Genomic DNA, 135,985 nt, shown 5'->3' with positions numbered 1-135,985 from the left:
GCTTTGGCTCGGACAGGTAAGCTGTCAGGCTGCTCATGGTGGTCTGTGGGGTCACACTGGGTCCTCACACATGGGCTGTCTGCAGGTGGGCAGGCCTCTGAAGGGGAGCTGGTTTTCAGAGCAGGGCTTCCCCCACCAGTCCCAGGCCAAGGAGAGACTGAGTGTGTCCAGAGATTGTGCTTTCAATGATACAAAGAGAGTAACAGTCATGGGTGATGGGTTTTGGTGGCTTTTGGCCAGGGTCGGATTCCCAAGTACCACCATGGGCAGCACTGGCAAGATGTGTGATCCCAGGGTATGGAATAAAACACCTATATTGCAGGCAAGCTTGAACCATTTACTATCAAGCATGATTTTGTCAGCCCATACTTTCCTCTACTGCCAAGGCTTATGAAGATGCACCTAAAGCAGAGGGTATGGGAAACACATCCAGCAGCATCCTTTATATGGCAAGGTGGCAGTGGCATGGACATCGAGAATAGTAATAGCAAGATGGTGCTTCCTTCAAAACCTGTGTCAATGGGCCAAATGGGACAGGTCTGACCATGTCCCTTTACAGTGCTGCAATACACTAAAGTATATGTACTAAACTATAGTTTATACTAAAGGCAGACCCTGAGCTACTTCAGATAACTGAAAGGTCCCCCTGGAACCAGACAGAGGTGTCAAGGGAACTTAGGACTTCCAAATGCACCGAGAGCCCCAGAGCATACAGAGATTTCAGCTAGGAGTCACTTGCTAGTGCATGTGTTGCTACCAGCCTGGTGTGATGCTCCAGAACATGGCCTGACTTGATTTGTTGTGCTAAAGTAAGAAGGCTACTAATCTGCTTGTCGGAGGAATTTTGTCACATGAATTTTATGGACTGTGGTAAATAAGTGTTGATGTTTTTCTGAATTAAAACTGAATTAAATATAACCCTTGTCTCTTGCCAATTGGGGTCATGTGGCACTGTTAGACTGGCTTGTGGAGACTGCCTGCAGTTCTATTTATTTAGTAAAATATTTTGGCAAAGCTCTGGCATCCTGTTTCCTTGCTGTAAGCAGGGAGAAGAAAGTAGTTAAAGCAGTACAGAACTTCAGCACAGCCACAAGGTTACCCTTAGGAGCAAGTAGTCAAGTACAGCTAGTAGCTAGATGAGATTTTTACAAGTTCAGAACAAGTTGCAAACAAAACCACAGAGCAAAGTAATACCCTCAGCAAAGAGTAACTTTGGGAAGCTGAAATGGAGGAGCAAATACAGGCAGGATCAGTGCTGGGGAGATCTGCAACCTCATTTACGCCTGTCTGTCCCTCTCCCCAGGCATGTGATGCTCTGTAGTGCAGGGGTGGAGAGTGAGAGGGACAAGCTCACTGTGGTTGGATATAAGACAGCTGGAAGTAGCAGAGCTGCACCCCTTACCTGTGTTTTGAAGGTGATGCTACCCATAGGGGAGTTTATTTGCCCACTTGACTGCAGCATCTCTATGCTGGATGTGCTGAGTAGAAGACTGGCCAGCCTCAAAGGGACAAAATCTATTATTTTCTTTAAATATAAGAAATCTATTGCTACATCCTTTCTGCAAGGTCTCAGTGGGCAAGCTGTGCAATATTGGGAACACTGTCCCATCTCACTGTTGCCACCAGCTCATCAGAACCCATACATGGACCCTGAGCAGGGTAAGACATAGTAAATGAATACCATTACAGTTGTGCTCCTAGCTGGTTAACAATGCTCCTTGAAAACACAGCCTAATGTTTGGGGGGTTTTACCCCTGTTGCTACAATGAGATGAAAAGCTTCTACAAAGCCAAGGACCTGGACATTTTTTTCAAATCGGAGAGCTTATCAGGGGCATGAATTAGTAGAATAGAAGAAAAAAAGGCTGGTAGAAATGGTTTTGCAAGGCCTGGCACTTTCCCAGTGGAAGAGCAACCAAGTGGTCCTGCTAGTTCAGCTCTGGATTGGCAAATCAGGTTGTGCTAGTTCCTCCTGCCCGAGCAGCCCTTCCCAGAGGCTTGGCATGGATGCCCTGATAAACTGCTGGAGGAACTGCTTTGCTTTTGCCAGCAAATATTTCTGCTGAGGTTGTGACAGCAGAGAGGTACTGCTTCCAAACTGCTGATTGTGCCCAGTATCAGAAACCAGCTGCACAAGGTGCTCATCCCAGCCAGCATCCAGGCACTTTGGGCATCAGTGGTCCAGCTCTGCCACAGTACTTGTGCTGTTCACAGCTCCTCCAGAGCTGTGGGACGCTTTTCCCAGTACTGTAATCCACACTCTCCTGGGAGCACCCAAGTATTTGTGGGTGTTTTCTTCAGGGAGGTGAAGCTGGGACCTGGTGAATGACCAACTTGTGCATCAAAAGGAGCTTGAGCTTGCACCTGCTGCAAGTGGAAATTTGCCGCAAATCTCACAAAGAAAAATGACCTGAAAGGAAATTCGGTGCTTATCAAGCCTCTGAGGGGGGCAAATATAAGCTTTCAGGTCTGGAAAAAGGTGAGGTGATGAAGCAAAGGGCTGCTGCATCCTGTGGGGTGTGACGATATCCAGGGCAGAGAGGGGTGCTGGGGTGCTGCTGGCCCTGATGCTGCAAGGGCTCAGGGGTTATGTCGCTTTTTCAAGAACAGGGCTGCAGTAGGAAGGCAAATCCTTTGTAAGAGAGTAAAGGTTTTTATAGTCATTGAAGAGGGGGCTGTGGCCTGCAGAGCGAGGATCCAGTGAAAAGGTGTTTTGTTGGAACTTGGATTTCTCCTGGGCTTGTGTTGATGCCGGCAGGGCCAGTGCTCTCCCTTGGCAGGGAACGGGAAATGGAGGAAGCAGATGTGTTGCCATGGCAATGCAGGGAGCAGCCACCACCGGCACAAGCCTCCTTTTCTGCTGCATTCTCGCCCGCGCTCAGAGCCGCAGCAGGGACCGTCTGCCACGAAGGCCATGGCCACCCTCTGACCCCACTGACCCCGGACAAGGGCGGGGGACAGGGTGACTGCAGCACCCTCACCGGCCCACTAGCACCAGGTTTGCCACTCGGACACTTGGGGCTTTCATTAAAAATAAAAAAAGCCTTTGTTTACTTAAATGTCTTTTTTTTTTCCAGCTTCGCTGCTCCAATTCCCAGTAGGTAGGCTTCAGGAGTCCTCATTCATAAGGGGGCAGGAGGTAAATCACACTCTCTGGAGGAAGTTACACCTAAATATGAAAAAATGTGGCTGCCCAAAATTTACAGATTCCAGACCTGATTATCTCTGTGTCCCAGGTCTTGCAAAATATTTATTGGGGTTTTTTTAACCAGGGGAAAAAAAAAAAAAAAAAAGGAAAAGATTCCTTTAGTGGGCCAGTAGGTGACTGAAGTGGTGAGTTTCCCAAAAATTATCTTCCCCTCAGGCTCCCGGGACCCCAAGAGTGCAGCACAGGGCACCGAGGGTCCCCATGTGTCATCTCTTCCAGAGAGGGCAACAAGCCCTAAAACAGCAGGAAGGAGAACATGTGGCAGAGGCAGGTGAGGCCAGTTGAGGTGCTCCCAGTGTCACTGATAGCTCTTCTCTCCATGCTGCAGGTGTGCTCAGTCCTGCCAGGAACCACAGAATCACAGAATATTCTAAATTGGAAGGGACTCACAAGGATCATCGAGTCCAACTCTTAAGTGAATGGACCCATAAAAGGGATTGAACCCATGACTAACCAGTTCTGTCTGTCTTAGTCTTTGGCCCAAGATATTTTAAACAGGGATCAGAGGAAGAGGAATAATTCCTGATTGAACTAATCAATAGGCTCCAGGGGTAGGATGTTTAGCGGTACAATTAGGTATCTCTTCCTGAGACCCCTCAAGTAGCATAGGCTGCTTACTCCTTCAGCTCCTTTCTGCATCCTTTGGCTGGAGGTAGAAGGTGAACAGTAACAACCATGTGATGCTCAATCCCCAGCAGCTAAAAGGAGGTGAGAAGATCCCTACCTGAATTACTTATGGTCAGATACCACCATCCCTGGATGTTCGAGGCTGCTTGATCCCAGCAATTGAGTGTAACCCTCTATACAGCACAGGCCAGCTGAAAAATTGTTGTCAGGATTTTGGTATGTGCTGAGACACTGTCCAAACAAAAGTGAGCAATGTCTCCCCAAGTCAATCATTAATAATATGTGTGTGGATGTTTTCCCTTGACAGCAGCACAGTCGAGCCTTAGTCTTATCTAAATCTCATTTAACCAGCTTTCCAAGAAAGTTTTAAGAAGTGGCTGGAAAACACATTGAAATGCATCCATTTGAGCTGTAGTTTCATCCAGTGCTTGTTTAGAAGAAGTTATGCCTGAGAGATCTGCCTAATGTATGAGCATGTTTTCCTTACACATTGCCTGCCTTGACATTTTTCTATTGGAGATCACTCAGCTGTTGGGGATCTGTGATAATGATGATTTAGAAACAAGGCCAACTAGGAATTCAGAGTACAAACAAATGGCCCAAAGCTGCCTCCACCCCAAATGTACTTCCATTTTTCACACCCTTTTTCTCTCCAGCATAGAAGGCCCATAACACTCTGTAAGTACATGTTTACAGTCACTTCAGGCCTCCAAGGGCATCGTACATGAGAACATCTCTCATTATATAAGAAATGTTACAAGTTTAGGAGCCTTTAAAGTGAATTCCATTAATGTCATGCTTCTACTAGGCCTGCAGCTCTCTCAGTGGGTTTTGATCCCATCTTTACATGTGCCTTGGATGCTTTGGTTGCCTTCCAAGATAGCAAGACTTATTCCCTGCTTTTTAGTTACATGATGTCCCCAAGCACTTTGTTTTCAGGTCTTTAATGTATTATTTGCCATGGATGTACAGATAATGCAATAGATGCCAGATTTATTACGTCTTCTGGAGATTCTGTGAATTTTTTCCCTATTGCAATCTTCATGAAGAAGTTTGTTTATTCTACAAAACTTCAAAGCATTCAGATTTAAACATTTTGCTTTCCCTTTTATGGCTGTGAATAAGAGAAGTGAGACCTCAGGGTGTGGGCCTCTTCCAGTGTCACTGACAGGCAACAGATATTACAGAGGCCAGCGGAAACCGGGAACACCCCAAACATCTTACAAGGGTGAAGGGCAGGGGCTGAGGCAAGGAGCACACTGAGCAGTGCTGCTGTTGGAGACAGCAAGGAGCTGAGAGGCCTCAGCCCTCACACAGCACTGGCTTGTGCGGCAGGGGATGGGTAATGGTTCCTCTCTAGATTATGACCCTTTCTGTGGAGAAAAAGTAGAATTCACTAGAGATTCTTCTGGGGGCAGGGTTGGAGAAGCTTCTCTCTTTCCCTTGCTAATTAACTCACTAAGCACACACTGAGCATGATGCCAGCCATTGCCCCAGGAGAGGAGCTATCTGGTCCCAAGTGTGGGACACTCAAGCCAGGAGGGCTTCCCAGGACAGCTCCTGCCAGGGCTCAAGCTATGCATGGAAGTCAGAGCTGGTACCCAGCCTCTCACTTGCTGCCCTGCAAACATCCACCCTGTGACTCGCTGCCATCTCCATCTCATCTTTGGCATGGGTGGAGCATTTAAACGAGTTTGTCAAGCTGACAAGAGATGATGTAAAATACTGTGAGATCCTCAAGTGAAATTCACTAATAAAATATCCTGTTAGTGCTTTGCATCTCAGCAAACTTCCCTGAAAATCTTTCTGACGGCTCTGTGTGAGTAATGCAGGGGTGTATGCAGCCAGCAGTGTTTGTACGGGGGTTTTCCACTTTCCAGGTGACACAGATGCAGATTTGGCTCAGCTGACAATTACATATACACCAGATAGTAATTATTCTGACATGCCAAGTCTCTCCAGGGGTTTGCAGCTGAGTGAAGTTCTTGATCAGTGCAGTAAGTAAAGCCAGTAGGTGACACAGCACTGCAGAAGCCCTTGGCAGTGTAGATGCACTCTTTGTCAGCAATGCACCAGTTTGGTTTGCTTGGTTTTGGACTTGCTTCCCCTCCCCTCCTCTTCTGCTATTGAAATCCTGTCTGTGTCCAGCTCTTCATTGCCCCATGGAGCTGTGGGGTTGTGGCTGGGTCCCAGGGGTATGAGAGCAGTAGCTGGTGGGGTCAGGGAAAGCAGAATAGGACATTGAATGGCTCCAAGGCAGCTCTTATCCTTGATATCATTCCTCTTTAATTTTTCTCTTTTTCCCCTCCATTTGCTTTGAAAGATTCTTTTGTTCCTTTGCCTCTTTCCCAAAGCTTCTCCCTCTCCTTGTTTCCCTATCACTGAGGGGAAAAAAAGTTCCAAAACCAACAACAACAAATTAAATAAATAACCCAGACTTACAGGAAAAGGTCGTCTATTTTTGAACTTCCTCTGCCTAACTTTATTTCTGACTCCTTCATTTCCCAGTGTCTTCTGCCACCCACCTCTGGGCTTGGGCACATTCACAAGCAAGGCTAGAGGGGTGCAGAGTGGGAGCCTGCTGGGACCCTCCCAGGGCATGGTAACCTTGCTACCTCCAGTAAATGTACTTCCCCCAGGGAGTGGGGAAAGGGAGGTTTTTGCTGTTGTTAAAAAGCAAAGGAAGTACCTCAGCTAGCCAGGAAATTCTCTTATGAGCAGGGTACAAAATCAGTAGCTCAAATTCTCACCAAATCAGAATACCCAAAAAACTATGCCATAAAAGCAGCTTGATATCACATCACCTTAATGGGAATGCAGTATTCATGGGCTGATAACATAAAACTGAGCAACAGGTAAAATGAGGAAATATGTATTTCTCTGTTTCTAAGTGCTTGCCTACGTAGTTCTTATTCCTGCTTTTGACTTCTATTTTCTGCAAAACCAGTTTTTTAGGCAGGACTATCATGGCTTATTTGGTGAATGCCTCACTCCGATTTGCCTTCTGCAGCCCTTTCACATTTGGATCCTCTGTTAATAAACAGTCTCTACTGTTTACCTCCCTGGGGGACTATGAGAGAGCCTGCAGTCAAAGGGGATTGAAAGCATCATCTTTCCTCCGCCACTGAGCTGGAAAGAGAAGCCTCCTGCAAAGCCTGTGGGACAGAGTGTTTGTAGGAATCTCACCTCAGGTGAGGCCAGAAATAGCACAGCGATGAAATGATGCCTAGAGGGACCATGGACACAGGTGGCTGCTAGAGGAGGTGTTGGCCAGAGGGATGGCTTCTCCTCCAAAAGCTGCTGGAAACATGCAATTCTCTTCCTTCATACACAGAGAGGGAGAAATGTCTCTCAGTTGCCACAAGAGAGTTATGTAGAAGGAAGAAGGTGGATCTAAAAAACAATCTACAAATCAGGACTAAAGGGTTGTACCTTCCTCCTCTGTTACTATGCAGAAGAACATCAGAATTGAAAGACAGATTATTTTCTGTGAAACAAATTACAAACAACTGCAGGGCTTCAAGTGCCTGATCTATTTATAATAAAACCAGTGGGAGGTTCAATTTGCTTATTTTCCTAACACTTAATAAAATATCTGGCAAACAGAAGTGATAAAACCACTTATGTTAAAAATTTTGTATTTTCACTTCTTCAACAAGCATTTGACTGTAGGCTCTGCTTACCCTGGGAGACCATCAAGGGAGACTGAAAATTTGGAGACTTGAAAAATAAACACACAAGCTAAAACTCTGTGAACAAATATTTCATTACTTACTTCTTGTCATTAAAAGCCATACCCTCAGTTCTTCCAATATAATTTCACATCACTGTAACAAAGGTTCAAAGACATAAAGAAAAGCAGAGGTCTTTAATCCTCTTCCACTTCAGTCAGCAGAGCTGGTCCCAGTGGAGCCATTCACTGTGGGAGTTTCTACGAGGAAGCCCTGAAACAAGCTGAAACTCTGCTTGGTGAAGGTGACATATTTGATGAACATCTACATTCACAGAAGCCTACAAACCATTTCACAGTGCCTTTGAACAAGGCTAGGAAGGTGTGGGCAGTACATTCCTCTTGACATTTATTCTCTAAGTCCTTCTATAATAATTTGAAAATGCGGTTGAGCGTATTGGAGAGGTCCAGGCAGGCTGGTGGCCTGGCAGTGCAGGACAGGGGTTTGGTTTACAGCCAGCAGGTGAGCAGTGGGATGGCTGTCACCACCTGCTTGACTTTGGCAGCCCTGGGTTCCCCTCTGGGCAGCACAAAGGCAACACCAAGGGAGCCGTGCCCACCCGAGCACTTGCCGCAGTACACAGCTCAGGGAAAATGGCACGTGGGAGAAAAATACATACAGTTATTTGTTTGCATATATTTTAAATGTATGCAGGACCTTGAGCCTTAGAAGCAAGAAGGAGAATGAGAAGGATTTAAAGATCTATGTTTCTACCATGCATGTGATTTGTGCACACATTTTCCTTCCTGTATATTTTACAATAAGACTTATAAAGAATGAGGGACTTTGCACTAAAGGTGCTAAGGGCCATCGTGTTGCTTATTTGAGCAGGCTGTAGGACCAGCTGTGTTGGTGCAGATTAAATCAGAAAGCCAAAGGCAGGTGTAGGGCATTCACCTAGGATCTGTGCTGTGCTCAAATGGCTTCCCTGAAGCTGAGTACCCAGCTCTCTGCCCTGAATGGCATATGCAGTCCATGCAAACAGAACCCTTTGGGCCTGATGAATGTTTTTGTGGAGGATGTAGCTGTCATCTCAGGATAATCTTTGGGTCTCCATCCTACTCTGGAGGGATGTGTCCTATATTTCTGCTGCTGGGCACTCTCTTCCCCCATCTGTGGATCCCACCTCCCACTCACAGGTTCCTTCCCATAGCCTTGCATTAATCCCTGCAGCTCCAGAGTCCCTACCACTGGCTACCTTCAGTATAAGGGCTCTGACCTCTGTTTGACTTTCTGTAGGAAGCTAGAGCAGAAGATGGAGGATATAGTTACAAGTTTGTGGTGATGCTGATGGGGAAAGTTAATGTCTCCTGGGCACTGAATGCTCTGTGGTATGTGCTGCAGTGCTGGTAGCCACTAACTAATGAAGGTGCATGTAACTGAGAATGAGCAATCTCAAGGATGGGCAGAGTATCCTACGGAGGAGATGAAGGGAGACCTTGTGTGTGAGGAGTTTTGGTTATTTTTTCTGTTGTTCATGTGCCGTGCTCCCTTAGGATTGTCTTTTCTGCTGATCTGCTTTCAACCATTGGTTCCCACAGTATTCAACATTTTTCTAATGCAAATGAGCCCCTTCTCAATGTCTTCTTTGAACTGCACAATACTTGGGAAGTTCAGAGAAACACTGATGCCCTGAGGGCAGGGAATTTTCAAAACCCCTATGTAAGTAGCTGATGATCAAATCGTTGTCTATATCCTGGTTTCTCTCATTCACCTGACATTTACCCACACTCTATCAGTGTGGCAGTGGCTGAAAGAGGCATCTGGTCTGTGTCAGCTTTTATCTGCCTTTTTCCTACCTACTGTGCCTCATTACGTATGCTCACTAATTCAATTCAAATTTGAAAGGAAATACATGAGAAATTAACTGGCAAGACATCAGCAACTGCAGGAACTCCATGGGAGAAGAAAAAAATCCATAAACTAATGGACTTAGTGGCAATGCAAAACCTAGACATGGCTGCAAATTACTTCAGCACATGCGAGTCTGAAAACAGAGAGAGGATCCAAGAAACTGGAAAGGAGTCGTGAGAAAAATATCTGTCAAGTGGCATTTTTCTTGCTCCTCTCAAGGCTGTAGCTGGACTCAGCACAGTAAGGCATCTTGCAGACTAGACACCACCAGGACAACACAGCAGGCACAGTACTCAGTAATGCTATGGCAAAGCACATCAGACTCGCCCACAGTGGAATGGAAGCTGCCACCAGGACCCAGGGAATGGTGCCAGCAACGTCCCCAACCCCTGGGAGCACCCGAGGCTGCATCCTGGGTGCCTGCATTCCCCACTTGCCTGTGCTGTGGAGAAGGAATATGGCTGTAAGGAGGTTGCCATGGCTGTCCTTTGCTTGGCACCAGTGGGATGGTTGGGTCTGAGTAATTACACACTTTGAGCAGCCTTTCTACCTATATAGAGACAGCTCCAAAAAAGCACTCTGCCTAATTACAGATTTGAGTGGTTGATGTCAGGATTAAAACCATAGCTGCTTCCCCTGGAAGACCTGTGATGCCACCCAGTTAGCAAGAGTCCACCCCAGCCCTGGAGCACTAGGGTGTTGGGGTCATTGCACATGTTGTGTCGCAGCTGAGGGTTCCCTCTATCTATCTATCTATCTACCTTTCCTCCTATCTTTCTCTCTCTCTCTCTCTTTCTTTCTTTCTAATTTTCCTTTTGTTTTATTTTTGAGACAAGAGACATAAATATTCCCTACCACTCAGGAGCCATATCTTTTTCTTATAAGACTAAACTTTATATAACTAAACCTTAATGTTTAGGGCAGTTTCCTAAGAGACCTGTGCTTACACAGACCTCCTGCCTCTTGCTGGTAGCTGGTGCTATCAGTTGGGACTCCCAGACTGCCCTCAAGCCAGGGGATGGACTGGGGATGCCAGGCACAGCACAGGTGACAACAAAAGGATGCCAGGCACAGCACAGGTGACAACAGCCAACACACAGAAACCCCATTTAAGGTTACAGGTTCTGTGCTGCAGGTCTGCCATCAATGGGGAGAGCACTGCAGCCAGGAGAAAGACTGCCTTCTTTCACTGAGGTCTGTGTTTGGCCAAAATGGGTACTCACAGGCTATCAGGATGTAGTTCCACTGCCCAGAACCACTGTACAAAGTGCTGGCAGCATGAGGTAAAGAGCCTCCTTGAATAACTTGGCTGAAAAGTACCCCTAAATCAGCAATTCTTACAGTAGCCCTGAGATGTAAGGTCACTGTGAATTGTTCTTTTTATCTTGCTGATTATAATAGCAACAGCAACGTTTTTCTTGGTGTGTTGTGTTTGGTTTTGTTTCTTAGGAAAAAAAAAAGATGGACCAGTGTTCTGCAGGCGCTGTGGAGATAAGCAGGTGTCCTTGGCCACAAAATGAAATCTTGTTTTCTTTCTAGTCCCTCTTCCTGGGGTGCTTGCCCAGCTCAGCTGGTGAGGCTCAGCATGATGAGCTCCAGTCCTGTGTGTTAGGAGGAGAGGCAGTGAGGGCTGAGCAACTCTTCCTGACTGACATACTGGATCAGGAGTCCTGACATGGAAGCTATTGTGGTATGAGGATTACAGTTCCTGGAAACCAGCTGACCTCCAGAGCTGGGGTGTAGAGCCACCAGCCGCAGAGCCCACAGGGCATTCCTGTGGTGTCAGCATGGTCCAGGACAGCCCTGCCATTCCCTCCTCTCCCTGCAGGTTCGTGACAAGTGCCTTGGGGCAATGGCAAACACAGAGGCAGCTGGAGCTCAGTCACAGGCTCTTTAATTGACCCAAGTGTCCAGAGCAATCCCAGAATCTAACAGCTTCTCTGTCTCACACTGGGAACTGGAATACAGGAAGCTGCAGAGGTTTTTAGACCTATATTGCCATCTTCACCCTTCCACTCACCCCTGGTACTGGATTTGCTCATGGCACAGTGAAGGGGTTGCTAGCAGTGCCAGCACTGTGCAGTTATCTACATCTATAAAAATCGGTCATATGCCTTGAATGTGATTAAAGAATGGAGGTCAGAACTATTTTACAGTGATTTGGGATTATCCAGAAAGAGAGAGACTTGGATTCCAGGCATCAGTAAGGGGATACAGATAATGCAGCAGAGGCAGAAGAGCTGTCCAGAAGTCTTTAAAGAATAGAAGACAGAATTTGTAACAGACTGCTTGGAATGTAACTTGAAGAACAAGTAAGTAGAAAAAAAGAAAACAAATGCAAATAATTTCTGGTTTCCAGTTCTTTAAAAATTATAATGGTTCAGGTGCGTGATAAGCAGCTACTTTCTCTGAAAAGCAAGCAAAATATTAAATCAAAGAAAAAGGAGAATGTATGTATATATGTATGCACTTTGAAAGCTTCCTGCTGAATTATAAATACCTTCAAGTCATAAAATACAGAGCCTGTCAGTGGTTTCTATAGAAGTTTGAACATGCAATTTCACTTGTTCACAGTGCAGCCTGTGTGTGCTATCACATTAAAACCAGAGAGAAGTAAGAAATACACAGAAACATTCTGTAGGTAAAAAAGAATAACAACCCACAAACCTGACTGACAGACTGAGTAATTATTAATGGGAATCTCAGCATGGATAGGCATGTGGAGCAGACTTCTCTAGCAACTGGCTTTTATCACATAGCAGTTAATACATGAAGTGCCAGAGGTAAGGTTTTTCCTTCCCTTGGAAATGTGGAGAGGGTAAAAATGAGAAGGTTCTTCTGTAGCAGCCAGCAGCTGCCCCGGTGCAGTGTAGATGCTGCAGTGGGACACTGCTGTCATGCTGACAGAGGCAGTGGCTTTGCAAGGCTTTGCTGTGGACACCACCAAAAGGAGGACTGCTGGGAATATTTGAAGCTGTCCTGTGGTGGAGGGCATGACCCTGAAGAACAGCATGTTAAGAACTGACAAAGCATTGAAAAGCTATATGTTTCGGAGTAGGCAGCCCTTCCAGTGCTTCCTCCATTCCATGTGCCTGGGATTCTTTCTGTAGCTGGAGGAAGGATGTGCCAGGATGGGCTGTCACAGCTGTGGAGTTGGGGAGGTCTATGGAGTGAAAAATATGGGCCTTCCAAGCAACTGGGTAACCACAGGCAGGAGAGCAAGGTGTCATGACACTGGCAGAGTAGAGCTAGGCTGGCAACGGGCAGGGCTTTGGGCAGCAGAAGGCTCTGCCTATCCTGGGCAGTCAGTCCTTGCTGGAGCCAGCGAGCCAGGACCAGCAGGGGACAAGCCTGGATGTGGCCCCACCTGCAGCAGCAACAGCTGCTGTTACTTTAGGGATCCAGGAAGGGTGCTGACGTTGCAGAAGCCTTCCTCCCATGGTGGAGGATGCAGGATGGGGAGTGGTCTCACTGGTTTACAAAGCCTCCACTTATGGCCCAGCTGTGGGCTGACATCCTGGCCCAGTCCCATTCCCATTCCCGTTCCCAAGAAGACGACTGACAATGGGGGCTGGGGCTGCCCCTGGTGCCTCCTGGCCTGCCCTGCTCCCTGGCTGAGGTGATGGGATTGGTCCTGCTTGCTGGGTTCCACTCTGTTGTCCCAAAGAGCCCACATGGCTCCCACCTCCCAGACAGCCCAGGGTCCCAGTGACCTGGAGGGCCATGGAAAATAAAATCTCATGAACTGCAGGCAGCAAAGAAAACTTTCTAGCAAGAATCATATGACTGAACCTCAGCTCATGACTGTTGTCTGTAACTCAGAGAGGGAAACTGTGACAGGAGGTGGAGACAGGGTGCACAGTGCAGGAGGAAGGTACTGCATCTGCAGGCACAGCATGAGGAACATAGAGGTCTGCCCAGGAAGGAAGAAGAGCTGTGGGCAGCTCAGTGAATCTGGAGGAGGAAGCAGTTCTGACGGAAATAGTGACCTGGATTCCCAGATCACTGAATTGCAGGAAGGCTTGGAGTCTAATTGAGTAGCCAGGAAAAAAAAACAAACCAAAACAACAAAAAAATCTGAGCAGAAACTCAAATTAGAGCCTGAGGAGAAACTGGAGGTCCTTCAATCCAGCAGAAAAGCTTTCTGGATGGAGAAAAAGGGTGGCATTGAGAAAACAACTTGGAGCTCAAGCTGCACAACAGTAGAGGCTTTCCAAAGCACTGGAAAGGAATTTAGTTGAACCAGCAGGAAGTTCCTCAGCTGGACAATATACAGGTGCAGACCTAGGAGGCAAACCTCAACATGTGGCCAAGGCAGGTGGAGACAGTTACACTGCCCTGAAATCATAGAATGATTTGGGTTGGAGGGCCTCTTAAGATCAACTTAACTCTATGGACACTCCTCTTCCATTACCAAGGCTGTGCAGCCTCAGCAACTGGGAACTGGGTTTTTCAGTAATTATACATCATTATTACATATAATCATATCATATTATTGATTTTATTTGCTGCTAAAAAGGAAGTAGTTTGAAATGAAGCCATTAATACAAGGAGATATATGGATTTCTAGCAGCAATGTGTGGAAATATGAATAGAATTCTACAAAGAAAAAACCTTCCTCCTCAGTAGAGTGTTCATGATGCCCAGAAAGGCCTTAAGACAAGGTGTCTCAATGACTGGAATGCACACGCTGGAGCACACGGACAGAACTCTACAGTTTATTGATTCAAACTCTCATGTGGATGCACCTGCATTGACTAGAGTGACTAGAGAGATTTCCATGTGTCTAGCTTGCCTTTATGGATATAAAGAGCAAGTTAAACCTGAATAATACTATCTGGATTCAATACACATTAGAGTCAGCTGGTTTAAAGCAGTGCCCTGAGGCCAGATCTCTTGCCTCTCCTGCTAGCAGGATGTACAGCTCAGAGCAAAGTCCTTCGATGCAGCCGTGCTGCCACCAGCCCCTTTGGGGGTTAACCTGCAAGCTTCCTTCTTTCTACCACCCACACTTCTGGCAGGGAGGTAATTCCTGTCACCCAGTCCTGTGCCCAGGGCAAACTATGCTTGCAAACTGTAGCTGGCCCAGCACTCGTGTGGGATGGACACGTTCCTGCTCCATCCTTGCTCAGCATGGTCTCTTTCACACCTGCCTATGCACAGCTGACAAGCTGATGGGAATTTGGGGTGGGGTGAGTGTTCATTTCCCCAGGCTGGGTGCCAGAGCACCAAACAATAGTGCTGGGGAGGGGTGAAGGGGGCTCTTACTTATGTGTGTTCAGAGAAGGCTGCTTGTGCTGTTCCCTTTCAGAAAACACTTGGAGATATGAAAGCTGGAGCTTTGTATGACCCCAAGGAAACGTCCAGAAGTGCTGAGGGATCCATCAGCTGTCATTAACAGACAGACATAGCTGAGGTGGGTGACCAGCACAGGCAGAGTAATGCAACTTGCAGAGACCTGGCCAGCAGCAGACAGTGCTGGTAATAAAACACCTTAGTGAAAAATTACTGGTAGGTAGCACTTCACCATTAAATGCTTTTGCTAAATGGGTGAGTGCTGTCTCTCAGATCCCTAACACAGCACCAGAGGGGGTAATGCTGCTCTGCTCAGTCACAGTAAAGCTGCCTTTGATAGCATGGAGTAGCACCCAGTTTTAACCCGTCACTGTGGAAGTATGGAGAGATCCTTTCCTTTGATGGATCTCTGAAGTAGCATATCTTGTTCTCCACTCCCACCTCTCAAGCTGCAGGTCTCCGGTATATCCTTGAATGCCCCTCTGCTCTCCAGCTGCTGTTTCTGCAAGGACCAGTCTCCTGAGGCTCTACACTATGTCTGACAGCTCATGGGAGAAAGAATCTCGTGTTTGTGGGTTCAGATGCCCAGCACAAGCAATATTCATTAGCCCTGGCAGGTAAGGGTACAGCATAGTGTCACTTCTTTGTTTCTGCTGGTTATCCAGCCCCATCAGGTAAGTGAGGCCAAGGATCTGAATAGAGTAGGTCTAATGGAGAATCTCCCTTGACAGAAGGACTCCTGTGAGCCAAGAAGTCCTTGCAATTTCCTTCATCCGTAATTTTATGATAAATTAATTAGCTGTATTCAGCTTTGGGTTTTTTTTTTTTTTTTTTTTTTTTTTTTTTTTTTGTTTATTTTTTTCCCCATGCCTTTTCTTTTACCTTCTCTCCCTGTTAGTCTCTTTAAATATTCAGGTGTGTAATGCCTTCCTGACCACAAACGTCATTCAGAAGGGAAACAGAAGTTAAAAACCTGACATCACTCTGAAGTTCATTCGTGGTGTGGGTGTAAACCAGACCCAGCTTTAACAACACAACATACTTTCTCCTGTGGCTGCCTCTCTTTCTGGTAGTGGAAAGAGGACAACATTATCTTTTTCCAGAGCATCATCATCATGAATCCTTGTGAGTAGCAGTGATGGTCCTGGAGTGCAGTGCCAGGGTGATCTTTAAAGGTGTAAAGCCGTGCCTGCCCGTGAAGAAAGGAGGCTGCACTCTGACCTCTGGCGATGGCAGGGACCAACCCCAAGGTGAAGCCCGAGCTCTCTGCCGTGAGCTAGCCCGCCGGCACCGCACGGCACGGCCCCTCCGAGGGCTCCGCGTTCCCCCCGCACCGAGCCAGCCCGGGGCAGGGCGGGCTCGGCGGAGCGCCAGCGCTGCCCTTTCCCCGCCGCTCCCCTCGCACAGCACCCGGGTGCCTCCTGCCGACCGGCCGCTCCCAGGGCCCTTCCCAAGGGTCCATCCCCACGCGCGACCTGGTGGCCGTGGCCTCCCAGCGCCCGCTCGGGTCGTGTCCCCGCAGTGCGCTCCGCCGGGGCCGGGCGGGGGCCGGGCGGTGTCCGGAGGGTGTCCGGAGGGTGTCCAGGCGGTATCCGGAGGGTGTCCGGAGGGTGTCCGGGCAGTGTCCGGGCGGTGTCCGGAGGGTGTCCGGGCAGTGTCCGGGCGGTGTCCGGAGGGTGTCCCGCAGTCCCGCAGTGGCACCTGCTGCCAGGCCCGGGCAGCGCCGCCGCCCCGGGCAGTCCGTGGTTTAAACGCCGTTTGCCAGCGACGGGGACCGTTTGTTGCACTCGACCCATGACCCGCTGGTGGGATCAGGATTGCGAACCTGATGCCTTCGTTCCAGCGGGATTCTGCCTGCCTGAGGACCTGGCCCGTTAAGCGAAAGGACGAACGCCTGCAGAAACACCTTCCTGCAGGCACAGCAGGCGGCTGTGCAGCACTCACTGGGGTGGTGTGCATGGAGCCCTGACGCAGGTCACAGAACAGCTGTAGCCTGAGGAGAGTTCACTTCCCAAGCCTGATCATCTTCAAAGTATCTTTGCAGCAATAGAAAGGAAATATTTCTCCTTTGCAGTTTTTACTTCACTCATGATGCAAGAGTGACCTCATGAAAAAAAGAATACTTTCTTAGGGCTAGGTAGCAGCCATTATATGAAAAGTATTGGAAGACACCAGTGAAAGGCTGCAGTCATCTCTGGCAGATTTCAGAGCATGACAGAAAGTCTGTTACTAGTTCCCTTTGTTCTTCCAAATAAGTTATTCATAACCACGGCTCCCATGGCAGGTCCTGAGCCCATTTCGGCCAGGCTGCTCCCTGTGGTGGTGGCCAGCCCCAGCTGTTGTGTTACCATGAGGCCATGACTGCACTGTTTAATAATTTTGCTTTTGTCTTCTTTTGCAGAGCTGTTAAAACCAGCAGTTAGCCAAGCGAGCAGAACAAGACCGGGAATGCTAAACATGGCACCCTCAAAATCATATGAGCAAAGCGCTTGTTTATCCTCACACCTTGGGAACAGCCTATTAGTGCAGGTGATGGATGATGAAGGATGGGGTGCAGGGCCTAGAGCTTGCTGGGGAGTCTGGGAAGGACCAAGGTTCCCTGGCTGGATGAGCTCCCTGCCTCATGTGTGCTACAGGGGGTGGCCTCCTTCCTTCCCCATTTCCTGCAAGAGAAGGTAGGATGCTGGGTAAGGATGTAAGGGGGGGGGAAAGGAACATGTTAGTGAGCATCTTCCAAAGACATATTTCATTTGCTTTGAAGATCTGTTCTCTCTTTTCTGTTAAGGCATATGGAAATTGGCTGTATTGTGGGCTGCAGTCATGTGGATGTTGGGTTTTCTGTTATGACTAAGGATTCAATACTGTGTAGCACCCTGTAATGTGGTCTGATAGGACATCTTCAGTTTACCACTGTAGACAAGTTTCTTTGATTGCTTTGTGACTGGTGCAATTGGAAACATATTCCAAACACAATGATGGGAAGAAAAGGAGGCCTATATTTCCCTTCAGTGCTCTCCTTCTGTGATCTATCTAGATCATGTACCCATGCAGTTTTCTGTGGTTCATTTGCATACAGCTACCCCCTGAGTGAAGCAAAAATCTCTCTGCTTTCTTGACATAATAGAAGCTATTCCTTCAAGGCATGGGGCTTTCCAGGTTAGTAATAAAAGTATCATTGTGTTTCTTAAAGGTAGAGCTTCTGCAAGAGTAGTTCATAAACAACAGTGTCATGGGATGTTTTCAGAGCAACTGAAGGTCTGCTCCACTTCCACAGAGATCATGAAAGTCTTACTGTTGACAATATCCTGCTTCACCTCCAGTTGTTATTCCAGCAGAAGAGATGTGTCTCGTGGTCCTGTGTCACATCTGCAAGCCCTTTGGGCTGCTGATCCTTGTCCTTTGTGAAGCTGTGCCAGGCACTGATTTATCAGCGATCCAGTAAAATGCTGCATCCTACCTTAAAACTCCTGAAGACAGAAAACAAATTCATAAGCTTTGGTCTGCAGGTGTCAACACACAAACTTGCCTGCACAGGTGGGAGAGTTCAATCCTGTCCATCGGTTGCATTCCGTGCTTTCAAAGACCTGCGTCAGCATTTTTCAAGCCTGTACACACTTGAATTGGAACAGGAAGAAAACATCCACAAAACTCAAGTGAATGAACTGGTCAAAAAGTCTTGAAAGAGCGAAGTGGAGATCCAGCAAATGTGTATGTCTGATCCAGTCTACCCTTTCCATACACTACTGATACCATGTTCTAAAAATTTTTGTACCACTCTGAGCAAAGATCCAGCTGTGGTGTCCAAACCAGGTGAGATCTGGCAGGTTGGCATCCCAGGGACCCATGTACCACACCACTGTAACGTGCACTGCACTTCAACAGCAGATTTTGTATTAGCTTTGAGACAAACTGCAAACTACAGTACGGCCATGGATTTGCTCCTGAGAACAGAACAAGCTTGTCCATGGGTATAGTGACTTGTAGCTCTTTTCCAAATGATCCAGCTCTAGGAAAGGAAAATATAAGGGTCTTGCACTGATGTGAGCTTAATGATTTGGGGATTTGGCTGTACTTAATGGCTCTGCCAAATGAGTGGAAAGACCACCTCTGCTCTGCTTCTGCTCCTCCTGTTCTTTCTAGGACCAAAAAGGAGGTGAGGGCACAGCCTACCTCCTGTATGCAGGCAAGTGAAAGGGGAGGAGAGCATCCTGTTTTGCTTGTGTCTGCCACAGCCTGGAAACCAGCAGTGTGGAGCTCATCTTGTCCTTCCCCCTCCCCAAACCCAGCAAACCAGGCAATATTTCTCAGACACTTTCTACTCACCTAGATTCAGGAAATTTACAGAGGAATAAGTAACACAAAAAGAGCACAACGGGTCTGAATTTAAGGGATCTTCACCTTTCCCCATCCTCAGTTTCTCAAGTTGAGACTTCATCTCAGTTCATTACATGCTTAAAGCAGAGATCAGCTCTTCCTTCTTGTTCATGCAGTGCTGGGAAAACTGGTTGTACTTTTGTTCAGAGAAGAATAAACAGCAACCACTGACATGGTCAGCTTGTTTCTACCATCATCACTGATCTCGGTCTGTCAACTGCTTTTGCTGCTTATTTGTTGGCAAAGACACTCAAACCAAAGGTCCTTTGGGAGACACAAAGACAATAGAAGGAAACATTTGCCTGATGTCTGATGTTACCGCAAAGAGCTGGCCAGTGCACATAAGAATATTGGACTTATGATGGAAAATTTAATGGGAAAATGGAATAGGACTTGTGCTTCTCAGTGCCTATCTGCTCCCTGACATATGGTCCAACTCTGGCTGAAATCAGCCTTTTTCACCTCTACAGCTGAAAGGCTTTGGGGCTCAGCTAGGCCAGGGTACCAGTCATAGCACCTCCCCTAGTCATTCCTTGTTTTCTGTTCCCAATCCCATCGTGTCATCCAGACTTCCAGAAATAGACAGCTGTTCCCATTTGAGTAGTCCTGATGTGGAGTACAATTTAAACCCAAGACACCAACCTTCTAATCCTTCAGGGAGTTTTTCCTTAGGTGCATTTTGGGTCTTCCCTCTTGCACCAGAAACATCCTAGTCCAGACACAAGCTGCAACTATTCTGTGCAGCTGCTTCTTGTTATCAAAAGAGTTCCTGTCTATGTGTGAAATGAAAGCTAGTTATAAAAGAAGAGAAAAATCTATGCCAAGTGGATTCCCTGGGGTTGGGCATGAGGCTGTGGGACTGTCTTAAACCCGAGGAGGTTAATTTTTGGTTATGCAAACAAGCTCTGGATGGAAAATGTTGCCTGCTGAGGCTTGCTACTCTCACCACAACTAATGTGTAGAAACTTGGTGTATGTGGAGGTTGTGTCTCTGGGAAGTATTGTGATGGACCACTGTCAGTGCAGGAAACCTACAGAAAGTGGCATGGTCAGTGGTCTGTCAGGCTGTTTTCAGTGGATTTATTATAGATTTAGTAACATTTCATTGTTATTTTATATATATTCAGCTTTACTAGTTAGTCATCCAAGCAAAGGGGTTTGCAATGGAAGCTACTGCAGCTCAGGAGGACAATGTATATGAGTACCAGCAGAGCTCATGCCACAACAGCTCCAAGCATAGGGTTGTGTAATTTGAAAGGGAGAGTACCTGTCTCTCACCCTCTGTTGCACTAACTTGAACTTGTTTTGCAGTGGAACTCATACAAAAAAGATACGTATGGTTGTTTTTGAAGTGTAAAGACAAAAGAACTTGTTGATAGCACAAGGACAAAGGCACAAACACACTAGAAAGGGTGGGCAAGAAGAGTTTAAGGACAGGTTCAACAACACATTCAGATGGGAAGAAGACATTCTGCAGTAAACACAGGCAAGACAAGCTGTTCTGTATAGGGGGAGTGGGGGAAAGTGTGTGGGGGGGTGGGGAGTCGAGGGTAACAGCACAGAGACAAGGTTTTTTCCTGAGGTTTGGAACTAAAGGAGAGAAATTTGGTATAGGGAAAACCAGTAATATAGAGGTGCCAGTCTCCTCTAGGCCAGTATTGCCACAAAATGCTGTTTGGAAACTAGATAGATATGAGAAGCTTTCTCAAATACTGGGAATCAGGAAAGAGATGGTCACAAAGCTAGCTTCAAATGTATTCAGGATGCTGTTCAAATGGACAGGAGGTTACAGAGCTGGAAATCTGGAGTCCAAATGTATGGACAACAGGATAGCACAGTGTACAAAAAGCACATGAAAAAACACTGCAAACAAGCTTAAAAAAGACTTGGTAATGTATTGATCTCCGAGTCCAGAGGTGTCACTACAAAATAATGAAGTGTCACCTCACTTTTCCTAACTTGAGAACACACATACAAATTACTCCAGGCTGCATTAACAAGCATGTGTGGACCTGAGACTATAGAAATGTATAACACATGCCAACCTAGCAGCCAGATGTGGGCTCAAAAGTCACAGAGGGTAGGGGAAGACTCCATTAAGCTATGAGACCTTCTTGTTAAGAGATGAGCAAAATCGGGAAGCACAAGAAAACTGTTAACGTTTTGCTGAGTTCTCAGATCTGAGTCTGTTACATTAATGTTTGAAGTAAAATAACATGATTTTATAATATGTTTCCAACTAGTCATTTGACAGCTTTCCACAGATGGTCTGCAGTATGCATAAAAATATAATACAAGTGGAAAATTCCTTGCCTTTATAGCATCCTTATGTGCTCTCTCATGTGCACACCTCCTGCATTCCTGCAGTAACAGTTTTAAATGTTACAATTTTGTGACCACGGGTGATTTTGTGGTGGTGAGACAAGGCTGGAGAAGTGGAGGCAGAAGAAACGGAGCAAGAAAGAGTGATATTCCGAAAAGGAAAACAGAGTCCCTTGGACACGCAAGGGACTTGCAAGGAAAAGCAAGGGGGTCAGTGAAGATGGTGTTAGCAGTTTATATAGGAAAGGGTAGGAGTTGGCTGAGATGCAAGGTGGAGAAACACCCATCAGGAGTGGGGACCATCACAGCTGTAGATGTGAAGCCTTTTGGCAGAGGACATGGTCTCCAGAAGGTCGCCCAGGAGACATTTGTGTCCTTCACATGGGAGGAGGGAGTAGACAGAGGTGGTGGAGACTCCCATGTGGAGAGGGCCGGCCACAGATGTAGCAAAGAAGGATGAACAGTGTGCCTGGGATGGGCACACTGGGACACCAGCATCCTGCTCCATGGGTATGTGTGGAAAGAAAAGTGGCGGCAGAGAGGAAAAGCAATTCCATGAGACAGGAAGGAATACGACTTCAAAGGGAATTTGCTGTAAATGGCAGCAGAAGTAGCGAGACAGCCAGGAGGATGGGGATGGAGAAGTGAGAGGCTGTGAAACTTACTGGTGCAAGCACTGGGATAAAGGTACAGACCAGGGTTGTTAGGCTGAGGGTGGAGTTAGCTGTGGTGCTGGCTGGAATCTCCCATTCAGAGGACAAGAAGAAAGGTGGGGAAAGGTGAGATGTGGGGACAAGGATTGGTTATAATGTGCTTACCTTGGAGGGCTTGATGAAGGGGCCTGAATGAAAGTGAGATTTTGGAGAGGTAAAGGATTGAGTATGGCTAAAGGAACAAACTATTAGGAGGTAGGAGGAGACACAGTTTCTGAGGTATTTGGATAATCAAGAGCAGAGAATGGGAAATGCTGTTGACTGTGTAAGAGCCAGGGAGGGTGCAGGAGAGGGGCAAGACTGGCTCAGACACAGGAGAAGGAGAACTGGGAGAGAAGATGGAGCAAGAGGCACTAGGGAAGAGCACAGAAGATGTCACTGGTAGGAAGATAGAGGAGGGAAAGGGTACAGCAGTGCAACAAAGCTTTGTGTGGCTGAGGAGTGCAAGAGAAAAGTGGGTGGGAGTCAGAAAGCAGAGTTAGTGTGAGGGTGGAAAGGATGGAGAGATGGAATTATTCCAAGGTGGGAGGGAAGGGGAGAGACAAATGAATAGGCAAATTACAACTAATGCAAGAATTAGCTGCTACAGCAGTAACTGAATTGTCACCCAAAGAAAGAGGATGAGGCAGGGAGTCTGTGAGCGAGAGGGTGGTATGATCAGGCTGGCAGAGGAGCAGAGGGGGGCTGAGCCCAGTGGGGGGGCAGAGGCAGCTGGCAGGGAGCAGCAGGAACAGATGCTGGGGCTGCTGTTCCTATGGCAACACACGAAGTTTAATGCAACAAGTGTAGCAAAGTGGCAGCGTTATCAGGGGATCGCTCAGTTCATTTCCATGTCATGCTCCTCAGGGTGGGAGGGGAGCCACGCACCATCCCCGGGTACCAAGGCAGCAGAGCTCAGCCTTCAGCCCCTGCAGAAACCAGCACAAGTTACTGTCATGTTTTGAGGCCAGGCCCACTCACTGCTAAGAAATGGATGTCTTGTGCTCTGTTTCCTCAATCCTAGGCATCTCAAAGCCCAGCAGAGGGAGAGCTGCTGCCAGCAGCAGGGTGTGTGCATGCTATGAGGGGGCAGCTCTGCAGCATGTGGCCTCTGCAGGGGGCGATGGAGGAGCGGGCATCCCCCCTCCCATCCCTTGTGCCCATGTGCCACGGGGCTGGGGGCTTAAATCCCCCATGCCCTGGCTCACCGTGGCCTGGGGCAACTGGCACATAACCTCCAGGCACCTGCAGTGTGCGGGGCTGTCATAGCACGAGGCCAGCCTCCTTACACCAGGCAGAAAAAGCATGTGTTTTTCATAGGCTGGGGCCTTACCATTGTGTGTCATTAATTTTTGGCAGAATTTTCCCTTCCTCTCCTATAGTATCTCCTGTATTTAATTGCTTTGGGTCTGCAGCTACTCTGCAGCATTATGCTCATGTCCTACGCTAAACAGCTGGAGACAAAGGCCAATTCTTCTGTTCAAAGAAGTCGTCTCCTAACGCGCTGACAGAGAGAACATCCCTGCAGTGTGTCGAGCAAGGATGCTGCTCCTTTTCCCTTTACGAGGAGACAGCTGGCAGGAGGAGGCTGACCCTGACAGGCCATGCTGTCCGGGCTGCTCCCACTCCAGGAGCCGCCTGTCTGCGCAGATCTGCCAGCCGCGCTTGGCAGTGCAGCTGCATCCGACAGCAGAGGGAGCTCCGGGAAAGGAAGAGGAGCAGGCTAAGCCCGGCAGGAGCAGCCCCGGGAAGGAGGGAGACCGGCAGGGCTTGAGCAGAGATAACTGCAGACGGCTTTGCTGCACTAGGTAAGGAGCTTTTAACAGCATAAAGGGATGAGGGGGAACGGGGCCTGAGAGAGGGAGTAGTTGGAAAGCCGCCACCATGGAAACGAAATGCCAGAAAATCTGTAGGTACAAGAAGACGAAGGAGACACGAAAAAGAAGTGTCTGGGTGCTCTTTCTCTTGTAAGATTTAAGACTTAGGCTAACTTCAGGGTATCTGGTGCTAAATAGCTGTTAGGAGGAGGAGCGTATCTTAGTTACTTGGAGAGTGTTTTCAGTGTATCTAAATGCTAAAAAGGTCTGGCTCCATTTTTTTCCCGAGGAGAATGCCCCGTGTTGAACACAGTTCTCAAGTCGAATTAATTTCAGAAAGTTTCAGTGACATTTTGAGAAACTCTAGTGCCATGAATTCACACCAGCATCAAAGCAAAGCATTGAATATGCCTTTGTGGCAGTGTAAATGCACCCGTTGGAAGTCGATGGCCATTTCTGTCACATTGGGGATGACGGCAATACCAACCAGCCACATCACAGCCCCTACAAAGCCAGAGTGTGGATATGATTCTCTAGCCACAGAATCTGAGCAAGAAAATAAATATTCTGGTCTTCTCATCCCTTGTTCCCCGTGGTCCTGGGTGCAGCACAAGAATGGGCATGATTCATTCTACAGTCTCCGGGCAACCCAGGGGAAAACTGCCTGCTAATTTCAGTTTTTGATGTCAGAACGTATAATTAACCTGACAAAGCAAAATGTTATTTTGGGTTAAGGCGTGATCAGACCTTCCTTCTCCCTCTACCTATTTCCAAATGGTGATAAAAAAACCTGAAGGTATTTGAGGCTGGGGGAGATATATGTTTTGTGGTGGCTATACAATTTTGGCAGTGTCCTGTAATACATAAAAATATTACCGGTGCTTTCCCCAATTAATTTGTATTCAAGGTAAACACAGAGAAACAGAATGATTTGGACATCACAGTAACCTTCTTCCCTGTCACTGCACGTGTCCAATACTCTTCCCTTATATAAGTCTTTGGAAGAGGAGATGAGGCAGGTTTTAAATAAGTGTGCTGACTGCCACAGTGGCTGTGGATAGGAATCACAGGAATACTTGGAATCTTTAAGGTGTGTAATGTTAGAGTGGATAGTGTGATGCTAGATTGACAGTGGATATTTAATTGTAGAAGCTTTAGCAACTGGAATACTTTGGTTTACTGTCATTGTATTTGGAAAAGTATCAAGAAGAGGATTTCAGAGGTGAAGTTATATCATGTTGTTGTTATGTTTTCCCTTGGGTAGAATCTCTAGAATGGAGCGATTGATTTTGTTTGATCTATAATTTGTACACATAACTAGCAGAATATGCTGCAGTTAATGTGAAAAGATTAATATAATTTCAAGCAAAATCAACTTCTTTTAGTGCTGTGCTGGCAAGCCCGGGTTCTGTAGGCTCCAAGGCACAAAAAAAAGCAGCCCTTTTGCAGTTCTTGAGGTGAGAAAAGAGCTCCAAGTCCCTCTGGGTCCCTGATTAAGGAGCTCCATTTTAAAATAAGAGTTCTATGCTCTTCTTCTACAGAGTGAATGGTGGTTTCTTTGCTCCATGGCAAAACAGGAGGGCAAGAGAGAAGATTCAGCATGTAAGAAATTAATAATATATTATTCCCTTATCCCTTTTTTTCTGCTGTTTTTGCCTAGTCTTCCTCAACTTTTGGTGGAGTTTTTCTATGATCTAGCTGGGTGAGTCCTTAATCTTCGGCCATTTGAATGACTGGAGATCAGTCATTTGCAGGCTCTGAGCATTTTGGTCCCACGTACGTTCCTTCTTTTTCCTCCTGCTGCTCAGAAATCTTTGTCCAGCTGTGCACCTCATTACGCCCTTGTGGCTAGGCTATTTTAAGAAAACTTCTTCTAAAGGAGTAACAAAATCAGCAGGCTCTAAGTATTGTACCTGTGTGATTGGGAAGTAAAGGTTAAGTGCTAGCACAGGTATAGCTCAGCACTCTGAAGATAACTGTTTTGCCATTTCTTTAAAGACCACCATTGTCCTAGATCCAGGTAGGGCACTTAGGGTTTGTGTCAAGCCATTTGCACATGGAGCCACAGCCATTTCACTGAGAAAACCACTTGAGATCTGAAGGGGGAAGAATAGCTTTCAGGCATGATTTGAAGAAAGAAATAACAGACTGATATGTCCCAGGTGGAGGCAGGGAAATTGTTCTGGTGAGCAGGGCTGGACAAACTGACAGCTGAAAGCTTCTTTTGGTCTTACCCTGCTAATTCTGATTATGACAGGTTTTTAATTTTTATTTCCTATTCAGTCTTCATGCTTTTTTAGTGTTTGTGGAAACCATGATGAGCAAAAGAGGTAGAGATAACAGAAGTAGTAAAGTGCAAAATTAGGAAAATAGGAAGAGCTAAGTAGATTAAGTGGACTAACACAAACTAACCCCCCCCTCCCAGCCCACTGGCTCTAAAGATCTGAAGGTACTCAACACCTCAGTGGTGGTTCTTACCTGGTGCACTACTGAGCTGGGATCTGAGTATGAAGATGCTGTGTTAGCAGGCACTACATTTGACTGACACAGGCTCTATTTGGGTTGATCAAGCAATGCACAATCTTATTCCCGCTTCTGCCAAATTAAAGTCCTGCTCAGGCAAGCTGCAGGGGTGAAGGGCAGGTTTGCCTGCAGCACAGCTTCCTGCCTTCCTGCCGTGCCTCCCTTCCATCTCATATGATGCTGTGTGTTTTGTGAATTTATAGTCCTTTATTGATAAGTACAGAATGAAACAGATTTGCCATCTGTTGATATATCCACTGGATGAAATGTGAGAACTCGTGAAAACTAGGTCTTCTGTGTAATCAGAAGCAGCCAGCATGTGTTGTTCCTTTGGTGAGCTGCAGCGTGATGACACGTGCTGCTTACAACGAACATCATCACGGCTGCTGCTCTCGTTTAAAAATACAAAGGTACTTGCTAAGAATAAGGCCTCATCCCCCAAATCTCTGTTCCGTGTTCAGACAGGCATATTGCACATTGGTGACTGCATTTGTATCATCACAAATTAAATAGAACTCGTGAGCACACTGTGGAGTTCTGGACATAATTAAAAGGGGGAAGAAACTCCTGTTTATCTAAAACAGCCAAACAGCCATTCTGATGATGATTAAGATATAGAGACCCCTTCTCTTTTCAGCACAAAGACAAGGTAAGGAGTGACTTTTTTCCAGCCAGGAAGTTCAGAAGCTGGGAGAGTCCCAGCTCTGGAGCAGAACACGCTGGCTCACAAGGCCTCCAAAGGTCACTGTGCTTGTAACACAGAGGCTGCTGTGCCAGACGTTTGAAAATAAGCATAACAGCGAAGTGTCTTCAGGAAAAGTGATAACACAGCATGGTAGGGACAAAGTTTTGCAATGCTTTTTATAGTAGAAAAACATGCTTTTTTGCTTCAGCATCTTTATTAGTAAAATGGTAGTTAAAGGAGGATTGTCTGACATAACTTAGTTGGACTTTTGAAAGCTTTGACATTGTATCCTGGTCATGGGGCAGACTGAGCTGCAGCAGTCTTGCAGTGCAGCATCACAGCCCTCAGGTGACAGGCTTTCTTCTCCTCTCTGGAAGAGCAGAAGCCCTGAACCCCTCACCCCATGGTTGACTCTCCATGCAACAGGCTCTCCACAGCCAGCTGTGGGCAAACGCAAAGGCAGCCCTTGCCAGCATCATCTGACTGCAGGGCAATGAAACAGCTGCCAGCACATTGCCTAATTTTGCCTGGAAAGTCAGCCTCAGTGCTGCTGTGGCAGGGTGCGTAGTGCAGAGGGGGCACTAATGGGTGGGTGAGTGGATGGGAAGTGGCAGATCGGGGCTGACAAGTCTGACTGCAGCCCCAACCCCATCTCCCTGCCTATGTCCTAGATGAACACCACAGGTTGAACTGTTCAGCACTTAGAAACCCTTTTCTTGAGAACAGGTGGCCAGTAGCCAAGTGAAATGACTCATGCATCCTCCTCCTCATTTAAACTGGAGTCTTCCCCTTCAAGCTTTGCCCATTGCATGAAGCCAAATTGCCCTGTTTCTGGAGAGGGGAAAGCCGGTTCCCTGACTGTCTCTCTCTTCTATGTAGCCATCCACACTTCTTCCCAAGTAACTACCTCATTTACTTCTTAATCATAGAATCATAGAATAGTTTGGGTTGGAAGGGACCTTTAAAGGTCATCTTGTCCAATCTACAATATTAAGATTCCCCTTCATCTTAAATTTGCTTGGGAGAAAAATTTATCAGCCCACTTGAAGCCAGGACTGAAATACTTCCTGGTATGGAATTTCCGCACTGTTTTCCGAGAAACCGCTGGCACTCTCTATTTTTGGCACTATCTCTTCCTTATGTTCACCTTCTGCTGGTGTCCCTTTTACACCTGGCTCCCTTGGACTGAACTTGGACACCTACTGGACAATGTCAAGCAGGCATATCTGAGATGCAAAGGACAGCTGTTTGAGTGAAAAAGGAAAGAACTGGAAATCATGTCAGAATAAATTATCAGCTTTCAGCCTGGCTAAAGCCGTAACTCTGCTGGAGGGCTGATTTTTCTGAAATTTTTTAATTATATGCAAATGGGGACAATAATAAGGTTGAAAAATATGACATATTTGGCTAGTCAAGGTTATGGAATTTGAAAAATTGAAACTAAAATGCAGTTGTAAAAACAAACAGGATTAATTTATCCTGTGAGGCATATGGCTGCATTGCTGTTGCTTCTTAATGTAATTACTAATTCAGTCCTCTGAGCCATAGATCAAAATAACAATATTAGTTTATTTTAATTGTAAAGGGCCAACATCAAAACCGTGCAAGCAGAAAGAAGCCATTTCCCCCCCACTGCCTCTGTTTTTCTGGCATCTCTTTTATCACATGAAGTAACTTGGAGCTGGCTGATTTGTACTTCTGCTGAAACAACCCTATAGACTATAGCAGGATAACAGAACAGCTGGGATGTATATTTGTCCCAAGTGGAGTTCTTTCAGGTTTTTAACTCCCCTCCTCTCTCTTCCGTCCCACCTCAGCATGTCTGAGGTGATCAGAGCCAGAAACAGCAATCGAGAAAGAGCTGCCCAAAAGCGCTCAGGCTTGAGCCCGGAGAAGACCAAACCCGAGACAGTGGGAGAGGTCTTTGCTAGAGAAGTTTGAAAGGGAGGAATGTAAAGAGTTTTAAATTAAAACTCCTTTGCATTACCTTTAAATACATATCAAAACAAGTAAAAAAGAAACCAAAACAAACAAGTAACCCAGCATATGTTCTGTAGGAGGTAAGTTCTTCACACTTGTGTTTGCCCAGTCAGAAAGGGAATCTTAATTGGATCTGTATCTGCCCAGTTCCAGGTGTCTTCTCTCTCAACTCCCCAGAGTTATTTGTTTGTTTTGCTGGTGTGCCTCAGCTTGGCAAAGTGTCTTGATTGCTAAGTGAATGTAGATTCAGCCAGCTCTGACCAGCTCTGGCATCTGAAAAAATCCTTTTTCTTCCGCTTGAATTTCTCTGCCAGCTGCCTTTGAGTCAGGATTTCCCAGCCAGCAGCTCTTGTTATTATCTGTTTTCACTTGCCTTGATGTTTACCAGATTGGACTGCTTTTATCTCTGTAAACCCTCCCTCACTGTGGAGCCCCAGGATTACACACCCTATGTGGCTTGGCCACTGGGTCAGAGCAGAAGTAAATAAATAGATAATAAATTCACCTTATTGAAGAAACAGTGAGGTCTAAAATGCTGGCCAAAAATAACGTAAGTGATGATGATCTCAGGGAAGAAAATAACCAAAAGGCCAAATGAAGATATTAAAAATCAAAGCTGAAAATAATTGACAGCTCATTAGACTAAATTTGAGCTCTGCTAAAATTCTTCACCAGATGAAAACTCTGGTATGAAAATAGTGCTGAACAGCTGAGAGCAGGACAAGCTGGCCTGATTTTCTCTGGTCTCAGAAGTGAATTGCTGCTAAGAAGTGCTTTTATTTGTAACCTTAGATACATCTAACAGTCATTTAGACTGGAAGGTCTGATTAAAAATGCATCTAAAATTATAAAGAGGAGATTCTCAATCTTTAAAGGGCCATAAAACTATTCTGAACAAGCACCAAAGGATCAGTTCTCATCTCCTCCAGTTCCTAGAAATCATGGTAAGGAAATAAAATTTGGAAAAGACGAGTTTTAGTGTTTTTTTTTTTTTTAATTCCATTCTTGGTCAAGACCAGTGTAGTTTCGAACATAATAGATTACATCCAGTTCTAGTTAAAAAGACATGCAGGTCTGGTCAGTTGTCGGGTCAGTGTTCCACAAGTACTTCAGGATATCGGTGGGTTTTTTTCAGTTAAAGGAGGAAAAAAGTTTCTAATGGATTTTGAGGTGAGGATCAGGGTCAGTTCGGCTTCTTCCTCAGCCCGCTGTGTTCAGCCTCTGGAGCCGCCGGGGAGGAATCCGTCCCTGCAGTCCCAGCGGTGCCGCCCCCCGCCCGGGCTAACACCGCCTTCGACTTTCTGGTTCCCTCAAGGGCTCAAGGCAGACACAAGAAAATTAACTTTTTTCTCCCCCCAGGTAATATTTTAGTAATTAAACCACGCAATTTCAACTTGTCGCTCTTTTATTCACCTCACGCACTAGGTTTCATTTACCTGCACAACGAAAACAAACGCCTGGCTTTGCCACCAGGCGTTTTCGCTCCCGTTGCGCCCCGCGGACACCTCCCGGCGTCCCCGCACGGGGACTCGCCCCCGGCTCGCCCCGTCCCTGGGGGCGCGGGGCCCGCGGCCACCTGAGCGCGGCGGCTGCGCGGGGGGCGAGGGGCGGGCGGGGCCGGCCCGGCCCGGCCCTCACATGCGCGGCGCCGCGGGAGCCATTGGCCGCCGCTCGCCCGCCCGGCCCCGCCGCCGCCGGCAGCCGGTGCTGTCCGCTCGCCGAGCCATGCGGGTGCGCGTTGCAGGGCGCTGGTAGGAGCTGCCCGGAGCCCAGCCCGCCCCGCCGCCCCCTGCTCTGCCCGCCCGCCGCCGCCCGCATGGCAGCGCCGCGGCAGTGACCGCGCGGAGAAGGTCTGCGCGCCCGCCGTGCGCACGGCTCGGCTCGGCCGGGCGGCTCTCGGGGTCCGCAGCCCGCGGAGCCTTCCCTGAGGTGAGGCGGGCGCGGGGGGCGGGCGGGCAGGCGGCGGAGGGGCCGCGGGGAGGGGGCGGCATCGGCAGCCGCACCGCTCCCTCCCCGCGCTTTCCGTCACGCTTCTCTTTTCCTTTTTTCCTTTTTTTTTTTTTTTTCCCTGCGTGCAGACCGGCCTGGGCTGGTTCGCTGGTGTTGCTGCCAGCGCCGGTGTAGCTCAGGGGCGCAGCTGCCGGTGGGACGCCGAGGGGCGGCTGCGGCTCGTCGCGGTGCTTCCCGCGGGATGCGCATCCACGCAGGACGTGCCCGCATGTGCGGGGGGCGAGTGGCGACAGCGGGGCCGGCCCGGCTGCGGGTCGGGGAGTACAGCGTGCTGCTGGGGAACGTGGCTGGAACAGCGAGCCCCTTTCGAGACCATTGGGGTGGGATCCGACCCGTGTGGGGGCCGCCAGCTGTGCGGCTTTTGTGTGGGGTCAGCTGTGCTTGGTGTTGCAGCACACGCAGATTAAACGGCCCAAGCCAGTCAATAAAGCACATCTTCAGGACAAAACCAGCCCTTGTCAGATAGCCATCTCTGTTTCGTCGAGGCGCGTCTCCTCCCTTCCCCCTGCTCCCCAGTACGTGGCAATACCGACTCCTGCTCCTTTAGGATCCCCGAGCCTGGCACAACAGCTCCTGTCTTGCAGCCTCCATTTCTCCCCCGTCCCCGTTACAAGTGCTGCCAGTGCTCCTAAACAAATACGAATTCAGGCGCAGAAGGCTTGTGACTTGCCCAGCATCCTTTAGGGAAGCTGGTCTGCGGTCACTGGGGGGATGCAGGCTCTACGTGTACTGTACGCCAGCAGCCCGTGGCAGTTTCTCATCTGGACGCTCCCAGTGTGTAAGAGCCATGAGGTAGGTTACTCAGACTTGAAAATGGAGGACGGTAGTGGTAACCAGCCTGTTGTTTGGTGGAATAAGTCTTAGCAGTACTTCCTGTAATGGTGGTGCTGAAAGTGATGTTTACTTGACTTAGCTGCTGGTGCAGAGAGCACTTTGGGGTACCTGCTACTTTTAAGTCAGTTACAGCTTTACAAAACCCCCAAAACTAGAGAAGCATATTGGTTTTTTTCAGCATTATGTCTGTCAGCCATGATAGGAAAGGATCATCTTTTCTGCCTCTAAAACTGAAGGTGGGGAATGGCTGTGCCCTCTTGTTCGTGAGAGAGGGCTTAATTTGCAGAAACAATGCTGAGATTTTAAACCCACAGCTCTGAGCTATCAAAAAAGCACTCTCTTCCCAGATGGTGTAGCTAAGTACCTTTCTCTGTGTTGGTTTATTTTCTTCCTTTTTTATTTCTGTTTTGTTTTGTTTGTTGTTTTTATTGGTGGTAGTGATTTTTTTTCCTCTCCCCTCTTCCTGCAGGCAAAGGAAACCCCCTTTCTTCAAACTTAGGGTAAAGATTGGTATTACAGAAGGTTAGTGTTGTGTTATTGGCTCTTGATTGTCAAATTAATTCACCAAGTCTTACTCAGAGGCCAGGATCCTATTCATTCTTTGTGCCTTACAAGTGCCCTATAAGCCTTTTATTGTTAGTTGAAACTGATTTATGAGGTCTTGACCCAGGAATATGCTACCATGGCTATATTTTCTTTACTATATACAATTTTCTCCTGTGTCTCTAGGCAAGGATTGCATTTATAGCAAACTCATACTTCTTATAGTAAACCTGTATCTTGCCTAGTGTGAAAAAACACTTGTCTGTTTTTTGCTGTGTGTTGCACATAACAGCAGGGAATAATAAATAGATGCTGTTATTTGCAATTGTGATTACTTTGATGCAAAGATTCAAAGTTTACGATGGCTAGGTGAGATAATGTGAGGAGAGGAGCAGCATTAAGCTGTCATTTGTTTTGTAAGATCCAGGTATGCACAATAGATATCCATCCCAGTCCTGACATCCTTGAGGGGACAGTAATCTGTCCAGTGTGTTCAGACCTGGAGAAAGAATTCTAAAGCAGCAGTACCAGCAACGGAGAAAGTCTGCACGCTGCCGTCACAGGAAGGTAATTATTAATAGGACCCAACCTGTATATTAACAATGCAAAGAGAGTGAAAGCACTCGGGAAAGATTAACTAGTGTACCTTGCACTGACGCATAGCTATACACATGAAATATCATTCTTGTAATCCAGTTTTTTCTTAGCCCTGTGTGCCTGTTGCCTCAGACAAGCCTAGCAATACGTAAGTGGTGCTACAGGGGTATGACAACTGTGCCTCCTATGTATGGACACTTTTCATGACTGCAAGCTTGGATAGGGAAGAAGCGCTTGCAGCTGTGTGTGTTGTGGCTTGGTGCAGTTTGTTAGAAGTGACTGTATTGAAATTTCCTACATTGAAGTTGGTTCTTTTAAATTCTCTAGGTCTTCGCATTCCTTCTGTGTATTGAGGTCCCATTCAAAGTCTGCTAAAGCCAGTGGGAGTAAGTGGCTTTTGAATCAGGCCCTGTATGACTGCCTGAGTTTCTTTCCCCCGGTGTGTTTTCTTATAGCACCAGCTGCTGTGTCAGGTCCTGCTTTTGTGGTGTACTTGTGAGTTGGCTTGGGATGCCTTACCGGCAGAGTGCTGACTCAGCACATCAGCCCAGGGTCTCCCTTTGCACCTCTAAGAGCTAGAGAAGTGTTTTGATACAGGTACATGGATACTGTGGTCACTGAGGATGAATTTGTGTTCTGAGGCTTAAAGCATTTTATCAGTGTGTAGCTGTTCACGGCTGTTTTGCTGAGAAGTAGCTTGAGTCACAAATGGAGGAACATGATAGAACTCAGTAAACAAGTTTCTCAGCTGAGTGGAAAAAAAAAGGGAGTTTCAGAGTTAGTATTTTACAAAATAATGAACTCTGAAGGTTTTTAATTTCCTTTCAAAAAAGCAGTCTTTATCTTCCAATTAATTCATAAAGTTGCTGTAGATCCCTAAATATTCATAAAACACAATTAACAGTATTTATGTTATACTGAAATGTTACATATGTAACATAAAGTGTAAAGAACAAAACATTTCAGTTTCTGCTGCTTAAATTTCTCCATTTCTTGCTAGCATTGAAATGAGGCTGCACAGTTCTCCTTTTGTTTTCTTTTTTTTTCTTTTTGTTTTATTTATTAATTTACGTCTCTTGGTGGTGGGAAGATTATATCCTAGCCAACATAAAAATAAAAAGCTATTGATGATTTAAGAAACACGGGAATATTTTTCCGCAGAAACCTTACATTTATATAAAGACTTGTCTGTGCTTTTGCATAACTGACATTTTAAACATTTTTTTTTTCATAACGAGCAGTGAAAAGTCTGTGGACTTCACCATGCAGAGACTTATGTCCATGCTTAATTTTTCACATATGTATAGTTTCATGGGTACACACACATGCATAAGGTTGCAGTAAAGTTGTTTGATCTTGAAAGTGTTTATTGTTGGCCGTGATGTTGAGGTGCTGTGGGCCTACACAGGGCTGAGATATGAAGAAGGTTGTTTGTGAAATACAGTTTTCTAGCAGTTAGCAGCATTATATTTTGTAGAAGAGATTGTAATTAGTATTTCAAAGTTATTCTGTACCTCTCACCTTGAGAACACTTTGAGCTATGTTTTTTAAAAGTTTGACTTGCTTGCATTGGGGATGGGTTTGGCTCAAGATCTTTTGGTCTGAGCGAATTGAATGCAATTTTCTTTTAACTGTATAATAAAGAATAGGTACTGATTGCTTGCCAAATGATTTTTCCCCTCAGAGATTCCAAACAAATTTAGGACATAACAAAGCCAGTATTTCTAGTGTTTAACTTCTTGAGAATCATCTTGGGTTTGGCATGTTAAAAAGAAAAGTGCGTCACAAGTCAAGTTGGCACTCACTAATACCATCAGTAGTACTAATTTCCACATTGTTAATTTGAACTGACACTGCTTCAATCTTTCTCTCACCGCAAATTTATTTAATTAAAAGAATTGAAGCTCTTTTCACTTATTTCTATGTTGCTTTCAGTTGTATTTTTCCAGTCTTGCAAGAACAGGTTCCTCTCCTCCTTCAGGAGATGGATAGGAAGAGAAGCTAAAAGACATTCATGTAGCAGCTGCCAGAGTGTTCAGGGAGATATCTTTGGAAGGAGAAAGTTTGTTTTCTTGGAATCAAGCCAGCAAAATGCCACTTTTGCCCAACACTTGGAAGAAAGCAGTAGCATGGGAAGAAAGTATGGCTGCACCAAGGAGTCATTTGTTGGAACCATTTAAGAAGAAACACCTTCATTTTTCTTCTTCCTCTTCAAGTATAAGTCAGGATACACAAACACATTGTTCATGTAGCCTCAAAACTAATTTTCCTTCTTTCCCCTTGAGCTCTTTCCTCGGAAGTGATTTGTCCTGAGATTGAAGTAGCTGTGATATTCAAGACTTGAAAAGCAATTGTGGTGTAAAATACAGCCACCCTTAGAGGCAGAGGAAAGATAGTTGTTGCTGAGATTTTTTCTTTTCAGAGAGTCTTTTTTAGTTGAAGGTAACTCGGATTAAGAAGCAGAAAAAAATAACCCGGCTGAAAGCATGTGGCAGTCAGTAGTGGGTGAGGATAGTATTTGCCTTTATTCATCGTGGTCTTCCATTTTGTATTGTGTGATCAATAGAAGAAGAAATTATCTGATTCTTGTGATCTGCCTTGCTTCTTGTTAGTGTTAAAAAAAACCCACCCTCTGTGTATATGGTCTTTTTGTCAAAAGTTAGTCATCTCAGGTGTTCTGTCTTATGAAGGTCTCCTTTGAAGAACAGAAAGTTGCAATGGAAGATTTCTCAGACCCAAGGGGTGGGCATAACAGATCATCAGATGCTGTTGTTACCTTTTTCCAATCAAATATCTCTTAAAACTGTTTGCTGTGCATATAAATGTGAAAAAAAAAAATTGCACAATTCCCTAACTGGAGTTTTAAAATCTCTCTGTTCACTTGCTCAGGATTTTTCTGTCTAAGTCACATCTCCTGATGATTTCCACTGAATGATTAGACCATGGATGAGGCCGACTAAATACAGATGTCTGTTGCTTTATTAGATGTCTCACCTGTGACACTCACGTGGAGCTTATAAATACAATGAGACCATCTACTGGAGACCAGTGATACTCTGGATGAACCCTGTCCCTGGATTCATTATGTAAAGATACACAGAGAAAGGAGAAAGCCAAACATGAAGGCTCTTTGTAGCCCTTGTGATAAAGCAGGCTCCTACCTGTCCCCATGTAACCTGATGGCTACAAAGCCTCAGCCAAGATGTAGGGTTGTCTTTTTTTCCTCCTTTGAACTTCATTCTTTACAAGTCAGCACTGAGACAAGTTTCCCTATAAAAGGTATTCCTGATTGCCCTCGAGTCCTACAGAAGCCAGGGCTGCCACACCTCTAGTGTTTTCAGGTCTGGCCAATGCCACAGGTACCAACATGATTGCTAGAAACAATGGGGGTTTTTATGTGGACTTTGTTTGAAGCACTTTACTCTTGCTGTTGTGATTTTTCCAACCTGGGATTATAGCTCTAAGAAGACAATTGTGTATGCGTATATGAATATGAGTTTGAATATTTGTTCTTCAGCTGTTGCAGGATAGGAAGGAAAGGAAACTTACACCCTTTCAGCCGGTGTGACAAGTCGTATAAAAAACACTGATGCCTGCAATTACTCTAGTGCAGGCTTGCTGAAGCTGTGTGTGCTAGAGATGGATATATATTGATATGTGCACATAGAAAGTTGATTTTGTCATATTTTGTCAATAAAATGTATGGTTTGTTGTTTGTCTCAAATACACTGATTAAATAACCAAGCTTATACAACACTGATTTGTTAATCATTTAAAATGACCTTTCAGTTCAAAAGTTTCTTCTGCTAATATTAATATTTTATACAGAAGTGTTATGTAATAGACATTTTGTTGCCTTTGCAGTCCTGCACAGAGGAACACATTGTTAAGCTGATGTCATTTGGATTGTTCAGTATAAATTTGTTCACTAAACCAATGCAAATGTCAGTGAATAATTAAAAAAGAAGTCCATATTGAATATTTGTAAATGGTAGTTTGTGTACAGATCATGGAAAGGGAGGGTAGGAATTACTTTGGTGTGACAGTGTTTGCATTGAAACTTGAGTGAGAAGTGTTAGAGGTAGTGCAGTAGCTTGCTTTGTTTCCAAGCACCACTATGGTTACACACTTTCCACATGCATTAGCAATTGCCTTCATCAAAGATGCTCAGAGGAACCAGACTTCACGGTTAATCTGACTGGTGTTTAAAAATACAAACTGAGAAGTCTACGTACAGGGTTCCTCTCAATGGCTGCCATCCAGAAACTTTTATGTACTTGCTTTCTGACTAATTAAATTAAGAAATAAAGCCTAATGCACCTAGCTTAGAAGAGGAACTAACAAAAGGGAAATGAAACTTTGCACTTGAGTTTTTAAAGTAATGTTTGCCATTTTATAACCCTTAGTAAATTTCTTCACAGTTTTACCTCCTTGGCAAGGGAAGACCGACTTGATAGTTCTGCTCCTCTCCTTTCCTATCCTGACAACAAATCTGTAGGCTCTGCAAAAAAGGAAGTAGAGGAGTGCGGAGACGTAAATGCTTGTTGGTGCTGCAGAAAATGTGAGTTTAATCAGTGCTGGAGTTCCAATGGAAAGTAGATAAGAAAGTATCTAACAGAAGAATAATAGAGGAAAAGTGGCTCTTGGAAAAGGGAGTGGACTGAGTGAGAGACAAAATAGTATAAATAATAAATCAGGAAGATGAAAAATACACTGGTTTGGACAAGATTCTATTTCCAGTGTTTAAAATCTGTGTTTACACTATGTTTATTTTTAATGTAAGTTGATTTAGGATGTACCTAGATTTAAAGGTGAATTTAAGAGTGTCTTTATTGTCATTGGTCAGTTTAACCCAACCAGATTTTAAAGAAAGAAACACTAGGGCCAGAGTTACAGGAGAACAAAGATAGTAAAGCCTGAAAATAAAAACATGAGAGGCATGCAAAAATACAAAAGAAAATAGTAACAGTGTGGCAAAGAAAAGGAGATAATAAAATTTTTGAGGTAAGTGTGAGAAAATATAAAAATCATAAAGCATGAGGTTCTGTATGCTGTTCTGCATGTGGAACGTGTATGAACTCTGTTTGTTTGACTGAGAGTGTCTCATCCTAGAAACGCCGCTTTCGTGCTCAGAGTGGAATGGCCAGGTTCTCCCAGTTTGCACTCAGTTTGAAAGCCCGTTGCAAAATAATGCAGACCCCTGTGTTCATTACAGCAAATGTGATGGGTACCTAAAGCTTATGGGTTGAATTGGTATAAGCCTGGTTTTGACTTTCGGTGCATGATTTGTATTGTAAAATTGTGGTCTGTCCATGTGACAGTGGCCCGGAGCAGCCTGGGCACAACCAGTGTGCAGCTGGTCAGTGCAAGGAGCAGAGTGCTGCTCCTCTGCTCTTTTGTGAATGAAGAGAGGATGACGGCCTTCTACACTCTGATAGCTGCTGATTTCTGTCACCTCATCCGTGTTAAGACCTCTTCAGTGTCTGATTATTTACCTGCCTGCTGTCTGAACTTGTAAGATCTTAGATCTGGCTTGCTATCTGCTAAAGAATGTAATACCAGAGCTACCAGCAGCAGCCCCTTCTCTTATTGCCTGTGGGTCAAACACCAAGTTACGTGTAGAAGTTTTGCTTCCTTGACCAGCAAGGTTTGATTTGTTGATGTCTTGGTTATATTCCTGCCTTCTGCAGCAGAAGAGAGGAAGCAGGGAGAAGTTTGCACACAGCTCCTGAAGAGGAGGTGGCTACAAAGAGAAGGAAAGAATTACGGGGAGCTCCTGAAATAGAGGGGGTGTTGGGTGTCATGTGAAAAGCTGCAGTGAGGCCGTAGAGTGGGCAATGAACTCGGAAGATCCTGTAGGCTCCTCTGGAGTAGGAGCAATGCCTAAGGTGCTTTCCAAAGGGACTGTAGTTTCAAGACCAGCTGGAGCAAATTTGAGCTTGTGCTACTGTTGAAAGTGGAAGTTCAGCTTTGGGCAAGACACCTCTCGCAGGCACACACCAGGGGAGAGAGTGAGAGTGTTAAGTACCACCAGGGTGGCCACAGATCAGCTTCAGCTGACTGCAAAACTTCACTCAGAGATAGCAACAAAATCTGACATTTATCTGGTTAGGTTACTTTTGACAATACTTCTACAGTAGATTTCTGTACTGGGGTTTTTCTTCTCTCTTGATGGCATGACACTTTTCCTGTGTGGTGGTTTGTTGTTTTTCTTATGGAGTAGCAAAGGAGGAAGATGGTGTTTTAACTGAAGTGATTGTCAAATGTCTGCTGTTGTCTAGGTATTTGGAGATACATGTAGAATACTCAGTTGTGCTGAAATTAAACCTGTAATGACTGGAACTGCTTCACTTATTTAATTAGCTGAGGTTGGTTTTGTTTTTTTCCCCCCAAACCTCTACTTCTCCAAAATGCTGTGATTTCCCTTCTTCTTTCTTTATAGAATTCATAATAATTTGCTCTAAGTGCATGGTTTGTTTTTTTCACTCTGTTAGCAATGATTGTTTCTCTGTTAAATGCAATCCCTGTTAAATGCATCGGAAGTATTGTTTTCCTTAGTGGAAAAGATGTTTGATCAAGCGACTGTGCAAATGAAGGCAGCCTCATGTAGGCTACAGTATATAGGACGTGGCATTTGGAGGTTGCACGTGTTATGCCTGAAGTGCCAAGTGCCTGGCCGTGATTCAGATAAAACTGGCACTAGTTGATGCCAACACCCCAGTGTAAATGGGGTTTAAGTCTTTCCCTATACTGTAGGGCCCTGAAAGAAAAGTATTGAAGGGAACGAGTGCCAAAGGGTACTAGGTTTAAATAAGGAGCACATGTATCACTTCTCTTTTATCTCCTTCATACCCACTGTTCCACATACTGACTAGACCAGTGTGTGTTTGTGTGTATTCTTGTATCAGAGCAGAGGTTCCTGTAAGAAAGATATTGCTTTGTTTTAATAAATTGAGGGAGAGGGAGGTGAAAGAAGTAGCATAAAGTGAGAATATGTCAAATGGGATTGGGAACAAAATCCATGAGAATTTTTGTGGCAAGAATTGCGGGGGAGACTCCCTCACTGGTCTTGGCTAGGATTTATGTAAGAATTTCTGCTTTAGGCTGGTTTTTGGTTTTGTTTTGTTTTGTTGTAGACCAAAATTTTATAAGTGTGTTGTCATTTATTTCCCTCCATCTCCACCAGGTGTGATCCATCTCATGTGCTCAGCCTACTCTGGGAGGGGGAGGGTGGTGGTGTTGGACCTCAGCAGTCTTTCAGATTGTGACTCCTCTTGAAGACAATGCCTTACCAAGTGTGATGGTGGTGCTGTTTAGCCTCTCCTGACACCTTTTCTTAATGCTGATACATTGTCAAAAAACACAGCCCTCCTACTTTGGAAGTGGGAATGCCTTTGACTTGTTTTCAGAAACTGTTTGTTGCCTTTGGGGTGGCTGCTGAGGAGGGACTGGAAGGTGTGATCAGCTTTGTTTAGGCCCTTACTAGGTAGGTCTCTGACCTTGTGAAAAAAAAGCTGTAGGAACAGGCAAGGTGAATGGCCCTGTGGCTATGAGAGCATTTTCTGTTAGACCTCAGGTAACATCCAAAAGTCTGTTCTGAAGCTGACTTGAAATAGACTGGAAATTATCTAGTCACAGCTTTTTTCCTCCAAGTATTTAAAAACCAGTGGTCTCTGAAAACTCCAGTTTTGGTCATGAATGCTGCATAAAGGGATTTACTTCTCCTGAGACCACTTGACCACCCCGACCCTTTTGAAGAAGAAAATCCTATAAGAGGCATATTTTATTTGAGGATTTGACAGTATCTTCCCCATCCTGGGTCTCCACTGCTAAGAAGAAACCTGGAACAGCAGGTTCCTGCTGACCTTTAAAATGCTCTCAGTGGAAAGCCTGACACGGGGTTTGTTCCTGAGTGCCAATGGGTGCCAGCCCTGAAAAAGCTTCAGAAAAAATTTAAGAGTGAGATGTGTGTGGAGGAGGTTGGTTTTCGTTATTTGCTGCAGTGATTAGGGAGCAGCTCGGGTGGGTGAGTGCACTGCACTTGGTGCTGGGCGCAGACCCGCGCTCTGCTGTGGCTGCTGCTGGGCTGGGGGCTGAAGCAGGGGATGCAGCTGGTTGTCCCTGCCTTTGAGCCTTGGCTGGGAGCATCCTCCACACTGGGGGCTGCCTCTGTACCGTGTACCTGGGGCTTGCTGGCCTTGCAGCGAGCACCTGCTGTGCTTGTGTTTGCACCCTGGCACAGCGTGCTGTGATTGGCGGTGCTCGGAGGGCCTTGGGGTGCAGCCAGGGCAGGAGAGACACAAGAAGGGCAGCAAGGCAGCCGGCTGTGCACCGAGAGTCCTGTAGCATCCTGCCTGTTGCTAGGGGACTCGTTTTGGATATGGAGCAGATTTGGTTTACATAGCAGCTTTCCCTGTGTTTGTTGATTGGAGGCAATTACTGTAAAATACTTGATTTATAACAAGGTGTACTTAATAAGCAACAAACTAAAATAAATATTCATGAATTACCTGCTGGAGGCTGGCTGTTTGTTTTGCTGAGTTGTCACTTTCCATCTGCAGGCTCTGCAGAGCTCTGGAGCCTCTGGATGTCTGGAGGTGGAGGCAGCCATGCTGGGTCTTGGCTGGTGGAAGTTTTGGGCTGAAGAGGGAGGGGCAGAATTCCATTCCTTTTCTGTTTTGTTTGTCCTGGAGGATAGAGGTGTTTTTCTGAGGTTTTTCCAAGCAGCTCATTGACTCAAGATGGTCTGCTTGCCTGACGTGCTGCTGTAATGCAGCACTTCAAGTGTGATCAAAGTGGTTGTGTGTAGCACATACAGGGTGCAGCTACCACATCATTGGGTTCGGGTCTGGCTTTTGTGGTGGTATAGGGAAGTGATGATGTAGAAATAGCAGTGTTCTTGGTTAAGTTAGGATAAGCCGATATGTTTAAGAAAATATGTGGGAAATGACAGATTGCTGGTTTGGGATCTATGCTCTTCAAGAACAGGACAACTCATTTAGAGTAGTTCTGAAATTATTAAAATAAGGATGTGTTAAGTCTTCCCCAGAGATGAAGTGCTGTCAGCAGAAGTATGACTAACATTTGCTTCTGTGTTGCAGAGTGGCATTCTTCTGACACCCTGCTACCATAAATACTTTATTTGGCCAGTTTTACTAACAGCAGTTTGTTTTTATACAGGAAGAGTCTCTGGCGCTTGTCAAAATGAGAGAGTGACCTTCAGAGCCTGGCTTGGTATTCCTGTCACTGGAGCCTTCAGGAGCCAGCACTCAGCCCAGCTGAAGCCAGAGGAGGAAGGTGGAGAAGCACAGCCTGATCAGGTACTGAGCTAGTAATGGCAAAAGTTGTCTGATGCCAAGCTGAAGTTATGGATGATCATTAGTTATAAAAATAGTTCCTTAAAGGTCTTGCTAACGTGTGATGCAATAGTGGCCCAGTAAGGACAACCATATCATCTGTGGGCCTAGCATGGGTGCATATTATACGTCCGAGTTTGGTAACAGATCTGAGGTAAACATAAAGAAATGTTTTCTGGGGTATTTGATTTACACATCTAATGTGCAGTACACCTCAGTACGTGTTTGCAAACACCTGTTTTTAGGCTTCATGTGAGTTGGAAAGAATGGACTAGGAATGCTCTTAAAAAATGTTTGAATGTTGAAGAGCAATTGAGGGGGAAGAGTTTTTTTCCTCAGCTTTATTCTTTCTTCTAGCAGGGAGACTTAAGCGCCAGCTTTTGAGGAGCACAACGTTATGTGGGAACCATGGAGCACAGAGAGATATCAGCCCTGATGGGTTTTAGACAAAACTGACTGTCAGCTTGCTAACAGTGTTTTTATTTGTTGAGATTTCCATAACCGTCCATGGAAATTGGTATTTATTCTTGCTTTCATATTGTCATACTTAAAAAGATTTAGTTTGGCTCATCTTGTATGAAGACAGAGAAGTTAAAGGTCTTGATTTATTGTATTTGATTTGTTTTTGTGGTTTTTTTCTTATGTAACTTTATCTTCCAGTTTATATGGAACTTCTGCTCTGAGGACCATGTTCTGAAGATATTTTGCATATTTTTATGTACCCTTAGAAATCCCTTAAGAACCGGGCTACTGCTTATGTGGACTTGGGTTGGCAGTGGCATGCAATTCAATTTTAGAGGGAAGAATTCTTTGAAGAGTTCGTATTTCTTTACATTGAGTGATGCTTTCTCTCCAGAAATACCAGCATCTGTGCTTAGACTGTCTGAATTTATTAGTCACATTTTTGTTATTTTTTTATTTACTGACCCAAATGGAAGCAGTGAGGATTTGTTTAAATAATCTGTTAAGAAAATTATTCCTAATGTTCTAGCGGTAATTTCCATCTCTATCTGACTATATCTTTCTTTGTGTGGTTAAAAAAAGGGAGTCTTTTTCTAGCAGGCATTGGGAATACTTCGCTTTTTTTTTTTTTTTTTGTCTTGGGAAATAAGAACCATCATTTATTTGATTCAACAACCAGCTTCCTGCTTCCCAAGGAAGAGATAGTGGCTCATTTGCCTGCAAACATCCCTCCTGTGGAGAGTCTTTGTTGGGGAGTTAGAGGAAAGCTAGCAGCTACTAGTGAAATAGCTGCATAGCAGGATGAAGAGGGATTATTGAAGCATTACTAGGAAATTCATGGCTGTGTGCAAGACCTTATGTACTCTACAGACAAGCTGACCTAAATTCTGCAGCCAGGCCTTACTGGTTTCTGTGTTGATGTGATGTGGCAGGCTGGATAACCTGCAGCAGATCTGGGGTTTAAAAAAACAAAGGGAGGGAGTACAAAAAAGACTTATATTTGAGTGGAAACACAGACAAGCACATCTTTAGAAGTGTACTGAATCTGTCTTAAATTTTCTTGTTGTTTTCTAACCCCCGCTTCTCTATTCTTAGTATTGAGTACTTCTCATGTAGTCAGGATGAGTCTGTATTATAAGGATGCTCATTAGGAAGAGTGGAAAAGTTGTTTACTGGATGGAGAATACATGGATGATTTTGCTTATAAGAGGCTTTTACACATGGTTTGGAGTTGAGGTAGGTTTTGGCAAAGAAATGGTGCTAAGCATCTTATCAGTAGTGAAATAGTTAACACAACTGACACTTTATCTCTTGGGGGGAATAGCATTAGTATCTACTTGACATAAATGGAATGGCTTACACTTATGTTTTCAGGCAACGTTTGTTTCTCAAGATTATACATTACACAAAACATGAGACAAAAATCCAGATAGAAAACAAAATGTCACCTCTATCAAAGTAAAGTTGGTCAATCTGACCTGCTGCAGTGTTTTCTTGCTGTTACTTCTTGTAGAAGTGTTGTGACTTTGCAGTTTAGTTTCTGCTGGCACTAACGTGGTGTGATGGCAGTTACTGCTTCCTCCCTTCTTCTGCAGATGTAAGCTCGATTGATGCAATGCTCTCCTTTGCTTTCACACTTCCCACCTGCATGCTTTCATTACCTGATCTCACCACTTCCTCCAGAGGTGCCTCTATGGGTACAAGAGGAATTTTTTAGCTGGTGCTGCTTAAACCAGGTCCTGTGAAAGAACCTTACACAGGCAGAAAAATTTTGCAGCCACTAGAAGGGCTTCTGCAGTAGGGTTTTTGCTGGCGTAGTTGGGAAGCAAGAAAAAAATATTGGCTGATACAGTTAAATGAACAAAATGTTAAAGTATGGCTAGGGGCTTTCCTGTGCTAGTGTTCTGGTCTGGTTACTGTGATGGAGTGTGTGTGTATATTTGTGTCTGAAAACCTCTTTTTGTGGGAGCATAAGCTTTAAGCTCTTTTGAATTTTTTTAGAGGAATTTGTGCAGCTGCAGCATCCTCAAGTGCCAGGGGAAACAGTGATATCCTAAAACATTGCTGACTTATTTTAGATCGTGTTTCACTTGATGTGCTTTTGATTTGTTTTAAGAACAACTTGTCTGTATAAGCTATTTGTTTACTATATGCACATAATAAGCAGCAGTGCCGACCCTTCTTCTGGAAGCAGGAATGAAGGGACCCAAGGAAGGGTGGATTTGCTTAGTTATTTTGTGTCCTGCCTTAATGGCATTCTGGCATGTAATTCCTCTGTGCAATTAATTGCTGTATATCAGCTCTCCATGAGTTATTTACAGAAATATATTGTTACCAAAGTCAATATTAGGAGGTAACCTGTCAGCTTGCTCTGATCTGTTCATGGACTGAGTGCCAGGTGTAGCTTGTGCTGATGGTCCTTTGTATTTTGTGTGTTTAAGCTGTGTGAGCTTAAACAGGGTGAGACCTGGTGTAGCTCACTTATGAAAATCAATTTTTGACAATGGCTACCAAGGGGCAGACAAAAGGTGGATATCCTGAAGAGCTGTGTGTTTTAAAGTGTCCCCCAGCTCCTGGGCTGGGGTGTGAAGGTTCCAGATGTGTTCAAAGGGTAGACTTTCCTGGGTGTTTACGCACAGATAACTTCTAATCCAATACTGAGGCATGCTCCTGCCATGTTTAGGGGCTCCCTGCAGCTCTGCCTGCTCACGTATCGACTTGTGCTGATGCTGCTGTCGGCCGTGGTTGGCAAAGGGCTCGCAAGGGCTGAGCGAGGGAGGGCAGGGCTGCCCCTCACAGGCTCCATCCATCTCCCCAGCCAACACAATGTCTGCTGTGTGCCATAAGGGAGCCAGAAGGCTCTCCAGGGACTGTGACCAGCAGAGGAAGCACCAAGTGCTGTCCCTGTTGCCCCACTTCCAGGAGCAGGTATGGTGAGGGGAGTGGAGGGCAAGGGCTGTTTCCCCTCTGTGTGTCTTCAAAATCAGAAGCAGAAATTAGAAGTTTATTAACTGACAAATAAATTGATTTGAATTTCCTCCAAAATGATAAACTGCTTTTTGCTTGCAACAGTGTATTGCCAAGGCCACCTCAAGGCAAAAGCAATGTTTTCCTTAGGTGTAGATATAGATGTCATTTTGACTGCTTCTTTGCAATGAAAAGAACTTTTGTGTATCTTGCTCCAGTGTTACAATTTTCATGTCAGGTTATCTTTTCTTTCTTCCTGTCCTCCCAGTAGAATTTTCAATGTTATCCTTAGTTACAGAAACTGGAAAATAGCCCTACTTTGATGTCCTTTTCAGTGTTTTTGCTCTCATGTTTCTTTGCCTAGACAGGAGAGTTGTCCGTTACTGATAGCAAAAGACAGTCCCCACAGCCATGTGTCAGTGAGCTGAGCTGCTTCCAGCCAGCTTGTCCTTCTGCGAGCCTGAACCCCGCCTGGCCGCGGGCGGCGGCGGCACCAGCGCGGGGGAGGAAGGAGACGGCGCTCACGGGTGTTTGTCGGCGAACTTGCTATTGCAGAGAAAAATCTGAGCAGGGTCAAAATGCAGCAGTGCTCTCTTTAAACCCTCAGTGGAGTAATGCCTTGTTGCCTGTTTTCATCTGTATAGACCTGTTTCCTACTGGATGTGTATCAAGTTCGGTAGGCAGCAGTAATCTTAGCCGTGTGTTTTGACACAATATGATGTTGTTTTGAAATATCTGCCTGCTCTCAGTTATTGTCTGGAATCTGAGGAGGTGTCTTTTGGATAGACGGGAAGAGATTCATCACATTGCTCCCTCAAGCTTCATCCATTGTCTTTGGTAGGTGATATTCTTTTGGATAAGGGAGCACCATCACAGAGTGCATGCTCTCTTGGAGGCTGACTATGAACACTGGAGCCCTAAATCAGCATGGTGAGGTTCAGCATCAAAGAGTAAGGTCTGTCTGTCCTTCTCTGTACCTAATTTGTTTTCAGAGAGAGGTGAAACACTTCCAACAACTGAGAAACCACAGAAGAGATTGGGCTGGGGAAAAGTTGGCCTTTCCAACACCTAACAAGTTGTCTAGTAATGCTGTATTTGCACTTGATGGTAAAAAGGACATACTGTAAGATATTGGTGACATTATTGCCTGGCACCTCAGACAGTAACGATGGGGGAGAGAGATTTGCAAGGGAAAAAAATGAACAAACTGTTCTTTGTTGCTCAATTATTTTAGTGCTGCTGTGGTTTGGCTGTAGTATTGTGTTACTCTGTCCACAGCTTTTCATGGGCCTCTTTTAGAAAAATTTTAAATTTAAATAAATAATACATTTCTCTAGTTTTATTTATTATTTCACGTCCTAGAATATGCTTGCAGTTATAATAACATTCTACCGCCTCCAGTGATTGGATATATAAAATTCTGGCATTTGCTGCAGCAATGTTGAGCAATGAACTCCAAACTTTGTGCTTATCTGACTGTGCATTTCATGCATTTTGGTCAGTGTATTATTGGAAACATGGAATGGTCTTCTGTGCATAATTAGAATTGTTTTAATCAATAAGGCATAAGTCTCTTTTCCATTCCATTAACTCTTATGTTCTGCAGGAGCCGGGAAAAAAAAAGTGATTTTTTTTTTTCTGCTTATAAACCGATTCTGCTACCTTTTGAAATAAAATGTTTTTTTCAGGCAGACTGCAAAATAATTTTTATGGGCAGTTTAAGTAATTATGTAAGGAATTTAGTGATTGTTAACATTACTGATGTTTGAAACACTGGGGGGGAATAAAATTCCATGAGAAGAAATTTTGTAAAAAAGGAAACCCCATGCAGCCCCTTCCCTCCTACCCCATCGTGCTGTTTTGAAGTTCTGCGGTAGTTAAGGAGAGCACTGCCCAGGTTTGGGGTTTTTCTGTTTCGCTCTTTCCTATGGAGGAAGCATCGTGGTTTGAGGCTTTAGAGGCAAAGCTCAACTGCCATCCCACCCCCCCAACCAGATTGCTGTTGGCACCAGAGCTGCACTCTGGGGTCCAGCTGTTCAGTTTGCAGTTGGATGTGGCAGCCCCACATGCTTTGCCTTTCTGGCAGGTTGTATGTTGTGGTGACTTGCTGCCTCCCATGATGCTGGACTGGGATGCTGGTAGTGCTGCCAAAGGTTGGGAGCAAGCAGGCATTCCTGAGATGGAGAGGCTGTTGAAATAAGGGTGTTAGATGGGTTTTTCTTTAGATGCAAGAAGGAATGGGCTGTGATAGAACTAGGTAATCCCCTGTCAAGACACCACCTTTTGGTTAATGAGTAATGGCTGTTTTTTTCCCAAGTCTCTGTGCTCCCTAGTCCCTGGGCAGCAGCTAATTGGTGGTGACTTGCAGTCAAGTCCACAGCAATGCCAGTTTTTCCCTTTCAGCTGAGGGAATGGGATGGGAAGCTGCAGGTAAGCTCTGCAGGATCTGGATGAATATTTGGGAAGACAGAGGTGGGCGGTGATGAAGCAGGGAGGTATGAGAAGGGAGAGCATGGAGCATAAAGCACAACTAATCTTATATTGGCCTGCTCCTCTGGATTGTGCTGTCCTGGTATGTGTGTTTAGACTGAAACAATCTGTGATAACTGGCTGTTAACTTGTTAAAATAATCAGGTTGCCAAGAACTCCATTATCTTGTTAAGCTTCATTTCAGATTTATTGCATATTTTTTCATCTTTAATGGAGCTAATTCAAGGTATGCAAACCCTGCTGTAGTTCCACTCCCTGCAGCTTATGTAAATTTTCTTTGCATTTGGTTTTGCACCCCTGCACTGTCTCAATCAGGATTCAATCTGAAGGCAACAACTGGGAAACTTTCTTTCACTAAAAGAGTATGTCTAGGATATAGGGGATGGGAAAAGGAGAATTGGAGCTCTCATCCATAAATATTTACCAAATTTTGTTTCAATATCCACTTCCGTCTTTCTTAGAATAGTTGGAGCTATGCCAACCTAAAAAGCCCCAAACCTGCTTTGCTTTGACTTTTAGCTAGATCCTTATGTGTAATACTCTAATGAGGGGCAGAGCTACATCTGTTTTCCTTTTCTGTTGGATAGCACTTAAATACATTGGTGGTGGAACTTGGGTGATTTTTTTTTTTTTTTTGCAGTGTCATTGAGTTTCTTTTGCTTGTGTGGGTTGTTCAAATAGCTGTGGGAAGATGAATGCTTGAAATAGAAAAATATGATGAGGCAAGGGCTGTCAAGTATTATGCATCAGTTCTGTACTTTGCATGCTGAGGCCCTGACCTACTTGAGGCCTCTAGGTACTTCTGCAGTGTAAGTGTTTAGCAATGATAAACTGCAATGTCTGGCAGAGGGATTCAGTGTGCAAGAAGGACACCTGAAAAAACAACCTTTAATCCTTTCCCTGAAATGAGCTGGTTTCAAGGTTTCTGTTCTTTCAGAGGAGTTGGACAGGGTGCTTCCATTCAGAGTATGCTGGTATGATATTCAGTGGTCAGCACCTTAGTACTTGTCAACAAAGTAATATTGATAGAGCTGAGTTACTGGACTTTTTTTTTTTCTGTGTATGTGTGCTGCATTAATTCTTTGACTGTATATATTTTTTTCCTCTCAGAAGTAATCAATATACCATGAAAAGCCCCAGTCACCAATAACATCTGTAAACAGCAAAAAAGGGCAGACAATCAGAAAGCCCCCAGATAGTCCCTAAACAATAACAACGAAATGAGCTATAATGTGGTCGAGGAGGGAGCTGCTTGTAGCCAAGGGCACTTGCTAAGAGAAATGGGTTATGAAAGCCCACAATTTGTCTTTGATTTTTGAGTGAAAGCAAATATAGTTGTGTTCTCCAAATAAATGCTTGGTGTAGTCATAGTACTTATTGTTCCATATGATATTAAATGGCTTATTAATAGTAATAGCTTCACAGCTTGTCACAAAGCCTTGAATTTTATTCTTGGCTTTCTAGATAGTCTGATTACAAATGATGGAACTTGACAGGCTAAAGGGTCATGGCATTTTAGAAAAAGTTTCTGTAAGAAAATATCTCAAGGACCTTATAGAATTGGAGGTGTCCCCAAGATAAGCTGTTATGGATTGATCTGAGGCCAGGGAAATGAGTTTCGTGCTTATTAAATGCACCAAGCATGAATAGGTGTGTGTAGGGTTAAAAGGCTGTGTGGATCAGCACTGGTTGAAAATGTTTTCTGAAGTTCCAGTGGGTTAAGTGGTGTTACTGATGTTTCTTGACATCTTTTCTGCAATGTCATCTACCATATTAACAGCATATTTAGGGGATGGGCTCGTTTTCATTCAGTACAACTGGAGGGCACATAAGAAGTGTGCGTCTTGTTTTCAAAGCAGTCACAGGCCAGTCCTCAGGAGCTGACTCACTGCTATTTTGTAAGCAGGGTTTGCCTTCCTTTCATGTGGTTCAGCATTTTTCCATTTCATAGTCCATGGTAATTTAGATCTTAAGTGTGCTGGTGTCTAAAAGCTTGCTTCCTAGAGTAGTACCTTTTATCCCCATGTATATGGGGTGTACTTGGCCTAATTTAATACTAACAAAAATAATTTTTGGTTGTTTCATTTATTTCCAGTTGGGTCTTCATCAAATTATGTTACAAAGGCACTTTCTCTGCAGCTAACATGTTAATTAATAAATGTGTGTTAATGATTTTGGGGTTATTGTATTTACTCTTAGTTATTGTTACACTATCTCACTTGTATGGGCTCATTTTCAAATTTTCCTGCACAATATTTAAGACTTCCCTGAGTTTCAGATTGTCTTGTTCTACTTGCATTTTAACTGAGCTCTGCTATTGGGATGTCATGGTAGGGTGAGACTGGTAAAAATGGGCCACCGGAAAGAATCAAAGGGAAGACCATGGTTCCATACAGTTTGAGCATTGGAATTTCTAGTGTGTAGCACACCTTGTGGATAACATTGGATTCTATTATTGACTTCTAAAATCTCTAAAATTCTTTCTCACACCTTAGTAACACTTTATTCATGGCGGATCAGGTATTTTCCTGTGATTGATAGTAATTTTCTATTACTTCCTTTTATTTGGCTCAATGAAATTTTTTAAATTTTTTTTTATACTGGCATCTTATGAGGAAGTAAGGTGCCAGAAATCTTCAGTGCTGTCAGCGTTTTTATTTTTTAACAAAAAGCTTTTCTGAAAATAATGGTGCACCAATGTGTCCAAAAGGTCTGTGATTTTTTTTTTTTTAATAGCTTTGCCAGGTAAAAGCTGGAAGATCAGATTGTTTTAATTGATGTTTTTGCAAAACTTGTGTGGCTGGAAAACTGACAATAGTCATGTGAATTTCGTGTTACTTCTGCATGACTAAAATCAACAGCAGCACTGTGGACTGCCACTAGAAATACTTCCAGAAAAACCATACAAGAGAGACTAGGGGAGATGACCCAGCAGAGGCTTCTTTTTTCTCTTCCTCCTATTCCATGGTAGCTCCAAGGCTGAACATGTGAAGGGGAAAAAGGTTCCATTCTTATGGAAAAAGGGTGGAGTGGTACCAGTTTTTCTGATAGTAGCCAGGAGGCTGTGTAGAGGAGAGAAACAGTAGGAAGCTTTTTGTTTCCTGGGTGGAGTTTCACATTTGACACTGGTAAGTGGGAGCATGATACGAAGGCAGCACCTTCCCTGTGAGCTGCTGGACTTCAGCCTGGGTGTTCCTGCAGGAAACTCCATCCTCTCCTATCTCTGTCTGGTACGTTTTCTGAGTCTTGATGTCGTCTTGTTACTGCTGGCAAAAAGTTACGTGTGGGAGGTATGCAAATGTGTTGCAATGTTCTGATATAATTTTAGCACAGGAAAAGAGCAAGCTCTGTACATAGGTATCACCCACTGAGCTCAGTCTTGCAGCTTAGTTTATTTAGTAGAGCTTTTAAACTTTGAAAAGAGGTTTTCATGGATGTGGGGTATAGGATCAAGTTCGTAATTTTGTAAGCTTAAAAGGTAACTCCTATCAAGCCATGATTCTATAAAACTAAATTCCTTTGCCGACAGTAGGAACTATCTGAATGAGCGTAAAAGAATTGTATTGTTTAATGGCATGATTATTGAGAATTTCTGATAATGTAAATTCTCTTATTGCTTGCAGCATATACTGTCACTGGAAGAATACTGGCTTTGAAATGAATAACTGAGAGGGACTTTAACTTCTCTTGTTCCTCTCAATGTAAAATTCTACATACTGTTTTGCCTTTTCTCTCTTCTTTTTTTGTGCGTGTGTGTGATCTTTCTTTCCAGGTTTAATGGAAATTTGATCTTTTTCTGGGAGAGAGGAATGAATCTACTAAAATCCTTTTTCATATGCAGGGTTAAGTATTGCACTCAGGAGGGTAATGTTCTGGTGGAATTTCAGTCTTTCCATAACAATTTAGACTTTGGTAAAGCAAGTGGATGAGTCATTGCAGGGATTTGATGGCTGAAAAGATTGATTAATAATTAATTGAAAAACAAGATGCCCTCTCCTCTGTCCTAGCTTTCAGCCATTCAAAAGATCATCAGATTCCCACATGTAGTTTAACATTTGAGTACTATGGACATGTTTGTTTTGATGTCGTTCCCTGAACTGCAAATGTTGTTTTTTCTTTGCTTTTGCTTACAGATTGTTTATAGAGATATAAATGTCAAATTAGGTTCGAGTGTTTTGATGAGATTACAGCACTTTGAAGGAGCCAAATGTTCCCATTATTTTGATGTCTTAGGGTTATACTTGCTTCATAACCTTTTTGAGGTGCACTGGTATACTAGCTGCTTCATGGGTAATGCCATTCCTGATTTTCAGTGTGTCAGTGCTCTTGCGTAAAGGTTTGTTTGCTTTTCTTCAATAGGCGTTTGTCAGTCAAGGACTTGTATTTCTGCATGTTTGCCTTTGAGCTGGGTGTCGAATGGGAAGCCCTGGGTCCACGGTGCTTTTCTGACTTTATGCTGGGATAGTGGTAAAAGTGAAGAATGCTGCAGACTACAGTGTGACCCTGAAGGGATGACTCCAAATGGGCCCTTTGAATCCAGTTAAATTAGCATAAATATTCTCTGTTTGAGGGGTGTTTCAACAGCAGTAGGTCAAAGATGCAGGGTCAATCAAAACCAATTCATGAAAGGCACAGAAGCTTCAGCAGCCTTTTGAAATCCTTTAAGGTGTAAATTGATACTGGCCGAGTGCTCCTGACTGGGGCAGATCTTTGAGACAAGGTAGATCTTGCCATTCTGATCCTAGAAGAGGTAATAAACTGAGTTTGTCTTTTTTGTTAATTAAAAGCAGCTATGTGCAGTCCTGGGCATTTTTGGTACTGAATCTTGACTGTTTAGTGCATGATGAACGTGCATCAAGGCATTTGTTTGCTGACAGTGTACAAAAAACCACTCTCCAACTTTACTTTCTTTTTTATTTATTTATAAGCCTGAAAGGTGAATGAAAACATGTAATAATTTTAACTCGAGCTGTCACTATCATTCATAATTTAAACCTGAAACGCTTCACATTTTCAGTGCAGTGGTCATGCCCTTAATCATTAAATCGTGAACTATGGCTCGGCTATAGTCTCTGATCAGGCTTCTCTAGAATGGAGAAGGCTGCCAGATATTTGGCACTGAGATGTAGCTACAACCTTCTGGTGTTAGTTTGTGACGTTGCATTTTGTAAGATATGCAGGGTGCTGCAGCTGCTGAGCCTTGCACTCTTCAAGGCTTGAGTCTGGAGATCTGTCCAGATTTTCCACCTTGCGAATAGCGATACACTTTGGCCTCCTTTAATTGTGAACCTTAATTTACTGTAGTCAAAAGTTAAGATTTAGTTGCACTGCTTTATGAATTCTGTATAACATTTATTGTGTAGTGCAGGAGTTGCTGTGAGTAGGGATTTTAGGCTTTGAAAGGATAGCATTAAACTCCAGTTAGTTTTGTAAAACAAGATTGTTTGACCTTTATAATAAACCCACAATTTACCTGGGCACAAAATATGGAAGGAGAAGGCCTTTTTTTACTTTAATTTGTGTCAAAAGGACTGAAAATGGAAAATGTGGAGATGATGAGATTTTGGCTGCAGGGAAGGGTATGCAATTTTATTTATAAAACTAGACCTCCTTGAGTGCTTGTTTTACTCCAGTAAAACCTCCTTTGGTAAAGGTCATGTGCAGGAGTGAGTGGGTGTTCACCTGCTGGGTTGTAGAGAGAGGAGGACAGGAAAGCAGTTTGCTCTTGAAGGGTGCTGGGAAGAAGTGGATGATTTCACGGCTTGAAGTAGATAAACTTACTCTGGTGTCAGTATGGGCAGTGAAATTTGACAAGAAGTGGGAGGGGAAAAGGATATGTGACAAGGGTGGTACTTTATGTTGTGGAAGGAGGAAGCAGGGTCTGGAATTCATAGTTTTAACATTTTTGAATGTGTGAAATAAGCCCAAGGAAGCTAGTGGGCGTTGGGACATGACTGATTTGCGCCAGTTTGCAGAGTAGGTGTGGACAGAAGGACAGCAAGAAATCACCAGGTTTTGTTTCAGCCAAAGAGGCAAAAAACTGTGCAAATGCAGTGGTCACCCAAGGCACCGTGGCCTGCTCAAGATCCTGATCTTGGAGCCTGGCAATGCAGCTGTATTCAGTTCACAACTCCAGAGCCACTTTGCTCTGGATTCCTGCCATTGGAAACCTTCTAATGCAGATAAGTCCCTGAAGAGAAGTAGTTGCAGTTACATTTGCTTTTCCTGTGGGATCACTGCAGAACTCCTGGACGGATGAGATAGTGGTCAGAGATGGCCTGTGTTTCCTCCAGACCATGGCAGACTTGCCGGAGGAGAGAGATTTGCGGGTTGAGCAATGGTGCTGTAAGAGGCTTCCATGGCAGAGCGGATGAATCTGGCTGTTGAAACTTGCCCCAGGGCAGCTCGCCTGAGTCTCTTGGTCCAGAGCCTGTAAAGCGAGAGTTAAGATACACTGTTACAAAAGTTACCAAAGTTAAATGCAGAAGGATTGCCTAAATACATATTTTGTGTGTCTCCTGCTAATTACCTCACTGTTGAATAGGTAAGAAGTGAGATTGTTTGTTTTTTTTCTTTTCTTAAGCTGAAATGGAAATAGTCCCTATGGGTTTTGAGGCTTGGCCACAAGAACGTTACTTATCATGTGGTGTCACATCAACTGAAATCCTCAGACAGTAAGCCTGCTGGATTTCCTGACACTTGCCTTTCTCCTATTCTGTCACAATTCTTCCATCATTCAGGCTGACTCTTCATGTTTTTTTGGGTTATGGGGGTAACAAAGCCTGTGAAACATGACCATCCATGAAAAATAAGTCTGTAATAATTCTTTCAGCTTCTCTAATGAGACAGTTTTTCACATGTACATTTGAATTAATAGCATTTGGCTTCTAGTTAATAAATACAGTGCCCTGTGAAATTAATGGATTATTAAGATTGGATGGGTTCCTGTGGTGCCCTTAGTGCTGCAGCTTTCACTAACTAGCTGTGCCTTTGCTTGTGTGCACAGCAGAGTTGTTTACATGTTAGGAATATGCTAGAGGCAAGGAGAAAGGAACAGCTTTAATGTGATGCAGCTTAGATGCTCTGTGGGGGAGGCCTTAGAGTTGTTCATAACAGGATCAAATGTCAATCAATGTTTCAAGAAGAATAAAGTTACTGTTTATGAGAAAATTGAAGAATAGTATATTACATATTTTCCAGCCATCTATTTTTGATCCTGTCTAGGAAAATGTCCCTCTTCTGTGGTTTTTTTTTTGAACCCTGTAGAGTATCAGTGTGCCTAGGAGAAGCATCTATCTGGACCTCTCCAGCCACTTCTCTGCCCTGCTTTTGGTAAGGAAACAAGTAATGTACCAGCCAGCTTCTTTCAGCTCTTCCATGAAAAGTGTGGTGATTGTGTTGCTGAGGGTGCTGCCGGAATGTTGTGGCTACTATTAAATTTCTTTTACAGGCACATCTGGAGATTTACTGGCTCCGTAGAGTAAGAAAATAGTTACTCTGACACCAGGCCATGAACATAAGAAAATGGCTTCTCCCTCATTGCAAGGGAGGCTAGAGAGGACTGGAGAAGAAAACAGCTGAAAACCTCTTCCTCCTCCCTCTAGAGCTATTTTTTGTCAGTGACTGAGAATGGTGGGATGAGCAAAGCTGATCTATATCTGCAGCAGGCTGTGGCTCTGATCTGAAAATGTATCCCCAGGAAAAAAACAATGAGAGCCTAGCTGTGGGGGAGGGAGCCTCTGAAGTCAAGGCACTTCTCTGCTGGATCTGAACCTGCAATTTCTGTTCCAAGCTGCTTTGCATTGTATTCAGGTGATGCTTGAAATCTTTCAACAAGGGGCTGTTTTGTGTTAGATTGTGCCCCATGTGTCAGCTGTCGGGGCAACAGGCTGGGGTTTGGGAAAGAGCAGCTGGGGGATGCAGCTTGTGGAGAAAGGGGAGGGAAGGGATGGAGTCATGGATAATTGTGTCAGAATAAGAGACTTTTCAAACTAAAGCTAGGTGCTTGCTGGAAATGCTTCTCTAAAACAAACCTGGCAAATACAGAGTCAGAAATTCATTTACCAGAATTCAAACTCTTCTGATTGTGTGGCTTCTTGCATTCTTCTTAGAATGGTTTGGTGTTGAACCAGCATCCTGATGTGTTGTGTTGTCTGGGCCTGTCTCCCAGGGGAGATATTTTGGACAATTACTCCCAAGTAAATTCTGTGTGTGGTTCTGAAGTTAAGGGCTTGTCTTCACATGCCATTAAGAAATTATTCAACTCAGCCGAAGGTGTGAATTTGAAGTGAATCGCTTTAACTGCCCTACATGTTTGAGGCAGAATAATTGAGAATCACTCTGATCTGGAAAGGAGCATTTGAAGAGGTTCTCAAGCAGTTTGATCAATCAGTTTTTTAATTTGCATGGTTTTTGTCTTAAGTAATCCGAAGTGCCTTACGCAGACAAAGCCTCAAAGTGGATTATGTTATATGGGAAGGCTCTTCTTAAGGATTTGCGAGGGTTTATGTGGATGCAGATGTGTTACTAGTCAGGAATAGCACTTGTATTTTAAAGTCATTCTGTACTTTCATCTGAATTTAATATTCAAGTAAGTCCTTCAGACTCTGCTAACCTTAAGCAGAAATTATGAGAGGATGTGAACTGACTTCAGCCTTTGCAGTAGGCCTTTGAAATGCTGTTAATGGCATCTTAAAGCTGTCATTAACTGTGTGATGACTGAAAGTTACAGTAGAAACTTCTAGTTCACATATTTAATCTTTTATAGTGAATGGAATGCACTTCTTAAATGGATAAAGCTGCTGATTGACTCTGAGGTTTTCTAAGCTCATGGCAGGAGGATAAAGGAAGTTAGAGGAACACAAGCCCTCCCAGCAAATTGTGGACTTCCACCCCAAACTGCAATTCTTCCCATCCCATACAAAATTTTTTTTAGATATGTGTATGTAGCAGGGAACTTTAGCGAAATCTGGGTAGTAGAAAAAAGCTGAATGTTTTGTTATCTGATGCTTTTGGCAACCTGCATAGTTACGTTTACCTCAAGCCTGAGAGGAGGGGACAGAGGAATCCAGCACAGGGATTGTGCACTTCAGGCTGAACTGTCTCTGCAGCCTGTCGGTTTTGAATATTTGCTGCATAATTCAGGAGGAATTTGTTGGAGAAGGTATGGGCACAGCTCTCCATTTTGCTTTTTAATGGACTGTTACACTGTTTTAATGACTGAACCACTGTAGGTGTTTTTCCTTAGTCATTTTCAGTTGTGCAAAATAAGTTGCAGTGGCTGATGTACAGCCAGAACCCAGGTTATTTCCTTTTCAGCTACTGAATTTAGACTTGTGAAACATCATAAGGAATTTCTACTTTAACTAAATGCATGCAAGTATGTACTTCAGCAGCCATGTGGGATTATGTGGAAAAGTCCATCATGTATGTAGAGCTGTGGAATTCCATCTGCAGACTCTGCTGCTGCTGTGCTTCTAGAACATCTAACAGATTGCTGTGTATGAATAGTTAGCATATTATTTTAATGACGTTGTGAAAATGAAAGGTTCCAAATATTTTTCTTACTGTTCAGGCAATTACAAAGCCAAATGCTGTGGTCTTCTTGCTGCATACTTTGATTTACTGCCCTGTGAAAGACTTGCTCCTAGAGGCTAAGGACTGATTCTGTACTAAAGTTTAATTGACTGCAGTGCAAATCTAGGTAGAGCATAGATGCTTTCATCTTGGGCACATAAGGGATGTCGTATCTACACTCCAAGTGCATGTGCTTTGCACTGCCTTTCTTTGCCAAGGAGCAGTGCAGTTTCTGTGGCAGTGTCCCACTGGGATCGGACTGAGGTTGGTTCATTTTGCCTTGTTCCTCAAACAAACAGCAGATGGCTGAAGTATGCAGAAGCAGTTAACCTGAGTGAGGGTCAGGCTGATGAGGAGGAGCCTGAATGTGTATGTTGTCCAGTCTGGTTGACTTACCAAGTTGGTTACTTGGTACATACCTTACCTTTACAGTCAAAGGAATAGGAGAAATTAATATACGTCTTTTTTTAAATGCTTTTTTGGAGATGTCCGAAATGGCTGATCAGCAAACCTACAGGTTTGTTTCCCTTTATGCACTCCGTTTAGTTTTGTTGATTCCAAAGTGCTGAACATCCTGTTGGCATCATGGGAAGGTGTTCAGTGCCTTGGAAATTCAGCCCATTGCAGGTCAGTTCTTGTTTCAGCTCTTCAGCTGAGACAGCTACTGTGGACTTTGGTATCACACAGCTGGAAGTTGGTGGTTGCCATGGGACCATCGAGTGTGACCCAGTTATGTAAAGGATAGACAAACAGAGAACAGCCCCAAAGAAATTATACTTAATGCTTCAAAAGAGCATCTTTTGTCATCACAGAGAACTTGATGTTATTGTAGGGAAAAAATGTGAATGGAAAACAGTGATCTCTGTAAGAAGATACTAAATATACCAAAGGCTGAAATTCTGGTTTAAAGAAAAAAGACATCTACACTAACAGCCATCTGGCTTCAGGACACATCTAGAAATTTCAAAGTAAAAACAGTAATTAAGGGGACAATGGATACATGAAAATTACTGCAAGTTAGAAGTTAGGAAGTAAGTTAGAGAATTAACTGCATGTTTTATGCAGCTTAAGTATGCTAGAAATAGTTCCAATTACTAGACAGAAATAATAAATGTCGCTTGTGCAAGAAAAGTAGAAATATTTGTTAATACTGTTCTGTATTTGGGAAGGTGTAGAATGTGATGCCATCAATGCAATTCCAACAGAGAATTAAATCTGTCTTAATGAATAAAGATTCCTTCTAGGGATGCACATATGTGAATTAGCAGTGCTGTGACTTGATTGTTTTAAAGACCTTGCTGAAAATTCTGTAGGCCTGGAAACAATTTTTAATAACTGTTGGTATTGAGATTCCTAAAATTAACTGTATCAGAGTAAACAAGGGAAGGGTGGATGACTGACTTAATCATATTCCAGCTAGCTTGACTCTAATAGTCATCAAAATATAGGAAGAGTTAAAGCAACCAGGACTGCAGGTGATGTAGTAAAGCTGTGTCTTCAAAAGTCATCTGATGCAAGGGCAGGGAGACACTCCAACCCCTGCAGTCCTCTGCCACTCCCCAGCTCCTTCTCAGTCCTGTCTATGGTTTGCTTTCTCAGCAACAGCAGAGGCAGTCAGTTAGGACTGCTATGCCCCTTTGGAACTCCTGTCCTGACATGTTCCTGCTATGTGATATTGCAAAAGTAAGTGAATTAAGAGCTGACTAACTGATGTTTAGAAGTTAGTCATTTATGGTGAATCATTATCAAATGGGAATGCTTCTGGAAATCTTGTTTTAAGGATTGAGGTGAGCCCAGATTCCATTGAACCTTTTCATCAAGTACCTAGAGACAAGGACAGAATCTGTACTGGTACAGTTGGCAGGCCATATCATGCTAGGCAGCGTGGTAAATGAGGACGAGGCAGCTTGCACGGAGTAATTTGGGCAGCCTGGTGAGCTGTATCAATCAAGATTACAATAATCTGTAATATCATGGGGCCTGCAGGTGTTTTACTTCAGCGTAGTGACAGACTAGGCGTTTGAGGAGAAGACTCCTTGGGGGTACAGTGAGTGAACAACTGGATGTCACTGCCCTCTTGCAGGGCAGCAAGGGGGTATAACTTTGGGTGTAGGAGGGACAATGGGTAAATAAAGGTGAATTGTGTGTGATTCTGGGGTCATGGGCAGCCTGTTGAAAACGAGAGTGTGTTCAGATAAGAGTCAGAGGAGATACTTGAAAGCTGATTGGTGTTCTGGTACCACAAGGAGAGCTTGAAAAGCTCCTTCTGTGTCTGGATCTCTTGTTTCTTGATAGATAAAAATGGAGTGAGTTGATAATTGGTGGAGAGCACCTTCTGAGGGAGAGCGTGCTGGAGGCGAAAACGCTCACAGAAACAGGCATGACACAGAAGTGATGGCTGGGAGCTGCAGTCGGGCAATTGGAAATAAGACACACATTTGTAATGGTGAGAGAGCCATTTCAAGAGCAGTGGAAGAAACTGGAGTTTACAAGTGGTGGTCAAGAGTTTCCTAACCATGCTTACGGTTCCTCATTGGACTCAAACTGGGAAACATGGGTACATTTCCACTCTGCTTGTGCTAGGAAGCCATTCCTCTCTGCAGCGTAGATTAGCTTGTGTGTAATGCTGTCTGAACTCTGCTCTCCTTTTTCTGGAACTGATCTTTCTTGCATATAACCAGTTTTGGAGTCTTTGTACTGCTCTTCTCTTGCAAAGTAGCAGCTCAGAGTTTTCTGTTCTTCTTAAGAAGTCAAGAAGTGCATCTAAAGAAGTGTCAAGGAAAAGTAGGATGGAATGGAGTAAGTGCAGCACGAGGCTCACAAGCAATGAGTTTATAAGCAATATTTTTGAGTGGTTTTTTGGGAGGGTTTTTTTTCTGTGTTATAGTGGACAGTTAATCTCTTGTTGCTGCACGGTACTGTTATGTGTAAGAATTGATAAGATTCTAGGAAGAATTAGACACCCAGGAAATGAAATTATTTAGTTTCATATAAATCTATGCAATCTCTTGTTCTAGGCTTATAAAGCACTTTGTAACAATGAGGTGGGCAGGTTATTCTATAACTATTTACTAGGAAACTTCTTTTGCTGCATCTTTCTAGCTACTTGCAACAACAGGAACTGGTGATTCAGAGTTCTGTTTCTAAATTTAATATGAGAAGGAGCGTAGTTCGGGCTGAAGGAACACTGAGGGTGTGTGTACGAAGGGGAGGTGATGATAAAGGGAGGACGCACCCTGCATGCTAAAATGTGTCGTTGTGCCTCTGATTGCAGGGCATACATGCTGATCTACAAACAGAATATACACGGATCAGAGTAACAAACTGGTTTTGAGCATTCAGCTTTTCGGCGATGATACTTACACAGTATTCCTCTGTTGTATTTAAAGTAATTGATCTACAGGGAAAGTGCACAGTCTTTATTTTAAGATTGATACCATCAGAAGAGGAGAGAGAAATAGAACAGAGCCAAGGAGATTTAAGTTGTGGAAAGAAGCCTGCTTCTTTCAAGCGAAAGTCTTGAATTTCATTTACAACTACCTCTTGACGCTTGTTTTGGATAAAGCTGCTCTTTGTTCTTAAATTGAGAGTTACAAATGTTGCAATTTTCATCACTTTTTTTCTTTTTTCTGCTCCCAAGGTTGCATGTAGGCCCAGCAGGCACACCCACAACTGTATTTGTGTGTGACAACTGCACCTGGTGGACAGGAAGTATTGATGGGGAAGTGTAGGTACAGGCATAATGGCTGTGAGGATTGTTTCACTGCTGCTTCCCTTTCATGATCTCCTCAGTATGTCTACCTCAGGATGCTCCTGAGATGTCAGGTGAAGAGCAGAGAGCTCTTCTGTGTTTGTTACTGTGTCCACACTGAAACACATGTACGTGCTGGAACCAGTCATCTCGCAGATGTGTCTTGTGACCCACATCTGTGCACTGCCCGAGTCTAGGTGCAAAGGAATCAGCAGAATTGCGAGGAGAGGGAAGTCTTAGAACAAGAACATCAGAAAAATGGTGATGCAATATAAAAGTTTTAAAACTTGAGCAGGTGCAAAAAAAATGAAGCATTTTAGCATCTCTGCCCTTGTAGGTGGGAATGGTTATTTTGTTGTCATGCCATTTGTGGTCCAAAGGTGGGGTCTTTCTTTGAAACTCTGCACGGCTGTCAAAGGAACAGATTGGTCCTACCTCCCTGGGCTGCCTTTCTAGCTTAATCTAGCACTAATCTGGCAAAGCATCACGTAGGGATACTGGACTCTGAACAGAGGAAAATACGATGTTCATAGATGCTATGAATTAGCTCCTAAGAGCTGCATGAAGAAACACAGTAAAGTGTGATATTTTGTGGCTTTTGTATGAATGCCATATTTTTCCCTGCATGTAGTCATTCCAACACAAGTTAAATTCTTTGTTGTAGAAAAAGCTAAATATTTTGGAATGTTGAGTCTGAAACACAGATGATATACTGCAGCGAAAGACTCCCATGGGATTTTTTTACGAGATGAGTTTTATTTGTTAAATGAGTTTCAGTAGTTCTTCAGTACATGCTATTGTGTTGCTTGTGTGATGTCTTACAGTGTCACTGGTCTGATCTGGACTGTGATGACTGAATAAATTGCATCATTTGCTAACTGTGGAAAGATGGCTTGATCTGCAAGACACATTTGTGTGTATGTGCATCTTGTAATGTAATTGTAAATCATAAATTAAAGATGTTCAGTGAATGCCAAAGTGCATTCATAACTCGTGGTGTTCTTGTCTGCCCACAGGAGTTCCAAGAGTCAGAGCGGATCGTAGAGGAAACTGAAGCTGCTTTTGTACTCTGTTTGAGGTGGGATAAAGTAATGAAATAAGTTATGTAGTCTAAGACATCTTGGAAATGGAGACTTTTAAGTGGTCTTTGGGCTTCTACCAAGGAGCATGCTGCTGGCATTTTGGTTTTGTGCATTAGAGGAAACAAAACACTAGAAATCCCTTAGCTTTCATCTCTAGAGAAATAGCTGCACTTTGCTGCTATGTTTTGGCTGTGCTGGGTTTTGGCATGGTTGTGGTAACTTATAATTTTATGTCCTGTGGGTTTTCAGTGACTTAAAATTACTAAGAAGAAATAGTTTGTCATGCAGTGGTTGGTGAGATGGTGTTACAGTTGTCAGGGAGACCTTGTCTAGGAGTTGGAGGATCAGACCTGTAGTTTGTTGTGGCTTTGACAGTGAAAAATGTCACAGAGGAGGACTGTAGAAGACTATAGTAGCTGTCTGTGGTGACATTACCTGGTTGATAATTTCTTACTGACCCTTGCCTTGGATGATAGAGTTGTAGATCTCATAAATAAAAAGCTTAAGTGCAAGTCTCACTGGGCAAATTTGAATACTCTATGTTAATCTGATTATACTTTTGCTCATTGCTAAAAAACTTAAGTTTTGAGTCCGTGTTACAGTGAGGGAGTGAATAGAAGGATCTTTATTCATGTTTCTGTTCAAATTGCAGCTATTCACAAACAGCAACTCAGAGGCAAGAAATCATTTTATGTAACTTGATAATTTCAAGCGTGCCATCATCACATTATTTTTTTGTTAACTGAAGGCAGTAAAGATTTCCTAATAAATGAGTCACACTAGCATTATTGCTCTTATTTATATAACTGGAGATCTTGTAGTCTAATTCTGTTGGCCTTTACCTCTATGACTGTTTGAATTTTTGGTGGGGACTTTGTTTCTGTTTTAAAGCCACTTCATGATTACTCATTTTGTTTGTTTCCTGTACATATCCAGCCAGTCGTTCCTTCTTTCTTTAGGAGTGGAAGTAAAGCTTTATTACAACTTGCTTCTCTTAATTTGACAAAGCAAGTTTCAGTGAATATGGCCAGTTTCAACAAGTAAGTCTATGCAGAGCACTAAGTGCTGTATCCAGATTGACTATATGTTGAAAACTCAGTTACACTCCCTGAGGAAGATATAATTATTAAATCAGTTTTCAGAATAGTCACATATTAAGGAATAATTTCAATACTTGCAAACTCTTTTTAGTATGACTTCACTTTGTGATTTCTCCTGTGGTCAAAGTTTAGCTAATGTAGAAGATAAAACATTTATTCCAGTTTCTAGCCCATAGCAGAGACTTAAAGGTTATTCCATTTTGTAACTGGTCAAACTTGAAACTTTGCCTTCCTCAAACACTGCTGTGTTATACAGTATGAAATCTGATGCAATTCAACTGAATTTTTGGCCCATAATCCTTTTGAGACAGGATTACACAATGTATAATGCAGTAAGGCTTTGATATAGAGTAGGAAATTGAACCTTTTATGCAATATAAGTCTCAAGTGCTAGCAGAGTCTAGTTCTTTGTTCAAAGATAACTTTTTTGTTTCAATGTGAAGAAACTCTGACCAAGATCCAGGAGCTGGAGACGCAAGGAGCATAGAGCATAGAATTCAAGTATTGTGGAAGGTGGTAGCATCTGATGCATGGCATGATGAGACAGAGACAGGATGCCCCTACTGAATCAGGAGCAGGATTGCCATAATGGTCTGTCATGTACAGAATGTTTTAGCCGAACGGTAGCTCTGCCACTTGTAACAGAACAAGCAGCACAATAAGCCATTACCCATGTTTTGGGAGAAGGCTGCAACTTTCCATCAAGCCTAAAGAATGCTGTCTGTCTGCCTGCCAGCTGGCTGTTGTACTGGCTCTACTCTTTCTTGCCTTCAAATCCTAGATAACAACCATCTCATGCATGCTTATGTGTGGTGAGCAAGGATTCAACTTTGGTATTTCTGTAAAGGCCTTCTGAGCCGGGGCTTCTTCACAGTCAACACTGAGATGGCCGTGTTCTTTTGCAAGAATTGAGAGCTTACAGCAGTAGCACATCACCTGCCTTCTTAAGGTCACCATTTTGGGTCTTTCCTGCCGAGTCAGTTGGTGCTGTGTGTGGATGTCCCAACCTTTGTGATGGAGGTAGAGAACAGTCCTTCACTTTGGCTTCCTAAAGCAAGTCTGTTCTTGGGAAACTGAAACCCGTGAAGGCTTAAAGGAATAATTTACTTAAACTCTGTTAATCCAAAGTCGCTTGGTGGTTTTATATCTAAGAGAAAGGGTTTTTGTTTTAGCCTTTGAGGAACTTGAAACAGAGATTAGAATTACTGTTTAGTCTAAAAGGGAACAAAAACTATTATAGAGTTCTAGACCTTGATAAAATTTTTCTTATTTAGAAAAAATGTACTTGAGGCACAATTTGGCAGGCAAAATTATTAGTGAAAGACAGGCTGTTACAAAACTTTATCTTAAATTAAGTGGATGGTTGTGTTCACATTTTGGTCTGGCCATGACAAATCCTAAACTCTTGACTGATGGCTTATGGGTATGTAGTCATATGTATATTATTGCTGTACACCCCCCCCCCCACAGGCAGTAACCCAAGTGTGCAGATGAGATAACAGGAACATATAAATAAAGTGGTTGGCTAGTTGTCCTAATGTTCTTGAGTAAAACCTTGTTAAAATAATGCTGGTCAAACTTATGAATAGATCTGCTGTATCACTGATGACTTGCATTCAGCTGTGACGCGATACAGGTCACTGTGTAGGAAATTTGTGGCTGTGTTGTGTTTTGTTTTGTGTTGAGTCAACAACTTGAAATGCAAACCGAAAGCTCAAGTAAACGCTGCTGTCCCCTGATAGTTGTAGGATGCTTCCAGACTACCCTGTTCTAGGAGAAGGCGTTTGAGGCCTGTAGGGCTGTGCCACCTGGTCACTGGGGAGTGCACGGAGGTCTCTTCATGCCTGTGGGAGGGGGACATTGTAGTTGTCTGGTCTCTCAGCAGCACCACTGCACTGGAACTGCTGTTTTCTGGTGATGTTACAAGATAAAAGCAACATTTTCTCTGTTGTTCCTGCTTTGTGTGTCTGAATAGGTGATACCCTGTGCATCACACATGCCTATATAAATACTGCCAGAAGTGATGTTAAAGAAGAAATTGCCTTAGGACAAGTCCTGAGTCAGGACACCAGGGCAGGGCAGCAAGGGAGGCTGGATTGCACCTCTTTCTGAAGGCCTTGCCTTGTGCTTGATGGAAGTCACAGTGAGAGCCAAGGTGCTGAAATCAGTGGTGGTGTACTTGCACAAGCTCAGACTTCTCATATCCCCTGTTTTTTGATATCTTGGCATGCTGATGGAAGGGCTAGAAGGTGATTTAGAAGGCAAGGACCCTTCTTCTGCCAGGTCTTTACGATGTTAGTGGTGTGTCCTGAACTTGCCTTGCTGGTTCCTCACTCTTGCACAGAGTCCTGGGGACCTGCCTGGGGCTTGCTGATGTGAAAGGATGTGAAAATTACCTGATTTGGCTTCGTACTTAAACAATGGCAACAACAAAACCTCTTTTGTTTTCTTCCAGTTAGAGGGCAACTCTGCATTTATTTCTGTAGCAGCTGGGGAGCTGCTATTGTGCTACCCTTAAGTGATGTGAAACTTGCTAAAACAAGTTCAAATGGCAAGCACTTGCAGTAAGGGGAAGCTGCCTCTGCACTGATTTCCTGATTTGGCCATTCAAGCAGATAGCACATTGGCTGTAAAAGTCAGACAGACATGGTACATGGCTGCATGTCTGTGAAGGTGGCTGCCAAAAACTTTATTGTGGGTGTGTGGGGAAGGCTGTAGTAATCATGGAAAGGTTGTAAGTGCTGAAGCAGGAGTGGTATCTGTCTGTAGATGAGATTGAGTGAAATGTATACTTTTCTGTATCTTTATTTTGTTTGAGTTGAAGTGTATACTCGAAAGCTTCATTATCTGTTTTAAAACAGATTTGACTGGAAGGGAAAGCTTCACTGTCTGTTTCACTGGAAAGGTACATTTCAAGATCTGCTGTGTTTAGTGCCTTATTTTTGAGATAGCACCATCCTCAAACCAGTGGGAAGGAGTAAGGCTAAGTATATAGCAATGCTGTAACTGTAAATGGATTTATCTGGACATAATGTTAAGCCTTCTCAAAGATAGTCGTGCATTAAAATGTTAAATCATGCTGTTATCCCCCTTGTTTCTGTCTTCTTTTGGAAGCCTGAGGGGTTTTGGGTTCTTGCTTTGAATTTTACAGCCACAAACATGCTTATCATTGCCTAACAAATAATCACTTTTAGATTGTGAGCCTTCAGGGGCAAGGGTTGTCTGCCCACTCCCTGCTGGAGAGCCCTCAGTGCAGAGGTTAAATTGCAACTGGAGCATTTGGGTCAAATAGTAATATAAATTTACTAATAGTAAATATTTAAATTAGAGGCTGTATGGATCTGTCAGTGCTGGTGAATGGCAGCAAGCAACACAACAGAGCCTTACTGAACCTTTTTGCAGAGCTGAAAGTTTTCTTGTTAGAGCAGGAATGCTGCAATCTCAGTGAGGACAGCAAGTCTTTTGGAACATTCTTTCTGTCCTTAAGGCAACATTTTGAATGGGGTTTTGAGAAAATAAAGCATAAAAATGGAGGTGACCTGAACTCATCAGCAAAATTTCAAAACAACAGCCTCCAAAATATGTGTTGTAGTGCAATTCCTTTTTATGTTTAAGTACTGAAGTACACACCCTGAACCAATTATGGGACTAGATGGACTAAGCAAATAGCTTACCTCTTACAGAAAGCAGCTTAAGTTTAGAAGAGGAAAAAGAAGTATAGTAAACTTAAATAAATCCCTTTGAGGATAAATGCTTCAGCTGCAGGCATTTTTCCTGGCATGAAACCACTGGAGATTCAGCTATTGAAAGCTTGGCAGGAGTGCGGTAACATTAATAAGTCATCCTTCATCTGCTGATCAGAGTTTTACATGAGAAGTCATCGTTGTTACCCATCTGGCAGGATGTCTGAAGCGTAGGAGATCTCTGCTTGATAAAGTGCAGGTAGGGTTGGGAGCAGGCTCTCAGTAGTGTGGTGTGTGCCCAGGGTGGGGGAGACAGAACGGGGGGGTGTCAGAGGCTGCTTAGCTGTTACCTCGAGTAGTTTCTGTGATGTGGCTTGACAGCTAGCCCTTGGCTTGAGTGAGGAAGTATCCCCTTCTCTCTGGGGAGAAAAGAAGCTGTGTGAACACAGTTTGACTGTTGTCCCATAAAGAGTTGGAGAGAGTCTGTATTTGAAAAACTGAGGGTGCAGCCTATTTATTGAGCTATAAGCTAACCTTTTTATTTTTTTATCAAACCAGCATAGTGGGTAAAAGGAAAGGTGGAATTAAAGCATATTTTTTCATATCCTGATTCTCAGCTGCACTTGATGCACCTTCCCACTGCTCTTGCTACAGAAAAGATCTTGGCAGAAGCAGAGGAACTCTGATGTGCGAGTAGGAGGCTCCTGTTTACATGTTGCTTGTTGTGTCACTGGGGGGTTTTTTTGTGTGTATATACTTGTTTAATTTGCTTTTGTTGTTTTAATTTTTTAATTTATGTGACCTTTCCTAGGTTGCTTTTAATTAGTGGATGTAGTCAGTGTCACTGCAGATACTGGAAAATACAGTAGCTCCTATGTGTGCAAATCTTGTATGAAACTTCTGTTCAGTGTGTAACCCAGTGCAAGTCACCGTGTTTGCTGGCTGAAGAGATGAACCAGCTCACACAGGGAACAATAGAGTCTATTCTTTAGTTAAAGGAACTTTTTGTCTACTTTTGGCTCTAGATCTCCATGAGGATGCTGTAAATGTTCCAATGCAAGGTTGCTGACAATGTCCATTCAGAATAAAAAGAAGGGGAAAGTATTAATTGAAAATAATTTACTTTAGTTACCTGGTAAACCTGCTTCCATTCAGATGGGAATGCAGTTTAGAAATAAGTAAACCTAGACTTCTGGTGGAGAGGTCATTTTGCCCTTAAGAGGGGCTATGAAAATCTACAGCAAAGTGGACTTCAGCAACACATTTCTTTCTCTGTGACAGGCACTCCTTCCTATTCTTTAGGTATGTTTAGGGTGTGTAGTTAGAGCTACAAATATATCCTGTAATAAGATTTGTATCTTTACATTCTGTGGCTTAAAATCACCAAACTATCAGCTCTGTGTATGCCAAGTTCAATTTCTTACCACTTTGAAGTTGCTCTGGTTCCAAGTGAATCCAGAACAAGATGAGACAGAGACTGGCAGTGTGTGTGGCTGTGGATCAGAAAGGAGAATTTTTCAGAGGAATTGCATGAGTCGCTGAGTATCATCTCTATCTGAGATAAAACAATTGCATGTAACAAGCTTTATAGCCATGTGGACTTACTATTTAAATTTGCTTTTACATAAATAGCTCAGGATCCAAAACATTTTTAACTGTTCTGTTTTTCAGATTTCTAAACTAAAATGGAAATAAGTTTGGTATATTTTTTGCCTTTCCTTTTAATTTATTTTTTTAATTGTATTGCTAGAGTTTTTTAGTGATAAAAAGCAGCCTCTAGGGACTAGAGTTACCAGATGTGCTTTTATTTTGGTGCAGCTTGCTTTTGCAACTGGATAAATTCCCAAAGTGCTCTGGTTAGAAGTGCCAGATGTTTACTGTGTGTTCTTGTACTTCTGATAGTGGTCGTGAAAACACTGCAGAAACCTCACTGCCTAAAAGATAGGGGAACAGCATATTTAGAAATGGCAAAGAGATTAAATGTTTACACTTGAGCGCAAGCAACTGTACGGTGTAACTTTTAATTGCATTGTACGTCCATGTCAACCCAGGTTGAATCAACTTGCAGTAGCTTTCAGGTGTGTCTACACTTGAATAGAAATTCTTGGTGTTAAACTGGGAGTCTTACACACACAGGTTAGGCTGTCTTTTCAGTATTCCTGGTCTGGGTGTTTAGGGAATTCTGTGCAATGAGATACAAAATGTCCTCTCACTGTTCTTGCTCTAGGTAAAACAGAAAATGCTGTTGGAAATTTGATCACTCAGCCTTGGTGGTGTGACTTTGGTTGCTGGGGATGTGCTGCCTCAGATAAAAGAAGGATGAATTGGCATTGCATAAGTAACAGTGGTTGCAACAGCAGTGTAAGGTTGGGAGCGCATGTGCCGGGATACACTGAGGTGTGTTCTTTGCCTTCATCTGCAAGGTCCTTGCTACTCTGCTGGAGGATTTCTGTTCTGGCACTTGTGCCCCTCAAATGCCTGGGTGTTCGTGGGTGGTTACTTACAGGTATGAAAAGCATATAAGTTCAGTATTTACCCTGCTGGGGTTTAGCCTCATTAACCATCTGTTTTGGTTTCTTGTGTGTTGCCTTGCTGGGAGGTTTGTTTTATAACTATAAATCACATGTGATTAACTGACTTCAATTGTAACACATATAATACTGATCTCTTTACCAGCTATAGGGACCCATGAGAAGGGATGCTCATGGACCTCCCTCCAGACTTATTTCCTTCTCCCATCTCTTCTTTCATGCTCTTTCTGGTCTCTGCTGCTAACCTGTGAGAAGTAAAGATGGAGAAGTGTTGCTGAATGTTCAGCTTAGGGCCTCTCTGAAGTTTTCAAGGTCAAAAAGCAACAAGTTGTATTCTGAAAGATCCTTGGTGCCTTCACTGCCCTCTGAAGCCTGGGAATAAATGTCAGTGAAAACTGAAGCTTGGACTTTTGGTCAAAGCAGCTGTCTTGTAAGAGCATCTCAGGAGTACTGCAGTAGGCAGAGTGGGAAATTGCTAATTTTCTATGCTCTGTAGACACAGAGTTTGATGTGGCAAATACACAGTTAATTGTGTTAATAATCTTTGGGGGGATTTGGGGAGCTTTAATAGTGTTAATAATCCTTGAGTATTTTGGGGAGCTACTCGGAAATATAACATTGGGCTCCTGTTTGGGAAATCATCCTTAAACAGACCTCTCTGGTCATTTACAGCAAGGCAAGAATGAGGTAAGATTTGACAGTTTATTGTTAGGGAAATAATGGCTGCTAATACTGCTTTTTAAATATCACATTGATTACAAAACCATCTGTGTAGGAGTGATGTGTAGCACTAGACCTTCAAAGAGCTGGTAAACAAGGAAGATTCAATGTAAACACTTAAATAGCGGCATCCAAAAGTAAGTTAGAGTGTTATACAACCTGAAAAAGCCCAGCTTTGAAGGGCAGAACTTTTGAAGATTTTAAAAAAAGAAAAAAGTTTTTTTGTAGATTTCATTTTTGTAAGTGGTACCAATTTGACATTGATTAGGTAAAGAAACTTATTTTTTGTCTCCAACTTACTGAAGCCTAATATTTCTGTATGCAGTCTGAGAGAAATTAGATTTTGATAATTTTTCATTTAGCAAGTTACTGTCAGAGAGGTTTGTGTTGCTCTTGAAGGTGTTGATTCTTTAATTGGAGAATGTATTTGCAGACTGTATCAGAAATTATATGTTCCCTTTAAGGGAAAGTCCAAAATTATAGCTGTGCAATTTGGGCAGTGGGATGGGGGAACTGGGGATATGGATGATGTGGGAGTTTTTTGTTACATTGATTTTGTTTCTCAAATGATGAGTGTATGAGTAGTGCTAATGATTCCTCCTTAATCATTTAAGTGTGTTATCAAATAACAGCATCATATGTTTCTATATATATTTATCTAATGAGATTTAATTATAAATAAAAGCTATTGGAGAACTTACTTGAAATGTTTCTCTATAGGAAATCTCCTTTCAGCTTTGTGTTCATTCCTTTTCCCTTGTTCAGTTATCATCCATTATGGGATAGCCAAACAAAAATAAATCAACCTAGATCTTTCAGATTGATTTTAAAATGAGTAGATTTGGTTGCTGTCAAATGTTTAGGGAAGAGGGAATTCTTATCATTCTAATTTGGTGGAAAAATATAATGAAAGTCTTTTTCTATGAAGCTTTTTATGTTAAATCTATTTCTGATTTTTCAGAGACAGAAGCACCAATCAGGAAGTATCTGATAACATAAGCCACTCTCAGCCTTGCTTTCTGGTGTTAATGTTCTGCAGTACTTTTCCTCACTGAAGAAGTAGCAAAACACTTCATATGGTAGAGAAACACTATGAAAATGAATGTGTCAGCATGCTCAGAATGCATAAATTCATTCGTAGGCTTTTCTGTATGTCTTTATGCATAATTTCACAAGGGTTCTGGGGCTCCTTACACTTGATTCTTTGGAGAAGAAAAGAAAAAAAAGATAATGCCATCATTTTGACCTGTGCAGATTGTGTGTGGAACAACTGATATTTGCAGGGTCCTGGCTAACAGGAATCTCATAATCCATTCTTATCTCATTAATGTCTAATAGTCTGCCTTCAGAGGTAGAAAAGGGAAATAGAAACGGTTGGTGGAAAGAGACAACAAAATATACAGTGAAAATAAATTTAAACCTATGGTCACATGATCAAAAGCAAGCTAGCACAGCCTTTTAGTTATGGGAAAACTTAATTTCCTGTGGGAAGGGAGAAAACAATTTTGTTCATGGTAGCACTTTTTGTTTTCAGCTAGAAATGTTGAGGTTTTTTTAGAAAATTCTTTACCAGTTGCAGTGACAAGGCGAATTCAGGAATCTTTTTGTTTCCTGAAACAAAGTGGACTTGTTCGGAGTCTTGGGAACCTGAGAGTAAATTGAGTGGATCATATGCTGCAGTTCTTGTTTTATTTGTTTGTTTTGACTTTGAATTTGCTTTAACTTTAAATATGCTTTTAAGACAGGAGGGCCAGTGACTTACAGGACAGACAGTTTTTATCTGTGAGTACAGGAAGAAGTAGGATGTAAATAAACATTAGTGACATACCAGTCTGCTGCTTCCTTTTCCGCTAACTTCTGTATTTAAGCTAGAAGAGTTTCTTAGGAAATATCCCCAATATGTCCATTTTGTATTTCAGCATTTATAGCCTGAAATATGTCAGAAATTCACCAAGTTAATCACATTCCGAGCTCTTTCTATTGTAATTTTCCTTTCAAACTAATGAAATTATTACAGTTTTTAGGAATGATTTATGAAATTAGTTGCTACCCTTGCTGATTTAACATGAGCATGTAACAATTTTATTGTCATTGTTAATTTTTTCCTCTTGACATTCCATTCCCACTGTAACTTGTATAACTGCAAAATGAACAAAGTGGGTTTAATTCTACAGGTCCAGGTCAAACTACCACACTGCTTTTAGAATTTCAAGTTTTTCCACCTGAAATCTTAGAAGGTAGCAAGAAACAGCTGTGCTTAGAACAGTTGCATTTATTTAGGCTAGAGATTTTTTTTTTTGTTTCTTTTTGTTCAGGAGAGAGCATACACCCAGTAGATAGAAAGTTAATGGATGGAGCTTGGAGAAGTTAATGTTATGCTAGAACATCATCCAAGTTACAGAACTGGAGACAAAGGGGTTGGGAGGAAAAGATTATTTGTTAAAATTAAAAGTCCTTGTGTAGCTGTGCAGCCCTAAGGATCATAGGCTGCAATAGGCTTGAATTAAAATCTGTGCTTATTAAAACTAAACTAAATATAGTATTTTAAAAAGGAGGCTATCCATAAAGTCCATGTTGGGAATTAAAAAATATTTCTCTTCAAGAACCACAGTTTTCTAGTTTGAGTATCTTGGGATCTTGGTTTGTCAAGACCCCATGTTCTGCTGAGCCTCAGGGTCCATTTGGTGCCTTGCAAGCCCTGAAAAGGGCTGAAATAAATGCATGTTTTCACCGTGAGACATCAGAAATTTTAACATTTCAGTTTGAGCTACCTGCTTACAGAGTTCTTCTGTATCAGGGTTGGGAGTAGACCGTGCACTAGTCTTGGGGGGGCCACCTGTGGCAGGGTGTTGCAGGCTCTGCCTGCCAGACACAGACTGGCATTTGCATCCTTTTTTTCTTTCTTTTTTCCTTATTTCTGTGTTATCATTGCAGCTTAAATTGAAACCCAAACCCCAGTCTGGCACTTCTAAAATAAGAGTTGAAAATTTGTGATGAAAATACGATCTACCTACTCCAAGGAATATTCCGGACATCAGGGTTTAAAAGCAGGTTTAAAAAACTTTGAATAGTTTAAATTCAGCTGTGGAATAAAGAAAACCCAAACTCATTATGATACAGTACAGACCCGTTGCTCTGAGTACCTCTTAATAGTTTGATTTTTAAGCATGTGCAGAAATATAATAAAAGTTAACTTATATGGTTATTAGTTTAATAAAATCAAACATCACTACATGTAATGATGGATTTAAGAGAGAAGATATCAGATTTATTTGCAGCCTGTCAGAATGTGTCTTATACTGTGTGTAGGTTTATAGTTTTTCATTTTGGTTTTAAAGACTCAGAGCATTTAAACATTTTAGACATGTGAAGACAGAAACCTGTTTTCAGCTCTTGGAATTGATTTTTGCCAGCTAGAGAAAGGTCTGCCTGTCTTTTATGAAACACAGTGTTAGTAATGCCACAGAGGAGGTTTTTGTGTTTTATAATTGCTAATCTCTGCCAAAACAGCAGCTCTTCTGTGAGTATCAGTAACTTGAAAGAAAAGACATGTTGAGAACATTGAATGTGGTACTTCTTGGTGTAAAGCTCCTGTTACACCATGCTGCCTACTGCCTTACAAAGAGGATCACACAGGCTCTGTTGTGTCTCCTAACCTTTTTGGAAATCATTTTGTTTGTGCAAGACAGAGGTCTGGTAGAGGCGATTTTAAGCTTTAGATTTTTTTTTTTTATTGTTCTTTCTAAGTCTTTAGCTGGAACCACTTTGTGCTTTGTTATTTCTGTCCATTATTTCACTTGTTTAGAGCGGCTATGTCTGCACTGCTTGGGTTTCAGTGCTTTATCCATGTGTTCTCATGGCAGAAGCAAAAAAATCACCTTTATTCTGTGAAAGGAATTCTGCAGGCTGTGCCCCAAACCGCAAAGTAACTTCCCACGTAATTAGCTAGTGCAAAGTTGAGGGAAAGGCTAGCCCCAGAGGAACATGCAGTAGCAGCTACCCATGTTTGTTAGAGCAGTCAACTCATTCCTCCTCCCCATCCTGCTTGCCCTCCTCTCCCTGGACATGGCATAGCTGTGTGAGCAGCTGGTGTGTGCAGGACGTGCCCTTGTTATGCGTTTGGCTTTTTGCTCTCCTGCTGAACTACTGCACTAGTAACCAGTGGGTGAGAAGTTCTTGTGGCAGCCAGTGTAGGTGAGACCACAGCAAAAACAGTCTGCAGACTGAGACTATCCCTTCCAAAGAGCTTCCTAGGAAAAAAAATCCGTGCAGGGAAAAAAGTCACCTCTGCTGCTGTTTTGTGGTTCTCCTGTCCTGAGCAGGTGACAACTGGGTCTTAGGAGTTTGGAGGATCCTTTATATCTATCTGTTCACACTAGCACAAATGACTAATGCTGTTCATTTGCACACTGTTATTTAAATGTTGAAGATAACAATTCTAGGGCAAGCAGTCATGCTGTGACTCAGTGTAGGTAAGCACTGGGAGACATTAAAGGAGTTGGGAGTTTGTAGCTAACTCCCAAGTAAGGCACTGCAAGGCTTTGATAGCTGTAGGGTGTGTTACTGGTCTGTGCTTCAGCACTTTCTACAGCAACTACAGCCCTGGGGAGGTGTGTGGGAAAAGGCTCAGGAACCACGCTGCTGGGAGGAGGCTCTTGTGGAGCTGGGAGAACTGTAAGACCTCAACAGCTTGTATTACTGATGAGGGGGGAATATTTGCCGTTCATTTCCCCACTGGAAAGTAAAGTGAGAGCTGGAAGCTCCTTCTGCTGGTTCCCTGAGAAACTGAGCCCTAACTTCTAAGTTTTGGCAACTGCGCCAAGAGCACCAACGGAGATGAGTGCTGCAGTGAGATAAAGCCCTCTCCTATCTGGCTGCTTTCACCAGATCCCAGGCTTGGTATGCAAAAGTGGTAAAAGCTTCTGGGAGCAGAGTGTGGGAGGCTGGGTCCAGGATCCCTCTCTGTGTTGGAGGAGATGCTTTCATCGTGAGCTCCATGCCAGTAAAGAGGACCGCTGGCCTTTCCCACAGACAAGGATACGGGAGCTGCTTGCACTGGTGGGAAGGAGGGGTGTTCATGCATGCCTTTGGCCATATAGGCGGAGGCTGATACTTGGGTTCTGCATATAGAAATGTCTGGTTTCTAGAAATAATTATCATGTTGTATGTACATTGCCTGTGACACTCTTTTAGGGTGTGTAAGGTGCAGCTCTGTATGAACTGGTATGCTGCAAGTTAAAAATAATAAATCTAATATATCTTAGTACTGTCTGCTTTGATCTCCTTGTGCTCTGCTAAGCCCTTCTTCTCCCGAGCAAAGGGGGCTGGACTCTTTGATAATGTACATCCTGTCTTCTTCCCTGTTGCATGTGTGTACATAAGCTAGATATTTTTCTTTAGAAGTGACAAATTTGGGTCATAAGTTCAGCAGTTAAAATGATGATTTTACCACATCCTGCTTGCACAGGAAGCTTATTTTTTTAAAAAGCTGATAAGTTGAGTTCTCTATATTTTGTCAAAACAAAAAGCAAAGTAATCAATTTAAAGCTGCAAAGATGTTTGGATTCTCACATGATCAGTTTGCTGCTTTGACTCACAGTGCATATGTTTAACATAAAGTGAAAGCCTTGCAGTCTGCTCCTGTGCTACCTGCACTAACCAGCTTCCTATGATCACTGGGCTGTGATGATAATCTGAAAAAATGTTTTCCCCATTATGTTAAGAGAAAGTTGTGGGTTTTTTTTCCTTGTTAGCTGGGTTGAATTTAATTGGAGGAGAAAAATGCATACAGTACCATTTGATGCAATCATAGAATCATAGAATGGTTTGGATTGGAAGGGACCTTAAGATGATCTAGTTCCAACGCTCCAGGCATGGGCAGGGATGTCACTCACTAGATCAGGTTGTTCAGGGCTCCATCCAACTCAAGTATGCTACTCAAGTAGCCATTTTTACAGAACTGAATTTTGTGCAGCATAGTCTGTCATTGCATTTCTTGTTATTAATACATATCAGCTACAGCATTTTACTTTTCACATACTATAATCTCACCAGTCAACAATGCTGATTTTGTCTTTGTTCTCTTGTAGGAATGTTTACCCTTGCAGAAGTTGCATCGCTCAATGACATCCAGCCAACTTACCGTATCTTGAAACCATGGTGGGATGTATTTATGGATTATCTTGCTGTTGTTATGTTAATGGTTGCCATTTTTGCTGGAACCATGCAGCTGACAAAGGACCAGGTGGTCTGCTTGCCAGTTTTGCAGTCTACTGTAAATTCAAAAGTGCAGCCTGATACATCAGGAAAGGCTGACTTTACCACTGTTGAAACAACCACTGGTCAAGGAGAAGAAGCATCAATGAGAACTGTTTCCTTTGAAAGTACTACTGTAAGACCTGACATTTTTCTGAGCGGAGCTACCTCTTCTCAGTATCAATCCACTGAATCAGGTCAGGAGCTGAAGAAGGAGCAGAAAGATTCCTCAGGCCGTAAAACAAATTTGGATTTTCAGCAGTACATATTTATTAACCAGATGTGCTATCATTTGGCTCTTCCGTGGTACTCAAAGTATTTTCCCTATCTTGTTCTCATCCATACTATCATTTTGATAGTCAGTAGCAATTTTTGGTTCAAGTATCCCAAGACTTGCTCAAAAATTGAGCATTTTGTGTCTATATTGGGGAAGTGTTTTGAGTCCCCTTGGACTACAAAAGCATTGTCCGAAACGGCATGTGAGGACTCCGAGGAGAACAAACAGAGGTTAACTGGTGCCCAGTCCCTGCCCAAGTATGTTTCCACTAGCAGTGATGAAGGAAGCCCAAGTGCTAGCACTCCCATGATAACCAAATCTGGCTTCAAATTTTCAGCTGACAAGCCGATGATTGAGATTCCCAGCGTCACGATTTTAGATAAGAAAGATGGAGAACAAGCCAAAGCACTGTTTGAGAAAGTCCGTAAGTTCCGGGCTCACGTGGAAGACAGTGATCTGATTTATAAGCTCTATGTTGGCCAGACTGTCATCAAGACTGTCAAGTTCATATTTATACTCTGCTATACTGCGAACTTTGTCAACACCATTAGTTTTGAACACATTTGCAACCCGAAAGTGGAACATCTGATTGGCTACACGCAGTTTGAATGTACACACAATATGGCTTATATGTTGAAGAAGCTGCTTATCAGCTACATTTCCCTCATTTGTGTGTATGGTTTTATCTGCCTCTACACGCTTTTCTGGCTGGTCCGAATACCTTTAAAAGAATATTCTTTTGAAAAGGTCAGAGAAGAGAGTAGCTTCAGTGATATCCCTGATGTCAAAAATGATTTTGCATTTCTCTTGCACATGGTAGATCAGTATGACCAGCTGTATTCTAAGCGATTTGGTGTCTTTTTGTCAGAGGTGAGCGAGAACAAACTACGCGGCATTAGTTTAAACCACGAATGGACTTACGAAAAGCTTCGGCAACACGTTTCCCGCAATGCCCAGGACAAGCAGGAGCTGCACCTCTTCATGCTGTCGGGGGTCCCGGATGCAGTGTTTGATCTGACGGATCTGGATGTGTTGAAACTGGAGCTGATTCCTGAAGCAAAAATTACAGCCAAAATTTCCCAGATGACAAATCTTCAGGAGCTTCATCTGTACCACTGCCCCGCAAAGGTCGAGCAGACGGCCTTCAGCTTCCTCCGGGACCACTTGAGATGCCTTCATGTGAAATTCACAGATGTTGCAGAAATTCCTGCGTGGGTGTATTTGCTCAAAACCCTCCGTGAATTGTACTTGATAGGCAACTTGAACTCTGAAAACAATAAAATGATAGGGCTTGAATCTCTTAGAGAGTTGAGACACCTTAAAATTCTCCACGTGAAGAGCAATTTGACCAAAATTCCCCCCAATATCACAGATGTAGCACCACATCTGACAAAACTAGTCATTCATAATGATGGCACTAAGCTTGTGGTACTCAATAGCCTTAAGAAAATGACTAATGTTGCGGAGTTGGAACTGCAGAACTGTGAACTGGAGAGAATTCCCCATGCCATCTTCAGTCTTTCTAACTTACAGGAACTGGATTTAAAGTCAAATAGCATACGCACAATTGAAGAAATCATCAGTTTCCAGCATTTAAAAAGACTGACTTGTTTAAAGCTGTGGCACAATAAAATAGTTAGCATTCCTTCCTCCATTACCCACATAAAGAATTTGGAGTCTCTTTATCTCTCAAATAACAAACTCGAAACCTTACCTGCCGCAGTGTTCAGTTTACAGAAACTTAGGTGTTTAGATGTAAGCTTCAACTCAATTGCGGTGATTCCAGTGGAAATAGGTTTGCTTCAAAATCTTCAGCATTTTCACATCACAGGAAACAAAGTCGACGTTTTGCCAAAACAGTTGTTTAAATGTGTTAAATTGAGGACTTTGAGTCTGGGACAAAACTGTATTACCTCAATCCCAGATAAAGTAAGCCAGCTGTTGCAGCTGACTTACCTGGAACTGAAGGGAAACTGCTTGGACCGTCTGCCAGTTACGCTGGGGCAGTGTCAGCTTCTCAGGAAAAGTGGGCTCGTAGTGGAAGATCACCTCTTTGATGCTTTGCCCTCAGAAGTTAAGGAGGTGTTGAATCAAGACACAAGCATTCCCTTTGCTAATGGGATTTAGACGGAGGTGAAATGCTCTGATAGCTGACTTCCAAATGGCAGATGCTAAAAAGTACAGCAGTTGTGAGACATGTGTTTTAGAAAGCAGAATTCGTTGGAAGGCAGGACTGCTAGCAGGATTAGAAGAGGTATAACTGAGTGTTCAATGTTTGCAGTGTTTCAAAAGATCATTTCCAAAATTTTTGAGAGGATAAAGAACCTTAATAATCTCAATTCTTTTTTCCTTAAATTGTTTGTAACTTGGATGCTGCCGCTTTTGAATGTTTACAAATTTGCTTGCCTGCTTAAAGTTAATGATTAAATTGATGACCTTTTCTTACTATGCAAGTTATTCCTTAAGGTCTGGTTTTATTTTAGTGCATTATGGGGAGGAAAACCAAGGCTAAATGTTGTGTATGGTATGTGTCTAACAGCACTTGAAGCACACACTGAATTGTGTTGTTAGTGTTTAGCCATCCTTGGCAAATAAAAACAGTTTGGCTGTGATTTGAACTGCACCGGAACCACCATTTCCCTCCATTAAGGTATGTGGTTTCATAGAATTATAGAATTGTTCAGGTTGGCGAAGACTTTTAAGTTCATCAGGTTCAACCATTAACCTAACACTGCCAAATCCACCACTAAACCATGTCCCTAAAACCCACGTCTGTGCTTTTTTTGAGTGCTTCTGGGGCTGGTGATTCCACCTCTTCTCTGGGCAGCCTGTTCCAATGCTTGACCACTCTTTCAGTGAAGAAATTTTTCCTAATAATCTAAACCTTCCCTGGCACAACTTGAGCCTGTGTCCTCCTGGCCTGTTGCTTCTGGGAGAAAAGACTGACCCCCACCTCACTCCAACCTCCTTTCAGGTAGTTGTAGGGAGCAATAAAATCCCTTCCAAGCCTCATTTTCTCCAGACTAAATACCCCAGCTCCCTCGGCTGCTCCTCATTAAGACCTGTGCTCCAGACCCTTCAGCAGCTCCAAGGCCCTTCTCTGGACATGCTCCAGTACCTCAATGGTTTGTGTCATTCTTCATCCTCAAGGCCTCATGTTGTTGGGTGAGATTCCTTCTGTGGTCTGGTGTGTTGCTCCTTTACTCAAGCAAAGACTGGTCACCTTCCTGCAACTGATCTCCCCCTCAGATTCCATAACTCCTCTGTCCTATGCAGCAGTGGGTGGTAAAAGGGAGAATACAGCCACTTGGCATTCAAGTTGTGGATAGTTTTGAGAGTTGAACTGTTTTTTGCAAGGTGACTTGGAAAGTCATTAAACACCAAGTGACTTTGGTGCTCATATTTTGCTCCTCTGAGTTTTCATCTGGGAAACTCGAGGTGTTTTATGAGTTGATTGGGTTTTTTTCATAGCCCTTGATTAGGATCTGGGCTGTCTTTCATTTACTGGACTAATGACAGACATAAGATTTTTGATTTACTCAAACATGATTAAGTTTTATCACCTGTTGTGGTGTCTTCCACACCTGGACTTTACCATAAGAGCACCCTTCTCCCCACCCCAGCCCAAGTAATTTGATGTCTTTGAACACTTACACACTGTTAGCAAACCCTAACTGTGTGCCAGATCAGTCATCAAATAAAGAAAAAAACAGACAGCAGTGAGTGTGGGATTTTTGTTGGGTTTTTTTTTTTAAATGTTGTTTTTTTAACTTGAGTTTGCATTGCCAGAACCATTAGAGAAATATAATCCATTAAATCTGCAAAATCATCAGTTGTAAATCTCGGTCATTTACATTCCATGTGTGCAGAAAAGAAGTACTATGCTGGGAGATGATTGCATGATTACTCATGGTTTAAACACAATTCCCTATTGTAGTGTGGTCAGGACTGAACTAGTCTGTAGTTTAAGGGACTGTTCTTCTCACAGAAATCCTCATGCACAGTGATTTCTACTGTAACTTCACCAGAGCTGCCCTGACTCACACCACTATTAATGAGGGGATAGTTTAGGCCTAGAGGCATTGAGCAGGCAGGAACATTTCAAATACTGCTCTTAGGAGTCTTGCACATTTTATTGTTAATAATTTACTGTTAGTCATACTGGGAGGACTGTTCTCAGCTGTAGGTAGCAGTCTCTGAATACATACCTGCACCGTATGTTTATGTATATCAGAAGACCAGTTTATGAATAGTGGTTTTCCTACTTCTCATGGGGATATGGTCTGTTTTCCACTTGCCAGCAGGTAGTAAACTTGGGATGTTGACAGTTTTACAACACCAAGTCACAGGTTAGGCAGAATACTTGCAGTTACTGATCTGTCCTCCACTGAGAAACTTAGTGCTAATCCTCATATATTTTTTTTTTAAGTAGAAGTTAAGGCTGCAATGGGTTATTTTTTTTTAAGAAACTCTTTAATTTGTTTATTTTTTGCACATAGATCACTTTAAAATTGCTGGACTATTGACTCTTTAGAAAAACTGTGGAATATACTATTGGTGTATGCTTTGTATTTGTTGTTGAGTGTAATTTCAGCTTCCAAGAAATTGTGTGTAGGAGGGAGGAAGAGTTGGAGGATGGCAAAATAATTAAAATATTTAGAAAAATAGTTCTATTTATCATCCGTTTTTCCTTTTCTGAAATAGAAGAGTCACGCAGAATGTGGCTGTGTATCGATCTAGCTTTTAAAAGCTTTTTTTGGTGTTTCTGATTCTCCTACTGACCCTGTTGATGTTCAGAAAATAAACCTGTGTCTTTCATATGAGTATGGTATACTCAAAAATAAACCTGTGTCCACTTAATGAATATGTTATACATAATTTAGACCATTGTTTTGACTAGTTATTAGCCAACTGTACTTCTTTAGACAAGTTCCTCCAAAATAAGTGTATGTTAAAGTTAATTTCAGGCTTCTAATGCTTGCTCAGCATAAACTCCATTATTGTTTTTAGGAAATCTTTCTCAGAGGGAGGAGGAACTGCCCATAATCCCCATGTTACCTCCCCCCAGTCCTTCCTCCTCTCTGTGACTGTTTATAATGTTCCTATTTCCTGCGTGTCAACTGACACAGTCTTGCTTTTACAGTCTTGGAAGTTCATCTCTTTTCCATGTAAGGCATGTAAAATATATTTTGCATTTCTATTTGATTTAATAAATAAGATGTTTATATCTTCCTCTAATCTATTTTTTTAATGGGTGAGAAGTGTGTTTGCATAGTAAAAGCTCTGTACCTTATGCTGAATTCGTTCTGTGGTGCCTGTAATCTAAGAAGGAAAAGGTATGAGTTACTGCTCCTAGTAAATCCTGCAGGTATGGTTTCTAACTAACATACAGTACTTCAGCATAATTTTTCTCTTTTTTTTCCATATGTACAATCTACATGACCTACCACTGTTTTAATTTGGCTAATGGAGTTTTCAGAACGTATGTATGGCCCCGGAAGAAAGACTTCCGTGTTTGTTCAAACAAGAGGAAGTAAGAAATTGCCCATTTTGTTTGCTCCTGCCATTGTAACTCCTTTCTCTGAAGATCCTTTAGTTTTCCAATAAATTGACCTTTTGGAAGCTGCTTGCAATGATGCAACAGAGCTGTGGCTGTCCTGAGCAGGTGTCAGGCCTCTTGGTATAAGGCAGGATGCTGACACTTGTGAAAGGCTTTCTGCTGCTAAATAAATGGCTTTGCAGTCCTGAGCTGCCCCCTCTGGTAGCAAAGCAGGATGCCCAGACACTGCCAGTCATGTCTGAGAGTGGGGCATCTGCTTAGTGGACTGTATTTTTAATAAAAATCTTACAGAAATAGCTGTTCTGTATATTGTATTTCCAGGGATGTGCACAGCAATTGGTGGTGTATGGTTATGTGAAGGCAGTGGGCTAGACTGTGATTCCTGCACTTGAAGTCAAGTTAAACAAACGAGGTGCTCCTACAGCTGTGATGTTGACTGTCATTCTCATTGCTTGCAGGAACAGGTTTTGGCTTTCAGACTTCTCGATTCTTAAGACTGGGAGTTGGGCAGGAAACCTCACAGTCCCAAGTATAACTCTTCTGCAGCTTGTTGTGAACATGAAAAACGAGGCTTCTGTTGGGTCTTTGGGTTGGGAACCCATGAGGGTGCTAAAGATGAGAACAAAACCCTCCAATTTGCTGAGGGATCCCAGTGTTGCTGGCAGAGCCATAGGGCACAGTGGCAGTGGGCTGAGGGTCTCTTATCTGGGCAGCTGTCTGTGATGGGATCGTTGTCTGTGCAACAACTGGCCTCGAAGATATCGTGGAGTGGGGCACTGCTCTTCAGTCCAAAGCAAGGAGGGAGGCTAAGCCTGGTGACTTGAGATCTGTTTTTGGGTTTGGTACAGCCTTCTCACCTGGGGTAAAGGATATTTAAAAAAATTCAATTTCCTGTCTGTAAGCTGTGGATTCTTTGTGAAATACACAAGTCATGCAGAAATTATGTCATGTAGAAAGATTCAAGGGGCTTAGGCAGTCTTGTCATTAGCTGCATGGCAGAGCCCTATCAATGCGTTTCTAATGTGTGATCCCAGGACAGTTTGATTTAGACAGCAAACTATCAGAGGCAGGACTAGAAGATACCTCAAGATGTGTTTAAGCCTGCCACCCTGCCTCATGGAAAAGTAAGGTTCCCTAACTCATTCCTGCCAGATGTTTGGCAAGATGTAGGAATGGGTTGGACAGTGATGGAAATTCCAGCCTCTCTAGGCAAACTGTTTACTTAATGATCTTCCCGTTGAAGAAACACAGCTAGACAAAAACTGCTGATACTCTGTTCAGGCCAAACCAAATGATTGGAAATGTATTAACCCATTTGCTTGCAGAAGTTCAGACCGAGATAGACTGCTATATGGATATGTTGCATTCCAAGCACCTTGGGAGGACCAAATTTTGGGATTCCTTTGAAAAAAGCCCCGAGGAACAGCTTGCATCAGTTTGGTTGCACTGTATCTGTAAACAGTTGCATTCCCCAGTGATGGCAAGGCTATCTGCAACCAGTGTGCAATGCATTTATGACTGCTCTGCCCCATCTTAGGCTGGTGGCTGACATCCTTGCCCTTGCAAAGCCTATATGGTTGGTTTGTTCACAAAGACACTTTGCAAAGGCATTTAAATAAGATGTTTCTTGAGCAAGTTTGCTGTAGGAACATGCAAGTTGATCCTTAAGATTGCCAGAACTGAAAGAATTGAGATGAACTCTGTAGTGTTTTTGACCTTGGCATTAACCTCTTGCCTCCCACTGTGAATTGATAAAATTACTGCACGAACTACTGATTAGAGTACAGGGTTATCCAAATGGTTGGCATTTTAGCACTGTAGAAGACTTCCCAGTTCAGGCTGCCTATTTGTGCTTGTACAGTGTGTTCAGCACTTAAACCAAAGGCATCAAACAGTGAGGTTGCAAAACCCACTGGGCTTATGCTGTGACCAATTTTCCAGGACAGCAAATCATTCCCCATGCTTCTGAAGGGCGGGTAGCCTGTGTTACCGAGTACAGTTGTTTCTGTTAGCAAAGATGTAGCTTTAGAATTAAGCTCAGAAACAGATTTTCCAAGCTGATTACAAACACGCACCCATTCCATGATAAAAGTCATGAGAGATGTCATTTCTGGCAGAGATGCTGAAAATAGTTCAGCATCTGTAACTCAGCCAGGCATGGGTGCAGAAGTGCCAGCTCTTTAACGCTGCACATCAACACAATACAACTTAAGTGAGGATCTTTAAAACCACACACTCTGGAGTTGGGCCAGGCTGCATCTCCCTCTGTTCCCTGAAGAGAACAGCCCCTAAGCCCTTTTGCAATTACTATCGCTAGGACCTTTGTTCTGTCTTGCCTCCAACAGCACATTGCCCCTTGATGCTGGAGGTAATGTAGGGTTATTGGTTTAATAATGACTGTTTGGGAAGAATGCCATCTTCTAAATTAACACCACAGTTGCTTGCAGGAAGTCTCCCAGCACAGAGCAGGTCTGTTCCCATAAAATGAACATGTTGTGCCCATAAACAATAAAATCTCAAGTTGGGACTGGGTTGTGTAGACCATTAGTAATAAATGCATGAAATGTTGCTGTTAGCTAACCAGTTCTGGGTAGTTTTGCTGCTTTACATGGTTTGTAAAAATGGATTTTAAGACCCTTTTCCCTGACACCATCCTGCATCATCTCTGGACCCAATGTTGCGGGCCTGGGGCAGGCTGGCTTACCCCAGAGGGTGTTGCTGGAGCTGTCCTGGCAAAGCTGGGGTGGGAGAAGGTCTGGCAGCTATGCCAGCACCTCACGGAGGCTGGAGGCTCCCCTCTGCTGAGGAAACCAGAATTATCTCGCTCCTCCTGAGGCATCATCTGTGGGAGATGCCATACAAGAGTGTGTCCTGGACCACAAAATAAAGGTAATACTGTTGAATGAAACCTATTGCCATGTCATGTGTCTGAAAGGTGGGGATTGTGATAATAGGAGGAAATGCAGAATCAGAGAAAAAAAAGGTAATAAATGGACCTGAGGGGAGGTAGAAATTTCAGAAGTTTTAGGACGATAGTGTAAAATCTGGAGTGTAAGTTACGTGTGCTTCTGGCTAGAGCCAAGTTCAAACCTTCAGGTTTGAACCTTGGCCTTTTGAACTCGGCTTTTCCTTTTCTTTTTTTTTTCTTTACTTTTGTCCCCTTTGCTTCTCAGAGAGGGCCTTAGGGTGCCTGTGCAGCTGCTGCTTACATGCTCTCCTTCCCCTCTTGCTCCTGTGCAAGTGTCCATGATAGCTCATCCCTGCAGAACTATTAACACTTATCCCAGCACAGCCATACCTGGAACTGCACCCCTGCTCTGGCTGCATGCCTGACAGTGCTCTGCAGGGAAAGCCTGGGCACTGTTGAGGGCTGGAGTCTAATCTTGGAACTGCAGCTTCCCCTTGTGAAGGGATTCTCCCTCCTCTGGCTGGCAGGTGATACCCAAGTGAGTATCAGCCAGCACAGGGAGGCTTGAAGTTCCCTTCTAGCTGCCTGAAAATGCTGGGGCTAGTGGGGTCCTGCCCACTTTCAACTCTCACACATCCTGATGAAACCATATTTTTCCTGCAGCCCTCCAAGGAAAGGGTTTCCATAACGTCCTTAAGTTGTAATTTCCATAGGCATCCTCATGGCTCCTGTAGTTCTGTGTCCTAAGAGCCTTCCCTATCTTTGTTGTAAATTGGGTTGTGTGTTTTTTACCCTGTTCACAGAGGATGCAGAGAACACCTGATGATTGTCACAGCCGCCTTCTGCAGTGAGTGCTGCTTCTCCACCCCTTTCATTTTTTTCTCTGCCTTGGGTTAAACCCCTTCCTTCAGCCTTTCACCACGTGTTGTTTGGGTGTGTTTATTATCCCCGTAACTCTTGTTACTCTCTTCTCAATCCTTTCAGTTTACCAAGTTTGGCAATTGGTCTCCAAGCCCTCCAGTCTCTTAGCTATCCTGAGAGTTTTATTCTGGGCTTCTGCACTGCTGCAAGGATGTGTTGTGGATGTAAAATGCCAGGCAAGTGGAGACTCTTGAGTATGTACCCAGTCTGTAGGGCTGTTTCCAGCTGACAGAGCTGGAAACCGAATGCCTTTCAGGGCCTCGGGTTTTAACCTATTGAAATTGTGAAACGTGTTTAACAAAAGGGAAAGACCAGCTGGATTGTAAATTGATCACTGTCAATACTGCTTTGTGTATTTGAGACCTAAGAAAATGCCACCATGATCTGACCCAGGAGAATGAAATAGGTTTCTAGCTGTCTTTATATTAAAATCTTGTTAAGTAAATTGGCTTTAAAATTGTGTGTGGAAGCGCTGTCCCTGCAAGTCAGCACTAGTGTGGTTGAATAATTCACTGAGTACTTGGGAATATTCCTCAGACCTTCAGAGCTGTTTATGGCTGAGGACATGTCCCTCTCACCACAAATTTCAGCCTTCACCCAGAGCATGGGTGTTTACCCCAGGTGCTGGTGATCTGAAATCCCAGTGATCTAGTGCCATCTCTGCAAGACAGAGGTCAGCTCCAGGAGTCCACACAGGCACTGCACAAAGGAGCCTTAGCATGTCCTCTCACGGGGACCTTCTCTTCTTTCAGTTTAGGACCAGTAAAGCTGACAGGCTGCAATTTTGAACTAGAACTCTACAGAAGAGGCCTTAATTAAGTATTTTTTCTGAAGTAATTAAACGACTGTAAAATGATCATATAGATAGCAGTGCTGCACCATAGTTTGAACCCTGACTTTCTCCTCCCCATCAGGAAATCAAGAGAATCTTGGCCACCCCTATCCCAGCACAGCAGTTATGTTCCTAGCCAGGGTGTCTCTCTAGGAGTTGCCCCACAGAAGAATTACACGCGCTGCACAAGGTAAGCATATCTTCAGAGGAAGGCAGTCAGGGTTACTGTCCCAGGTAAAGGTCCTTGTGCCTCTGGAGCTTTGTTTATGTTTGTTCTTGCACTGATCATCCCTAGCAACATGTTTAACTCTAAATATATTTGTTTAATTAAATGCTTTTAACATTTTTTACAGGGCCTCTAGTTGTTGAGTCCCCCAGAGGAGCTCAGCAGCAGACAGCATGGGTTGTGAAACACTGGTGAACAGCCTGGATGGGACACAGAGGGTCTGAAAATGAGCATTTTAGCTTTACGTTCTGCTGCTCTCTCCTCACCAGACTGAGAAAGGGCTGGCATGGAGGAGACCTTAGAGATCTAGTATCACTGTGGTTTTGTTATGTGGCAATCAATGCTCCTGACAGACTGAATGGCTGCTGCTATTATTAGCACAGTGTTGGTGGGGTGATTAGCTCTGTGCAAGACTTGAGTTCAAAGAAGCTTAAAGGATGAATAGACAGATGCAAACTGGACTAGGCACTGGATATTATAAAACTATACCGGTTCTATGTGATGTGGAAAAAGGTGTGTAGATGCTGATTCTCCACTTGTTATCTTGCTGGCCACAGCATTTCTAGTGCTTAACAGCTAATGGGCCTCAGTGTGAGCTGCTGCTCCTCAGTCTATGAAGGTGGAGCAGGAGCCCAGGAGGGGTTCCCCATGCTGGGATGTGCAGTGGGGTGGGCAGGTTTACAAGGACTTGGGGTAAAGAAGTCACTGCCTGCAGGGCTGGCTCTGTTCCCGTCAGTAGCTGTGAAGGACAATTTTGCAGGAGAAAAACAACTCTAAACACTCGTTTCAGTCCAAAAGTATTTTGGTGTGGTGCAGTTTAGGAAGTTTGCAGCTGTGAAACTCCTTGCTACAGGATATTGGGGATGCTGTTAGTTTTCATAATCTGAAGAGGATGCAAAGGAAGTTCATGGGAGAGAAGTTCAGGGAGAATTAGCAAATACAAGGAAACTACCTCTCCTGTGGTATGGCCCTGGCTTTTGTCCTGATTTTCCTATGATCTGCAGCACCTCCTTTGGCTGCCGTGAAGAAGGAATGTTCTCCCACAAAATGCCCTGGTGGAGAGCAAACGGCCGCTATGTGCTGTGCAAGCCTCCCTCCTCCCCTCAGGAGGCACCACAACCACAGCACCTGCTGACGCCCCAGAGCACACAGCATGGCTGCTAGCCTTGGGCATGGCTTCACTTCCTCCATCATGGCACCTTTATTACAGACTGCTTGGGATAACCTTCTGTGACAGAAAAACCAAATTCTCTGTCCTTCTCTGCCTTGTTTTTATCTATCCTTCAGAGCACATGCCCACTTCGTTTTTCCAGGCAGACCTGCATTGTTGTCTGGGCACAGAGGCACCATCTGCTCAAAGGGGAAAGGCATTACTCCCTGGTGTAAGCTACAGCCTTTGATAGATATTTCTTTGATTGTGTCACACAAACAGACCCAAATCATGGTATGTGCCCCAGCCACTCATCTTTGACCTCTTTAGGGGCTTCTCACTGGCAGCGACCCCTCTCCTTCCTGCCATGTGCAGGATGCCCCGTCGTTTGCTAGTTCCTGAGTGGTCTGAGCTTGTACAGCCTTGTGGCTCCTTGTACAGCCCTTGTGCAGAAGAGAAGGATGGGGCTTCAGGCACTGCTGGCAGAGGATACTTGAGTCCCACTCCTGCTCACACAGGGGGAGAAGGGACTGCCAGATACCACCATCCTCCCTGATTTGTGCTAAAGACAGGCATGTACCTCTGGTCTGACACATGGAGGAGAGGAAGGGATGGATGTCCGGTGCTTGGCTTTTGCTGATTTTGTGTCTCTCCAAAGCACTGTCCAAAGGAGGACCCTGATGGGGCTCTTCCACTTCCTCTGCATGCTAGGAGTTGCTGGGGGATGTGCTGATTTTGGGGCAGGGCAAGCCAAGCGTTTTGGAGCTCTTTGGAGCTGACTTATAAATGCAAAGCTTTTTTTCAGACTGAGTACATAGAGCAAGACCCTTGCTGTCTCCTGGAGCAGTCACCACATTTGGAAATGCAGGTTTGTTTCCTTCTATGAGGTCTCACACAAAAACAGTCACTAAGTGGCTGTCAAAGGCCGAGGTGGTGGAAATTTCCTGCTTCTAGTATTGCAGAGTCGAAGTGAGGCACAGCTTGGGAGATTAATGCGATGATTATGAGGAGTTTGGAATGGGTCCTAATGCATCACAAAAAGCAAAGAAATCCTGCAGTTCAATGTGCTGACTGTTCACAGGGCTGTTCTGCCTCTTCACCGCTCACCTCCTGAAGCTCTGTTGTTAAAAAGAGTATGGTTAAATGAGCTCCAGTGAAATAATCCTCTAAAAAACCTGGTTGTTGCTCAGAGCTTGATCACTAGCTGGGGTAGAGATGAACTGCTCCTGCCCTAATCCCCCTTAAAGAATGTTTTTCTGTTACCAAAATGTTTGTTCTGAATTCTTTTGGCTTCACATTCAAAATGATTAAAAACTTGTTTTTTCCAGATGCTTCTTTTGAAAACTGCTCACTCCATTTGGAGTGGTCTTTTACACATTTCTGAATCCAAATTATTTCCCTGGAAGAAACTACACACTGTCCTGGAGCTGCTGAAATTAATCACTCAGGTAAACACTTCCTTCTTTTTTGCTGCCAGTTTGGAACAGGAAAAATTCTGCGTAAATCTTTCCTCCCTAATAAAATCTAGTGCAAAACCTCCATTCATCTGAAGGATTCTACTGCAGCACCCTATCAGTATGTGGAGACCATTTTCTTCCTGAAAAGATTTTACTGTGCCTTTATGCTAACTTCATCAAAAAAAAAAGCACCCTCTAAAATTCAGGGCCATTTTGGAGATGCTGCTATCCTTCATTAACTAATTTGCTGTTTTATTGAAACCACAAACTTGTGGGGAACAATTCTGTGCCAGACCTTTTCAATGGGCTGGTTGTGCTCAGGTAAGCGCTCAGTACTGCAAAAGTTGCACAATCCAGCCCTTCAGCTTGTGTGAGAATATCCTTTTACAAGCTCTAAGATCAGGAGAAGTGCCTGCAATATTTTTACTTCAGTGCAGTTCTCTTTAGCAATGAAGGACTGTATGTATGAGATGTTTATTGGGCGAACACCATGGCTTCAAACTCCTGCAAGTGAAACTGCCTTTATTGATTTTCACTGTCCCAGGCATGCCAAAAGAAAATACATACACCAAATGAGGATCTTCAGATGCCATTTGGGGATAAATGTTTACAGAGACATGAGTTACAGACAAAGAAACATGCTCCTGGCTGAAAAAAAGTTTCCAAGCTTTATGTTGTCTCTGTATTTGCTGATCTGGTTCAGCCAAGGAAATAGCAGTGAGTGCCTGGCTGGTCAGCCCTGCCCTGGCGCCTGGATCCAGAATTGGGCAGGGAGCAGACATATGGCTGAGGAAGCAGGTCACTCCTTTTGTCTGCTCTGTGTATTTTGCTGAAGCCTCAAGAGGAGAGCCAGACGGTGATATTCATTCCAGTGGCACTGAGCAGCGGACACTAGCCTGCTGGGAAAAGATCCAACACCATCAATTCATTTTCATTTCCCATGAATGGTGAGAGTATTGATTTAATCCAAGGGTTAGAATTGACAATGCCATATCCATGCTTGCTGATATATAGCTTTGCTTTCCTTGTGACTTAGAGCATTTGGGAAGTGGCTTTAAATGAAGGGCTTTTGTGTCTTCTTCCAGGAAGGAACTGGTGAAGGTTCATGGAGACATGGGTGCTCTGGCACAGCCCTCATGAGGCTGGATGGATCCTGGGCAGATGGGACATTACTTTGGTTGTTGTGGTCAGCCTACAAATTTCTTTAATTTGCTGAAGGAATTGGGCCTTACAGGGCTATAGGGCTTCATAAACAACTTTAATTTTCTCTTTCCCTATCCTGACTCAGATCCTCAGGTGAAAAAGATGTGAAGCTTTGATTCAAAACACATCCTACAGTTGATGTCTTAGATGACCCTGTCCCACATTTAACAGCAAGTTAATTGGGTTTCTGTATTTTAAAAAAATACATGGAGGTCTCTGACCTTTTCACTTGAGTTAAACATATATGCAAAGGCAGGGTATGATCACAGTGGAGGGTGGTGTTGCAGTGCTGCCTTTAAGTTGGCTGGTCTGACCAGCAGTGTCATGGATGTCAGCAAGAGGTCTTGAGACTCTCTACTTCAAATGTTTGTAAAAATACCTTTCCTAATGTTGCTGGCACAGCCCTGACTGCACACACAGGAACCCCACCTTCAGTTGCTGGTAGGTGGCTCTGATTCCCTATGCTCTTGGTGCCAAGGGATTTTGCAATTTTTTTTGTGTAACTTGGATGGAAAGTGGTATTTCGGTGTTTTTTCTGTGACTGCTGCTTTTACTCTCCTTCCCCTGATATATATCTTGGAGAGTTTATACATCTTAATGAAATTATGCAAAGGGGAGGTGGTGCCCAGAGGAAAGGAGAAAGTGGAAAAATTATATAAGCTTCCAGAAATAACATGGAAACCAATTTTTTTCTGTAGTACTGAAATCCTGTTCTAGATGACTAAATTAAAAGTGTTTGTAGTAATACACTGAAGAGACAATGTAAGTGTACAAGTGTCTGCTAGGAACACCCACCTGAATGGGATTCCACCTGTAAAAGCACTGCCACCAGAGAGTTTTGCTGGCATAGCTGGGGGTTTTTTAGGGGACAGGCACTGGGATGGCCCCTTTCAAATGCCATCTGATGAATCACAGTTTTCTGAGGTGGTTGTGGAGCAATCTTTGGCTCCGCACATGAATTCCACTGAACAAGAGCAACGCAGGAAAAATTTCTTGTACATCATAGGAGGCTAAAGCTGGAGCCAGTCTAGCCCATGTCTGTTCCCAGGGCAGCCAACTTACACGTGGTCTCTGACCCACACCTAGCTGGAACTGGCCTTTGTATGCGTGTGTGAGCTGGGCAACCAGAGTGCTTGGTGCCAGTGTGAGGCTTTGCCCCCAGTATATCCTTTTCCAAAGCCTGGTATTTTGCATGCAGGAATGTGGCAGGGGGCAAGGCAAGCCGATTGCTTTGTGGAATGCTAGTCCTGGTGGCCTGGGTCTCTGGGCCTAACATGCTAGATGTATATGTTTGCATTTATTATTGCCTCTCATGAAAAATACATAAGCAGATATCTCTCACTCTGTAGCTTTCTGTTAGTTTGCCTGTAGTTGCTGTAGTCATTACTTGGAAGGAACAAGGAAAAAGGGAGAGGTGTATCTCAGCCACAGGGCAGATCTGGGTCAGAGCCCAGAATAAACTCAGTTCACCAGTACCCATAGTTCGAGGTGACTGGGCTGGGTGGAAATTGTTGACAGGACAGGGAAATGTATGCATTTCCTTTTTGTTTGAATCGTGATTTGCCCTTTCTGTCCCAGATTGCATAACATACATCACTTAGAAGGTTAAAATACAAGTCTTCGTGACTCACTCCCAGAGCTACCTAAAATACTTTTGGGATTTGTGCAGGGGACTCTCAGTGGTGAAGGGGGTGAATCTAATAACCTCGTAGAAGTTGAGGTTACATGTCCCTTGGTAGCAAAAAAAGGTGAAAAAAACCTGCCTTTGAATCCCCCATCACCACAATACTCACTCCCGCCCTTTCTCAGAAGTTCCTTTCAGGAGAGCTGATTCAGCTGTTTGTGTGGCTGCACATAAACTGGATGAAAGAATGAGATTTTGAAAAGCCCTCAAAAAGGGAGGGTTGTGAACCTGTGCAGAAAACACATGTTGTGCATCCATATTAAGATCTATAGTTGTGCTTAGATGAGGTTATCTGCACTTAAAGTGTTTCTGGACTGGGACCACAGATGATGAGGCTTGCTGGAATCACGTGCCCAAAAAGTATATGACCTTGGAGCACAGAGCTGAGTGAAAACCATGTTTCACTAGGATTTTTGAGAGGCAGCCAGCACTGTTTTCAAAGTGCTCTCAAGTATTGTGGAGGAAATGTTGACAGATACTGCAATACTCACACTGATGAATATGCTCAGGCTGCACTGAGCATCTCTACATTTGTGCCAGGACTTGAGACCCAGCATAACAAGTGCAATACAAGAGGAGGAGGAAGGAAAAGCTGATAGTGGGCAGATGCTTTCTATAATTTTCTGGATGAGCTGCTTTGGCCTCAGCGGAAGAAGCTGTCCCCAGGCAGGCAGAGCTGCTCTGTGGAGCGGAGCAGGCAGGGTTACCAGGGCACAAGTCATTTTTCAGACCACAGAGTGAAGTTTCTTTCCCAGGGCAGAGCTGGGGGCATCACTGTCAAGGCATGAATCTCCCTGATACCCTGGAGCTGCTGCCCTGATGGCTGACACATGTGGGAGGGTGTGGGGGGTGGCACAGCACCCACCTTTTGCAGTTACTAAGCTTACGTGGTCTCCAGACCAAGGCTCCAAAGTGAGTTTACCAGCACAATTATCGAGCTAACAGAGTGTGTAATCATCAGATGTTTCACAGAAATCAGAATGTTTGGAGGCTCCTCATTGCAGATTAAGTCAAAGCACAACAAGTGGAAAGCACAGAGAATAATTATTTTCAGCATTAAATTTTCAGATTACACTACATGCAAAAACTTGATTCAGAAACATGTGCAGCATATGTAGGTTTTATGAGCCTTGAACAGTAAAGACTTTGCTGAAATTTCTATCATCCTTGAAGTGCATGGGAAGTAGCATGCATGCAGTGTGAGAAAGAAGCTGTATCTGTTTTCTTCTCTTACACATTTTAAAGGGTTTTGCATATGTTCCTTGTTTTCATAAAACTATGCAGTAATTCCCCTATAAAATGTCAGTAACCTGGAAACAAACTGTGACATGAAAGTTTGACTGTGTTCCATGATGTACACATTGTATCATAAACACAACAAAAACACATGGCAATTTTCCCTTCCTGCACATTGGGAAAATTTCTTCTGCAGACTAGCTTCTTCAGTAATACTCACCAGCATAGCACAACTTAAGGAACAAAATGCTGAGCACTCTCATGGCAGGATATATTGGGCCACGTGGAAATTTTTCCTGGAATGAACTACTTTGGAAACACAGAAAAAAATATGTGAAATGTTATGTCAAATCATATGTTGACATTCTGGTGATTCTGTCACAAGTCTTGTAACAGGGTTTGCTGTACACCTCTGCAGTTTGATTCTAGGGAGCCTGGAAACCTGAGCTATAAGTAACAATAAAAACAATAAATTAAAAATGAGAAAAATATTGCTCAATCACACTGAAAAGTGTAAAAATAAAGCTCAAGAGCAAAGGCTCAGAAAAGTGGCCTCCAAGTGCAAATATATATACCCTCAACCTTTTTTTTTTTCCTTCTCTCTTTTTAAACTTATTTTCAAACTCTGCGTGACTTCACGGCAGTTTTGAGGCAGAAGGCACAGGAGCATGGGCAGCCTCGTACCTCTGTGACCAGATCCTGTAGGAAACCCATATCCAAGCTTACTGCAGCATGAAAGAAAAGGAGGCATGCCCTCTTCTACCCATTTCCCTACAAAAGCAGTAACAAATACTTTACCATGTCCCACTAACTGTACAGAGAGAAAATGTCAGTGTACACAGCAGCCTGCTGTATGTTTTCTTCTGCTTCTGTGGCAGGGATGAGTTTTCTGTTTCTGAAGAACCCCCCTCATGGTGTATTGCCTGGAGTAGGTCCCTTCCCATCTGGGGTGCTCCTCTTCAGACTTCTCTTTTTCTTTCTGTAGCAAGCCCAAGGACTTGTCTCTACAAACCATAGCCATAAGAGGACTAGAGACCAAGATCTTTGGTCTTAGAACCACAGAATCATTAGGGTTGGAAGGGACCTCTGGAGATCATTTAGTCCAACCCCCTGCCTGCCTAGTGTGGGAATTAGAGCCTGGAAAAACTTTTAAAGCTAGCAGGTTATACAGGAATGTGTCCACGTGGGTTTGGAATGTCTCCAGAGAGGGAGACTCCATGACCTCCCTGGGCAGCCTGTTCTATCCCTCTGCCACCTTCAAAATAAAGAAGTTCTTAATGTTGAGGTGGAACTTCTTGTGAAGTCTTCAGCCACTTGAGCTGTATTTTTTCCCTAGAAGGTGCTTTTTCACAACCTCTCGTTTGGCTTTCTTGTCTTCAGTCAGAGTAACAGTTTTCTAGTTAATGGTGGCTTTTATTTTAAAGGGAAAGACCAATGCAAGAAAAGTAAAGTACTTCACTGATAATTTAGTGATTACTAGAAAGTTGCTCTGCAAAGATAATTTCTGTGTCATAATGAAGCTGATATCTTCTCTCTATATCCAACCAACCAGCTATTGGCAATCATGCCAAAAACCAAACCAAAACTCTATTACCTGTACTTCAGTGTTCTACTGTGACCCAAGAGTTATGGCAATGGCTCTCTTTGGCAAGTGGGATGCTTGTGGGATGCTACCGAAGCTCCAGCAGGGCCACACAGCAGGATGCAAGCTCCAGCAGGTTTGTGCTATGGCATATTTGAAAGCTTCTAGTCTTTTCTGTAAAGAGCTATATGAAGAAGTTTGTTAAGTTTGGTTGACTTTTGATCTATATTCTAAGTGTTTTTTTTCCCTGTAGGAAAGGATAACGTGATTAGTGTGTTTCTGTATTAGGATGCCTTTTGAATTTTAGGGCATCTTTTATGCTTGTATTCTCAATATATACCTACAGAGGCCATAATATTTGACCTTTGGAAATCCCATATTTTGGCTCTGATTTATGCTGTGATGACAGACCTAAGAGCCCACTGAAATCAGTGTGGCTCTGGATGGTTACCATGGTTCTTCTCTGAGCCTCAGAGGATCTGCTTCTATGTTAATATCTAAGAAGAAACAAAGGGAATTGGAATTCATGTTTTATAAAGAATCAATGTAATTTTCATGTTCCTACCTCACTCCCCATCATCCTAAAATGCAAAGAAAGCTAAATGTCAAGTGTCAGTGGAGATGTATGTTAAAAATTAAAATATATATTTTTTTTCTACTGCTGTGAATACTGTTTTAATGGCACTGGAGAGATGTGCTGTTGCAGACAGGTGCTCCTGTAGATTTAAATACTATGTCAATCACACCTACTATGTCAATCACAGGGTTAAGAGGCAGACAGCTTTCATCAAAGGCCAGACGAACCCCTCCCAATTTAGATCAACTCCACTGCAATTAAACAGTGTTAGTGTTAGGCCTTCACAATTGTCAGTACCTGGTTGCTACCCACTGTTAGCAGCAGTTGATAGTTATTCTACAGAATTTCTTTAGGTTTTAGAAAATACTTTAAATGAAAGCATAGAGGAAAACACAGCACTTGGAAAAACGAGGAGAGGGTGTGGGTAGTTACAGTACTGAACTGCAGAAGAGCTGTATTTCATAGTAACTGTGCTGCTATTTGTTCTTGGAAAAATCACTTATTGTTCTCTTATCCCTGTACTGTTCTGAAGAATCTACAAAAAAAACCATTAAGAAAACAAATTCAAGGAAGCAGTGGAACGTGAATTCAAGAGCAGAATGTGATTGCACAAGGAGATTCTACACCGAACTGAAACATTCATGTTTTGGATCATTGAGAACAAATGAAGTACAATACTGGTCTGTTCCCTTTCTATTCTTATGTCTCCGTTTTGTTTTACTTTCCTTAGCTTAGAATTTTTTTTCCTTTTTGGAGTCCTGCAGGGAGGAAAAAGGAGCCTTTGTTTTAAAAAGTCTGAGACCAACAGTGGCCCATTGATCATAATTAAGTCTAAAATAATACGCTTTTGCTGACCTGTTTGTATTGAATCCAAAAAATTTTATGTTATACCTGCTGTAGTCTTGGTCTGCCCCCAGATTCAGTTGCTTGTTCCTGAGCTTCTGGTTCTGGGGCAATAGCTTTAAAAGCCTAAATAAACCTGTGTGTTTTCAGGGCTGCATGTGAAAACACCTCTTTTTCTGTATAAGAACAAATCGATCATAATCAGATGTTGTCTTTGTCATGTACTCTCTTTTCTTTGACAGACAGCTGTCCCCATAACAACGATCCCTGTTGTCAATAACTTCCTCAGATCATGAAATGGCACACAGGATGGCGGTAGTTCTCATAGTAACACTGGGAGGTAGCATAAAAATTTTAAGTAATCTTGCCGTGATGTGCTTGGACCCAATTCAGAGCTTCCTGAAGTCTGTATGAAACTCTGCTGATTTCAACAATCATTCATCTTTTCAGGGGCTGCTTCTGACCTTTTGAATTCAGGTTTTTAACATGACAAACTACAGAGGCTTAACCCTGTGGCTCTTGGTAGTCTAGTTTGCTCTAATGAGTCAATATGCTTAGTTGTAGAACAAATATGCTTCAGGAAAATAGTGGAGAGATTCACAAAAAATATGTCTTGGCATCATTATCCTATGAATGGGGAGTGTTAGGTGCCTTGGACATGCTTGTAGCTGTTCTCAGCCTGGGTCTTTACAGACACCCACAACACACACGCAGGCATAGTCCCATCCAGCTCCTAAGAATGCATGCTCAGGATAAAAGCCCTTCAAGGGTCACCCAATACCTGTCTCCCAGACTGCTCATTTGACTCACCAGCTGGTCTGGTTTGGAGTTCATTACCAGATCAGATGCACAGACATAGAATAGAGAACACAATCAAACAGAAGGTAGTTAAAAACGGAATTTAAAAAGAGGATAGGACAGACAGTGGCAATTAGCCATGGGGCTCAGTCACACAAACATACTGACCAGCAGCCTGCTTACATGCAGATGGCCTTTTTTTATATCCTTCCTCCAACACACCTCAATCTTTTTAGCTCTTCCCTGATCTGCCTTTGTGCCTCCCTTCCTTGTCTTTGGCCTTTTCCCTAAACATCTTATAATAATCCTGTATCATTGTAATAGTCTCCTAATCAATCACAGTGTTTCCCTCTCAGACACTTTCTTGTAAATCCTGCTCTCCTTTATGCAATAGTCCCCTTAGGTTGTACAGCCTACCAGAGAGTTTCGATTGTTGAATTTCTCAGTAGGTTTTGCACCAGGGAAACGGCTTTGGTAGTCTTAGGGAAAATTGACTCAGATGAACCCAGTTTTCTGGATTTTTGTGTTTATTTTGAATAACCACTAGCTACACTGATCACAAATCTATCTATTCTGCATTATTTACTCCTTTCAGAGCTGCTTATTCAATACCATTATCATTAAAAATCTCATTTGGCCCAACCAGATGAATTGGAATAGGGTGAGAATCCACTTAGTGCATTCCACAGCAACCCACCCTGCAGCATGCATTGAGTCCTCAAGCAGAGAGTCAATACTTTACAGTTTTGACTGCTGTGTGTTTTACGGCATCTGAGAACACAAGCTTGGTACTGACTTGCTACTGAGGATAGCCTTCGGATTCTGTACAGGTATATGCTATGGTTTAATTCATCAGGTTTTTTATTTCATATAGAGCTGTGCCTGTGTGTTTTCTTGCCTGGGAAAAATCTTCAAATATGTTGTGTTTTTTTCTTCTTTTTTTCTTGAGAAGTGACAACATCTGTGCAGGTTATGGTGCAGCGGTGGCCAGGCCCTCACAGGCTGGCCAGGCAGATGCCCAGCAGGAGCCCCTCCAGCTGTACAGCTCACAGGTGGGCCTGTGCCTATCTCCAGGGCAGCAGGATGCTGCTCCATACAGGTCTGAGCCCATCTGCAGGGCAGTGGGATGCTGGTCCTTGTGCCTGTTCACAAGCACAAGTCTGCAGATCAGGCTGTGCAGTGCCGAACAACTACTGCACAAAAGGCTGCAGAAAAGAGGGTGCTATGTTGCAAACACGAGACGCGCAGCCTTGGACATTCAGGAAAATGTCTACTGCATGAATCTCATGTTCAGTGCAAGAAACTTGTCTGGTCTGCACGAGGGTGTGGGTGTAGAGGGATGGGTACACAAACAGGTCTGTGTGAGAGGTATTTGGTTTTTGAACATTGAAATCATTGCTCTGCCCAAGCATAACGTATCATTGGACAACAAGTTGGTGGTAAAGCCGAAGGAAAGGTTCCCTTTGGGAGGGAATAACCACTGTCTCCGCATGTATGTCTCCTCCGATGCTGGGGTGAGAAGGGAGCCGGGAGCTGCGGTTCACATTCGTTCGCAACTACTGCCATCCAGAGCTCGGGGGGCGAAACTGCTCTGCCAGGCTCAGGGTTGAGTCTATTGCAAACTTGGACTCTTGACCTCAGTGAATTGTTGTGGTATTTTTGCTTTCCTGCAATGGGGTTTTTATTACTTTTTGGATGGGGAGAAACTGTAATTTTTTGATGCCGTCCTGCCAGCCACCCAAGACTCAAGGAAGCCCTATTTCCCAGGCAAAATCAAACCTCAGGAGATAGCGGCTTTGCCTACTCGTGCAGCCTGAAAATTCACCCACAGCCTGTCCTCACAGTCATATTCCCAGGTTTTCTGTACCAGATCTGCTCATTGCCGTATAATTTTTTTCCTCTCTCTTTTTGTTTCTTTTTGTCAGGGTTTTATAAAACATTAAGAAACAATAGGGAATGAAATACTTCTCCGCATGTGATCTTCACATAGGTCATTGGGGTTTTTTTGCATGATCATGTATCTGGGCAAAGTCGTTTTCTTCTTCAAATCTTTGTCTGCATAGAGGAATAAAGTGTTACCTTACGACTAACCTAAAATGAAAGTCTATGTTTAATGTTAGCCTGTTTCTTTCAGTGCAGCCTGTTACAGACGCCAGAATACTTTATCTCAGGATTGGTGGATCATAGAATCATGGAATCACTGAATGTTAAGGGATTGAAAGTGTAGGAAATAAATAGGACGGTTTTATTACAAGCAGGGGTTTCCATGGCTGCCTCGTGCTGGGGCACTTGGGAGCCATTTTGTTTAAAGGACTGGGGAACTATTTTGTGGTCAGGGACTAGTGGACTGCTTGTGATTCTGCTTGAAGTTGCTTATTGCTGCTGCCTACTTGCTGCTACATACAGTTCTGCTTGGGGTTGCCTATTGCTCTGCCTGCTTACTGCTACTTATTGTTACTTATTGTTCTGTTTGCTTTTACAGTTCGAAGGTGAGCAGGGAAGGATGTAAGGTGGTGAGACCAGCCTGGGCTCACTGCCAGGGAACCATGCGGCCCGCAGCAGGGACACAACCTGGTAGGTGGATGAAGACAACCAGTGGGCTGCACCAGAAAGTGAAGATTGCCTTTTAAGAAAGAAAAGAGCGAGGCCTAGCATGGGAGGAGTGAGGGAGTGGTTGTGCAAATCGAAGGGTCTTAAAGGGGCTCATCCCTCCCAGTCAGGTGTGCTCGAACCTGGTCATGAGTTCGGTGCAGCCAGCGCACTGTTAATAAAGTTCTTTGTTTCACTTTATTTGGCTGTCTTCTAAATTTTAATTAGAGATATTTCTCACAAAAGGGACCTTAAAGATCATCCTGTCCCAGCTCCCCCTGCCATGGGCATGGATATCTCCCACTAGACAAGGTTGCTCAAGGCCTTACATGTTCTGGCCTTGAGCACTGCCAGGGATGGGACATCCACCACGTCCATAGGCAACTTGTTCCAGTGCCTCACTACCCTCACAGTAAAGACTTTCTTCCTTAAACTGATATTGTTATGTTCATTGAAGGAGAAGCATCACGGGAGAGTCATTGCTTAAATAAACGGTTTATTTTGTAAAGCCACTTGGTTTGCACAACACCGCAGCAGCGCACACTGGGAGCTGGCAGGGCACCTCACGCCTGAGGCTGTGCAGCTGCAGGGATGCCACTGAGGGCTCACTCCCGCCAGGCACTGCCTGACCTCAAGGGAGCGTTTTTTACAGCGGCCACTTCAACAGGGCCCGCGGGCATGTGTGTGGGAGGCCGAGGTGTGGATGTTCTGCCACTCCTCGTCCTGCAGCGGCCTCAAGCGAGACAGAGCCCTTCGCCAGAACACAAAATGGCGGCTGCCAGGGCTCAAAATGGCCGCCGCGCAGCCTCCCTCGTGACCCGGCTGGTCCAGGAGCCGCGCGCAGCGCTGTGCGCGGCCGTCCCGGGCCCCTGCTCACGTGACGCATAGCCGGGCCAATCGGCGCACGCCGTGGCCGTGCGTGCCGCGCGCCGGGCCCGCCTCGCCGCGTTGTGGTGGAAGGCGCCATTGGAGCCGCCGGAGCCGCGGGAGCAGCGCTCGCCGCCTTCGCCGCCGCCGCCATGGACTACGGGGAAGGTGAGGGCGCGCCCCCGCTGCAAGGGCAGGGCCTGGCCGCCGCCGCTGCTGCCGCTGTGGGGCCCGGCCGCGGCTCAAAATGGCAGCGGCCGCTTTGTTACGCGCAGGACGGAGCTCCCCTCACCCACCTCCTCGTCCTCCTCCGCGCCGCCACTGCCGGGCTGGGGGAAGCTGCGGCGGCGGCCGGCGGCGGGAGGGCTGCGCGGGAGGAGGGCCCTCCCGGGGAGGGGCGCGGGCGGCGGGGGGCGCGGGCGGGGGCGGTGCCCCGCGGGGCGAGGCGCCCTGGGGCGCGGGGAGAGCGGGGGGCGAGGGGGCGGTGGCGGCGGGCGGGGGGCGCGGGCAGAGCCGGGGGAGCTCGGGGCGAGCTCTGTGAGGGGGTCGTGTCAGGAGCCTGGAGATCCGACAGGAGAGAGAGCCGCCTCTTGTTGCGGCTCCCTGTCTCTCCCCTCCAGCTCTTGCTAAGCACTAAGTCATTCTCACTGACCCATCCTCTCCAGCTGAAGACAGAGATTGGAGATTCCCAGATACCCCCATGCATTGTGGTGTGAACATGCCCAGTGGGTCAGTCTCAGGTATGAGCTATAAATACGTCTAACCTGTAAAAAGAGTTGGGGCTGAACAGTCAGTGTTGACAAAAACGAAAAGCAAACGGGTTGTTAGAAGTGCATAACATGGTTTAAGTGCACATGTTGTTTTCTGGAGGAGTTATAACTGTCTGGGAGTGAGACTCGATTTTCATCTTGGGCATGTCAACATGAACTCCTGCACGTTCCAAATCAAAATTGTGAGATCAAGGAATGGGGATGGGGGTGGGGGGGGGAAATACAGACTTTTCTTATGATGATGATTTTTTGCATAACTATTTTCTTACAAAGTACTGTATTTGATTCTTACTACTTCTGTTGAAAAGAAAGGATATTCCCCTTCTTTTATACAAATGTGGAAAAAACCCCAGAACCTGTAACTACTTGAGTTTTATTTATTTACTTTTTTTCATAAAGTTTACCTTAACTAACAGTTTGGGAAAGAATATAGGAAGCATATAAAGTAAATGTGAAACACCAAAAGCTAGCTCTTGTTTTTGCACTGTCAAAAGTACCAAACAGATAAAACAAAAAGGAATGCACTTATTTTTGTAAGATGATTAAGTTTGTGAGTTTAGTAAGACTCAAGAAATGATTTGACATCTCTTGCTAGCATGCTATCAAGTACTAAAAGGATGTTAATATAAAACCTTTACTGTAAACTGTACCCAAGCTTCATTTACAGATGCCGGCAAATAAGCGCTTGCTGTTGGATCTCTTGATGCTCTTGCTGGCTGTTGGATGGAAATAACACATCGGATTACAGAGGCATCTTTGATTGCAGTATAATCATTTTTGTGATACATTTCTTGAGTCTTAACTTTTTTTTCCCCCAATGATATTATTTTGCATTTATCTTTCATTATAGTAAAATAAATAAATTAAATCTATGGCCCTGTTTTTTAATTTTCTATATTGATTCTTAATTGAATGTCCTTCTGATTTTTAGTATAAAAAGTTATTATTAAGTGGCAACTTAAATGTCTTATTGGGATATTCACTGTAACCGTTAATCAGAACCTGCTTTTCTGAGATCTAATGACAGTAGTATTAAAGTGAATCCAGGCTCATCCTATGGAAAGTAACTAATCAAATGTGTGTTGTACAGTTAGCATGTTCCTTTTATGTACCTCTGTAATACGAGTTTTCATTATGATAATTAAGCTATTATTTGTATTTATTAAAAAATTTTAATTATGATGTATGTGGCTTGAGACTTTTACAATGACTGTTTATGCACTGTGTGTACATGAGCAAGGCATGCAAAAAGAGTCTTACCCCAGTTTTGCACAGGGAGCTGAAGGCTGTTTTGTGGGGGTCCAGTAGATGGCAACATAGGATGGATGTTGGGAATTCTCATCTTTGTCCAGTTTTCATTTGAGCTTTTGGCAAGGTTCCTACTGTTGGAAACTTTTAGCCAGTGAGAAGCACTTTTAGTTGGATGTCTGATGACTACTGTAATTTCACTGTTGTCCCTTGCTGACCACTCTGAGACAGGGTTGACATGCTCTGCAGTATAAATTCTGTAAATATTATTAACAGAAATATTAACTATTCATGTTAATATTTTAGTTACTGCAACTACTGTCCTTCTGATCTGGAAGGGGAAATGGCCTAATGAGAAGGTTGTGATCCTAATATAGACATAGTGTTATGAAAATGTAATGTGCCTGGAAAAAATACTGCTTCCTATTGCACAGTGGATCCTTAAGGTTGTTGCAGTCATTGTGGATTATGAATTTAAAATATAGTGAAATTTAGCTTCTTAAATTTATTATTTATTGCTGAAAGATCTTTCTCCTTTCTCATTTTCCTAGCCTTTTCATATACTTCACATGGAGAACACTGTTGAAAATGATATCTTCTCTTTTTACTGTAAATATGATTTCAATTTTCTCTGATCTTAACCTTTTTTTTAAATAGAGTCATTGTGCCAAGAGATTCTGAGTGTTATCTACTATGTCTTTAACTTCTTACTTCTTTTTATAAGGAAATTTTGATTTTTCTTTATTGGCTATTGAGATTTATTTCACAGCTATTTTAAATGATTTCTCCACCAGATATGGCTTCTTTTTTTTTTTAATTAATCTGAAGGAATACTTGTACATTAACATCTTAATTTGTAAATTAAACTTGTCTTTTAGTGTCCCATTCTCTTTTTTTTTAGAGGTAATATTTTTTCCCCTTTGACATAACTCTTCTCTCTTGTCTATATCAGTAGACTTTTAAGTATGATATAGAAACTAAAAACTAGATAGTTCTTCTTGCAAGTTCTATTTCTGTACTTGAGTTCAACACTTCATTCATCTGCACTGTATTTATACAAGAGGCTGCAGATACCAAAACCCAATTTAGTCCTTTAATAAATTCTTTGTTTAAGATACTTTGACAGTGCCTTCATCAGTTCAGAGATTCACTCTATTTTTAAACTCTAGAAGCAAATATGGACCACTGTTTTTTCATATTTTTTATTCATAGATACACAGATATAATATTTCTTCAACAATTTCTTTGATAAACAGTTACTATTTAAAATAAAATGAACTTTTTTCTTTAGTGCTTAAACATGTTCTCTTAGCATGTGAAGCAATTTCACATTTAATCTGAATAATTTGCATGGACAGGGAACTTTTGCATATCTCTACTGGTGGTGACTGATTATTATTTAGTTACTATATTCAAAAATTAAAGTCCTTTTAATTTTGGTTCATCTAAGTGAATATTTACTGTCATCTTGTATGTTTTCTCCCTTTTTAGGGTAAAGCCTATCTGGAGAACAGACTTTCAAAGTAAAGAAAAGTTTAATACCTGAAGAAATACTGTGCTTGTTAATTTGAATGCAGTATCTTTGTCAGGCTCTGGACATGAAGTATAAAATCTAGAAATCTTTGGTGAAGTTTGCAGATGACAGGATGGCTGAACCAGGAGGCCTCTGGTTGGAATGATAGGTTAACTGCTCAGCAGTGTGGAATAGTGCATGAAACAGTCAGAAGGAGATCACAAGGTCACCTTCATTACATCAGATCAAAGATGTGTCTGTCCCACCTCACCAATATCCCGTATGTCACTGTGTTTGGGGGTGTGGAACACGTGGTACAAGTACTCCTTTAGGATGTTTATATGCCTTCACTGGTTTGCAGATTGGCGACTTTCTGAGCTAGAGACATAGTGTTTGTGTTTGACATACTTTGAATTTCTTGTCAGTTGATTTATCCAATTTCTGTGTTAAATCTATATAAATTTTTAGTAACTTCTTGTTACTCAGTTCCAGTACTTGTATCTATGTTTTGTGAAAAAGGAGCTAATTAACTCTTCAGCTTGTTACTTGTAAGTTTCATTTGCTACCTCCAGTTTCTTACAGTAAATCATTCAAGTGATTATTTCTCTTCACCTTTGTACTTTTGTATCCCTGTTAACCATTTTCAAATCTGAATGTATTATAATGTAGGTAAATGCAGTGCACTGAGTCTGGAAAGGATGAGAAAGTTGTTCGCTGTTAGGGAGGAGGTGGTGATGTCCTAAAGGCAGTGATTTGAGGATTTAGGGACTGGCGTAGCTCTACAGCAAGACTGCTGCTGTTACATAACATGGACTGTGGACGAGTAAGGAGAGTGTTGAGCTTATGTGGATGTCAGAAGTGACTGTAGAATGGATTTAAGTATTTGCTTTGATGCTAAACATTTTAGACTAAAAATTTATTTCAAAACTATGCTTCGAACCATTTTTTGAAAGAGTTCTTTGCCTGTGAATGTTTTTGTGTTTTTCCAATACAGAACTTCTGACATATGGACAACACTGGTCCCTACTTTACTACACTGTAGTAGAATTGCATTGCAATGGGAGGGATCTTGACAGAATGTTGTGTTCTTCCTTGTTGGATGATTAGGTTCACCTCTGCAACTCAGCCTCATTGGTTTTGTGCCCTCTTAGAGCCTGCTGATAATAGGGAGCAGGTGAAGCTGAGATAAATTATTGGGTGCTTTCAGGTCAGGTATATCAGTTTTCAGAATGTCAGTGATTAGTTATACTGTATTAAAAATACTAACAGCCTGAATCTGAGATTGACCATGGGATCATCTAAACTTAATTTCTGGGAATCTGAGTTTGTTTTGTTGACTACCTTCCTCTTTTTGCTGGCCTGCATCTTTATGTATATGGTCTTGAGGGTATTGTACTGGATTAGGTGGCAGATCATTCAGTCATGCCAGAGAGGAACATAAGTTGCTTTTATTAGAAGCCTCAGCCATTTCTTTTTGCAGTTCAAGTTGACGATGTGTTGTGCTACATGATTACTATTTTGAAAAGCTTTTTTTGTGCTTTGATTTTTGAATCTTTATTGTACGTTCAGCATATAAAAAGGTGCAGTGTGACTTCCATGTTTAAAGTTGGTTTTTTTTCCAGAAGTATCATCTTTTAATTTTTTATAAAGTACCTATGATCATTAGAATAAAAAAAATCAACAGGAGGTCTTTATTTGTTGGAGTCTTTATTCAGGTACGCTAATAATATCTGTGTAAAAGTGATACAGTCAGCTCAATATCATGTGCAGAATTTTTGTTGACAGACATGAGAAAGTAAGTTAGAGTGACATGGTGCTAATAAAAAGCAGGTACAAATGGGATATAGTTTATATAGGTATTTTCAGCACTACAGTTACTTTCATGAACTGATATGCACACAGAATTACTGTGTTTCTTTCAATATGACAATTTCTTATGACTTCAAGTGAGCTAATTGTCCTGGAAAAGTCAGTGTTTTACATGTGGAGAAATGTATAAAATACTCTCTCTTGTCAGAGTAAATTTATTTTTGTCTTTTCTGTGTTCATTCCATTTTCCTTCTCTGTGTTGCTTTTTGTGTGAGTCTTGACTTGCCAGGTTTTCTTTGTATTATCCAAAAGTTAGTGTTGGTTGGTACTGGGAAACAGTTTTGGCCTCTAGAATGCTAGTGAAGCGCAAATTGTGTATGTTCCAGAAAGACAGCGGATCATACTTATTATGCAGATTTGTGACACTGTTTTAGTGCTTTGAATTTATGAGTTTTACTTTTACATAGGACTTCCAGTGCTGAGGAATAAGTTGGGAGAAAATTAATTTGTTTGACTGTAACCTATATACAGAGTCTGCACTGCAGCAAGACAGCTTGTAACCTTGACCCAAGGTCTCTGTCAGTGTGAGTGAAGGTTTTCTATGGCCTTGGATAGAGAAAACAGATGCCTGTGAGTTGTGTGTATTTTTAAAGGGTCATAAGCGGTCTTAATTCTCCACAAACTTCTGTCGTATTCTACATCAGGTGTCTCCATTTAATTCTCTTAATTTAACTTGTGTTGATTCCAGCTGATGGAACAATAACCCTGAGTTACTCGCTACTGGGAAAAAAATATGAACTTGATTCCAATTGTGACGTGCTCAGATGATAAGAGACACATGGCTTCTCTAAGCACAGTGTCAAAATTGTTTTGCAATTGGCAATTTTGTATTTTGTTTGTAAGCACCATGGCAAAGAGTAAACCTTTTACTTAAGAATTTAAACTAGATTACTTAATAAGACTTCTCACTTGCTTTCTTTATAAACATTTTTCTGCTCTTTTTTTAGACATGGACCGTGATTATGGGCATGGAGGCTATGGTGGCCCACGATCCATGGACTCTTACCTTAACCAATCCTATGGGATGGAGAGTCATGGAGGTGGAGGCGGAGGAGGTGGTGGTGGTGGTAACAGGTAAAATAATCCTTCAGTTGTCCCAAGAATTGATCAAATCCAATTTAGGTTAAAATCATTCTGTCTTCTAACTTAAGTGTTCCTGAGGCATGTTGTTATGATTTTGTACAAACACTTCCGTTCTGAGTCTTCATGTCTGATAAATACTGGCAAATACTAGACTGTAAGAGCTGGATTCTGGTAATAATCAGCATTTTTGTGGAAAAGTTCGACAGTGAAACAATGCGTCTTTGAATGAAAATAGCAAAAGTTCTGTTTTTCAATAATGACTAGCAACTTGTAGCTGATTGGCCTGTCATACCACATTTGACATAGCAGACTAGACCTGACTGGTTTAGTACCTTAGACTGAATCTATCAACATTCCGTTTTCAAGGAACATTTAGGGTATGTGTTCTTTGGTTTGAATGTGGAGTGCTCAAATGATCTTGGTATTGAATCTGAAAGTCATGTCCAGATTATTTCATTGGCAGGTACTGATTACACTCGAAACTGTGTGCATGTTCTGGGCTACTTTTTAAGATGGATTGGTCTAAAACTAAAAATTCTGATGCAGTGGTCTTAAAGTTGTGTATTTCATGCTAGGATTCTATTACTGTTGCTCTTTCAGATAAAAACAGTAGGGAGCAGCTGATTTGATTTAGGTCTTAATATTGTATTCAAAGAAGCATGCTTTTCAGAGTAGTGATCCGATCTTGGAGGGGATAGAATGAAAAGAAAACTTAGATAATACGATGGTTTTCTTGTGAGCGCCCTTGAATTTTTATCTGGCTGTAGCCAGACTACTGTATGATTCTTGTCTGTAGTCACTGTGGTGCCACTGGAAAAGGACAGTACTAAAATAGGGAGGCTGGAGAAGTATTGTGTTTTGCTTCTTGGTTCTGTTAAACATTTTAGTTAAGTATAATTTGTTCAATAATGAACGTTGAGGCTGACTGAAAATTCTGAGCAGATTCAGGAATGAGTTGTACCTACCATATAGTAATCTGCATATGATTGAGGTCCAATGACTACTTGAACACCAAAATGTCTCTTGCCATGTTATGTTACTATTGTGCATGGTCGTCTTCTAGTGTCATTTTCTGTGTAGCTTTGGGTCTTCTGAGACTAACATGTTTTAAAATTAAGGCATTCAGTTTACTATAGATAGAGTTAATAAGTTGAGTCTCTCCTAGTTTACATTGTATCAGTCAAGGGATTGTCTTTCCCAGAGCCTTCTGAATCACCCTGTTATAACCCAGCAGGGACACTAATGTGTTTCCCTTCCAAGTGGTTACAAATATTGATGATTTCGAGCCTGACACTGCTCCCACCCCAGGCATAACTAAAGATTTCAGCTCCTTGTTACTTTACTCTAAAATTCCAAGGACTGTTTGTGTCCACTGTGCATGGACTGGGTAGACTTCGAAAATCCTGAGTTGCTAGACGTAATGGTCTGCAAGTGAAAGCTGGATATACTGAAGACTGTGAACTCTTTTGACTGGGAGACTGAATTTTACAGGGAAGAAAATTTCCAAAACCTACAAATGTGAATGGAAGAGCACTTGTATTTTTCCTTTAAAATGACAACTGTGGGGTACTTAAGACTCACAACTGTACCACTAAAAAAACAAAAGATTTTTTTTTTTCTCAGTTCAGAACTTAGCCGCCTTTTAACTGCTGTTTAACTGTTAGACTGTGAGGGTATGATTTTGAAGAAAGGAGAGTTTGACTAGCCTATGAATGTCTGCAGGTGATTATTTTTGTGAGACTAGGGCTGGGCTCTAATAATGTTTTAGTAAATACATGTTGCTGAAAATTTTAAGTAAACAAAGTTCAGGTATACTGAACTTTAGAATTGTTTGTAGCAAAAATGGCTCAGATAGCTTTCTGTCTGGTCATAGTGTGAATTGCCCAGCCCTAATCAAGATTAAACAATAACACGACTGTACGGACCAGTATAGTAATAAATTGATTTTAGTTGATAAATGTCAACTGATAACTTGTCTTTTGTAATGTGTAACATTAGTAAGCTTACTTTTTTTTCTCCTCACTGTGCAACTTTTCCAGGTTTGGACCTTATGAGTCTTACGACTCCGGGTCTTCTCTGGGTGGGCGAGATCTGTACAGATCTGGCTATGGTTATAATGAACCCGAACAAAGCCGCTTCGGAGGTAGTTATGGTGGTCGATTTGACAACTCCTACCGGAATAGCCTTGACTCTTTCGGAGGTAGAAACCAGGGCGGGTCTAGCTGGGAAGCACCTTACTCCCGTTCAAAATTGAGGCCTGGGTTTATGGAGGACAGAGGAAGAGAGAGTTACTCTTCCTACAGCAGTTTTTCTTCACCCCATATGAAGCCTGCACCTGTAGGCTCTCGGGGGAGAGGAACGCCTGCTTATCCTGAAAGTGGATTTGGAAGCAGAAACTATGATGCTTTTGGAGGACCATCAACAGGCAGAGGCCGAGGCCGAGGAGTAAGTACAGAATCTTTTCAGATTCTTTTCACTAGACACTCTTTTAAACCCTTTCAAGACCACTGCTTTAAAATGAATGCACTGTTCAGTACAGTGTGGGGGTTTTGTCCAAGCAAACTATCATGGTTGACAATGTTGTTTATCCCTTTGAAGCTGTCTTCAAGTAGAACCCAGTCCCTCTTTCTAGAAGACTAGTTGATAAGGTTTGTTAAATCTCTCCTTTTGCTTGAAAGGTGAAGATAAAAGTAGTAGGTTTGGTCTAAAAGGGATTAAAAGGACTTTCATTTTTCCTTGTAAACACTAGCATCTCTGATGCTGGTGGGGAAATTCTCGAATATTGTAAAAGTTGAATTCAAAGTCTTTTGAAGTTTTGAGTAGGTTAAAGGTGCAATGTATAAGCAAAAAATAAAACCCAGGTTGTGAATGCTAGGGTAGTTTTTGTTTTCTGTAAAGGCCAAAGTTTAGCTAATACTTTAGTGTGTTGAATACATGTTTTATTAAACATCAAGTCTTCTTTTAAACTTAACTCTTGCTCTGACTTGTATATTGGAAGGGTGATGGGGAGAAAATGGCAAAGGTGAGTGGTTAGCAGTTACAGTGATTCTTTCTCAAAATTAAAGCATGGTTAAAGGGACATCATCAATTTGAAATCAGGTCCTTTCACAGAATTGAAATCAGTCTCCACATAGTGTGCCTAGTCCTATTACTTGTATTAATTTGAAGATTTATGTTATAACTCAGTGGATTCCGTTCCAGTGCAGGATGTAAAAACTGTGTCCAAGGAACAGCATGATTAACTGTATGCAAAACAGTGGATCGCAGTTTGAAGAAGTAATGCTTGATGTTAAGTGAGTTGGGGGGAAAAAACCACAGTAGAAGAGAATAAAAAAACTCACCAACCTGACAGAAGTACTAACTTTAAGTTGATGGTGTCCCTTTGTCTTGGTTTTATAATACCAGTTCTGGCTGTTTTTTAAAGTACGAAGAGTTCAGTGAACGCTTTTCTGCCTGTGCCTGTAGGTGTAACTGATCTTTTAAAATTTCTAAGCGTGCTATATTTCTTTGGGAAGTGATTCTTTAATTTTAAACCATACAACTTATTGTAGTTTGAAGCTTAGAGGAAGATTGTTTTTTTACTGGGTCTTTTAAATGCCTATTTGCGTGGTGGTTTTGTTCCAGAACGTCTACTTTGCAGCATCCTTGAGTATTGTAGTTGCCATATTCAAATTTTAGCTCAGATTTGCACATGGCTGTTAGGTAGCATATAGCATGGTATGAGAAATAGATTCTAATCTTTGTTTCTCTACTTGTGATGCTGAAAGTGTTATGTTCTTAAGCCTCAGTTCCATCCTTTCAGAATTCATTTAGATCCGAAAGCTATGTGCAGTTACAACTGAGTTCTTTTTTACTTTGCTTTTGAAATTTATTCTTTTAGTCTTTTATGTAATAAAGGAAAATGTAAGGGCTAAACTACTTACCATATGTAAAATGCATTGCACCTTTAATAGGTAGATTGTCTGTTTAAAAAAAACCCTGAACTTGAAATGATCCAAGTGCGTACTTCATGTCAAATTGATGTGACCAGTGTAAATGTACATGCTAGGTAGTTTATAGCTATCTCAACTAAATAAGTTAACATGGAGATCTTGTGCATGGACTTCTGATAAAGAAAAGTGCTGGCTTTGGTACATTCTATCTGTCATATAAAATTTGCTTTAAAAAGGTCATACTTTTCACAAGTATTTTGAAGTTATTTTTAATGTTCTTTTGACAGTGTAATATTAATTATCTTCTCATGGAAATACAAATATTTCTGCTTATCCAAGTCACCCATCCAGTCAGTGGGCTTTCTTCTGTCCTTTATTAATCAAATAATTGAGTTAATATTAAGAAATATGTTAGCACTTTTTAAAATTTCCCTCTTCAGATTACTCATTTATTCCATGTCTTCAGAGAGGTAACTTTCATATACAAGTGTCCACAAATGAGTGTACATAATTTTAGAAATATTAGAAAGGTTTAGTCTTTCAGCTGAATTTTCATTCCTATTGGTACCATGTTTTTGTATCACTCTCTTCAGGCCCAACTTAAAAATTTTGATTTTATTGAATTCAGTGGAAAGATAAGTAAAAGAAAGAATGATCTTCTTTCAGTTAATCTCTTTTCCACACTGTACAACCTTCTTTACTCAGTTTTCAAATAACTGATATATCATTTGGCATAAGATGCAGAGCAAAGAAGCTTTTTTTTCCTTTTTAGTGTTGAAAACTGAGTCGTTTAGCTCTGTTTTTTTCCAGAGGGAGATGTCTTTCATCGTCTAGAGAATCTGAAGAGAGTAGCCAAGATAGTAGGCAGAGATATGAACTTTGATAGATATGTTCATTGCCTGGACAATGGTTCTGAATAAGCAGAAACGCAGTTTATACAGACATATTCGTTCTACTGGACAAACACCCACAAAGCCATTGCACAACAGAACATCAGACCAGGAGCTTAAGTTTCTCCTGCATTTTGCTGTAGAACGCAGATTTTGCTTACATTCACAGTTGTGTTGTACCAAGTAGTTGTTTTATTTATATTGATTTCATATACTAATACCTTCCTCTTGATTTTGCAAATTTTCAGCATATGGGAGACTTTGGAGGAATGCACAGACCTGGGATTGTCGTTGACTATCATAACAAACCCAGTCCTGCAGCAGTTGCTGCAAGAGGAATAAAAAGAAAAATGATACCACAGCCGTATAACAAACCTGGTGGGACTTTCATCAAGAAACCCAAAATGACAAAACCTATTTTGAAGCTGAGCCAGAAAAAATCGCCTAGTAAGTAATAAGTACCAGAATTCTTAAATTTAGATTACTAATGTTTTTATTCATTAGAAGTGACTTAGCTTTAATATTCAGAAAGAGGGCTGTATGTGCTGTTTTGTAATTCTTTATTTTCCACCTTTAAAGTAGTCCACAACAGATTCTGTGAATATACTCATCTAACTTTTCTACTGTAACAGTAATTTCCTGAATGACATTGAATATTTTGATGTGTTCAGATATGTACTGTTGAAGACTGTCTCATTGAGACTTCATAATGATACTTCCTGGAGGCAAATTTTCACCACTGAAAATAATTTCAGGTCTCTGAAATTTCAGGTTGTCTTAAGTGACAATGCCTGACAGATATTAAAATGTGCTCTTGCATGAGCCTGGGCACCACTGTCCAAATTCTTTGGATATTAAAAGTAGTGCATCAGCTGCAATAAAGATGTAAGGCGTGGGTCAAGAGGAGGGGGAAAGGGAGGCAAACTGAGGAAACACTGAACATTGTTATAGAATAATTTATGAAAGGCAGAAAGAGTTTGCTCCCACTTGCAAATGAAATGCTGTAATGACAAGAAGAACTCTTAAATGTGATAGACAAACTGTAAATGTAAATTTCAAATTGTATTAGTGATGCTTGGTTTCTTCCACAAAGATGTCCTACAACTCTAATAACTTTGATATTGCAGGCAGAGTTGGAGAAAAAAGTCACTAATGAGGTTCGAATAAATTACTTGCTTTGAGGGAATGTAAACTTGAGTATTAAATATTATGATCCATGCGTACAGCGGTCAGATTTTAGTTTTTTGTGCTTGTAATTTCCTAGTAATTTGGATCCACAGTGTTTTATATAGCTTGGTTTCAAATCACATCTGAAAATAGCTTAAAGTTACTGTAGCTCACAGCTGGTAAGGTAAATGCACAGACTTGACAGAAACTTCCATATGTAAATTTTAGTTTTGATTTTGTAGTTCTGGATATATTACTGTTTATTACAAAACTGTTCCCTTAACTGTAACTTCAAGAATACTGTACAGATTTCAGGCACTGGGTATATAGAACATATTTCTCTGCCTTTTGTATAGATAATGTTATTGGTGGTCTTATTAGTTTTGTTATGATTAAATGTAGAATATGCATCTGAGTTCTTCCAGTACTTTTGTACATTCTCCTTTTCTAAGATGTGTTCAGACAGAACACTTCTAGTTTATTATCTGATCCCCTTCACTGATTTCCACAATCCAAGGACTTCAAAATATTGAAGTTACTTTAAGAAGTAGAACAGATAGCACCTGCTAGAATGCAGGCTCTGAGATTAGGGGGAAGAAACTGTTGAGTGGTTTAACACAGTTTCTGAAACTTGAACTGAAAGATGCCCTAAGCCGTATCATGTAGTTGAAAACTAAAAAGTAGGTGGCAACTAACAGAAGATATGATGCAATTGGTATACAATGTATGTACGAAAATATATCTCAAAATTATATTGTCCTTTCAGTCTTGATTTTCTTTTTTGGACTTAAATATAGGTGACTGCTTCTAAAAGTGTTTAATTTATATTTCTAAGGATAATTGATTTTACGTTTAGTAGTAGTATTAAACTATGATAAATTGTAAATGTAGACCATCCTACCTGCATAACAAGGATTATGGTTTTTTTCCTAAATATCTTATTGTCTTAAAATGTTGGCAGTGACAGCGCTTTTGAATTCTTTCTCATTTTATGTTAATAGACATGAAGACGTCTTTCCAGGATTCTACTATAGAGGTAAAGATTCTCAGAATTGAAAAATGTTTGTGATCTTTTGAGAACTTTGCATAGTATGCCTTAAGGCAAATAATTGCTAAACTAGAGTTATGAAGTTGAACATTAAATTATATAAGCTTTTCTAAACACATTTTTTTTCTTCACTTTGTCTAAAATTGTCTTATTTTGATGCCAGTCTGAAAACCTTACTGATTTCAAGTGACAAGATACAGCTAGTGCAGATAGCCTGGAAAATAAATTTTAAAGTGTATTTTTAGACCCTCCCTATTCTCATAATGCACAGAGAAGCTCTCATTTGAATGCTTCTCAGGTTGCCACAGGTAGACAGCTTGAACTCATACACCTATGATCTGCCTGGGTGGGTTGAGAAATTAAATACAAAGGAGATTGCTAAACAGAAGTGAGGAGGAATGGATAAGACATAAGACACATCAAGGAGAGAGGGTAAATAAAAGAAGAACCAGTGTTAAAAGTTGTTCTCTGACAGGGTACAAAGGTTAGTCTCCACTACAGTTGCAACACTGTATAAGAATGTGTTGGAAAGCTAAGCATGTGTATGTGTGTGTATACAGATATATATCTCCTGGTTTAATGTTGAAATACTGGAATGGTGTTTTCCTTCTTTCTGAGTGGAAGTATTAACATGTTCTCAACTAAGTAGAAATCTGGATTGGAAGTCAGAATATTTATGTAGAAGACAATTTTGACTGTGAAACGAATTCACTAAGGCTATAAGGCATTAAGGAGAAATGCAGAGCTAGAAGTTTTTGTTCACCGAGTCCAAGAAGATACTCAATTCACTTTCTTTCGTTGCCATGTTTGATAGAAATAGGAAGTAACAGATTATTGAAAATTAAGTAATTTATGCTGCCTTTCTGCATTTAGAGTGACATTGTTTTGGGGGGTGTTTTTGTTTTGGTTTTTTTTAATTTATGGATTTGACTTTATTAGGAAATTGAAGTTGATACAAGTGGTGCAGTCGTTATATATGAAGACTTTACAAGAGATGCTTATGATCTTGGATATCAGACTTTTGGAGGTAAGTCAGTTTACTTTGTCAGGTAAGGTATTGTAGGTATAGTATTTGTAAGTCTTTGAGTGAATAGATTTAGTAAGCCTGTATGTATGAGCTCTTATAGTTATTCAGTAGCATGACTATTTCTGTTTGTTTGTTTTTTAAGCATTTGTAAATTTAGGCTGTGGAAAAGATGATTGTTTCTATCATCCATCCATCACTTGGTTTTTCTCATGCTTACTGCTTATGCTCTCTGATCATCTCTGTATGTTGTTGTTTGACTTGTTTTAATTTTTGTGAAACTAATGTAAATGGTCTTAACTACCATTCTGTTGCTTGAATGTTGTTAATCCCACTGGTTCCTCACCCATATCCTATTATTTATCCCACTAGCTGATCAACCTCACCCTTAAACCCTAGGTGAGTCACTTTTATAAAAGTGGATTCAGTTAACTCAGAGAGCTGCTGTTAAGAATGTGGGATCTGTTTCATGTACAGTCTTAATGAAACAGGTTTATTATTAGTTTACATAAAATCAGTTAAAGTGTATATTAACTGTGGTAATTTCAGACATATACATAAAGAAATCCAGTGTTAAGGCTGAAACTCTTTTTGGTCTCCTTTTCCTTGTGTATGCTGTCCCGTTGCATATGCAGTCTAATCTGGTAGTAAGGAGTGCTGGAAATTTGCAGCCAGGTGATGAGTGTTTCTTTTCTTGAAATAATAGTAAATATTTTTTAGTTTATTTTTAAATTGTGCAGGTTTTCTTTCTTTTTAAAACTTTGCATAAGCAAAGTTTCAGAAAGTGGGAATCTTAGTTTATATGTAGATTCAGGCTTCCATTCCTCAGCTTCTAACAGGACAGGCACTTGAATTTGGAAGTTTGAGGGAGAAGATAGAAGCCATTTCACTCCACAGAATGTCATACCAGATGATTTTTACAGCAGTAAAACAAGTGACCATTTGCACATTTCCAGGGTTGGTGGTAGGGCATGAAGTGAAATTTAAATCCTGAGATCAGTATGGGAATTGCCTCTGTGAGTAGGTGGTTGTTTGTTGTTTTCAATTTGAATTTTTAATTTTATGGATGGAGTTTTTGCCCTCTCTGGATCACAGTACATTTAGAAACTCTTCACTACAGAATGAAAAACCTTGAGATAATCAGGAGTGAAGTGTAAGCTGTTAGTCAGTGAAAATGTTTTCAGTACCCAGTGACACTTGTACAACCACAGTGTGTTTTACAAGTCTTGGTGTTTTCTGCATTATGCTGCTGTATGTTCCTTTCTGTTGCTGGTTGGATGGAGGTAGATTTCCTGGAAGCTGACCTCTGTTCTAAGGTTGAACTGCAAAAGAGAGCAAAGTGTTCCTCTCTTTCTTGCTCTAAACCTACTCACCGAATAATACTCTGTTTCCATTTGTCCGTGGAGTTTTAAAGCAGACCTAGGAAAGGCAAACATAAGTGCACTTATGCAGAAAGTCAGTGTCCTTGGAAGTCTTTAATGTTGCAAAACTAATTTCTATTCATTTATTTGTTCACACTTACATGCCAGGTGGTAATTTAATCAGGTTCTCTGAAGGTTTGGTTGGTTTTTTTGTTGTGTGGTGAGTCTGTCTGTCCTTGTCTATCCCGTCCTGCCTCATTAACTGATTTGTTTCTTTAGCTGAAAATCTTTGGAATGTTTTTCTGTGAAATAAGTGAAGTCTAGTGGGGAAAAATAATAAAGTTGTTGGAGTTCATTTTTGGTACTGTATGTTGGAGATACACTGTCTTTTCTCCTTTATGAGAACTTTTGGTTTTGGTTTTGTAAACTGCCTTCTCGGCAGAAGAGTCTGTTATATAGTTTCTTTTTATGTAAGGAGATTGTAGCAATGGTTCTCTCAAAACCTGGGAGAGTTTTAAACAATGTGTTTCTCCCTGTGTTCCAGCAGTCACCCTTTCCTAGTCACTTGAAGAGGCCTCTAATAACTAGGCACAACAAGGAAGGGTTTGTTCTAACTCTGAATTTCCTTGCTTTTATGACTGTAACCTAGAATGTAAACCCTTAGCTACTAAGTGGACATTGCTGAAAGCAAATGTTTAACTTGGTTGTCTTTAGAGGAGGAAAACACAGCAAAATTTCAGGACATTTAAGTGAACCATTGAACCATGTCAGTATATAGTCTTTCTCTGCATTTTGAGGTGTTTGTGGAGGAGACAAAGTAGACAGATACTTTTACTGTTGTTGTGTATTTGGTTTGGGTTTGTTTATTAATCTTTGTATTGCATGTTAAGATGGCAAAGGAGGAGAAGTTAAAAGTGAGGAAGAAGAAAAGCGGCGAATCGAGGCCAGAAGAGAGAAGCAAAGGCGTAGAAGGGAAAAAAACAGTGAAAAATATGGTGATGGATACAGGTTTGTGCTGTAACTTCTATGTCGTGTGCAGTGTTTTACTTCTCCTTTATGGCTCATATTCTTTCCTGAAAGCCCTTTTGGACTGATTTAGGAAAATTAAATGCAACAAAGAAACGAGGAAAAAAACCCCCACCTCCTTCCGCCCCCTAGCTTCCCCCACTCCCCAACAAAACGAAAAATCTAACCCAAATAAGGAAAAAAAAACCCCTCAAGCCAAAACCTGGCACCCAAATTCATTTCATGGGACCACTGTTGTATCAGAAAATGCACAATTTACTCACTTCTTCTCCCTCAGAAGTGCACACTTGAGAAGTAGCTTAGAATGGTATTCCTTTTGAAGTATTTGTTCATGCTGACTTCAGAAGCTGTCAGAAGTTGACTTTATTCTGGTTTTATATGTGTGTATAAATATATATATGTATATATGGTCAACTGTTTTGTGGCAAAAATAAGTACGTAGTTTTGTAACTTTTCTTAATTTTGCCTCAGCCCAGTGGGCTGCACTGTACAAAATGTTCCATGTCAGTGCTGTATTTATCATAACATTACTGTCTTTTCCTCATTGTACTGAGGAGGTTTTATTTTTTTATAAAGATTATATAGTTTTTGTATGGAAAATGAGCTTTAAATGAATTCTTCTTACTACTTGTAATTAGGAAACCATGGCCTGACTGGACTATGATTCTTTGCCTGTGAGAAGTATTACAAAAGGTGACATGAACTAGAGAGCTGTGATAGACAGACTCACAGAATAATGTGGCTTTTAAATGCCTGGCTTCTGATTTCAGCAGTTTTTGTCTTCTGCATAGATAATTAATTGATTATATTTGATTCTTATAGCACTTATCCTTTATAATGGAAAAATACAAGATTTTTTCTTTTCTTTTTCACTGAAAAAAGTGTCAAGTCCACATAGTCTTGATGAGTTTTACTTTTAATAGTAATATTTAATGTATTTCTCTTAATAGAATGGCATTTACTTGCTCATTTTGCAAGTTTCGAACGTTTGAAGAAAAAGAAATTGAGGCACATCTGGAGAGTGCAGCTCACCAGGAGACACTGGATCATATCCAGAAGCAAACCAAATTTGACAAAGTAGTGATGGAATTTCTTCATGTAAGACAGCTGTTTTTGATCTATATAGTACTTCTGTATGATAATATAGTTACAATTTACCATGTATTTCCAAAATATGCTTAACTTATCATTGTTACTCCTTTTGCAGATGACTCTTGTCACGGCACATATTACTAAAAGTTGAAGCGAATTCAGAGTCCATGAAATACTGTTACTTTTACAGTAAAAAGTGAAAGTAGTGCCTTAAGAAGTGACAGCAATTAATCACTGTTTGTTACAGAGCTCTTCTGAATTCCTGTTGGAATATAGACAGTTGTAGATCAGATGTCTTACAGTTTCTTCTTGTGACCCTCTGCAGGAGTGTATGGTGAATAAATTCAAGAAGACAGCTATGCGTAAGCAGCAGACAAGTAACCAAACGGAAAATGCTCAGGCTGCTGAAAAAGATATAATGGAAGGTGAGCGATGTGCTTTATGTGAAAATGCATACTGTGGGACTCTCCTTGTCTTTTTATCCTTTCATTCATCTTCAAATTAAATAAAATGGATTAAAATAGCCAGTTTTCCCACCTTTTCTGTACCTGGTTGGGATACCTTTCTTCATTTCTGACACGATGTGGAATGTAAGCACAGCAGGAGATAGCAAACCTTATTTATGTTTGCTATCCAGGTAGCCTTGTCAGAAGGTGTGATAACATTGTGTTAGGTACTTGACAAACATAATTATGTGGGCTTTGCCACAGTCTTATTCAGTATAAGGCAAGAGGAGTCGCAACAGGTGATTGCAGGTAGATTGAAAGAGTGTAATAAAGCAGTAAGGTGATAATGGTCAAATATGATGGCAAGGGTTTGGATAATGTAAATAGGAGAGTTGCTGTGGTTTTGAGGGACAGTGACAAAAGTTTGAGCACTTTCTTGGCTACCCAAGATGCATCTCAGCCCGAGTATTTTTCCCATTGGCTGCTGTACAGGCAGTTTTCTAGAGCATTTCATGCGTGCCCACTTTGCTGTGCCATATTCTCCCACCCTGTTCTTTTCTTGAGGGATTTGAAAATATGTGCTAGAGCCAGAGGAGACATCTTTTGAGTACGTTATTTTAAGCAATAACTTTATTTGAATGCTACTTTAATTTAAATTTAAATACTAAAGGCTATTTTAAAATGGATATAGCCAGCATCTTAACAATCTCACAAATTCTTCTTGTGTACTTTCCTTGAGTACTGGAGGGCCTGTTTGCCTTTGTGAAGAGAATGTTTGTTTTATTAACAAGCTAATATGTAAAAGTGCAAGAGGAATTGGGTTCATGTGCTTCTTCCTGATGGTGAAGGGAGGCAAGGAAATAAATTAGTTGTTCTTATACGAGGTAAAGTAAATGCAACTGCTTTGGTCAAGCTTTGTTTGTTTGTTATATCAAAATGTGTATTGTTAAGGATATTAGCTATTGTTGATTTTAAATAGATGGCCTTTCTGTACATTGCCTGGATCTCACGTATAGTCTGTGGAGAAGTGGAGTTGGAGAATTTGAGTGAAAAACTTCCTCCTTCAGTATTGCCCTTAGGGAGCCCCTGTGGTTCAGTTTCACATGTTTAACAACTGAGAGCTCTAATTTTTGAGTATAAAATAAATAATCCACTTGCCTAGAGTAACACATTTTGTGTTAATGATCTGTTGCATCTTCTTTGGCAGGGGTTACTGCTGATGACCATATGATGAAAGTTGAGACTGTCCACTGCAGTGCTTGCAGTGTGTACGTTCCTGCATTGCACAGTTCTGTTCAGCAACACTTAAAATCTCCTGATCACATAAAAGGAAAACAAGTAAGATATGACATTATTAAGAACAAAAGGGCTAGCATAATCTAATAGTAGGTGAAAAGTGTTTGGTTCTTGGTACAAGTAATTTCTAAGTTCTCGCTGATGTGACTTATCCTCTTGAAAGCTGGAATGTCCTTATTTCACTTTGTAAGCATGAGATCTCATGAAGTAGCCAGTGCTTAGGATCCCTCGGTTAATGAAATGTTGGTGTGCTTAAGAGCTGACAGTAGCAAGTCATGGAAAAGTTACTAGGAATGACTTTTTTATTTTATGGGAATTTGTTTTACTGAGCTTAACTGTTGGAAAAATTATTCAAATTGCAAAACATAATACATGTGTTTCTAGCAAGATGACAAACATGGTGCCTCTTTTTTTCTTGTCTGTTATTTTTTTAATTTGAAGAAAAGCGAGACCAGGTTAGAACTAGCAGTAGTGTGGTATTTGTCACTGTTATATTTTATAATGATATACTTTTAAGACTGGTAGAAGGGTTGAAAGAGAAGCAAGAGCATCACAGTAAGCAAGATTGCCAAAGTAATGTTTTGTTTATATATGAGCTTCTGTGATTGTGGAGTATCATAGAACATGTAGGGTTGGAAGGGACCCTGCAAATGAGCAGGGTCGTCTTCAACAGTATGCTAGGCCGTGATGGAAAAGCCTGTGTGTTTGTAGATGAGAACAGATAACTCTGGTTGCAGTTCATTATTTATCAAGATATGAGAATATATTTTGGTCAAGCTAAAGCAACAAACTATAAACACTACTAAACTTAATTGAACTTATTATGTAATTTGGACTTAAGTGCTAAGAACAAACAGATCATGCTGCAATATGTTCATTATTTTACTTACAGAAACTGACCGTGAATTCAAATTTATGTGGCAATTGTAAGAGGTATGTGATAACTATTCACTGTAAAATTTGTTTCCTAGGCCTACAGAGAACAAATAAAAAGGGAGAGTGTTCTCACTGCCACCAGTATATTGAATAATCCTATAGTCAAGGCACGATATGAGCTGTATGTGAAGGTAAGATGCAAATGGAAAGAAAGTAATTTGTAATGTTTGCTATGCCACCATTTTCTCCATGTTGGAGTTTAACCTCTGTGCTCTGTCTGTTAGGTAGCTCACAGATTGATTATGCTTTTAATGTACTCTGCTGGTCTAAAATCATTGTCTTGGATAAATTTATTTGCAGCAAAAATTACCACCTTCAGATTTACCAGCTTTTGGTTGTTATTTAGCACTTATTTGTATTTTAATATTTAATTAGGTGCTCCTAGAAAGGAAAGTCAACCTTTAGGAAAGCATCAGCAGTGTCTTTATTCATAATGCTAACTGTAGAGCACAAATGACTTTACAATTGAGTCCGTCTTTACATTTAGAAGCAAGAGTTCCATCATGTGGCTTTGTACTGAAGTATAACACGCACACGACTCAGCTACTTTTTATTCCATAGAATTTCTAGGGTTGATGGCAGCATACAAAAATGAAAGCTTACAACAGTAGTTGATGAGATCAGAGAATTCAAAAGGCATGGCAGCTTGTGTTGCAGATACGTGGCCTGAGAAACAGGTAAATTCATTTTAGCAAAATACAGGGTTTTTTCTACTGGGCCACTTTGCTAAATGACTCTTTCTGTAGTACTATTGTTAGCTGTTTCTGGTATTACTTTTAATTGATTTATGATTTTGCCTGTGCCAAACAATAGACTCTTTAAGACAAAGCAATACTTTCTTGAGTAAATATGGCAAGGTATGAACCAGTGCCCAAGTTAATTTTGATTTAAAATGTCAGATTAGCTGTGTGCTGCAAAATGATGTAGGGATGAGCATGTGAATCAGTTTCAGACAACTGTTCTGTATCTGTTATGAGAAGGTTGCAAATGTCCAAGTACCAGAGCCTGGAATATCTGTCTGTATTTCCAGCCACCTCTTCTGGTGTTCCTTGTGCCTGGCATGTGTTGTCCCATACAGCCCCCTAGTGGGAGACTGGTAGAAGGGAGAATGGAAATTTGCCATTCATCAGATCGACAGGGGGCAATCAAAATTACCTAAACAGAATTTTTCATAGGAAACCACAACGGGGCAAGGTGGGTCTCAAATACTAGTTGTGGTAAAGAGTTGGATGACTACTAATCTCAGCAGGGTGTAGTTCTAGCAGGAAGTACTAGTCTCAACAGAAAATGAGCTTTTCCTAATTCAACTTTATTTGAGATATGTACCTCTTCCAGGGCACACATTAAAAGAACAAACTTCCCAATATGCACAGAGAAACCAAGCTGTGTAATAAGAAAGAAAAAAATCTTTTATCTTTTCTGCTAATGTTAAAATGTATCAATAGGGATACATAAACCTCAGGAGTTGCTGACCTGAAATTTTGTTCTGCTTTTGTCAAAGGCATTTGTGATACTAATGAGCCGCTTTTGCCACTTGGTACAAAACTAGGCAGCTTTGCAGGTCTTGCCCGCTCTGAATTTTCTCCCTCCGCACTGCATATGCAGAGTAAACAACACTTTGCAAAAGAATGTAGAATTTGGGGATTTTTGTTTGGTTTTGTTTGAGTTTTGGGCTTTTTTGGTTGGAGGGTGGGGAGAAGTGTTTCCCCATACAGTCTGCCCTACATCTAAACCAAGCTGTTTTCAGCGGTTAACAGGGATTTCCTGGAAGATGGCAAGCTCCAAACGCGTGTGTGCTCTGCTCCATCACATGCTGTATAATAAAACTGCACTCTGCGGTTGATTATACATTTGGATAAGGATGAAAGGGATTTGCATAACCAGAAGCCAGATACATCTCACTGAGCAGGTCCTGGTGAAAGTGTGTTCAACCCATCCCAGAAAATACCAGTGCTAACCATTCTGAAAATGTCAGTGGTCTCCTTGTGAAGACAGTCTTGCAAGTTTTACCTTCCTCAGTTTTCTAACATGTCTTCTAATGCTTCTTCTGTTCTCTGTGCTGCTGCTTTGGTGCTGGTGTCTGCCTTGTTGGAAATTTGTCAATATGTTCAGTTTCCAGAAAACTACTGTACCAGCACTGAGGTTTCCAGCAGTCAAAACTTGCATGAGATCTTTATGATCCTATTGGTTCTGGTGGCCATCTTTTGCACTATTACATGATTTTTTTTAATTCCTGTATTTGAAAGTCCAGTTCAGTGCTTAGTTTAACAGTATATTGTTTGCATCCTGTTGTTTACGTGCAAGGAACTTTTTAATTTCTTGTTTGATATTTTCATCATAGATACTTTAATCAAAGAACCTTGAAAGGATTGTTTTTTACCTTGGGCAACCTTTTGAAGAGCCCTGTTTCCCTGGTGCTGTTTTTGTGTGGTACCCCTTTATGCTTCCAATATACTCTTTGTGTGCTTTTTTAAAGATTTTCATTTCTCCTTATTCTTCTGCATCCATAATGTGAAGGGGAGAAATCCACCATGACCCACTTTCTGACCACTCTAAAACAATCCTCTTAAAAGTTTGTGAATGTGTAGTAAGTCCCTTTATAATAAGGAGGAAAAAAAGACCATCTTGTTTCTCCAGGCAAAAAGTTATCGCTTGGTGAAGTCATGACTATCTAATTTTGGCCCATTTAGAATTTCCTAGACAGAACGATGTCTATGATTAAAAGCTGCTTGGATGTTACACAAGAGAACCATCATAGAGTTTGACATTTTTTATCACTATGTCCCAGGACTGTTTGATCACAGTGAAGGCATTTTAATGCTTACTGGTTAGGTGGACAGACTTCGGTATCTTTTTGGATCAGGTTGGAGAGACCTCTTGTAAATAGATTGGTTTCTGGAGACATGGGAATCCCAAAACTTTGGTCGTAAATGCCAGTTCATAGTCTTAAGCTTTCTGTGCAATTTAAATATGCTAGAGACAAGAAACCCCAAAAATACATCTCTTGGGACTAAACTACTTACTGGTGTATTTTGTACTTTCAATGCATCATGAAGTCTTTCTGCAGCAGTTCTGTACTGTGCCTGTGTTCTTGTTTTCTGGGGTTTTTTTGTGCCTTTTTTTTTTTTTTTAAGCTATCTGGGACCAGTGTGACTGTCAAAATCAACTAGCATTAGAATTGGCTCTGCATGCGGTGCTGGATGCCTCTAATGCTACATCACTGGAAAAGAGTATAGTCATTAGGATCTTCCCCTTGATGGCAGTAACTTTTTCCTTAGCTTGAGAACTCGAAAAGTGCATTTTTCTCTAAAAAAACAGTTGGAGAAGGCAACTTTGTTGTCGTTGTTACTATTGTGTAGAGATCTGTTCAACCAGAGTAGTGTGCTAAATCCAGTTCTGCTAGGCTAGCCAGCAGCAACGTACAGTCTCCGCAGGAAGGAAGTGTAACAGTTTTCTGTAGCTTGTCCCCAGTAGACAGGGACAGTCAGAAGTTGTCTGCAGGAGTGAGGAAGTAGTCCTTTCAGAGTGCATTCTTTAGCTACCATTTGTCATTATGCCTAGCCTAGACATAAGAGGATTTAAATCTTTACTTTTGTGTCAGACCTGCTAAAGGGCTTCCAGTATCCTTGTGAGTCATTTACAGAGAAAGGCCACCTTTTTTCTTTTTTGAGGAAACAGTGCTCTCTGTTAGGACATATGAAACTCTTAATACACCTTTTTTCTCTCTGTAAGGTCTCCCGGTAAGCATGTATTTGAAGCTAACTAGGTGAAGTATTCTTAACCCAGTGATTTAGCTTTTGTCCAAAAAGGAAGGTAGAGGAATGCAATTCTGGAGAGTTACACTAATCCTAATTGAATTAAGGTTTGGATCCTCAGTCTTTTTGTTTCACAATGCTTTCCATAGATGTTGGAATTAAATTCATTTGGGCACTTGCTTTGCTGTATGGGGTTTTTTTTTCATGAAACAATGTCCTGAGCCAGTATTTTTGGTATTTCGGTGTTGGGCACTGTTACCTGAAGTAGTGAAATACCCCTTGGTGTTCCATAGCCCGATGGTGCTTGTCAGTAGTAGTGGATCATCTAAAAGTGGTGTGAACTTTACCTGAGGGTTTGGTTTGTTGTTTTTCTGTAGGGCTCAGGTAAATTCTGATATCTGATACAACTTTCTATGAACTTGACCATTATGTATGAGAATCTAATTTCAAAAAAGCCAAACTTAGTATCTTGAAGTTTAAATGCTACCTTATTCTTGAAGTTTAAATGTTACCATTTATACGTGGAAGCTATGTCTTTGTTTATGCTATGAGTTGATTGGGCTCAACAAACATTGCTATCTGAATACTCTAGGCTGGCCATTACAAAGTGCATGCATAGAATTATCCAGGGACTTGGAATAACATGGTCTCAAAGAATTCTGCTCTCATTGGGTTAAATCTGAATTTGAATCTGAATTTAGGATTTGTCTTGATTTTTAGAATAACACTGAAACCAAGCTTTTGTTTAGTGGCATTTGCTGAATATTTTTATAGTTTTTTTAATTTTGCAGTGGCCACCTGAAAGATTCTGCCTTAAAAATGTAACTGAAGTGAAAAAAAAAAAGGACAAGGGGCCTAGCCCCAAATTTTCTTTTGTATCTTCTAAATGATATTCTTAAAATCCTAGTCTTGGTGCAATTAGTGGTTGCTGTCATATGTTAAGATCAGACTTGCTCTGTCATGTTTGAATATGAAAGGAACTTTAGCCAAGAAACTCCTAATGCTTTTTATTGTTATTCTTCATTGTTCATCGATTATTCATAGTTCTTAAACATCTGAAACAAGTGAAAGCTGAGGTATGTCTTGTACTGAATGAAATGAAGAAAATGTGAATCTAGAATGCCAGTGTATTTGAGGTACTGAGAAAACTATTTGATAATCTTTGTAGATCAACAGTGGAATAAAGTTCAGGCTACTCAATGTAATTATTTCTAGGTTTCATTTACTGAAGAGTTTGTCTTTTTTGATAGAATTATTCAGAGTGAATAGAGACTGTACGTAAGGCAAAGCAGAACAAAACTGTTCAGTTCCACTTTGGTTGTAATCAGGGAGAAGAAGATAGCAGCTGTAGTTCTTAGTAAAAGCATTTTGAAACTTAACCATGTAATTTTAATTTCTGAAAGTGGAAGTTAAACTGAAGTTTGTGTGTGGCATGCTTTGGCTTTTTCTCAATGCCATTTCTACTTGCATTAAAAGATTTTATTGGGATCTCAGTTTCCTATGTGCCTAAAAATGTGGTATTGCTAATTTTAAATCAAGCCTCTTGATTTTCTTTCTAAAAACCCCAACTATTAAAAACCTATATAAAATACTGTAGCATTTCTTAGTGGCTGCCCCTTTCATTCACTGAAAAAGAGTATTTTATTTTGTGCTTGAAATAAATATCAAAGTGTTTGTTTTCAACCTTCTGCTTCAGGGTGAAAATCCTTTTGAAATTAATGATCAGGCTCAAGAGCAGCAGACAGAGGAAGAGGACAAAGCTGATGAGCCAGCTGAGGGTGAGGAAGAGGAGGAAGAAGAGGAGGAAGAAACTGAAGAACAAACTGACTTCACTTTAGACCACACTGAAGATAACTAAGTGCAAGAAAATAAAAATACATTGGGGGGGACAAGCCAGCTTTTTATTTCTGCTCTAAAGTGGCTGAGACTTTTTAATAGTCTCAAATGAAGTTGGAGATTCCCCACCATTTGCATGCATTCCATTCCATGGAGAACTTGTTTATATAATTCCTCTGTGTTTCTGATTTTGTTTAAAATAAAATTAAGACTATTTTAGTTGAGCTTTTTATAGAAAACTGACTATTAAAGCTGATCAGAACATTGTGTTGTATATTTTTTTAAGCATCCTATTTTTTTGGTGTGTGTATTGAAAGTTGGATATAATAATAATTTTTGGTCTAATCAGTTGAAAAGAAAGGTGGGTCTCTGGGGTAAATACATTAAAAGCTTTATCGTGTAAGCTTATATTTACCTCTTAGTACAGAATGAGTAACTTCAAAAATTGTGCTGTTGAGTGTGGCTGTTTGGGGAACTGCATTGCACTCTGTATAATAGAGTATGTGTTTATAATGCCTTGTAGCTTTTTGTGATAAGATGTACCAGTTTGTAGCAATAAAAACTTAAGAAATGTTACTGTTTAAAGTGTCTGTAGTTAAGTATTTCAAGAATTTCCCTATGCTGACTACTAAATTGGTTTCCAATTAGATCTTGATTGATATTGTCATTGAAATTATTTGAAATCTGTAGTTGCATCTTAGTGACTTGTGTTATTTATTGCTGATTTTTGATATATTCAGACTCCACCTAAAGAGAGATAAGGACTTGAACCTTCATAGCATATCTTGGGGAAGTGTGTTTTCTGTATATTTACATGTGGTGTACTCTTGTCTATCTTAGAAATTACTTTTAAGTACACCTGGGATTTTTCTGCAGTTCCTGCTAATCTAGTTTTTGACTAATGAGAAGTGAAATGTCTGATTTAATGGTTTTTAAGTGCAGCAAAGTAACTTGCATTATTTTTCCCTAGATGTGGTAATGTAACAGAAGTAACTGTACAATCTCTGGTGGTCTTTATGGGGATTGTTTTTTAAAAATCTGATCATACGTATAATGTTGCACATTTCTGTTGGAGAGCCCTTTTGTTAGTTGTCATCACTGTGTAGAGGTGGTATTACAATACTTCTAACCTCACCTGTAAACCAATTTGCTTTTTCAGTGATGAATTTTACAATGAGGGGAAGTGTGCAAGTGTTATGGGGGAGTACTTGACTTAGATATTAGGCCGCCTAACAGCCTAGTAGCAATCATCTCTGAAGAATGCTGTGCATTGCAGTCATTTAGCTGTTGCCTTTTAGTGTAACTTTGAGAGTAGAAGATACAACAGCATGAGGAAAGAGAGGGAGCTGAGTTTGGTGTCTTGACCTCCTATTAATGGCCTTATATTTTTTTATTTCTATTTTAAAAAATCAGCATGATGTAGACTACATTGTTGTACCTGTAAGTGTCAGCTTGGAACCAGAAGCTGCATGGGTTGGTTGAAAGATGTGTTAAGCCTGCAGCTGTTTGAACAGTATCTCTTTTAGCTGTGCAAGCTTATAATAACAAAAAGGCTCCCTAGACCTCTAAATACTCATTCTCCTGTTCTCAGTCTTAAGGCTAGGATCGAGATTGATATTTGCATTACTTTTAAGGTGTAACTCCCCTTCTGCCTTACAAGCTGGTCACTCAGCTATTTGTGTTCTACTTGTAGGTCTCTTGCCTTACAAGAGAAAGATGCATCTTGTAATCTCTTCCCAGACAAGTTAACAGGAAGTGTATCAGTGTTCTAGAAATTGGAGAGAGCTTTAGCATGAGAACTTGTTTGCAGTAGTTAAGAGAATTGAGATGCTGCCCAAATTTCTGCAAGTGGTGAGTTTTTTTCTCTTTGTCTATGGCTCCTTTATTAGTTGGAGAGAATGAAATTGCTTCTACTCAGCTAAGATAAGCCCTTCTACTCAGGATCTCAGTACTTTTTATTTCTATTGCTGCAGTCATTTTATCCATATGGGATGGCATCAGGATCTTTGAATTCAAAGCATTTGTGATTTGACTGTTACCTAAAACATGTAATTTACTACTTCTTTGTAGTAATAGTTCTCATGTATGAAGTGTGTTAAATGATAGCTTATACTTGGATGACAGATTTTGGGGGGTGGAGGGAACAACTGCTGGTTGTAATGGACAAAATTACCCTTTTCCATAGGCTTAGAAGGAACTTCTAATGGAGTCCCTGGGTCCCTTTTGTAGCTAATGTTTTAAGAAATTAATTTTCCTAGATGAGTGAAGTATGGACATAATTTCAGAGGGAGTGATGGCTGCCTGTTCAAGTGACACCATTGGTAAGACACACACACACCCTCTTGTTCCAAACTGAGTGAAGATAGCGTTTGTTTGGTTCAGAATCTCAGAAGTAAAGACTACGATTTTATGCAGTTCTGGAGAAAGGTGCCTGCTGATTTACACATCTCTGCTCAAAGACCTTTAACAGTTTCCTTTGAATTCCCCAAAGACCAGCTATGTGCTGTCAACTGCCTCACTCTTTATAAGTGTTGGTTGCAGGAGGATATACCTTTCCCTAGATGGTTTTCTGAATAACTTTCTTGGAATGTTGAGTACACCAAGTGAAAACCATTTATAAAACCACAAAAAATTTGAGAGCATGTTTGTATCCCCCATACCTAAAGACCACTTTAAATGAAAAATGAGTGAAAAACTGGACTTAAAATGTAGTTGTTGATGCTTCACACTCCAGATGATAACTGATTGCTAATGGTGTTTCTTGGAGAGTCAGCTGATTAGGGAAAAGCAGTTGGAGGGAGTTTATGGTAGATCTTATGCTGGAAGCAGTATTGAGAGGGTTGAAAAAATTTTGCAGATGGTAAAGTGACACTGAGGGAAAAGTATTTCAGGATGTTTTAAAACATCTTTTGGGAATAAAAATGGCTTCCTTACCTTACAGGCAAGATCTCTCTAATCCTGTTTCAGTGCATGGGCTGCATAACTTTTTAGTGTCTTGAGTAGAATCAACGGAGAAGGTGTGGTATGGCTGATCTGAGTAGTGAAAACTGCATGGAATGTTTCAGGTGAGAATTTGCAAAAGAATTGCAGAATTTGACTTGCACAATGATGCTAATGCTATTTTTATTTCTATTGGAAACATCCTGATGTGTTTTTAATCTTCTATAGGAGTACCGAATGGTGTTCTTGGTTTATAGTTGTGCTGAAGAATACATGCAACTCACATTCTAACTACCTCTTTCTGGAGCTAGAACTTAAATCTTTTTGCTCTGAGAAATGTTGACAAATATTATGTGGGGTTTTGTTTGCATTTTTTGTTTTGTTTAGGGTTGGACTTGCAAGGTAGCCAGTACAGTAATATGGGCACTAATCCTTGAAACTTACACATAGTGAATGACTGCCCTATATGTGTACTCCTATGTGTATTGCAGCCCAAATGCACTGGGATTATTGTATACACAGTATAATTGTAGAATAATTAGCATCACACCTGTGCAATACTCTGCTTGTTTTCCTGCTGTGTGAAGGATTGAAATCTTTAAACAAGCATGGAGATTCTCTTGCTTTGGCTCCTCCTGTATTACTTACAGTTAAGAGTTAAATCAGTTTTTAGCTTGCTGAATAGTAGTTTTACATTTTCTTGCTCTCATCTGTCAACAGACTTTTACAGAAAAAGCTTTTCTTTAAATGTTTTTTTCAGCTGCTAGAATGTTTCCTACTCTTTTTAAGTAGCCCTAAAATAAAGGATCCAGAATTTTGCTTCAATTGGTTATCCTTCCACTAACTGAAGTCCTTACCCACTCGGCTTTTAAGACTGTAGGGAGAAACTTTATTGTAAGGAATGCCCATAGCCATCAGAGAGTTGGGTCTCTCCTAGAGTCTTCTTCCCATCTTATATGAAGGAAAGACTTGGTAAGTCCCACATACTCTTGAGTCTAAAGCCTGCAATGAAGTTCCTCAAATCATGTGAGAGGATAAAAATTCTATATCCAGGTCATAAGACAGATGTCCTTCATCACCAGCTAATAACACTGTGGTCCACATCCTTTTTTTTTTTCTTTTGTTGTCAGTCTGTAAGGTTGCTGTCTTATTAAACCATCAATCATTAAGCTTCCTTCAAATGTACCTGTAAATCAGTCTTCCTCTTTCCACACTGAGGGGACTGAAACACTCTCCATGGGTATCATAGGGACTACTAGAGTCATCGGGATGGAGTAATCTCTAGCCTGTCCCTCTTGTCGCCCTGCAGACATCTGCTGAGTGTCTGGAACATGAAATCAGATTTTGTATTTCTCCCTGAATTTCCTTAGAACTACGTCCAGGAGTTGAGGTCAGGTCAGGTTGCAGGTCAACATTGCAGCAGTTCCAGAGAAGCTCAATGGAGCTGGTGAAGGGTCTGGAGTACAAGTCTTACAGGGAGCAACTGAGGCAGCTGACGGTGTTTAGTGTGGAGAAAAGGAGGCTTGAAGGGAACCTTATCACTCTCTACAACTACCTGAAAGAAGTAGTGAGATGGGGATCAGTTTCTTCTCCTGGGTAACAAGCAATAGGACAAGAGGAAATAGCCTCAAGTTGCATCAGGGAAGGTTTAGATTGGATATTAGGAAAAATTTCTTCACTGAAAGGTTTGTCAAGCTTCGGAACAGTCTGCCTGGGGAACTGGCTGAATCACCATTCCTGGAGGTATGTAAAGGATATGTAGATGTGGCACTTAGGGACATGGTTTAGTGGTGGACTTGATAGTGTTAGACTAAATGATTCTGTGATTCTAAGACTGTCAGTAGCATATTTTTAATTAATGTCATAAGTGGGTTTTTATGTACAGAAATTATAATCTATAGAATATACCTAATTCTATCTATTGCTTGTCTGAAGGTAAAACCTTGTGCAGCCTGTTACTGTTACAGTGCACAGCAGTCCTAATGCTGGAGTTCTCAACCCACTGTGTACCAAAGAGTTAATTTGTTTCCATCACTGGGGATTTGAATTGCTTGTCAGTGCTGAGGTCACTGTCACTGTTAAATGACAGATGTCTTTCTGAAAATCCCTTGCATCTTTCCTTGTGTTGTAAAGTTCAGTGACTGCAATAACAGGGTGTTGTTCTTTAATAACTGTTAAATTTATTCTTTAGAGAATTTACAAAGATGTCCTATTGCTCTGGGAGAGCTCCCTTGATGCCGAACTCTGCATTTTCTTTTTGCATAATGCCTACAGATTTAGAGCCACTGTACTCCCAGTTGTATAGCTTCTGTATCCCTTGTTCAGTGCTGCTGAAATACTCGTAAATCTCCTTTCTTCTAGTGGCTTTGTGCAGCAGCTGGGGTATGACAATAAGGTCCCTGATCTATAATTCCAGACAGCCCCGGAGGGTGAACAGATCGACCAATCCTCATCCCCAACGTAAGCCTGGGGAACTCACTGTCCCTGGGAGGTAGTTGTCTAATGCTTTCTATTAGTATTCTGTATGAAACTCTTCTTGATGCTGGACTGTTGTTCACTTAGAGAATTATCCAGTGCACAGTATATAAACTCCCACTAGAGATTGAATGCATGTAAATAAAGCATGCCTTAAGTCTAGCATAATGTAACTTTAAGTGAGAAGAAATAGACTCAGTCTAAGCACCTTGTAAGGCTGCATTCACCGCTCAGATCTGCACAATGCAGTCACAATCTGCATTTCTATGTCACATGGATAAGAGATAAGGAGGACAGCTGTATAGGTTTTCTAATTCCAGGGATTTCCTGGGTATTTTACTGGTTTGATGAGAATACAGCATCGAGTTTTTAAAATAACAGCTGTTTTTAAATACTCTTGTGAAATAGCAACATTCATGTTGTAACAAAGAGAGACATAGTTTAAAAAATGTGATTGATTGACCTTTATGCTACATATGCCTCATGAAAATGTTACTTTATACTCTGTTTTCACACCACCTAAAAGCCTGGCAGGCATTTCAGAGTAGAGACAGAAGATGATCCTTGCCCTACAGCTGTTGCAACCTCCTTGTAATCTCTAGCTGTATTCACTTCACCTATATGATTTTTGCAACTGTCATGCCTGTGTAGCAGCATCGACATGTATTTTAACTATAAATTATTTAGAACAGATCTGCTTGAAAAACTAGTACTCATTTTTTCATAAACCTCCATCATCTGCTTAAACATTGAGATTAATGAAGTGTAAAGGGCTATTTTTAAATGCGAGGTGTTACGCGCATGGTGTCAATCTTTGATTACACTTGGCGTATCCAAGCCGCTTTAATGCTGACAAAATTGTCAGACTGATTTTATTTTCTGCAGCAGCTTTAAAGGAGATTAAACTACTTCAGTTTAGTGATTTGCTATTTGCCAGAAAAATATATTCAGTGTATGGAAAGTAATCACATGTTTGATAGAAGTAGTATGCTCTGTGTGAAGGCCCCTGTGCATCAAGGCCAATGAGAGCAACACAGCCAGGGCAGCACCCAGCCTGCTGTCCCGGTAAGATTGTGTTGGACACCTCATCAATGCTACTCTTAGAAAAGTGATGGTTCTTCTCGTATTAGGGAAATACAATTCCATACGAGCTCTGTGAAAGCTAATCCATAAAGAAAGGATGGAATCTTTTACTGTTTTATTTTTTATCTGTAGTGACCTATTACTTTCTTATGCATATTTTTAAGAACTGATAGTCTTCTCTCCAACTCCTCCAGAAAGGTAACGTGCCACTGGTCTGTTAGAAGGAATAAGAACAGCTTACAGAGGACAAACCATGAGTCATATTTTACTTGTATTTCAGTCTCCTTTGTACAGATAGCTCTACATTTCTGGTCTTTGACCTCTCCTTCCTCAGATGGGAATTCAGGAAGGCTGAGAGAAAATTCTATTTAAACCTTTATTTTAAACAAGGGATTCAGTTTCCCAAGTTAAATATCAAAGCATATAAGTTCATCCCTAATAAACTTGGATTTATACTAAGTTAGATATAATTAAACTGCAGTAGGCTATTTGAACTGAGCGTCTGTTTTCAGACGATCTAAAAAAAAGATACCTCAAGCTCTGAAAGTAAATGTAAAATAATCGTTATCTCTTTAGTCTTACTTAACTGCAGCAACACTTGGTAGGGACAAAATCCTTGTGAATGTAAGAACATGTACAAGAAACTTGTACACGTTAAGAGCACTCAAAGTTCTGTGCGAAAGCACTGTGGTTTCTTAATTACTTTTACATGAGAGCCAAGCACTGTACTTCTTGAGAAGATGGACATTAGTAGATTTACAATATATATGTAAATGTATTATGTAATTAATGTAGTCTTGGTTAGCTAAAATGAACTTTGCATCAACATTAACATGTATTTGATTTATCCTTGCTGCTCTCAAGAGGTTCATTTTATCTGGAGGTTCATGGCAACATGATTTTTTGGACATTAAATATGGCCAAAATAAGGAAAGACCTTCAGTGAAAAGAACTAGGTTGCTTCCATTTCAAAGATTTTTCAAATAATCAGATTTTCATTTTGTTTCTTACAAAAAAGTGCTCATAAAGACTTGAACTACTTCAACAGTGTTTGAAACATTTTTCTTTATGGTTGAGAATGGTTTTCAAGAAAGTAAAAAAAATATTTCAAAATGTGATATGTCAAATGTAGAAGATAACAGCGTGGGAAGTTTTATATGCAGTGGGATTTTTGGTGAAAGTTTTATTCTTACAAAAAGGCATTATTTCAAACAAAAAGTGACCAACTTCCTGCTTTACAGAAGTTGTGCCCCTCAGAATGTGAATTTTGCCTGCTGTTTTTCTGGATGCTGTAGCCTTTACTTTTTTTCATCCATATAATAAATATATATTTAAATTCCATGGAAGTAAGCTGAGGCTTACTAAATCAGAGGCAACTAAATCCTACATATTTGTTAGTATATTATCTTTTCATTTACTCTT

At 42.0% G+C, this 135,985-nt stretch overlaps 2 protein-coding genes and 1 long non-coding RNA gene across 13 annotated transcripts; all 3 read left to right on the top strand.

Moving 5' to 3' along the window:
• The first annotated feature begins 15,576 nt into the window (after positions 1–15,576).
• LOC135418927 (uncharacterized) lies at positions 15,577–20,593 on the top strand. Its single transcript, XR_010432750.1, has 3 exons — positions 15,577–16,688; positions 17,116–17,389; positions 17,905–20,593. It is a non-coding gene; the product is annotated as an uncharacterized LOC135418927 (long non-coding RNA).
• A 3,218-nt stretch (positions 20,594–23,811) lies between these two features.
• Positions 23,812–82,572, top strand: LRRC8D (leucine rich repeat containing 8 VRAC subunit D). Of its 8 annotated transcripts, XM_064664781.1 has the most exons (4): positions 30,782–31,035; positions 42,271–42,410; positions 62,709–62,770; positions 76,898–82,572. In XM_064664781.1, the coding sequence occupies exon 4, from the start codon at positions 76,900–76,902 to the stop codon at positions 79,465–79,467; it is 2,568 nt and encodes an 855-aa protein (XP_064520851.1). In that variant the 5' UTR covers positions 30,782–31,035; positions 42,271–42,410; positions 62,709–62,770; positions 76,898–76,899; the 3' UTR covers positions 79,468–82,572. The 8 variants fall into 8 exon arrangements, with proteins under 8 accessions (XP_064520850.1, XP_064520851.1, XP_064520849.1 ...); XM_064664780.1 differs by lacking the exons at positions 30,782–31,035; positions 62,709–62,770 and adding an exon at positions 23,812–23,909; XM_064664779.1 differs by lacking the exon at positions 62,709–62,770 and having other exon boundaries at positions 30,783–31,035.
• A 19,218-nt stretch (positions 82,573–101,790) lies between these two features.
• ZNF326 (zinc finger protein 326) lies at positions 101,791–128,650 on the top strand. Of its 4 annotated transcripts, XR_010432749.1 has the most exons (14): positions 101,791–101,941; positions 102,439–102,513; positions 108,121–108,247; positions 110,296–110,701; positions 113,327–113,525; positions 115,247–115,281; positions 116,233–116,320; positions 118,569–118,686; positions 119,655–119,802; positions 120,122–120,221; positions 121,450–121,580; positions 122,510–122,605; positions 123,036–123,151; positions 127,926–128,038. XR_010432749.1 is itself a non-coding variant. In XM_064664790.1 (13 exons), exons 1-13 carry the CDS (start codon positions 101,926–101,928, stop codon positions 128,085–128,087), a joined length of 1,701 nt encoding a protein of 566 aa, XP_064520860.1. In that variant the 5' UTR covers positions 101,795–101,925; the 3' UTR covers positions 128,088–128,650. The 4 variants fall into 4 exon arrangements, 3 of the variants coding, with proteins under 3 accessions (XP_064520860.1, XP_064520859.1, XP_064520857.1); XM_064664790.1 differs by lacking the exon at positions 123,036–123,151 and having other exon boundaries at positions 101,795–101,941; positions 127,926–128,650; XM_064664789.1 differs by lacking the exons at positions 102,439–102,513; positions 123,036–123,151 and having other exon boundaries at positions 101,817–101,941; positions 127,926–128,650.
• Positions 128,651–135,985: the final 7,335 nt, after the last annotated feature.

The sequence above is a fragment of the Pseudopipra pipra genome, chromosome 9 (assembly GCF_036250125.1).
Source record: "Pseudopipra pipra isolate bDixPip1 chromosome 9, bDixPip1.hap1, whole genome shotgun sequence".
In the NCBI taxonomy this organism is placed as follows: Eukaryota; Metazoa; Chordata; class Aves; order Passeriformes; family Pipridae; genus Pseudopipra; species Pseudopipra pipra.
This window is presented reverse-complemented; position numbering and strand designations above follow the sequence as displayed.

Excerpts from the sequence above, each read along its gene's own strand:
- ZNF326 (XM_064664790.1), top strand. Across the intron at positions 102,514-108,120 it reads GCCCAGTGGGTCAGTCTCAG|ACATGGACCGTGATTATGGG; the intron begins GTATGAGCTATA and ends CTCTTTTTTTAG. Across the intron at positions 108,248-110,295 it reads GGTGGTGGTGGTGGTAACAG|GTTTGGACCTTATGAGTCTT; the intron begins GTAAAATAATCC and ends CAACTTTTCCAG.
- LRRC8D (XM_064664780.1), top strand. The coding sequence starts at position 76,900 with ATGTTTACCCTTGCAGAAGTTGCATCGCTCAATGACATCCAGCCAACT.